Source organism: Medicago truncatula, chromosome 7 (assembly GCF_003473485.1).
Source record: "Medicago truncatula cultivar Jemalong A17 chromosome 7, MtrunA17r5.0-ANR, whole genome shotgun sequence".
Classification (NCBI taxonomy): Eukaryota; Viridiplantae; Streptophyta; class Magnoliopsida; order Fabales; family Fabaceae; genus Medicago; species Medicago truncatula.
The window spans coordinates 24,161,919-24,306,097 of NC_053048.1; the positions used below are offsets into that span (position 1 = coordinate 24,161,919).

The following is a 144,179-nucleotide window of genomic DNA, read 5'->3' on the forward strand; positions in this document are numbered from 1 at the left end:
TGAAGTGTTTGGTTCAATTTTTAGAAGGGAAGGGAAGGGGAGGGGAGGGGAGCAAATCTCTTTAAAATTTATTGCATTGCCATAATTATCCTTAAATTAATTTCAAATCTCAATATTAACCTTGTAACAACTTTTATTATTATTAGATTATATTATTTTTGTAACAATCTTATTATTATTATTAGGTTATCTTATTCTTGTAACAATTATTATTATTATTTTGTCAGAAACGGACCCTAAGGGACCCTCCCCTCCTAATTCTCGAACCAAACGGACCCTAAGGGACTATTATGGCTACTCATCCACATTAAGGGACATATATGAATTGATAAGAAACTCGCATACACAGCTATTTGGTCTAGAAACGAATGTTAAATCAATTATTGATATATTATATCATCAATTGTTATTAAGCACTAAATATTGATTAAGTTATTATTTTTTGAATGGTTTGTGATCGGTTGAACCATTGTGTTAAGCTTAATGAGATTTTCGGTCCTTAGCCTAACATTATCGACATTAGTGTTTAAGATTTCATCCTCTTTCTTAAACAGTTAGGGTATGAAGTTGCCTAAATATCAGCATTCATTCTTATCTCATTCTATGAAAATAATTTGTTACTAATAATGTGGGCTGGTACTATTTTTTTCATAAGCAGAATGAGGGATAAAACCGTTGATATCAGTTAGGGTATGAATTAAACCTTTGACTCATTTTGATTACAAACTTTCTAGCACTCAAGATTACCTAATGTCTTACCAATTAACTGGACGGGCTAGTTCTGCAACTCACTCTCCACTAACTGATTTACGAACAAAATATGTGCCAATAATATCAACAAAATGTTTTATTATTCTGTTATAATGCTCATAAAAAAATTCAAATGATTTATTTTAACATATTGATACTGATTTGAAGGCTGATGAAGTGAGAGAAGAAGTGAATTTATGGGCTGAAAAGGAGACAAAAGGGCTTATTAAAAATCTTCTTCCACACAGGTCAGTTGACAGCTTAACCAGCCTCATATTTGCTAATGCACTATATTTCAAAGGAGTTTGGCAACGACCGTTTGATACTTCAAAAACGAAGGACTATGATTTTGACCTTCTCAATGGCAAGTCAGTAAAGGTTCCCTTTATGACCAGCAAGAATGATCAGTTTATCAGTTCTTTTGATGGTTTTAAAGTTCTTGGTCTTCCTTACAAACAAGGCAATTATGGGCGTGCATTCTCCATTTACTTTTTTCTTCCCGATGCAAAAGATGGGTTGTCAGCTTTGATTGATACGGTAGCTTCTAATTCTGAGTTTTTGGAACACAATCTTCCTCGTAGAAAAGTGGAAGTAGGCAAGTTCAGGATTCCAAGATTCAATATTTCTTTTAAGATTGAAGCTTCTAAGTTACTAAAGAAATTAGGATTGACTTTACCTTTTTCTATGGGAGGTTTGACAAAAATGGTGGACTCTCCTATAAGTCAAGAACTTTATGTTTCCGGCATATTTCAGAAGTCTTTCATTGAAGTAAATGAAGAAGGTACGAAAGCTGCAGCAGCGACCGCTGGCATAGTATACGGATGTTCTCCGTATAGACCCCCTCCGCTCCCTCCAATGGACTTTGTTGCTGACCACCCTTTTTTATTTCTGATCAGAGAAGAGTTTAGTGGAACCATACTCTTTGTTGGAAAGGTGGTCAATCCTCTTGATGGTTGATTGTTGAATTCCATAGTATCTTAAATATGTTTTCTAAGCAACCCATTTTTATATTTTAATAACCAACCTATTTCTTATTCTTATACTATCTGAAATATAGTTTGTTTGACAATTTTTATATTAATTCATTATCTGCATAGTTTTATAATTGTTCATATTAGAAAATTTACTTTAATTTATTGATGAAAAAATTATTTATTCTGAAAATTCACTAGCTAGTAACATTTGTTATATGGTCATTTATTATGTACATGATGTGAAACAAATCACCCTTGGGAATCTAAAGAATACAAGTTTATTCATTGTATTTTAACAAGAAAAGAAGGCATGCAAGAACTATATTAGTTTTGATTCTAAAAGAAACAAGAATACGAATATAGTTTTTGTTTATAGAAGAATACAAATATAGTTACTTAATAACAAAAACATCAAGGTTGAGTTTCAATTGATTTCAACTTTATGCATATTGATTAGAATTTAAGACAAGTACTTTTCCGAGTTATTACCGAATCTTGCTTAGTATTGCGTTCTTCCTTGAATGTGTAAAGTGAGCATACTTGCTTTGCAGGTATGATATTGATATCTTTCTCAACCTTTTGACTAAGATCAAGTGTAATATAATTTAATATCTCATATGTAGGCTATTTTGATTGATAACTGATGTCTAGAAAATGACTGGGGGACATAATCGTTAAAATCTCCCAATTTCTTACCAAAATTCTTGCTGCCAAATCACCCCATATTTGTATATATAAATAAATAGGATATGCCCTTGGTGTAATACAGACGTTGAGGATGATTGACATGCTTTTGTGGGTTATAAGGTGGCGCGTGAGAGTTGGTATTGGGCGGGGCTTTTGACTGTGCTGGAACTGTGAGTAGTTTGGCAGATTTTGTTTTTGATATATATTGCTCAGAAAGCCGAGACATTGTTGGTCGGGTGGCTTTACTTCTTTTGCAAATTTGGACTGCACGTAATGATGTCATTTGGAATGACGCTCATCGTACTTCAACGAGCATTGGGAGGACAACACTAGAAGCATGGCAACAATGGCAAGAGGTTCATAAACAACACTCACCACCAGTTGTGCAACACATGCATAATAGAGTGCAAGGTAACAACTCAGTTTGGGAGAAACCGAGCGAGACATGGTTGAAGTGCAATGTGGATGCCGTGTTCCATGACCGCAACCATATTACATCTTTTGCATGTTGTGTTAGAGATTCCCGCGGGCAATTTATTCGGGCTCAAACGAAATGGCAGAGGGCAAATATGACAGTATTGGAGGGGGAGGCAGTAGCCTTACTCGAGGCCATTCACTCTGCTGATGCGAACAGATGGAACCGAGTTGTCTTCGAGTCCGACTCGTCTACTCTAGTGCAAGCTCTATCATCTCCGGGCCATGGTGATTCAGAATTCTCTGCTATTGTTTCTAGTATTATTTATCAGTTATCTTTACATTCCAACTTCGAGGTGAAGTTTGTTAGGAGACAAGCGAACATGGTTGCTCATACTTTAGCTAGGGCGGACTGTTCTTGGGCTAGTCACCGTATTTTTTATTCTTATCCTTTTTGTATTGAACATTGGTTGATTAATGATAATAGTTAAATTTGTTTCAGTCAAAAAAATAAATAAATAGGATAATGATGTTGTGTGGCAATATGGCAAAGAATTCACCTCATATTGTAAGTTGGTAAGTATAATACTATAAGTTTAATCTATGTAAAGAAAATCACAGTTTTAACAAATTAGAATCAATTATCTGTCACTACAACATATATGAGATTTAGTAACACGTCAAAATTGCAATTAAATTAAAAACAAATGTTACTATTTAGATCTTGTAACATGTGACAAATGTTAGGTAAATCCTGTGTTACTAAAACATTTCAGTAACACTTGAGAGTATTAATTGTTACACTTAAAAAATGTTACTTATTAATTTGTAGCTAACTTGAAGCCAATCTGTAGCTAACAGTTTAGGTGCAACTGTAGCAAATTTCATTGCATAAATGTTACTGAATAGTGAAGACTAGGTAGATCAATCAGTAAAACATTTATATATTTGATTACAAAAAGCTAAAATTGATTGATAATGAAAAGAACAAATACATTATATTCTCTTAAAAAAAAAAAAATACAATGTATATCATTGAAAATATAAAATGAGTAGCTACCACCCTAATTTAAACTGGGCTAAAAAGGCATGGAAGCACATATTAAAAGGAGGTGCATCTAACACTTTCTACAAAATGTCACATATAAGCTGTTACTGGTGTCAATTGACAATTACATGTAACATAATCCGCCCTTTAGGGGTTCATCCATGGCCCAATAGCACCAAAATGAATATCCTCACATGAATACTTAAATGCTACGGGCTTCAACACAGCCAGTTGTAGGTTTGTAGCATTTAGTCAAGGTTTTCTATAACTCTCATTGAAGGTCACTGTAAATATCTACCAGTAACACTAACACAGTCGCATTTGGTCCAAAACAAGCCGAGTAACGTTAGTTTCTTAGTGTTTGTGTTCTTTGTTTTCAAACTTCGATTCTCGCCCATTCTTTATTCACTGATTGCTTGATGTGATTCTCGCTTCGATTTCTGACATAGCTTTTACCTTTGACTCATTGATAGATTTTTTATAATTGAATGCAGCACCTCAATTCAAGTAATCAGTTGAAACCTTCTTTTTTTATTTCATCTAAATGTAGGTTACTTAGTGCCAACTTATCAGCTACAAATTGCTACAAGGTCGAGCATACGAAGCAACCCGAAAATTACACATTAGGTACCTTGATGAACCTTTCTGCACCAATTATCTGATAGTTCTTCAAGGGTCCACAGACTAAGGAAAAGCTATCTGTCTCAAATCACAACAGCAACAAGTCAAAGTCAGGTTCAAAGCGGTAAATAATTCTTCATCCTTCTCTCTTCCTTGTATATTATAATTTTTATTTATTCATTGTTTTGTACTCTAGTGACACATCAACACTAGCTCTGTCGCTATTGTAGATTCGTATATTTTGCTTGAATAGATGTAGGAAATGTCTTATAAAAATGCTGAATGAAGTTGGTAGTAGGATGCATAGCAAACATAACTTAACACTAGCTTGTTTGTGTTGATACTAAAATTCAGTTCCCTCTACCGTTTTTTCCTATTTAATGTTATTGCCTAGCTGCATTTTGATCCTGTTTCTTTTTTATCTGTCTGACTCTGCATGTGTGCAGAATTTAGTGAATGTGTAAAATTTGAACATTAGATATCAAAAGCTTAAGCTACCCGGTCTGCAGACATTTAGTGCTTCCATTCCACATTATCTGAGGGGAAAACTTATCTTCTAATTCTGGGAACTATATTAGTTTGTTAGTTGTGGATTTCATACATGATCTCTATAATAGAAGTTAGTCTAATTTAATGATGTTACTGCTTTTCTAGGTACTTTAGATTCATGGTAATCTCTACTATTAGATTGTTGCCCCCTGTTCTCTTAAAGTTATATTGTTTGATATATTCCTTACATCGTTCTGTCTGCAATATAAGCTTTCCTGATGGTATATTAATGTTTGGACGTAATCACTTTTCATATTGAAGTTGGTGTACTTATATTAATATGTTTTTTCCATGGTTATTGTTAATTTTGTCTTGATTGATTGAAGTTTGAAACCAACTTATGTATCTGTATTTTCCACCTTGTAAGATGATACATGAGAAAAACACACGCATAATGATATAGTCCCCTAGGAGTAGCTTAATGTTATCTGTATAAGCTATAAGAATTTCTAGGTTTATTTTCTATCCTGTCATTGCACCCGAAAAAGCAGCATGATGAGTCTTTATATTAGTGTCTCTGTTGAGTAAATAGACTCTAAGTAGATCAACGTAAGGTGCCTAATAGTCAATTCAAATAGACTCTAAGTGCTCAAATTTGAATGAAAACTTGAGGAATCGAGGGTTCGTTAGGGAAAGAACAAACGCGTGGTTGAGAGAGAAAGAGAGAATAGAAAATGAGAGGTAGTGAAAAGCAGTCGGTAACATTTTTTTATGGGTACTCTTCAAAGCTAAAGATAAGACATGTGTGTAACACTTTTGTTCAATTGTCACCAAAAAAATGTTACAAAATGTCATGTGTGCAGTAGCGTGTGTAACTTTAAAAATAGCAAGGAATAAAGTATAGATTTTTAATGACATAGCAATTATGATTGATTGATATTGTATAAATGTTTACACTACTGGTGTATATGAATTATATCCATAATATTAACCTCTACATTTTTGTGTCTTTTATTGCGAAGCAAAAACTCAGATCATCAGTCTGCCTTTGTGCTAAGATATTGTTAATACAATAAGATGGAAGAAAAGCAAAGATGTCTCTAACTACATGAGCTATTAAGATCTAACTAGTTTAAAAGGGGGAGGCAAACAACATCTGAAACATCTCAAATTCTCAAAACCCACTACAAGAAAATATGCGATTTGCTATGACCATTTGCGTAGCTAATTGATAGCTAGTTCCTAGCAAACGAGATTAGCTAGAGATAAGCTACGGAATACCTATCGAATTGGCCGTAGCATGGATTAAGAGACAAATTTGCTAGGGAAATATTTCTTAGTAAACCCGTAGTTAGTAGAAAACATATCCTAGCAAATATTTAGTTATTCCATAGCAAACTAGTATTAAAAACGAATTTTCTGTAGCAACATAACTACATCTCAACATAGCATTGTATCAAAAGTGAAGCATATTCTTCATCCACATGACAACATTTTCCGTATTTGACTTGCGTCTGTGTACTAACAGAAACTAAGGCAACTTATAAGGATCAATTTTGCATAGTAACAGAAACTGAGCAACGATCATGATATTGGTGGGACATACAAGCTGCAGCATGTGTACTACATCAGATAATAAAGAAAGAAACAAAGTACATGTCGGATATAAAACCAATAATGATCCACTTTAATAATCATATATTTTTTTGCACTTTCATTAAGATGAAGTTTTGAATCTATTCTTATCATTATAATTTATGATCAGTTTAATATTTGATATTTGGACTATTATCTCACAAAAGTGGGAGTCTGTATTATCTGACTATTGGGATTCTCATGTGTTGCACTACATAGGGCTGGCACACCCCGGCAAAACAAGTTCAAATGTTTTCTAACTTTCAGTTTCTGTTTTTTTCCAGTTGATTTTCCTAAAGAAGGTTATTTTCTTTATATGTATTTCGAGGAATTCATAATTCTTGTAATTAAGCAAGTTTTGCTAGTAATTTAGAATATAGGAGTACTTGCCTAAGATTTTGATTCATTTAATTTTTCCTGCAGCTAATTAAGCAAGTTTTGCTACCAATTTAGGTTATTTTCATAGTATCTCAAATATGTCTTATAAGCAACCCATTTTTATGTTTTAATACACAAACAGGGCAAGTAGCGTCATATTTTGTATTCTTATACTATCTCAAATTTATTTTGTTTAACATTTTTTATATTCGTATATTACCTTCATGTTTGTAAAATTGTACATTTAGATGAGATATAAAGTTATTTATTCTTAAAATTCTCTAGCTAGTAACATTTTTAATATTGTCGGTTACTAAATAATGTACATGATGTGAAACAAATCACCATTGTGAATCTACAAACCATACCTTCAAGTGAACTTACCTTGATGATACGAGGTGCAATCAAGTTGTTGCATCAAATTTTCCATTGAATTTAGATGATATTATATACATTCAAATGTGAACTTGCTCTTCTGGTTACACTTTCTTGATTTTGATTTTCTTTATAGCTAACTTAATTATCCTCTATCAAAAAAGTATTGACATTTCCTTTACCATTCACACAAACAGACGGTTGCCGAACTAGAATGTTATAGTTACAAATTTATTTTGCGAGCAACTAATTGATCACAATTGACCAAATTGATTTGTATGTACAAATTTTCCTGTAGTGTGCTCCATACATACCAAATGACTACATGAGCTAGGTATTCTGCCATAACTTAGTTGATTTCTATTTACTAGGTTGAGTTGATGCTAGTCCGACCCAACAGATTGTTGACAAGTGGTTTTGTTTTTAGGAACATTTTACCCTATACCCCAACAATTATACCCTACCCCAAGAAACCATTAAAATTACCAATTTTAACCCTTACCAAATTCACCCAAACTCACCCATCAACCACAGTTTGAGTGAGAAGTATTCCGGAACATTAAGTGGCTAATCCATATGTTTTCTTTGTCATCGGTGCAGAGATTGATGACCAGCAGGTTGTGCGGCAACAATCACAACTTCAGTTTTCAAAAACAAAAGTGGAAATCATCAGTACCAAATGAGACATAATAACCTCCCCCCCCCCTCCCCCTCGATCTTACCTTCTTCCACATTGTTTCAAACCCTATGCACTATTCACATGTGATACTCAACTTTGTGACAATAATTTTAATTAACAACCACTCTAAATTCTATTGGTTCTATATCCTAACAATACATTATTATAGTCAATTTGAAAAATGCATAAAATATTTAACCCTCTGCAGTGAGATCTAATTATATCATGGATTTTTTTTTTATAGTATTGGATTAGTGTATATTTTTATAAGTATTGAAATATTGTTTATAATTGTAATTTTTTTTTTTTTTTTTGCAGGAGTCAGATGTAGGAAATCATTGATTTTAGTATTGAAATCATTGATTTTTTCATAGGGACAATGTGTCATTTCTACTTATTCAACAACAACATTTAAATTTCAGCAGTGTCATTTCAATCTATAAACTACTAAATTGCACTCAAACTCACTATAATCAGCATTAACAATCCAACTTCTAAGTAATTTCATCAACAACAATGCAAACAGCTAGAGCGCAACTTACAATCAACATAAAATCTAATAATTTATAAATCCTAAACTACCACATTGGACTCTAAACAACATATAAACTACAATTCCTAACTTAATTCATCACTAACAATTCTAAAAACTAACATGCAAACCAAATTTCTAGAAACCTAAAAATGTAAAATTTCTTACAAAAAAAAAAACCAAATTTTTTATAATAGAACGGCGGCAATGCAAACACTTACTTGATTTTGTGAGAGACATTGATCTTTGAATGGCGCAAGAATGAAGAAAATTGCACTAGAAGGGGAAAAAATCGCACATTGGAAGTTTGGGAAATTTTATAAACATAATGGTTATGTTTCTGAGTTGATGTTCTATGACAGCATGCAACGTGAGTTAAGTCACGCTGAGTTACAACTCGCATGAGTTAACTCGCGCCGAAAATACCAAACATGATTTAAGTCACGTAGGGGTACTATTGTCAAATCAGTTGGGAGTGAGCAATATTTGTTGTGAGAAGAACAATTTTCAATTGAGAATGGATCCAAATCCAAACAAAACTTTATAAATTCAACGTGTACGTCAGCTCTCAAATTCTAAACCCTAGTACACTATTTCTATCGCTTTCTTCCGAGTTAGGTCTTAGTTAGGTCTTTCATAGTCTCTAAGAATTCAAACAAGAAGAAGAAGAATGATGCAGAATCTCATCAGAAAATCACTCACAAACCTAACCAACGTTTCCATGAACATCACCAAACACTTGTTATCCAATCAAAAACTCAAAGAAAAGAATGTTGTGTTTTCACCATTATCGCTCAACACCGTGCTCAGTATGATCGCTACCGGCTCCGAGGGTCCCACTCAAAAACAACTTCTCTCCTTCCTCCAGTCAGAATCCCCCGGTAATCTCAAATCCTTATACTCTCGGCTGGTTTCTTCTGTGCTCTCCGATGGCGCTCCCGCTGGTGGCCCTTGCTTGTCTTACGTCAATGGTGTGTGGGTTGAACAATCACTTCCTCTTCAACCTTCCTTTAAACAACTTATGACTACTGATTTTAAAGCTACTCTTGCTGAAGTTGATTTCGTCAACAAGGTATTCCTTTTCTTTCTTTTTGAATCTTGAATCCATGTGCCATGCTTTTATTAGTATTGTATTTGTTATTGTTAATTAATGGATAGAGTTTAGGGTTTCAAGTTGAGTGTTATGAATTACTTTTCTGGGCATATAATCATTTTCTTCCTTGAATCACTCAATGTATAAAAATTCCAAAATAGTCTATGATTGTGAATTGTTAAATTGCTTCGTTAATATCCTTACAAGAAAACATTCAAGGTCACATCAGTCCGTATTTTACCATCAGAGACTATTTTGATTGAGTATACAATCAAGAATTATTTTTAAATTTAGATGCATTAAGGGACTATTATGGCTACTCATCCACATTAAGGGACATATATGAATTGATTAGAAACTCGCATACACAACTATTTGGTCTAGAAACGAATGTTAAATCAATTATTGATATATTATATCATCAATTGTTATTAAGCACTAAATATTGATTAAGTTATTATTTTTTGAATGGTTTGTGATCGGTTGAACCATTGTGTTAAGCTTAATGAGATTTTCGGTCCTTAGCCTAACATTATCGACATTAGTGTTTAAGATTTAATCCTCTTTCTTAATTACTTGATTCATTGGCTAAACAGTTAGGGTATGAAGTTGCCTAAATATCAGCATTCATTCTTATCTCATTCTATTAAAATAATTTGTTACTAATAATGTGGGCTGGTACTATTTTTTTCATAAGCAGAATGAGGGATAAGGGGTACTTAAACCTGTAGTACAATTACATGCAAGTGTGCCTTTAAACACAATCAAATTATATATTAATTTGTTTTCACACGGTTGTGAAATCTGCAACAGCACCTTCTAGCAAAGTTTAATTTTTATAATTCCACATACCAACACAAACTTTCTAGCACTCAAGATTACCTAATGTCTTGCCAATTAACTGGATGGGCTCGTTCTGCAACTCACTCTCCGCTAACTGATTTACGAACAAAATATGTGCCAATAATATCAACAAAATGTTTTATTATTCTGTTATAATGCTCATGAAAAAGTTAAAATGATTTATTTTAACATGGATAATTTTACAATTGATACTGATTTGAAGGCTGATGAAGTGAGAAAAGAAGTGAATGTATGGGCTGAAAAGGAGACAAAAGGGCTTATTAAAAATCTTCTTCAACCTGGCTCAGTTCACAGCTTAACGAGTCTAATATTTGCAAATGCACTATATTTCAAAGGAGTGTGGAAACAACCCTTTGATACTTCAAAAACGAAGGACTATGATTTTGACCTTCTCAATGGCAAGTCAGTAAAGGTTCCCTTTATGACCAGCAAGAATGATCAGTTTATCAGTTCTTTTGATGGTTTTAAAGTTCTTGGTCTTCCTTACAAACAAGGCAATTATGGGCGTGCATTCTCCATTTACTTTTTTCTTCCCGATGCAAAAGATGGGTTGTCCGCTTTGATTGATAATGTAACTTCTGATTATGAGTTTTTGGAACACAATCTTCCTCGTAGAAAAGTGGAAGTAGGCAAGTTCAGGATTCCAAGATTCAATATTTCTTTTGAGATTGAAGCTCCTGAGTTACTAAAGAAATTAGGATTGACTTTACCTTTTTCTATGGGAGGTTTGACAAAAATGGTGGACTCTCCTATAAGTCAAGAAATATTTGTTTCCGACATACTTCAGAAGTCTTGCATTGAAGTAAACGAAGAAGGTACAAAAGCTGCAGCGGTGACCGTTAGCATGTTATGCGGGTGTTCTCGGTATAGTCCCCCTCCGCCCCCTCCAATCGACTTTGTAGCTGACCACCCTTTTTTATTTCTGATCAGAGAAGAGTTTAGTGGAACCATACTCTTTGTTGGAAAGGTGGTCAATCCTCTTGATGGTTGATTCTTGAATTCCATAGCATCTTAAATATGTTTTCTAAGCAACCCATTACGTCCTATTTCTTATTCTTATACTATCTGAAATATATTTTGTTTGACATTTTTTATATTAGTTCATTATCTGCATAGTTTTATAACTGTTCACATAGAAAATTTACTTAATTGATGAAAAGTTATTTATTCTGAAAATTCATTAAGCTATTAACATTTGTTATATGGTCATTTACGTACATGATGTGACTAGGTGCATTCAAGTCGTTGCATCAAATTTTATAATCAAGTTGTTGCATCAAATTTTTCATTGAAATTTAGATGATAGTGTATACCTATGATAGTAATTAAATTGAATAGGGCACAAGTTTGATGCATCAGGGGAAATATGATTTTGTGAGTGATTGTTTCTACTATCTGAAAACATTAAATAGAGCACACACTACAAGAAATATTGGATTTTCCTACAAAATTTTCCGACGAAATTTTTTAGAAAGTGGTTTCCTACTAATTATCGATAAAATTTTCGTCGAAAAGCACCTATCAGTAAAAAAAGGACCAGAAAAGCGGGGTGTGGCAGCTTGTGATTGGTTGCCTTTACCGAGGAATACTTTCCTAGGAAAGTGGCGGCCCCACATGCAGAAAAAGGGCGCGTGGGAGCATGGGATTGGCCTACTTTACCGACGAATATTTTTGTAGGAAAGCTGCGGCCCCACATGCAGAAAGCCGTTGGATAAAGGGTGTGTGGCTGGTTTTGATTGGTGGACATTACCTACGAAAATTTCGTCGGAAAACACGAGGCCCACATGCTAACTAGCCGTTAGCTACCGTTGCAGCATCTCTGTATAAATATACAACTCTTCACTCACATTTTCTTCCTTACAATCTTCACTCTTTCTCACTCAATTTTTTTTTAATATCACTGAAATTTTATTCTCCATCATTTTATTGTCATTGTTGAAGTTTCTAACAAAGGTAATTATTGTTATTTTCTTATAATTGATTTCAATTTTACATGTGTTTGAATTTATAAATATTTAATGTAGTTATATATTAAAATAAGTTACATTTTTTTTTATAGTTATGTTGGTTCTGATCCATTTAGAGGTTGGTGTTGTTGTTCGTTGCCGTTGATTTTACTGCCTCCGCTTAGTTCGTCGACTTATTATTTGAGGTTGGTACATTTCTAACTTATTTTAAATAATTGCTACAGTGGTATTAGTACTAAATATTAATTATTAGAAAAATAGTTACTAAAATTATTATATTGTAATTAATAAAAACGTTAGCTGGATTTTTCTAAAAAAAAATGTTAGTCGGATTAACTTCTTTAAAAAAATATTTAGTGGGATTAAATTAAATTTCCACTTATTAGTGTTAGAGAGAGTATAATAAAAAAAGTGTTAGCTTGTAGAAAAACTTGTAGTTTAGTTAAAATTGTTTACTTTTAAAAATGTGTGTATTTATATATATTGTTAATTTAGTTTTTTTTTTTTGAACAAGCGAAAATGAGATATATTAATACTGACACTGTAATTGTTACCGTAGAAGGTGTGCCAAAAAAATCACAAAAGTGTCAAGTTCCAAACAACAATACATCCAATCAGTCAATACCCAAACAAGAAAGCGGGCTCGACCACCACTGGTGAGTACCAAAACTAAAAACAACATTACAAGCCTTTAACCACCACAAAGAAGTTGATTTCACTTTATCTAGCATTTGTGGCAAAGAACTTTGTCTATTTCTAAAAAGCCTATCATTCCACAACACCGAAACAACAAGCAGCCAAATCAAATGAAAGAAGGAACATCGCCCTCTCGAACATCCTGCATAATTAATAAATTGCACTAAATGATCTGAAGTTGATTGAGAGTCAACCCCTACCACTCCAAGCCATGCTTGCACCAATGGCCATAAGGCACTAAAAGTTGCACAAGACAAAAACAAATGATTAACATCTTCTTCATTCCCACAACTAGAAACACACATCCGCGCCTCCAGAGGTAAAATGCCACGGTTTGCCAAATTATCTTTTGTAGGTAACCGATCCCTCAGAAGTCGCCATGCAAGGATAGAAACTTTGAGAGGAACCTGTGTATGCCAAATTAACTCCAAGTTTTGATGTAAGTGAGGCTGCTCCTGTGATGTCAGCATGTCATAGGCTCCACGAACGGAATACCCATCATCCTGAGTTGGTAACCAAATCCATCTATCTGTCACTGATTCCTGCAATGAAACTGTTAGTAATAAAGCCCTAAACTCCTCTACCAACTCTTCCTCCCAAGCCCACAACCGCCTACGCCACCTCAACGCCTCCCCACCGACATCCACCCCCAACAAGATCATGTTCCTAACAGAGATTAGTTTGTTCACAGTCAAGTCATAAAGGCGACTAAACCGTTCACACAATGAAACATCTCCACACCAACAATCCCACCAAAAATCTGTCTCTGCACCGTCTCCCACCCTCCTCCTAACACAAGACCCAAACCAACCCTCTCCACCCTCACCTATCCCATCTCTAATCCTCACTATCTCCCTCCACCATGAAGAACAACTCCGGCCCCCATCCTCCAAACCTCCATCCGCCACACCATACCTAGCCACCAACACCTTTCTCCACAAAGCTTCCTTCTCCAATAACAACCGCCAACACCATTTACCCAACAAAGCTAAATTAAACTCTCTCAACCTCGTAACCCCCAACCCTCCATACTCCTTCCTCAAACTCAAAGTATCCCACCTAATCCATGAAATTTTTCTTTTATCCTCACCCCCTCCCCAAAAAAATTTATTAAACAAAGATTCAATGGAAGAGATTATACCTGACGGAGCTTTGAAAAAGGAAAGTGCATAGACAGGTAGAGCAGTCAGGACGAACTTAAGAAGAACCAAACGACCACCAAAAGAAAGGAACCGACTTTGCCAACCAGACAATCTATTTTTAATGCGATTAACAACAGGTTCCCAAAACAATAATCGACGCGGATCACCCCCAATCGAGAGCCCCAAATAGAGAAACGGGATTTTACCTACTTTGCAACCCAACACGGAAGCCGCTTCTGACAACCACGAACCAGTAATATTAACCCCTACCAAAGAACTCTTATGAAAATTAACTTTCAATCCCGACATAGCTTCAAGCAAAATGAGTCCAGCCCTCAACGCCCGCACATTAGCCCAACTTTTATTCCCAATAAGAAGCGTATCATCAGCAAACTGTAAATGTGACACAACCACAGGATCCGCGCGCCCCACACTATACCCCTTAAACAATCCTGCGTCTACCAACGCTTTCATCAAAACATTCAATCCTTCTGCTGCCAATAAAAATAAAAAAGGAGATAAAGGATCACCCTGGCGTAAACCCCGTTCAAGAAAAAACTCATCAGTAGGACATCCATTCACAAGAACAGAGGCAGTAGCGGTACCAACACACTCTTTAATCCACTTTCACCACACCGTCGGAAACGTCATACTTCCCATAACTTCATCAAGATACCCCCAATCAACAGAATCATACGCCTTTTCAAAATCCACTTTAAACAATAAAAGGTCTTTCTTAGATTTCCTAGCCTCATCGACCACCTCATTAGTGATCAAAATTCCATCAAGAATCTGTCTGTTTTTAACAAAAGCAGACTGAACTTCTGACACAACACTCCCAATAACCTGTCTCAACCTGTTTGCTAGAATTTTCGCTAAAATTTTATACAGACTCCCCACCAAAGAAATAGGGCGAAACTCATTCAACGATTGAGGACTAGCTACTTTAGGAATTAGGGCGATGAACCTAGAATTAATACCTTTCGATAATTTCCTATTCCTATGGAATTCGGTAACAAAACGCACAATTTCTGCTTTCATCTCGTGCCAAAAGGACTTAATGAAACCCAAGTTAATCCCATCTGGACCCGGAATTTTGTAGCTGTCACAATCCCACACCGCTGCCTTAATTTCTTCCTCATGAAAGGGTTTAATTAAACCTCCCCTTTCAACGGAAGAGAGCTTTCGAAACTGAAGGTGACCCACACTCGGCCGCGTCATTATTGGGGCAAGAAAATGATTTTTAGAATGCGTAAACACAGCTTGACGGACAGGTTGAACACCCTCCACCACTACCCCATCGACCAAAATCGAAGACAAAGAATTAATTCTTCTTCTTGCAGCCAAAACAGAGTGAAAAAATTTAGAATTTGCGTCACCATCACGAAGCCAATTTAGTCTTGATTGTTGCCAACAAATACTTGTGTTAAGACGAGACAAAGAATGAATATCCGACGATATACCATGAAGTTCACCTAGTTCTTCCTCTGACAACTCCTCCTCCTCCCCTTTACTATCTAAGACCGCTCGTCTGTTCTTTAACGAAACTATCTTAGACGGTAGATTAAGAGTATTGGCAACATGCCATTCTTTAAGAGCCGCCTTCATAAGTTTCAATTTTTCTTTAAGAACAAAACCGCCCCACCCAGACACTTGAAAAGAGCCCCATTTTTCTCGAACAAAATCACTATAACCAGGCATATCTTGCCAACATTTCAAAAGACGCACCGGCCGCGGACCCCAATTCTTTTCATCCACAGTCAAGACAATAGGGCAATGATCAGATAATCCTCTTAACTGAGCAACCTGAAGACAAGTAGGCCACACCATGCACCATTCTTCAGATAGCAAGAACCTGTCCAATGTACTCATCGAACGGCCATCCCCATTATACCAAGTAAACTTCCTCCCACATAACGGTAAATTAATTAAAACTCTATCTTCAATAAAATCATTAAAAGGTGCACAATCATCAACCACCTGAGAACCCCTAACAGAGCGCCTTTCATCAACTGACCGCACAGTATTAAAATCCCCACACACACAAACCTTACTACTACCTAAAGAAAGCAACCTCGAAGAAAGAGAATTCCAAAGCACTTGTTTAGCCCTCCGATCACAAGGGGCATACATATTAAAAATATAGAATTCTTCATTAGATTTAAGAAACCTGCCATGAATCAACAGAAAGTGCACACCTCGAACAGTTGACCAGACCTCCACCTCCACCCTATCCCAGATCGTAACCATCCCTCTAGACGCCCCCACAGACGGACTAAAAGAAAAGTCATGATTCGTGGGTCCCCATAACGAAGTACATATAAACTCATCTATAACTTCCAACTTTGTTTCTTGAATACACAACACAAAAGGCTTCTTTTCCCGCACCAATTCCTTAACTTCCCTACGCTTTTCCAACCCGCCTAACCCCCGAACATTCCAAGACACAATCCTCATCGCACACACCCCCCCCCCAACACCTACAACCCCCTACCCCTACTTCGCAGCACCACTCCCTCCCTCAACACTTCTTTTAGAATCCTTCTTTCCTTCCCCTTTCCTTGCAAGCGCTCCAAACATATTATGAATATCCCCTTGAAATTGTAACCCAAAAGCCTTCCCTATTCCCCACACATCCTCCGCCGCCTCCTTCTCTTTCCCATGTAACACAACCCAATTGTTCCATTCTTTGTTTACCGAGGCGAACGAAGAAACTTCATCAGAGTTTCCCTGCGAGCCCTCGACACCAGAAGGCTGCTTCTTCTTACTAGCTCTCCTTTTCAAAGTTCGTAGAACAGCATTTCTATCTTTGCTAGACAACCGTGCCACCTTTTTCAGGGTATGAACCGTATGGCGCAGTTCCCCACCAATCTTCCTGCGCTTAGTCGCATCCACTCCTTCCTGACTTTTTTGAACTTTTCTTTTCCCTACTTTAATAAACTTCCTTTTAGCAGAAAAACTAATTCCAACGCCACCATGGTGATCCTTCAACCATTCTGTACTCCACGGCCCCGATAACACCGACTTACCATCAAATGGAGGTCCAGACGCGGATATGGCATGCCTATCACCTACTGACTTAGAACCAGATCTCCTACCGCGACCAACACCCCCTGAATCAACCACACCAGCTTGATTAACTAAATTCAAAACACTGACTTCAGGTAACGATTCCCCATCAAAATTAGCCATATCCTTACCATCTGACAACTTTCGCACCACCCCAGGCACTGTCGAACTCTGTGTTGTTGCACCCTTCCCATTGTCCAGATTAATTATCGGCCCCACATCTGACGTATCCTCAGGATTAACATCAACAACATCAACACATGCACCCACTTCTTCCCTTAACTCAGAAACATTATGCAATTCCTCAGCCTCTAACTCTTTCACAATTTCATCAACCGCAACATTAAAATTTTTACTCGTCTCCGGATCACGAAAAACCTCCTTAATGTCCGACTGGGATTGCTGCTCATCCTCTTCTTCAAAAAGGCACGCATCCTCCCCGACATTCACACCCCATTCCTCAACAATCTTAATATCTACCAGCTGACCATCTATCATTAGTCGATCAACACAAGAGATAGACTCTAAAGAGGACGTTGAAATAAGAACTCACACGAAATCAAATCTTACCCTATCTAACGACAACTCATCAGTACGCAAATAATATCCACAATCCATCACACATAATTTAAAAAAATCCTCGCTCCAAGCGTGAATAGGAATACCATACAATCTCACCCAAGCACCCCAACGAAAAGGTACCACTTCCTTATCCCAACGAACCACATTCGTAAAAAAATGATCAAAAAAATCTTTCGCCTCCCCAAGCATAGCCAAAATATCCTTCTCCGATGAACTTCGTAAGAAAACTCTATCCGCTCCCAAAGGAATGATGTCAAGGTTCACGAAGCCTGCATCTTCAATCCTATTTTGAACCACCGTAATCACCTCCCCATTCACCACTTTAGCCAAAACACCTGAACGTGCCCATTTTAAATCATCTCCTTTCGACCTATACATCCGTACCATCTTCTTAGCATCCGGTTGCTGCTTCTCCACAACAAATAACTCATTCTCCGTCGATCCCTTAGCCATTGTCCCCATCTTACCATCATCAACACTAGTCCCCCTTTCCTTTCCATAATTTCCTTTACCATCACGAATCGTCACAACCACATCCCCTACCCTCACCACTTTAACGCAACGCTCTTCCGCAACACCATTTCCCTCCTCCTCACGCCCTTTCCCGTTCCATAACCTTTTGCCTACATCTTTCGCAAACTTAACTCCATCACCAACCCTTCTCACTCCATCACCAACCCTTCTCGCGAGTAGCTGTGCTCGCCATGGCGAGTGAGCAATCTCATAGCTCGCCTCGCGAGCAGACCAACTCGCCATGGCGAGTAGCCCATATCAAAACTTGATTTTTGAAAAATTGTTATAAGATGTTTTGGGGATGGTTTAAGGTACCTGGATGATGTTAATGATGAATGGTGAAAGTTTTGGATTAAAAAGATGAATAGGGAACTTAGAAATGGGATTTGAGTGAGAAAATGGCATTTTTCCCGAGAGCACCTGATTTTCACTCGCCTCGAGTTCGCCTTGAACTCGCCATGGCGAGCTAGTGTTTTTTTTGTGAACTCGCCATGGCGAGCAGTTGTGCTCGCGAGGCGAGCTGCACAGTTCCTGAGTGTTGTTTGCTAGCTTGAGTAGTAGTGGTTGTTGTTTTTGAGCATGGTTATATATAATTATGCATTATTTTGGTTGATTGAATTACTGAATTGATGATTACTGATGATGGTTGAAATGTATGCTAATTATTGAATCATACATATTGTTAAAGTGGAATCATATGGAGTTGCATTGCATGGTCAGTTGTATGTAGATATACACAAGTAGGTCCATTGCATATGCATAAAACAGCGGTGAGGGCTTCGGTCCTGGAGTACTAGTTGCTCAACAGCAGTGAGGGCTTCGGTCCTGATGAATGCTTTAACCATTCAAAAGCGGTGAGGGCTTCGGTCCTGTTTGGTACCACATGCATATTGCATTTCATTGAGAAGTCTAAGATGGTGTCTTAGCAGTGTTGTCATGTCATTTGCATGAGTCTTGGTTGTTGATTGCAGTTATTATCTGATGGTTGATGTTGATGTTGAATATGCATTTATATATTCATTGTGATGGTGGTGTATTGTTGATGTTGTTGTTGCTTGTGACTTATACATATAATTATATATGATGTGTTTGATGATTAGGGTGTTAGATTCAATTGAAGATTTTAATATCTATATTTATTGTTGTGAATCTCACCCCTTCTGCTTGAAAATGTTGCCCTTCCTATGGATAACTTGCAGGTGATCCTGAGTAGTTGGTGGTGGCTCAATGTCGTGTCTAGGGCTCTGATACGTGGGATGGGAACTATTATTTATATTTATTGTTGTTTCTTTTCCATGTATCAAATTTTGGAATTGTGATGTGGAGCCTTTATTGTCTTTTGAACAATGTTGTTGAATTATGCTAAGGCCTTTAATGCCATAGACTGTTGTTGGATGTTATGAGGTTATGGATTTGAAAACTATTCCGCTGCTATGTTTTCATAAATAATAAGTTGCTTGATTAAATAGTTTTATTTTCTATTTAAGAAATTTTGAAATGACGTGTAGCATGCCCGTTGTGGATTACTCTGATGTATAAATGTTATTTAATTGTTTTTTGGTAACGGGGTGTTACATCAACAACCTTAGCACTATACCCCTCAAACTCTCCACTACGATCAAAGCGAGCTACCCGCACCCTAATACGGAAGCTACCAAAGCAAACAGCATTCACAGCATGTAACAATTTACCTACGTCCCGGACTTTAGAGAAGCGAACAAACCCATACATTTCCCCATACAGATTCCTTCTACTTGGTACTACTACCTCTTCAAGAATTCCACACACCTCGAAACCCTTACGCAAATAGAAATTAGATAATTGCGGTGGAAAATTGATAAAGTAAAAAGTGACGAACCGTTTATACTGTGAGATAGCTTGATGATCCTTCTGACCTTCAACATGTTCACCACTCCCGCTTCCCACTTCCACAACACCAGGCACGCGCGCTTGCATCTCCTTCTCCCCTACGTGCTTCCCAATTTTAATTTAGTTATTAAAATATGTTGCATTATTTTTTGTAGTTTCCTTGTTTTCGATCCATTTTAAGGTTGGTGTTGCTGCTGGCTAGTTATTGTTTTTTTTTTCTTTTTTTTTGATCCACTTGTTCATTGGCTTGTTATTTGAGGTTAGTATCTTTTATTTATTTAAAATTTATTCAATGGATTAGTATTAAAAATATTAGATATTAGAAACATAGTTAGTAAAATTAAATTGTAGTAAATATGTTATTTAGATCAAATTTGTTTTACTTAAAATAAATGTAGTTAGTAAAAATGTTACGGTAGTTCTTTAAAAAAAGTTAAGTTAGTAAAGAAATATGTATAATTAAGTTTGTTAGAAAAATAATGTAAATTAGTAAAAAAATTATGAAGTTAATTAATATGACATATGTGAATTATTTTGTGGAAATCAATTTTGGCGTCCGCGCTTAACATTTATTTGTGGTTCGTAATTTGTATGTGCACACAATGTTTATTTTATACAAATTTTAGAAAATGTGATATAGATTAGAAAATGTTATATATTTTTTAGTCATAAAATATAAAATATTATATAATTTTTATGCGATAGCATGTTTATTTTGTACAAATTTCTAAATATTTAGGTGATTAGAAAAAAAATTGTTATTTATATTAAAAAAATATTTACGTATAAAAAATGGAACTAATTTGAGTCAACTGCAGCGACGCGAAAAATGGATCAACATATTTTCCTTCGTAGTTGGATGTACGATAGAAAATATCCAGGGAAAAGGAAACTTAAGGCGGCTTTTGTGGATGGAGGGATAAGATGTCTGTGTGTTAAATGTACGTGTAGGGTGACTCGGAGCCCAAAAGATGTTCTAAACCATTTAAAGGACCTTGGTTTTATGGAGAATTATTATGTGTGGATTTATCACGGTGAACAAGAGCCGATAAATAATACCGAGTCTGATGTTAATATGCACGCTTCAAGCAGTGAGGCGCGTATGGAGTGTGAAATCTTTGGTGTGATGGAAGATATAGTCGGTGATGCTCTTGCGGTGAACTTGTCTTACAACGAGGGTGGCGAAGAGGAAACAATCCTGAATGAGAAAGCGTTGAAGTTTTACAAGATGATGCAAGAAGTAAACAAGCCGTTGTTTGAAGGGTCGTCTGATTCTAATTTATCCATGAGTGTGAGGCTTTTAGCTGCCGCGTCAGATTGGAGTGTAGCCAAAGAAGGCCCAGAGTGTTATATAGATATCATGAGGGACACAACTCCTGTAAAGGACAATTTTTTCTTGAGTTTTTATGAGGCTCAAAAGTTGGTGGAGAAGTTGGGATTGGAAGTTAAAACTATTGATTGTTGCGTTAATGGGTGCAGGTTGTTTTACGACAACGAATTTGGTAAAAATGATGGGGCGTTGGTGGCGTGTAAATTTTGCAATGCACTGAGGTATGAAGTATGTGATGATGCCGGTTCTCAGAAGAAGAAACGAGTCTCAGTCAAGTCAATGTTTTATCTGCCAATAATACCAAGATTGCAGAGATTGTTTGCATCAACTCACACGGCCGATAAAATGACGTGGCATTATTACAATAAAACTAATTCAGGTGTGATGCGACATCCTTGTGACGGGGTGGCATGGAAGCACTTTGATCTCGTACATCGTGATTTTGTAGAAGATCCACGTAATGTGAGGCTTAGATTATGCTCTGATGGATTTATTTCGTATATCCAAGCATCAGCAACGCCTTATTCTTGTTGGCCAATTCTTCTTACCCCGTATAATCTTCCTCCTGAGATGTGCATGTCAAAGCCTTATTTGTTTTTGAGTTGTATTGTACCAGGACCTACGAGCCTCTTATATGGTATAGATGTGTATCTACAACCCTTAATTGATGATTTGAATAGATTTGAATAGATTGAAAAACCACTCATGTAGTATGCCCTCTGTATGTGATTTAATATTCCCTGTCAACTCAAATTGTGAATGCTTTTCAAGTAGCTTTTGTTGTAGCTATTATTTACAGGAGCTTACACAAAAATGAGAACAATTTTAAGATTGAGTTTCTCATTCATCCTTTTGTCTAATGACTTTTCACATTTGAGGTGTGCCTTAACCAAACTAATGTCATTGAAGATATATTCTCTTTCTTGAGTCATTTTAATTGGTGGAACAATTGTGTCTTACCTTTTATTTCCTAAACCTGTTTAATAGCAGTTCTGATCAAATAAGTTTCATGCAGCATTATAAACCTAGAGATTGCCTTGAATTAATTTTTTGATTCTGATTTCTTCGTACATTCTTTCCTTTATGCATGATAGTTCTCATGCTAACACTGTTTATATTTTATTTATGCATGATGTGTTAGACTGTGCCATGATATATGATGACAGTCAGTCTTTCACTATTTTTAGAGTCCTTTTATGATATTTTTGAGTTCACAAGCAAGCTTAAGCAGCAAGAAAAGCAAGAAAAATCGAAGAAACTGAAGAAAGGGAATCATGTCACGATAACTGAAAAATGTGTCACGATTACTGGAAAACGTGTCACAATTACTGGAAAACGTGTCACGATTTGGAGCTTTCAAGAAACTTGCATTCGACATTGGTAAAAACGTGTCACGATGGCAAAAACGTGACACGATTATGGAAACCCTAATTTAGGTGGTTTGTTACACAAGAAGAAACGTGTCACGATTTACTTAAATCGTGCCACGATTTTAGGAGCAGTTCTTGCCTATTTAAGCTGAAGACTATTCTGAAAACAACGATTACGAATTGGAGAGAGCCAAGTGCAATTTTGAGACCGAAAGACGGCTAGGAGGGCGATTTCTTCAACCTTCTATCAGTTCATGTATGTTTTGATTCCACTATTGTTATGTTATTTGTAAACTCAATTATGAGTAGCTAAATCTCTTAGAGATTAGGTCTGAGATGATTCTTTGTAACCCTGATTGAACCATGTTGCTGTGAAACTCTACTTATTGTGAATGACAATCTAGTTTTTATTCAATTCAATTGTTCTTAATGATTTTTATATCCTGATCAAATATAAACATGATTTAGTGAAAATGAATGACTACTGACCATAGCTTTCTACTTAGACAGAATTGAATTGTTCTAATAAACAGGGTTAGTCTAGGAATGGATAATCGTTTGTTAATGATATTAGGTTAACGTGCTTAAACCTTCAAAGATTATTAGACCACCTAAGGAATTAGGGGCTATAGTTTGAGAAGAGGGTCCTAAGTTAAGGGATTGATTAGGACTATTTTGTTAACTATCGTGGAACTAGAAAATCATTCATAAGAATAGGTGCAGTATACCAATTAGGGAAACATAGATGATTCGAAAGACATGATCTCATCTCTCTTCATATTTTCTAACCAAATCTATATTTTCTAACTGAATCTTTATTTTATGTTATTTAATTTTATGCAATCAAATCAAATCTACAAAAAAAAAAAAAAAATTATACATCCTAAATATTCACTTTATTGCTAAACTGAGATTAACACAGTCCTTGTGGATACGAACTTATTTTATTACTTCGATGCATTTTTAGTACACTTGCTAAAATAGTTATCAATATACTTAGTGGTATATAGTCAATGTTTGTTGCACTTGGTTGTTGAAGTTAAAACTGCAAACTGATTCTTTTACTCTTTCTTCTGCTACCTCTATTAATTTTGTTTATTGTATAATTATGACAAGGATGTCTGGGCGAGACAAGGATAAGGGTAAGACTCATGTTGTAGATCATGGGAAGCCGAAGAAAAAGAAGAATTGAAGAATAGATGTTTCCTCAGACCCTACCAGACAGTGGGTTCGGCCGACGAGGGTTACCTTCCGTAACATTGATGAACGGACTGGTACTCCTATTACTACTGCTACTACTCCACCTCCTTACTCCACTCCATTCCCGACTATTCCTCCCGCACCATTACCGCATAATCCTCCCGCACCATCCCCGCCTATTCTTCCCGCATCATTTCCAACAGCTACTACTAGTCAGGCTACTACTAGCCAGCCCCCCATATATTCTAATCCTGGTTTTGCCATGCCTGGATTTACTCTTCCATCCACACACTCGCCAAATTACAACACCACCCCGTATAATGTCCGACAAGGCTTTAACAAATCCGTTCCATCACAATCATCAAGGGAACTGATGCAAGATCTTATGCAAACTGGAAATTTCTTAGCCTTACTTGCTGATCAACGCCTCCACAACAGCAACAGCAACAGCAGCACCAACAACAACAACAACAACAACAACAAAACAACCAAAATGAAGAGGTACCGTCTGGGGGTGATCAACAACGACGACAACGACGTCAAATCATTGAAGACTGGGAGTATGTGGATAACCTTGTTGTGGTTACACCAACACCTGAAACGTAAGTAATAAAAATTTAATTTGTTACCTACGTTTGACTTAATTCTTATTAGTTTTTTAAATGCATAATTTAATTAAAAATTCAAATTTGTAGGTTAGAGCCATCCCACAGAGTATTAGAACATATTAAAATGGTGATCCAGACTTTTTACCCTAAATATAGGCGTTGGGCCGTATATACAGATCTTAGTACCGATGACAGGAAGGACCTTTTTAACTACATTCTTATTTACGCTAAATAATATTATATAATTAAAACACTTACGCTACATAATATTATATAATAAAATACTAACGCTACATTCTTTTAAATAATTAAAACATTTACGCTACATAATATTATATAATTAAAACACTTATGCTACATAATATTATATAATTAAAAAACTAACGCTACATTCATTTAAATAATTAAAACATTTACGCTACATAATATTATATAATTAAAACACTTACGCCACATAATATTATATAATTAAAAAACTAACCCTACATTCTTTTAAATAATTAAAAAATTTACGCTACATTATTTTAAATAATCACTTAAAAGCATTTAAAGAGTTTTAAATAATTTAAACACTTTCATTATGATGGTTCACCCAAAGAGGGTTTGCCACGTGCCTCGCGTAGTCGGACAATAGTGACGTGGTCTCAGGTCCTCTAGGATAGGGAGGCTCTCCAACAGGATATGGCGGTAACTGTGGAAGACGACGACGTCGTCGCTGAGTCTGAAGCTCAGGGTCTGCCTCCATATAATCTGCCACAACATCATCTGGCACCTCCTCATCCTCTGCCTCGTCCTGCGGCGGCTGATAAAATATCATATCCTCCTCCATCCGATCATATCCAACAAAACCCTCATCCGCATACCCAACATAATCATTGTCGGATCAACCACCTGGGATGAGTAATCCACCTGTGCCTGTGAGCCCTCTCCATCTATCCTCAGGTCCCTACGTTTCCGAGTCTTAGGGACATATGGGTTTTGATCCCCCTTTTCTCTCCGAGCGCTAACGGTACTCACCGCTTTACCTTTCCGCATCCTATCCTCTCTAATAACCCGTTGCTGCTCATCCGTATCCCTAGCCATATCTGCACAAAACAAATTTAAAAAAACATAAATACGTGGAACAATGGTTCTAACCTAATCTAACTTATGCATTCATCAAACCTAATCTAACTACATTATCCTAATCTAACTTATGCATTCATCAAATCTAATCTAACTACATTATCACATTATGATTATTCTACATTATGGTTATCATTATGCCAAAATTATGGAGCAATGTTCTAACCCTTACCTTATCACAAATTAAACTTAAGCATATATGATAAATTAAACTTAGGCATTAATAAAATTTAATATAACACATTCATCAAACTTTATGTAACATACCACATTATGTCATTCATCAAACTTGCCAAAAATGCCAAAAATATAAACTTATAAACATCATAACATATACGCATTACACAAATATACGGTTATTATATCATTATGTCCAAACTAATTAAACTAATCAAACTTGCCAAAAAAATAAAAATGCAAACTTATAATCATTATAACATACATACATTATAAAATTGAACATATTTGAAGAAAAAAAATCACAAAAAAGCAAGATTTTCTCACTTAGACATTTCATCAATCACCTTATGTGCATTTCAAAATACTAGCACAATTAGTGTTAATTCAACATCAAATTCAACTACATTGTACCTAAACCTACTCTAAACAACAATGCCAGCATAAACAATCAATTACAACATCTAATTCTATCATAATTTGCAAATTTTAAACCTAACCTAAACCCTAAACATTTTGCTAAAATTATTAAAATAACACCCTAAACAACCTACATTGCATGTAAATAGGAAGAAAGGTACTTACTTGTGATTTACTTGAAGCAAATTGGATGATTTTCGTGCAAATGAAAGTTTGGGTGAATTTGGTATGTTTTTGAACTTGGGATGTTTTTGAATTTGGGTGAATGTGTTTCTGGTTATGTAGTTTCTGCGTTCTTAAGATGTAGTTCTCAACGGCAGTTAACTGCCGACGTAGCATTGAGCGGTTGTTAACAGCTGGGAGCATAAACGTATTTTACTTGTGTCAATTGAAACTTTTCTATATAAAAAAACAATTTTTAAAGTATAAATGTAGGGGTGTGGGATATAACTTCCCTTATAATTTTACACGAAGCGAATTGGGCCAAAAATAATTATGAGATCGGGCCTCAAATCTAAAGTGAGAATGGATCCAAATCTAAAAATCATTATAAATTGAACGTGCTACCTCCCAAAGACCTAAATCCGACTACTTAGATAGGTCATCAAAACCGTCTTAGAATTAGGTCTTGAAAACCGTCTTAGAATTCAAAGAAGAAGAACAACAACAATGCTCCCTCAAAAAAGAAGAACATCAGAGCAGAATCTCATCGGAAAATCACTGACAAACCTCACCAACGTTTCTCTGAACATCACCAAACACTTGTTATCCAATCAAAAACTCAATGAAAAGAACGTTGTGTTTTCACCATTATCGCTCAACACCGTACTCATTATGATCACTGCCGGCTCCGAGGGTCCCACACAAAACCAACTTCTCTCCTTCCTCCAGTCTGAATCCACCGGTGATCTCAAATCCTTATGCTCTCAGCTTGTTTCTTCTGTGCTCTCCGATGGCGCTCCCGCCGGTGGTCCTTGCCTGTCTCACGTCAATGGTGTGTGGGTTGAACAATCACTTCCTCTTCAACCTTCCTTCAAACAACTCATGACTACTGATTTCAAAGCGACTCTTGCTGCTGTTGATTTCATCAACAAGGTACTCATACATAAAATAACTCACAAATTAGGGTTTGAAGTTTAGTGTTGTGATATTCTTTTTAGCAGACAAAGTGATAAAAAACTGACACACAACTCTACAAACCCATGCATGTTAACTTCTGGTGTCATTGTTTGTTGTTCTGTGTCCATGTTTGTGTCGGTCTTTCATAGGTATTAAATCAATTGTTTTTGAACTGATCATGATAGAATGATCCATTATGTTAAATCTAGGCCTCAACCTAACTATATCGTCATTGTTTATTAAGCTAGGCCTCAACCTCAACCTTATATTTTGCGTGCGACATAAGTTCTGCATGATGTACAAGTTAGTTTTCATTGTTGGATCAATAAATCTCACTATTGGATAAAATGAGATAAGAGAAGACTTATTGATCCAATTGTGAAAAACAAACTTGTGCATAGCATGGCTATCTTGTGCACAGTAGACAAAACCAATTAATAATGTGACTTTTGAATGTTTTACCACTTGTTTGAAAACTGTAATTAGCACACGAAGAAGTGACTTTAGTATTATGAATTTATTTTTTATTTTGATCATACAAACTAGCTAGCATTATTGGAGACAGTAATTTGTATAACCATTTTCTGTGACATTAAACTATTTACTAATTTTGAACACAACCTCATCTTCAAACTTTCTAGCACTAAAGATTACCTAATGTCTTGCCAATTAGCTTAGTTTCTCATAACTGTCTCCAAATGTGGTGTATGGAACAGATTTAGCAACTAAATCTGTGCCAATAATATCAACAAAATGTTTAACTCTTCTCTTATAATGCTCGTGAAAAAATTCAGATGATTTATTTTAACATGTTTAATTTTACAATTGATACTGGTTTGCAGGCTGATGAAGTGATAAAAGAAGTGAATTTATGGGCTAATAAGGAGACAAAGGGGTTTATTAATGATCTTCTTCCACGCGGGTCAGTTGACAGCTTAACCAGCCTCATCTTTGCGAATGCACTATACTTCAAAGGAGTTTGGAAACGACCGTTTGATACTTCAAAAACGAAGGACTATGATTTTGACCTTCTCAATGGCAAGTCAGTAAAGGTTCCCTTTATGACCAGCAAGAATAATCAGTTTATCAGTTCTTTTGATGGTTTTAAAGTCCTTGGTCTTCCTTACAAACAAGGCAATGATAAGCGTGCATTCTCTATTTACTTTTTTCTTCCTGACGAAAAAGATGGGTTGTCAGCTTTGATTGATAAAGTAGCTTCTGATTCTGAGTTTTTGGAACAGAAACTTCCTCGTAATCAAGTCAAAGTAGGCAAGTTCATGATTCCAAGATTCAATATTTCTTTTGAGATTGAAGCTTCTGAGTTATTAAATAAATTAGGATTGACTTTACCTTTTTCGAAGGGAGGTTTGACAAAAATGGTGGACTCTCCTATAAGTCAAGAACTTTCTGTTACCAGCATATTTCAGAAGTCTTTCATTGAATTAAATGAAGAAGGTACGATAGCTGCAGCGACAGCCCGTGGCAGTACAGGCGGCGCTGCTCCATTTCGTCTCCCTCCGCCCCCTCCAATCGACTTTGTTGCTGACCACCCTTTTTTATTTCTGATCAGAGAAGAGTTTAGTGGAACCATACTCTTTGTTGGAAAGGTGGTCAATCCTCTTGATGGTTGATTGTTGAATTCCATAGTATCTCAAATATGTTTTCTAAATAACCCATTTTCATATTTTGAAATACATTTTGTTTCGCAATTTTTATATTGGTTTATTATCTGCATAGTTTTGAAATACATTTTGTTTCGCAATTTTTATATTGGTTAATTATCTGCATAGTTTTATAACTGTTCATATTTGAAATTTACTTTATTGATGAAAAAGTTATTTATCGTGAAAATTCACTAGCTAGTAACAACTGTTATATGGTCATTTACTATGTAATGTACATGATGTGAAATGTAACACCCGTTTTCCCAACTTAAAAATTTCAAACATATTATCAGAGTAAAACATCACATACGGGATATCACACTTCTTAAAAATCTTAAACAGATAATTTCAAACATAGCTGGTAAACGAAGAAGGTACAAAAGCTGCAGCGGTGACCGTTAGCGTGTTATGCGGGTGTTCTCGGTATAGTCCCCCTCCGCCCCCTCCAATCGACTTTGTAGCTGACCACCCTTTTTTATTTCTGATCAGAGAAGAGTTTAGTGGAACCATACTCTTTGTTGGAAAGGTGGTCAATCCTCTTGATGGTTGATTTTTGAATTCCATAGTATCTTAAATATGTTTTCTAAGCAACCCATTTTTATATTTTAATATATAAATGGGGTAAATTATGTCCTATTCCATATTCGTATACTATCTGAAATATATTTTGTTTGACAATTTTTCTATTAGTTCATTATCTGCATAGTTTTATAACTGTCATATTAGAAAATTTACTTTATAGATGAAAAAGTTATTTATTTTGAAAATTCACTAACTAGTAACAGTTGTTGTAATGTAGATGATGTGAAACAAATCACCCTTCTGAAATATGATTTTACGAGTGATTGTTTATACTCTCTGAAAACATTGAGTAGAGCACAAGTTTATTCATTTTATTTTTTCAAGAAAAAGAAGCAAGAGCATATATAATTACTTAATAACAAGAACATCAGGGTTGAGTTTCAATTGATTTCAACTTTATGCATATTGATTATAATCTAACACAAGTTCTTTTTCCGATTTATTACCGATTCTTGCTTAGTATTGCGTTCTTCCTTGAATGTGTAAAAAGTCTGAGCATACTTGCATTGCACGTAGGAAAATTATGGATTAATTATGCCAACTAACCAAAGTTAGCAATATTTATACTTTTAAGTTTTGGAAGTACAGATGTCTTTCTGCATAACTTAGTAAATTTATTCAGATATGATTTACGACCAGAAAAATCATATATATTTTTTATTTATCCTTTTAAATAGAGATAAAATGCTCTAATTAAATTGTCATAGAATTGAAGTCCAACTTACAGACAAAACAAAAGCCAAAAGGGAACTAACATTAACTGTTAAAGAATGAAATAAAACCGATTATCGAAGCCTTGCACTATAAGAAATATGGCAATTTGCCAAGGATTTTGACAGGGGTTTGAAACCCTCTGGGAAATTCAGGGAAAATGCCAACGATAACCTCTGGCATATAACACAAGGGTTTGCCCCTCGCAAATGGAAAAAACCCATGGCTTTTTACAACGCGTGAATTTAAATTTTGAAAAGCAGAGGCATGCAGGCTGTGTCAGGACAAAACCGAGGCCAGGGATACCCCTTCGGATGTGCAAATAGCAAAGGAATCTTTGTTGTGATTCCAGTTGACTTGAAAGGGCCCTACAAAAGCATGTCCGGTCTAGGCAAGACAGGGGCAAAACCCCTCGGAAATTGCCAGAATCCCTGGCAAATTTCCAGCCGTTCTGAGCTATATGGTACCTAGCTATATGCTAGGATTTGACCAGCTATGCGAGGGGCTGTCCCTCGATAAGCCCTGCGATTCTTTCCCCCTATATAATTGCATGCACCAGTCATTTTATCGATTTCACAACACTTAGAAAAATTTCTTCCCATAAAACACAACACATTCATCAAACTTCATTTACTTGGTAAAAAATTCTTCATTTGTTATATGTTTTATCATGATATTAATTTTGACTACTTATTAATCTTATTTATTTTGTATGTTATTTGCAGCTGTGTTATTCTGCCTCCTGTGGCTAGTTGTCGTTCCAACTCTTGCTGCTTTTGGATAGCATAAGTTAGTGATATTTTTTCTTCATAACACTATAAATGATATACATGTTGATAATATGTTGTAAAATTCTTCATTTGTTATATGTTTTATCATGATATTAATTTTGACTACTTATTAATCTTATTTATTTTGTATGTTATTTGCAATTGTGTTACTCTGCCTCTTGTGGCTAGCTGTAGCTCCAACTCTTGCTGCTTTTGGATAGCATAAGTTAGTGATATTTTTTTCTTCATAACACTATAAATGATATACATGTTGATAATATGTTGTAAAATTGATAATATGCCATGTTGGTCTTCTAAAGAAAGAGCAGATGCCTTTTTTATCATCCTTATAATCAAGTTGCATACTCTCTGTTTGTAAATTTTGTTCAACTTTCTGTGTTTATTTATGTTTTAAATATAACGGAAAAAGGGAGAAATAAACAGTGTTAATAGAGAAGGGTAGTTTCTATTTATTTGATGAAAACTTAAGGGAGGTTAATGCCTATTTTAAAATAAGAAGGGTGTTTGTGTTATTTAGAGATCACGGGGGAGGTAAATGCAATTTTCCCTTAAATTTTAAATTTGTTTATATAATAAAATTAAAAGTTGTTTTAACAATATTGTGCTCGTGATTTTCGGATATCAAACCATTAATTGATTTGAATCGTCAATCTTTGAACTCTCAATTTTTATTCGTGAGAAGGGAAAAAAATGAGTAAAAACCCTTAAGATTTTGGATTCGGGGGTTGGTTACGCGAAGGGAAGGTGCTAGCACCCTAAGCGTCTACGGTACTCCGTAGGAACCTCTTGCCTAATTTATCTTGTGCTAAATTCATTTGCTTATTTGAAAATTATTGCCTAAAAAATCTAAGTGAAAGAATGGGGGGAGAAGAAGTATGTTTTTGGTTATTTTTATTTGATTTGGAAGGATTAACTCCTTTTCCTACATACCCTTAAAGAAAAGGGATCAAAACCAATGTAGTTCACCTAAAAAAGTTCTTTTTGGTGGGTTAGATTGATTTTAATAATTTTGAAAAAAAAAAGGTTTTAAGAAGAGATTAGAGGCCTCAAGGCATGAGAGAAAAATAAGATGAGGTTGGTCAAATTTTAATTAAAAAGAAAATTAAGTCTAATATGGATGTTAAATTGATTAAGCATTTGATTAAGAAAATAAAAGAAAAAACAATTGGGTTACAAAGCAAGGTTTATTAAGAAAATATTTTTGGAGTTTTGCATATTTGATTTTTTTGGAAAAATGATTTTTTCTAAACTAACGGTAAAAACTAGCGTAACGGCGTAACGTAACAAGAAATAAACATGAGGTGTCGGTGCATTGTGTTATTACATCAATTCCTAGATACATTCTATGGTCTCAAGAAAAATATAATAGCAAGAAATAAAATGCGCAAAATAAATTACATCAATTTCCTAATTATACACACTAAAAATAATACCAATAAAATAAAATGACAAAAAAATTAAACATGCATGAGATGATTCAAAGTACTAACGCAAATATACTATAACAATAATAATAAAAAAAACAGTAAATAAACAATCAACACAAAGAAAAATATTGTTATAAACTATCAGGAAAAAAAAATTAAGTGAAAGAGGTGCAGAAAGTAAAAACAGAGGTATAATTGATAAAAATGTAGTGAATTTTAAAAGAAAATTGGGCTTAAGCAAAAAAAAATGGGTCGGTTCGAGTTACTGGGCCCTGGACGGGTCACTGGGTTGGCTCAGGCAGAATCGATCTGAACCATTAGATAAATCAAGAGGTTCAGATCTGATTCCAGAAGAAGCCATCATTGTCATTTGATCAAAACTGATCAAGATCAAAGAGTTTAAAAAGACAGGAACACAATAGAGCATAAAAGACAAAGCACACGTAAATCCTCCAGGAAAGGGCGGGTCACTGGGTTGGCATAAGAGAACATGAGAGATGTATCTTCCGATCCTCCAGGAAAGGGAGGCTGATCAGGTAACGTCTTTGGGGGTGTCGCTACTGCAATGTCATCCGCGTCTAATACAGGCACAACATCCTCCGGAATATGTTGGTCGTCATACTCACCATCAGTGGCATCGTATCTTTGTTCCTGATAATTAAAGTACTCCACCTAGGTCGAGTCAAACACCTACGACTATTCAGGCTGTGTAGCCTGAGAACTCCCTGCACCATCCGTCCTCAACCTCTTATCCTCTTTGGGATGTGCATGTTTTCCGTTGCCCGCCTGGCGCTATGTGTCATAGCACGTCTACAACTTATAAGCTTAGATGGATCAATCGGCTGCCCCTGATTCGGATCAAACATATATACACTAAAATTTAAAAAATAAACATCATTCAACTTAAACATAAACTAAACATCATTCACAACATACATTCATCGGTGAAAATCAAAACCACATTCAACCTAAACATCATTTCCATCAACTACAATTATTTATAACTACATAAACTAACTAAATAATCAATATAATTCTCATTTGGGAATTTTATCAAACACTTTGTGTGCAAAGTATCAAACATATTCAAATTGTGTTCATATGGCACCATTCAAAACCACATTATACTTAAACATCATTTAAATATCAATTACAACAACTACATTCATTTATCAATTCATAAACTACACATGCAATCTTCAAAATGTCAATTCATTCATAAACCCTAACCACATGCAAACTACTCAAAAAAATAAATTAAATGAACCTAAACAAACTAACATTAAGATTACAATGACTAATGCTACTTACTTTTGATAATGTGGGGATGATTGGCTTGTAATTCGTGAAAATGGCTTTGGTGAGAATTAGAGAGAAGTTGAAGAATTTTTGAAGTAAGAATGATATGTTTTTGGTGCTTCTGTTTCTGTATAAAGGACGCATCGGCAGTTTCGATGGAATTGGCCGTAGCTAACTGCCGAAGTTTTCCTTGGTAGTTAACTGCCGTTGGTTCTTTTCCTTGGTAGTTAACTGCCGCTGGGGCATTTCCGTCTTTTACTGATGTTTTTCGGCCTTCTTTAGTGTGTCAACCGCAAATTTCCCACAAATATTGTGAGATCAAAACGGGAGTTTAGTTTGAATATAAAATGGATCCAAACCCAAATCCTTATAAATTCAAAGTCCCACCTCTTTTTGCGTAAAAAATAATTAAAAAAACATCAAACCTCTCAAAACTAATTAATTCATCTATACTAGCGAAAAGATGAACACTCACGTGCTGTTTTTCTGTTTTTTATTGCACTAAAAGTTTGAAAATTTTGAAATGTGTTTTTTTTATGAATTTTAGATTTTGATTAAAAGTAAAAATATAAATGCTTCGATTCTAAAAAAGTAGTTAAGTAAAATCCTTCAATTTTGATTGCAATTTTACGATTTTCGATTTTGCTATTCTTTCTTTCGACCTGAAGTAAAATCCTAATTTTAACAACTTTGCTCCCATCTATACAAGAAAGAGACAAAAGAGTATAAAAACACCAAGTTTGATCGGTTTAACAAGAAGAAGAAAAAAGTTACTTAATAATAATATCAAGGTTCACTTTTAATTGATTTTAACTGTGTCAAAATATGTGTATATGCGTGTGTCAGCAATATGCTGAGTTAGCATACTTGCATTGCAGGTAGGAAAATTAAGGATTAATGATGCACACTTGAAGCACATATAAATTTCAACATATCTTGGTAAATTTTTACTAAAGTATTGGAAGTAAAGATGAAAATCAAGATGAAAACGCTCTTAATTAAATGCTCACATAATCAAAGTCCAACTAACAGAAGAAAAAAAATGCCAAAAGTAACAAACAGTAAGTGTTAAAGAGTGAAATAAAACTGATAAACCAAAGAGTGGTGATACACATACATCCATATGAGGCATACACCTTTAAACTCCCACACAAAATTGCAACATGTGGCAATGTGGGACCCACACACAAACACATTCAGCTTTTTGTCCATCTCTCCTCTCTCTTCTGTCTTTCTTTCTTCTTTCACAACTTCTTCCTTCCTTCACAACTTGCTCTGTTTTAGAGAGAGAAAATTGAATATCAACTATGAAAACCACATTTTATAATCAAGTTGTTGGTACTACTGAAGAGTGTTGTTGACTAGAGTACTTTGGAGCAATTTTAAATCATAAAAAAAAATGTTGTTTCCTTCGTAACAAAAACACAACCCCTATAGAACATGCAGCTCGATTTCTCTCTACATCAATTTTCCATAAGAATAACTAGTCCCAACAAAAGTCTCCATTCATTCTCTTGTTCAGTTTACCGACTTTGAATTTTCTAGACTATTCCTAAACACACAACATAAATTAGCTTTGATTCCAATAGATGCAATTAAGCATATAGTGGTAACCCTCCCCTTTTAAAATTGTGATATGGAGTTTAATGTTTTTACTATTTGATTTTCATATAATTACTTTTTTTGACAATGACAAAATTCGTATAATTTTTTTAATTATTGAGTTTTGAAATTTTTCTTTCTTGTTTTTGCTTTATACGATTGCATTTGAGTTTTCAAGAAACTCATTTTTTAAGTGAAGAAAGAAACTAAAACCAAATTTGTGAGATTACGAATTCTAATTTTGGTGATGATGTGGATTAATAGATACCAAATCAATTGCCAGAGTTTCAATAAAAAAAATGGTCACATTCTTTTCATCTTCACCTTTCAAAACCCAACAAGTTGTTTTTGTTGTATTAGGTTGGATTTTGATTTTCCGAATTTGAGTTTGATTTTTTAGATTTAATGGGTTTTGGGTTTAATTTTTTCGATATGTGGGACTCAGGTTTGAATTTTATCAGGTTCTGGGTTGTTAGATAGGAGTTGCAGACTTACACAAGAGAAGTGATGGTGAGGTAAAATGACTAAATTATCCCTTAATGCAAAAAAGGGCAATTCCGTAAAAATAAAAAGAAAGTTGCACCATGTCAACCCTGAATCAAAAACAAAAAGAAAAGGAAAAACTGTAATCCGTTTCTCTACCTCTGCGGCTAGGGTTTCTGTTTCTATTTCTATCCCTCTTAAGGTCTTCAAAGAAGAAGAAGAAGAACAACAATGCCTCCTCAAAAAAGAAAAAGAACAAAGAAGAATCTCATCGGAAAATCACTCACCAAATTCACCAACGTTTCTCTGAACATCACCAAACACTTGTTATCCAATCAAAAACTCAATGAAAAGAACATTGTGTTTTCACCATTATCGCTCAACACCGTACTCATTATGATCGCTACCGGCTCCGAGGGTCCCACACAAAACCAACTTCTCTCCTTCCTCCAGTCTGAATCCACCGGTGATCTCAAATCGTTATGCTCTCAGGTTGTTTCTTCTGTGCTCTCCGACGGGGCTCGTGCTGGTGGCCCTTGCTTGTCTTACGTCAATGGTGTGTGGGTTGAAAAATCACTTCCTCTTCAACCTTCCTTCAAACAACTCATGACTACTGATTTCGAAGCGACTCTTTCTGCTGTTGATTTCGTCAACAAGGTACTCATGCTTTTATTTATTCATAAATAACTCACAAATTAGGGTTTGAAGTTTAGCGTTATGATATTTTTTTTAGTAGACTAAGTGATAAAAAAACTGACATGCAACTGTTTAGTCTACAAACCCGTGTTAACTTCTGGTGTCGATGTCTGTTGTTTTGTGTACGTGTTTGTGTGGTTTTCATAGTCAGATTATTGATGAATAGCCCATGATAGGAAGATCTATTATGTTAAATCTAATGAGAGGTTAGACCCTCTTTCTCACTTGCTTCATTGGCCTAAATATCAATCTTCATTCTTGTTTCCAAATTGCTTGATCACTGATATATTAACTTGTTTCCAAACAGCTAAATTTAATTTTAATAATTCCATATACCTGAAACCTTTCATTGCTTTCATTTTGTGTGCGACATATGTTGGATCAATAAATCTCACAATAAATCCAATTGTGAAAAACAAACTTGAATGTTTTACCACTTGTTTGAAAACTCTAATTAGCACACACGAAGAAGTGACTTTAGTATTATGAATTTATTTTTATTTTGAAAATACAAACTTGCTACTGTCTAGAAAAAGCATTATTGGTATAACCATTTTCTGTGACATCAAACCTTTGACTCATTTTGAATACCTAATGTCTTGCTGCCAATTATCTGTATAGGCTTATTTTGCAACTCAGTTTCTCATAACTGTCTCCAAATGTGGTGTATGGAACAGAATGTTTAACTCTTTTCTTATAATGCTCGTGAAAAAATTCAGATGATTTATTTTAACATGTTTAATTTTACAATTGATACTTATTTGAAGGCTGATGAAAGTGAGAAAACAAGTGAATTTATGGGCTGAAAAGAAGACAAAAGGGCTTATTCAAGATCTTCTTCCACACGGATCAGTTAACAGCTTAACCAGCCTAATCTTTGCTAATGCACTATACTTCAAAGGAGTATGGAAACAAAAGTTTGATACTTCAAAAACGAAGGACTATGATTTTGACCTTCTTAACGGCAAGTCAGTAAAGGTTCCCTTTATGACCAGCAAGAATGATCAGTTTATCAGTTCGTTAGATGGTTTTAAAGTCCTTGGTCTTCCTATAAACAAGGCAAAGATGGGCGTGCATTCTCTATTTACTTTTTTCTTCCTGACGAAAAAGATGGTTTGTCAGCTTTGATTGATAAAGTAGCTTCTGATTCTGAGTTTTTGGAACAGAAACTTCCTCGTGAAGAAGTCCAAGTAGGCAAGTTCAGGATTCCAAGATTCAATATTTCTTTTGAGATTGAAGCTTCTGAGTTACTAAAGAAATTAGGATTGGCTAAGATCAAGTGTAATATAATTTAATATCTCATGTATGCTATTAACATGAGTGATAACTGATATCTAGAAAATGATTGGGGGGACAGAATGATTAAAATCTCCCAATTTCTTACCTGAATTCTTGCTGCCAACAGAAACAAAGGCAAAATTTCCCATATTTGATTTGTGTGCGTAAGAGCATACTCTTTAGACCAACAGAAACAAAGGCAAAATTTAAAAGGAGCAATTCTGCATAATAACAGAAAGGGAGCAATCTTCATAATATAGGTGGACTAATCATACAATAATCATAAAGAAAGGGAGCAATCTATCATTCTTGTAATTAAGCATGTTTAGCTACTAATTCAGAATATAGGACTACTTGCCTATAAAATTTTGATTCCCTTAATTTTTTCTGTGTTAGACCCTGATGTTTTGTTGCTGTCAAATAGAAAAGAGGTGCTAAGTTAATTATACACCACCAATGCCAACGAAAAAAAACACTTTAAGGTTGAATATGTTATTAAATAAACCATCCATACAAGAAGTATAGAATGATTGGGGAAAAATCCCAAATACACATATCAGTCCTCTGTACAGCCAAAGAGGAAACTGAGCACACAAAACTACAACACTGATCGACTAAGGAGCAGCGGACCACCTGCACCAAAACAAGCGAAACACGGCCATTCGCAAAAGACTAACGACATCACCTTTCCTCTCACCTTAAAAGACAAGTTTTTTGGATTGCGACACCACTCATAGTCTAAGAAAATTGGGACTTTCAATGTAGCCAATGTTCAACGCCAAGACAACCTTAATTTCATCCACCAATTCTTCCACCTCATAAGTGTATTGTTGAAAATTCTACTATTCCACGCATTCCAAATCACCCAAATTGTTGCTTGCCAAATATTCCAATAACCTTTCCGCAAATTTTAATTTGTTGCTTCATGACTCCGACATTCCAAGTGAACAAACAAATTTGGAGGAGTAATAAACATAAACTCCACCACATAACCAAATTCCATACCTTTCTCGAAACCTCACAAAACAAGAAAAGGTGACAAGAATTTTCAACTTCCATATCACGCAACACACAATTCACGGATGCCTCAAAAGGAATAATATTACAAATAGCTAGATTCATTCTTGTTGGAGCATGATCAAGCAAAAGTTTCCAAGTGAAAGCAACCACTCAGTAGGAGCCTGACATTTCCAAAGGTAACCGAAAACCTTCTTCTCAACTTCACCCCATCTCTCTTCCCACACCAACAATTTTTTCCAATAACATATATGTTAAATTCATCAAAAATAAACCATTATCCTCTGGTCTTGACTTCCAAGAATCCGTCTCTTGTTGCATATACTCATTTTTATTGGTAATTGATACTCATTTAATGGTTGACCTCTTCCAACAAATATTATGATCGAACTGTGAATCAAATGGTTTGTAATTATATCTACTACTTGTGTAACACTATGTTAAAATTTTGACTTGATCTGAAAGATATAGTTTTTAGCAAAACTAAAATGGATACCGGTGTTGATATATTTCAAAAATTTGAAGAATAAATACCCAATTTATTCTCTCACAATTCTTGACAACAAAATACATGTTTTGCCTAAAAAAGGAAAACACTTCTTGGACTCATTGCAACAGATGGACTAAATTGTAATCAACTGAATTGGACCGCAAATGTGATATCAAAAATTAATTAGACCACAAATGGAAAATTGTTGTTCACACACATAAGAAGGCTGAAACACACATGTAAAAGACGTAATACCCCTCGGCAGTTAACTGCCGCCGGTTTCAGTATTTATCGGCAGTTAACTGCCGCCGATTCCCTTTCTTCCTCAGCATTTAACAGCTGATGCGTCCTGAAGTTGTAAATTGGCAGAACCTGCTACATGTGTTTTTACACATTGTAAACACATTGTTTCAATGCCAAATCATAATATTAATAAGATAAAATTACCAACATAATTTAAATTGAAAATATGATACGAAAACCAACAACTGTCATAGAAATATGTCATCAAAATACAATAAACCAATGTCATGATAATTTACAAGAAACCAACAAATCCTACAAAAACTAAAAACAAGTCATAAACATAAACATCATGTCTTACTAGTCATGCTGCCGCTCCTGCTCAGAATGTTGCCTCCTCGGCCTACGGGCTCGCCTTCTGGTCAATATCGGTGCATTCTGCTCCCTAACATGGCGCATGGCCGCAGACCATTGCTCAGGGCTCTTCACCTCCTGACCCAACTGCTCATCAGCATAAGTAACAACGCCACTAAACATCTCATAAGAAGCAGGCGAGCCTCTCGCCTCGTACTTCTCTCAATGATGTGCAATGATTTGCAACTCATTTGATGGGCCTTGAAAGATCTCCTAGAAGAAGTGGCAAAATCAGAGGGTGAGACACTGTAGTGTACCATATCATATAGCCATCCTTCATCTTCCATGTCGACTCTTCAGTCGGCTGACCCCATTCGGGCTCCTTAATCGTGTGAGTACGGAAGTCAATCTCCCCCTTCACAATATGAGTCGGTCGCAGCTCAACAACATCTATCAGATGTCTAGAGACGTTCTGCACGTATCCGTACTGCCGCCTAACTCTCTCAGGCAAGTGACAATACACCTTGTCAACACTGCACATAATCCAAACTGAATACCAGAAAATCTCCTCAAAATCCTGGATCTCCCTGTGCTCTTCGTACGGCCTCTAGGTAACGTCATCAAACCCCAATCTATCAAGAAATGAGCGATACGTCACCCCCTCTTCATGACCCTTCTATAACGCCCATTTTGCCGGAGCCGGATAGTTTTGCATATAGTTGGGATTTGAATCAACACTGGAAAAGCCAGAAAAATGGTCCAAAAACCATCTCTGCACAAACCATCTTTGTACGTTTTAAATCATGCACTCTGGATCTACAATCAAATTGTTGCATCAAATTATCATTGAACTTCTAATGTGAATTATATTTCCTCTTCTGGGTAACGTTTTTTACTTTTTTTTTTGGCTTTCGCATCGGTTTCCGACCCAACAAAGGTGGACGACTAATCCGGCTCGTACGTAGAGGCATGCGCACTGGCCAAGCGTTGTTCCCCCTGGGAATCGAACCCGGTATTCCCCGAATACGTCCTTGGAAGAAGCTGCTTGCCACTAGAGCCCAAACAACTTGGTTAATTAACGTTTTTTAATTTTAAGTCATTAAAGAATAGGCTACATCAACAAAATGACCTATAAATGAAATAAGGGATGAAAATTGAGAAACAATGAAATTTGAGGACAGAAAATAAGTTTTTTAAAATGAAGGCGTTGGTCTGCGACTGGCGCAAGTTGTATCCTTTATTTATCGTGATGTGATCCATTTTTGTTTGTGCGTAGTTTGTATACAAAATTTTATTGGACTATTGTATAAATGTTTAGATTTCAATAGTACTCTATTTCGCTATATTATATAGGGGAGCAACTGTCGTTTTAGCTCTCAATTTAATTTTGTTTTGCTTTGTGTTCTGATCTTTTCAATCAAGCAGCCTATGCAAAGAGCCTGATTATTCCTGAAAATACCAACACAAGATGCCTGACCTAGACTACCAGAAGCTGTTTCATCAGTGTTGCATTTTGTTAAAGAGAAAAATAGAGGCATCGAAATAACTTCAATGATGGAAACTGTAGATCGAAAAGTTTTAGGCTTTACATTACATTGTTAAATCTAAATTGGTTCCTTGTATACCAAACAGTGTTCACAATGTTGATGACAGCAGCAATGACAACCAACTTACGTTGGCGGCCCCAACCTCTCTATCACAAATCCTCCATAAATCATCAGTATTGTTGATGTGAAAATTCAAATTGATGAGATTGCTGAACCAATCCCAAATTTGAACAGAAACTGAGCACTCAAAAAATAAGTGATGAGTGGATTCAAAACTTTTAAAACAAAGACTGCACATAAAATCTATATGTCCCAACAAAGCTCTATTATGTCTCATAAATGCATACCATTGCTCCTTTGAAATCATCATGTCCCAACAAAGCTTCAAATTTAAAGCCTCATTCAATTTTGATAAGCTTCTAATTCCAAGACTTCCTTCTTTGATAGGCCTACAAACTTTTTCCCATGAAACTTTTACAACTTTCCCCTTTGTGATATACAAGAATAAGAAAGAACAAGAAAACAAAACCAAAATAAGCTCATCTTAAACAAGAATAAGAAAGAAAAAATGCAGTCTAAAATATATCGGTGGAAGTGACACGAGAATTGGAATCATTAAGCAACTTTTTTGTCTTCTTTGCTTTCTAGTCGATAAAATATATTTAAAAAAAGAGAAATGCTAGCGACACTCTTTTTTGGACACTCTCTCTAACACTCACTCTTTTATTGGATAAAATCAATATATGTCCCACCACTTTATATGGATTTCATTTCCAAAATGTATGACCCACATTGATTTAACCCAATGAGAGAGTGAGTGTTAGAGAGAGTGTCCAAAAGAGAGTGTTGCTAGCACTACTCTTAAAAGAAATAAGGATCTTGCTAACCAAGTCCTAAGGACAATAGTATTTCATTGGCTTAATTACCTTTTTGGTCCTCTAACTATTTAATTGATATCAGATTGGTTCTCTAACTAAAAATTAATTTATTTCGGTCCTCTAAGTTTCTCACCGTTACTACATTTAGTCATTTATGTTAGTTTTATTCAAATAAACGTTATGGTTTGTGTTATATGGGTACATGACCTCTTGTTTCACACATACATATGAACTATAAAAGTTATCAATAATATCAGTCATTATTTAATCATAATACCTTAACAAGGCATTGGCTTAGTTTTTCATATTTGTGAGTTAAAATTCAGGCTGCCAAAGTTTTTCACTTTGATAAAATCATTTCATTTGATTTTTTTTCTTTTACTGGATATTCCCATCACTAATGAAATACAATACATTGTTGTCATGTAATATCAACTCAATACTAAAACATCCAAATCTAAAACCTAATGAAAAAACTTAATAACAAAAATTGACGTAATTAAACAACATAGTACAAAATGTGTTTGCCTTTTTTTTTCTTACAATTTGTTTTCTTATTCTACTCTTTATATATATATATATATATATATATATATATGTACATACCACACAATTATCTAGAAGAAAATATTATATTATAACCTATAATTCCAATGGTTAAAGTACATCTTACCCTTATTCATGAAAACTATTATCAATACACTATTACATTGCTAGTCACTCTCACACCACCACCACTATTAACAACAACGACAACAATTTGATTATGTCAACACGGTCGCTTGAAAATCTTCTTCTAGTAGACATATCGATATTCTTCAAGAAACAAGAGAGAACCTAAGCGTTCCTCCTCCAAAAAACCTATGGATAGACCACCTGGCTATAAGAACAAAACCAAACCACCTTCCATAATCATAGAGAATAAAGATACCCCCATAAAAATATTTTTCGTTTCAATTCCTGTTGGAAAGCATATTGTGGAGGTTTTAATCAACTAGACTTAGTTTCATCAAACTAGCTTAACAATGTTGAAGGGTTTTTGAATTGTCACTAACGTTACACTTTTCGACATTGTTAAGTTAGTTTGATGAAACTAAGTCTAGATGTTTAAATCCTCCACAATATGATTTCCAACATGGATGGAAACGACAAATGTATTCATAGGGGTCTGTTTATTCTCTACGACCTGGTGTCTCCATAGGTTTCTTGGAGGACGAATGGTAAGGTTCTCTCTAGTTTCTTTAGGAATACCAATTTGACCTGGTGTGAAAGAGAATAACAATGTGATAGAGTATTTATAGTAGTTTTCATGAATAAGGGGGATGTATATCTTACTCATTGAAATTATAAGATATAATATATATTTTCTTCTAGATGATTGTGATTTGTGAGGTATCCAAATATCGATTTTTTTATTTATATCCAAATATCGAATTTTTTATTTATATATATGAGAGTAGAATAAGAAAACAAATTGTATCACATGAATAAATTTTATGGTTTTTTTAAGGCTTATTTGTCTATTGCTCTAAAATATAGGTTAGAGCGCTCACATAAATAAATTGTAATTATATCTATTGTTAAAATTTTGTTAAATTAAATTTTCCTGTTTGTTGACTTTCCTCGAGACAAAATTAAAATTAGATTCAATATGTTAATAATTTTGTCCTCAAATTTTCATAGTGCTTTTTTATATATAATGGCTAGCTCTAAAGTAGATCTATGTTTGATATATTTTCATCAATTCTCTTGTTTTTGTTTAATTTCTTGAACTATGTTCATTCTTCAATCTTTGCATGAAATCACATACTCTTTGTTATCAAAATGAGAAATATTTTCATTTAATTATACTTTTGTGCAAGAGTTTAAGGTCAAAGAGGTACGTTTGTATGCCTACACATTGAATATTGTAAGTATATTTTTTTTTTATCTTTTACACACAACTTTTTGTCGTTGTTGATTTAAAATCAATTGAAAACTTTAATTAAAGAGAGCTCAATTGATATTTGAAATTTATCGATGTATCAATTTTTGTTTTAATTAATTATTATTTTGTACATTTTTATTCATATACATTTTTATTTATATTTCTCATATATCAATTTAAAATTGATACATGATAAATAAATAAATAAAAGTGATTAAAATAATAATGATCTAAAACAAAAATTGATACATTGATCATTTCAAATATCAATGGATCTCTTAAACAAAGCTCTTAATTATTTTTAAATCAACTAACAAAAAGGTGCAGGTGAAACATAAAAAAATTAGAGTCACAGCATTAATGTGCAAATATGTATACATCCCTTTTTTATTTTAAACTCTTTAATAAAAGTATAACTGATGAAAAAAATACTTCTTCGTCTATAACAAAGAGTTCAATATTGCATGTAAAGGATGATTGAAGAATAATCATAGTTCAAAAAATTAAACAAAAATAAGAGAATCGAAGAGAATAGACAAGACATATATATAATTCAGAGTTGAACACTATATATAAAAATCCAAAAACTTTGATAATTTTGAAATAAAAAAATTACAACATTTAGAATCTGTTTTTTTTTTTTTTTTTTATCTTCTTTGGAGAGAGAAAAAACAAGGAAACAAAAAGAAAATGACAAAATTATAACAATTAATAATTAATCCTTAAAGATCACATCAAAAAATAATTAATGCCACCGTATACTCACTAAAAGAAATTGATAGAGATCATCCAGAAGTTCTAATTCAGCTAGTAAAATGCCGAAATTGTTAGGTTCGAACTCCGGTACCTCCACTTGTGTGTGTAAATTTATAATGGTTTTGTCATTTCGCCTATAAAAAAATTATATAGAGATCAATTGACAAGAGGCAGTTAATCAAGAATCTTACTGGAAATAAAGCTAATCAATGATTTATTTCTTCTCTTCTTGTGCTTTTTCAACTGAAGGTCTTATGTATTCTCTTCACGGTACAAACCTTTTGAGTGACTTGATTTGGAGTTATCTGCATAAGCGATGCCAACTAAACTTTAATTTAATTTTAACCAATAACAATCACATTTTCATGAAAACTCGTATAAAACTTTGCCCGACATTGTATAATTTAAAATGTTTCCAATGCCGAAATTGCAAGATCGAATATCATGATTCGGGTTCAAATCCGGGACCTCACAATTGTTGTGTGTGAGTTAAATTTCAATGAATTACCAATTCATCTTAGAAAAAAAAATAAAAAATGTTTCCAAAGCTTTTCTTCAAATATTTAACACTTTAAAAAAAGTTATACTTTCAAAATATTTTGGGTGAAGTTGCAGACAAAATTTGTTTTCGAAAATGTGTCTGTATGCATGAATTTTATGTTTCGAGTTAGTAATTTTGAGAAAATTGTCTGCAACTTCACCCAAAATATTTTGAAAAAGTTAGTATAACTTTTTTTTTAAAACTTTGATGGAACCACTTTTGAGTTTATGTCATTTACCATAACTTCATGTTCAAACTTCAAACATTAATCACAATCTCACCAAAAAAAAATCTCATAATATCAAATTCAGGACTCCGATACTCATATAAAAATACTAATATTTTCAAAATAAAGATTCGACTCAAACTTTTTGAATATTTGTTCGATAATCGCAAACCATATGATTATATTCATAGTTTCAAACACCTTAATCCCTTGGTCTACAATTTATGACAAATTTTCAAACTATATATGACCCCGTTTGGATTAGCTTATTTTGAGCTTATACAAGCTTATCTACTCCTATAAGCCTTTTAGAAGGTGTTTGGGTAAATAAATAAAAATAGCTTAACATAGTTTCATAAGCTGCTTATGCCATATTTTAATAAGCCTAAATTTTTAGCTTACCCTTCAACTTAACAAGGAGCTTATGAATTTATGTAATCTCCTTCGATTCTCTCTGGATCCACTTTTTCAAAACATATATTTTATTTTATTTTTTTGTTTTTAGAAAAAAAAAACATATATTTTAATTATAATGTTAGTTATCTTTGGCGGTGCATGAGTAACAAAAGTGCTATATACTTATCTTACTAAAGTAACACATGTAACTAAGAATTTTTTTTTTTATTTTTTTAAGAAAGATTTTTATTATTTTTTTGTTACGTAACAAAATGAAACTGAATAAAAAAAAAACTTAACTTGTCTTTTTTTGGTAACAAACTGTACACTAATATCTATATATTTGGTAAGTTTACGATCATAATTTCTCAAGTTTATTTATGCAGAGTGTTTACGCAGCATACAATTATGTAACTTTGATATTTTTTTAAGAACGAAGATTGATTATACTATATATATAATTAAATATATTATAATATTGTTTTTTACATCTTGATTAATTTTATAAAAAAAAATCTTGATAATTGTGGTTCGATTCTTTGATTTTTTTTGTTAAATTAAAAATATTTAAAATTTCGATAATTGCTTATGTAATGTCACATCCAAACACTTCAATTTATGTAAGTACTTTTTAGTGTACATATCCAAACATAAATAGCTTATCAAGTATAAGAGCTTATGATGTAAGCTCTAATGTTATAAGCTCTAATGCTATAAGCATCTATATAAGCTGTTTATCCAAACGGGGCCATAGTCCCAAAACACAACATATATTCCATACACGAGTGAAAAACAACCAAAATAATTTTTTAAAAAGATAATTTCGATTTAATGATAGATGAGATAAATATAAAAATACTTTTGCAAAGAAAATAATTTTTTGATAATTTTTCATAAACATACATTTGTCAAAATGCTCAAAAATGAAACTTTCTTATAGATCTATAAATATATCAACATGATCTATCACTTTCACAAAGAAATAAGGAAGAAAAATCGTAAATCAAACATACCCCCCTCCTCACACACACACACTTTTAAAATTGCTCAAATATAAATTTTTCTTTTAGATCTATAAATATTTCAACATGATCTATCACTTTCATAAAGAAACGAGCAAGAAAACTCGTAAATCAAATACCCCCCACATAATTCATTTCCGTCCATACAAAAAAGAAGAAGGAAAAAAGAGAGAAATATTTCTACCTCGGTGATCTTCTACTATGTGTCGATGATGATGAACTAACTTACGAAATCAAGATCAAGCTCCAAAATAAAAGAGAGAATTTTATTTTGTAACGGCAATGAATAAAAGAGAGGGTGTGGAGAGTTTGCAGAAAAGGGAGAGAGAGAGAGAGAGTGCTTTGTGAAAAAATGAGCAATGGTAATGTACTCTATATATAGTATTATATAATATCAAAATAATAAAACTTAACAAACTATATAATTATGTGTCGCTAACAGTGCTCTAATCTAACTTTTATGTAACACTACTCTGACTAGAATTTTGATTCATGACCTTTAAAAATATAACGAGTAAAATTTCTCGTTATCAACAATATGTAAATCCTCTGTTGAAATTTTGACGACAAACAAAGTCCGGTAAAAATTTAGAAGACAATCGAATTTAATTTTTTTTAATCGAAAAATAATTTTATTGAAACGCAACTCCTGGAACAACAGGTAGGCTACGAGATAATACAAAGTTGTGGCAGAACAAGGGACTAGCAACAACATTCCTATTGGACAACAATAGAACAAAACTCAATACAACAATATCCAAACCTAAAACTCCTGAGGCAAGCAAAAAACAAGCAAAACTACGAAAATACTAAGCCTACGAACTTCAGCAAATGGGCACCCGCAACAACTTATAGGAAAAGTCATCAACAAAGACGAGGCATTCAAAACTAAGAGACTACGACTGGACCTGCATATACACCAAACAGACCCCTGGGGGGGTGGGACAGAAAAGCTTCCAACATGCCCGACAGAACATGAAAAGCACACATAATAGTAGCTTAAACAAACACCATATGTGTACTAACACCATTCATAAAATAGACAATCCAAACTTCCAAACTTTGTCTACAAAATCAATAACTCTAAAATAGAAAGGGTTAATAGTGCTTTTCACCCCTGTAATATATGTCATTTTTGGTTTTCGTCCCTATAAAATTTTCGGTTTGATTTGCACCCTCGTAAAATTTTTATTTTCCGGAAAACACCCTTAATAGGCCATTCAAAAACAAAAATTTCTTGAAAAAAAAATCTGAAAATGTCCTATTAGGGGTGTTTTCCGGAAAATAAAAATTTTACAAGGGTGCAAATCAAACCGAAAATTTTATAAGGATGAAAACCGAAAATGACATATATTATAGGGGTGAAAAACACTACTAACCCAAATAGAAAATATGTGTACTAACACCATTCATAAAATAGACAATGGAACAAAACTCTATTTCCTAACGTTCATCTCTACGATATCTCCTTTATAGATTCTTCAACATTCAAGTAATGACAACCTTTTGTACCAAAAACCTTATCATTCTTGATCTTCCACAACTCCCAAATTATCGTACGTCAAATCAACAAAAGAACCTTTCTAATTTTCTTAGTAGGTGAAGGCCTAATAAAACACTCAAAGAGGATGAACTGATTCATAGGAATTACAATGATAAAGTTGATGATAGATTAGGATTTTGAATGTGCTTAAAATCAAATAGTATATGATTGTAATTTGCCCTTTATAATTTGCTTAAAATCAAGGAGGCTAGATTAGGGTTTCAAATTCTCACAATAAAAGAAAATAAAAGAAAGGGATAGGGGAATATTCATCATAACACTACTTTCCAGGATCCTAAGACAAGGGAGAGACTACTCACTCATCATAGTGATGAGTTTCATAATAACAATAAAGAACAAGAAATAAGAATAAATAAGCATTTATTAAAAGTAAGAGCAAAATATAAGAGTTATGGTCATGATTAGTCTGAAATCAAGGCAATTTTAAGCCTATTTATATCCTAGGCATTGTGAATTCATGCACTACTCATACATTACAAGTCTTAAGAATGACATTTACACTTGATCATCCAAGTGTGTCAAATAAAAACCACAAAATTAAACTCTTAAGGTTGTTACGGTTGCAACCCCTAATAACGGGTGGATGTGGCAACCACTATTATTTTAAAGGCTTTGATCCAGGGCGGATCTCTTTGGAGACTCCAAGGTGCCACTGCACCTCCAATTTTTATATAAATTTCATATTATGCTTGATATTTTAACAAATGCGTGTTGTTGTAGTGGTTATGCGGTCCTTCAATGTGTAAAGGGTCGTGCGTTCAATCCCTGGATAGCCTCCCCTTTTTATAATTCTTAGCGAATTTTTCTTTATTTATTCAAAATACAAGGACCTGGTGGGTATCAAACTAGCATCCCCGGGTATCAATCTAGCAATATTACCACCACACCAGTTAACAATGATGCACATTTTTTGAAACTGTTTAATATATATTCTTCAAATATTTGGCACCTCCGAAAAAAAAAACTCAAGATCCGCCACTGCTTTGATAATTTGGCTTTCTTGGTTGATTGATGATAGTTTTGAAACTTATGACTACAAATTTGAAGTGTTAGCAACTTGATTTCCCACTAATTTTGTGTTTAATAAGGTCTTCATTGCCATGAGAATTTACTTAGTCAACAAGACTTCAACATTTGTAGTAATTCACCCATATTTGCACAATTTCTTCATATTCATCTTAAACCGTCCTAATTATTTAAAGGATCTACTCATATATGTGAGGCCTCACATTTCCAAACAATGAGGTAGGACATCTTAAATCAAATAACAGTTGAATCGATCTAAAAAAGGAAACAAAGAAATGGTAAAATTCACAAGTTTGACTTAGTGAGGTCCAATACGCTGATGGAAGGGATACCTCCGGTTCTTATTATAAGAAGAAAAACCAAAAATCATAAAAATCAAGACCGTCATTAATTGTCGTAACTTTTTTAATGTTTTTACAAATATATCTTCATAAAAAATTGTGAATTATTGAATATACCCACTAATATTTGAAAAGACCACCATCCTTGTCAAAAAAAAAGACCACCATTAAATTAGGGTTAAAAATGTCTTTTAAGCAATAAATGTACCTTAAAAGTTGTGTCTTTTTCTTATAAATAAGAACATCTTTTTTATTTTTAAATTTTTTTATAAATAAGACCGGGAGGAAGTAATTTTTTTTTTTAATTTATTTATGGTATTATTTTTTTTTGAAGGATTTATTTATGGTGTTATTAAATATCGAGTTTGAGGGTGTGTATCTAGAAAAGTAGGGAGTGTAGCTAGAAAAATAAAAACTTCCAAATGCTACAAGGTGCAGTGAAAAAGAAAGGCTTAATTGCACTTTTAGACCCCTATCTTTTTAAAAGTTGCGGTTATGGACCCCTAATTAATTTAAATACAAAATAGCCCCCTATGTTTTAATTCTTTGACAGTTTTGGACCCCAAGGCAAAAAAAAAAATTGACACGTGGCACCTCACTTAGGGTGCCACGTCAGCGTTGACCGAGTCAACAATGGACTGGAGGTCCAAAACTGCCAAAGAATCAAAACATATGGGACTGTTTTGTAATTAAATTAGTTAGGGATCCATAACCATAATTTTGGAAAGATAGAGGTCCAAAAGTGCAATTAAGAAAAAAGAAAAGGAAAAATAAAAAGAAGGTGGCAGTACTCCACAGTTTCAAGTTCCATAATCTAAACAAATCAAATTGGTTATTTGATTCATTCATGTCTTTCTCTCACTCTCAAATTGGGTATTTGATTCCATTGAATCCAAATTCCGAAGAAAAAGAAAAAGCTTCAACTCCAAAATTAACTATCTCAGATGGCACAAATATCATTGGAAGAAACAACGTTCCCGTCAATGACAAGAGGCTTAGCCGTAAACATCTCACCATAACCGCTTCCGCCGATGGCACTGCAAATTTGCATGTGGTATTATTTTAGTTCTACATTTTTTTAACAATATATGTTAGTTTAATTTGTATTAGAATACTACCGACATTTCTGATCGAAAGCGTACCTTGTGTCTGACACATGTAAGTGTTTAACATGATACTAACACATTTGATTACATTCTATTTACGTCCGTGCTAGTGTCTGAGCTGGTCTTCCTCTGTCAGAAACTATTCAGAAATGTCAGAAACACTATTTTTAAGACTTTTTAACACTGGCTTTTTTATTGGGTGAAACGCAATAGTGAGTTTTAGAGAGTGTTAAAAAGGGAGTGTACATAACACTCCTTTTAACTCTTTATCCATGAAATTGATCCATGAAACTGTAAAATAGTATCAACATTGTTCCTATATTATCAATATTGTAGAATGATCTCTAAAATTGTAAAATGTTAATTGGGTTTGTTTATTTGTTGGGACTATAATGATATTAAATTAGTAATGTTGGTAATGCATTTGAATTGAAACTAAGTCAATAATAATGTTAGTGATATATTTGATAATGGGTATACAACCTTTTGGATTCTTGGCTGTGTGAAGTGTGTTAGCATAGTAATTGTTATGTTTGTATTTTTCTCCCTTTCCAGGATTCGAACCCTGAATCCTTTAATCCCTTAGCTTAACCAACTGAGCTACACATCCCCCCTGCTGTTACTATAGTCTCTGAATGTATCAAAATTGCAAAGACATTCATAAGTGTCTGTTTTATTAGTTATTTTGGTCATTGAATTCGTTTTTAAATAGTCAATTTAGTCCTCAATGTGTTTTTTGTTTGTCAATTAAGTCCATAGTATTATTAACAAAAGAGGCACTAAGGTCGTGTTTGCAATTTCGATACATTTAAGGATTATAGTGGCAACGTCTCACACATTCAGAGACTGAAATGATTGTTCGGCCATTTGATAATAGATCCAAATAGAAGGATGAGCATGATTACCGTTTTGCAATTTTAGGGATTATATTGAAGTATTAATAATGTGATGGACTAAGTTGATACAAATCTACAATTTTGGTGAACAAATTGGGTATTTAGGCTATGTTTGGATAAATTGCTTAATTATGCGCAACATACGGGTTAATTATGTTTGGATAGAACACTATGGTGTTGTTTGATTCATGTAGCCGACCCCACTTAGTGGGATAAGGCTTATACGCCAAAAGCTGCTTTCATAAGATATCCTGGAAAACTCATGGACATGGCATAAGCTGTTTTGATAAGCTTTCCCAACCACTCTCCCAAGTGTTTATACCAGCAGATACACTCAAATCAATCAATTCAAATGGACTCTTGCTCATTTTTTAATTCCCGTAACTCAACCACCAAGTTAACATTATGTCACCTGGTGTTTTTCTTTTAATTAGTGATTTTTGCTTTGTGAATGTTAGGAAGGGACGAATCCAGTTGTTGTTAATTCAGGGAATAAGAGAAGGAAGCTTAACTCCAAACAAACAGCTGCCATTTTCGATGGAGATGTTATTGAGCTCATTCCTGGTCACTATCTTTTTAAATATCAAGTGTCGCAAAGATCTCCAAAGGTTGCAGACAATAAACATCATGTATGTGTATTTTGTTGTGTTGAATTTGTGTTATAACCACTATTATGTGTAGACTTCAATGAATGATTTCATTGTTTTGCGTCAAATGTGCAGGAACGAGGAAAAAATTCAGCGACACAAAGGCATGATAAAATTGCTGTGACACAAAAGCATGGATCTTCTCGGTCATGTGAAGAGCCTATTCGTGATTTCCGTGTAGCTGATGATCAAATACCTTGCACCTTTCGACTTTTGCGTGTGCAAGGGTTACCGCCTTGGGCAAATACTTCATGTGTTTCAATAAGTGATGTTATACAGGTAGTAAATGATTAGTTATATTAATCATATGAGAAATGCTCTTTCAAGTTTCAATTTATAAATGTAACAAAATTTTCAGCACTTTCGCCACAATTGAGAGAAATTCATGTGGGTTCCGCCACTTTAGAATGAGTGTCTCTAAATAGGAGATTATGATACTGGCATAATTTAATGTGATCCACACAAATTTATCTCAATCATGGAGAGTGTTGAAAAGAGAGTCTGAAAGAGTGTGTTACTACTAGTACTCTTTTTAGTTATATTTGATATTATCGTACACTTTTTGCTGCGCTGTCTTGAATTGAATGTTTTAACTTGCGACCATCTGCTAAGAATAATCACACAGTGCTTCAATAGAAAGCTTGCATTGTTTCATGATTGGCTTGATAACTATTTTTCATAAAAACACAAGTTGAATTTAATGTTGGAAAACTTTGGAACTATGCGTTGACTTATTTCAATGGTTATTGTTGGTAGGGGGATATTCTAGTTGCTGTCCTTTCAAACTACATGGTAGACGTTGACTGGTTGGTTCCTGGTGAGTCTTTTGTCGTTGTTCTAGTCTTTCAAAATTGACTCCTCTTTGCTTGTTCTGTTTTCTTCATTCCTGATTTTCCCTGTTTGCATTCTCACTTCAGTTGTATTCTTGAACCTGCTTGGGGATGTTGCACTATTTTATTTAAACTGTTTAGAAGTTTGTTGTTCTTCATTGTATTTTGAAATTGGTGGCTGCAGTTGAGTTGTTAATACTTTTCTCTGCCCTTCCTTCCCACACTTCTCCTTGCTAGTATATGATAAAATATAATCAAAAGCCCCAACTCCACATAGTTTGTATGACAAAAAGGATATAACACATGCCCTGTCTAATGATTTTTATTAAAAAATTATATTAGTGTACTTCGCATATTTACATAGACAAAAGGTCTAATAATCAATCTCTTCATGCGGTAGCGTTGTTGGCAAGTCTAGAGTTGTAAATTTTTGGCATATTTGTGTACATTTTGATTGAAGTCCTTTTGTTTTTTCTTTTCTAATTTTAGCGAGTTTCTCTCTTCCATTATTTTCTTGGTGTAGCATGTCCAGCACTTTCAAAAGTTCCCCATGTGCTTGTTCTTCATGGAGAGAGTGATGAGAGAGTGGCTTGCATTAAGGTTTGTCTCAGATATACTTTATTTGGCAACCTGCTTTGGCAGATTAAATATGTAAGATTTGTAAAACAAATGTTAACTTCCTAATGCTATGGTTGTTAGAGAAGCAAACCTAAAAATTGGATTCTGCACAAACCGCCACTGCCAATTTCATTCGGGACACACCACTCAAAGGCCATGTTTCTTGTATATCCTCGAGGAGTAAGAGTCATTATACACACAGCAAACTTAATTTATGTAGATTGGAACAATAAAAGCCAAGGTCTATGGATGCAAGATTTTCCATGGAAAGATCAAAATAGTCCGAGCAAGGGATCCAGATTTGAAAATGATTTGGTTGAATATCTCAGTGCATTGAAGGTATATATGTTGGTCTTTTTTACTTCAAAAACTGAGTATATGATCTTAAGAAAAAAAACGGTGCTACAACTGCATTGATGTGACAAAATTAATAAATAATACAACAAAGAAAAGCCTTTTCAAACATAGTGTGGTAAACTACTTGAACTAAGGATGCCATTATGTCCCATACTGCCAAACAACTGGATCAAATTTTTTTTGAGCCTACACTGTTCTGAAAGTATCTGCCATATCATTTTTACTTTCTCTTCTGAAAAAGCTTTTCCTTTGATTAAATGAATTTATAGCATTTCTAATTATCAACATAAATTGATCTAAATCTTGTTGATTGATTGGGTTTGCTAGTAGGGTTTGTATTATGGCTATCCATATCATTTATATCGTGACTTATTTGGTGGTTCAGTGGCCAGAATTCTCTGTTAATCTTCCATCCCTTGGAAACTTCAGTATATGTCCATCATTTTTCAAGAAGTTCGATTATAGTGATGCAATGGTATGGTTTCCATTCACCGTTTTTAAATTCATATTCTTGTTAGTCAAAGGTTATTATTTATTAGTTATTATTTCTTTAGCATGATTTCTTACATTGTTGGAACATTGTACATCAGGATATATGATGCTTTTTGCATTATGTTCAGGTTAGATTAATTGCATCTGTACCTGGATATCATTCTGGTAATGGTTTGAAAAAGTGGGGACATATGAAGCTTCGTTCTGTGCTCCAAGAGTGTACATTTGATAAGGAGTTTAAGAAATCCCCCCTTGTTTATCAGGTACTGTGTAGACCAAGTTATATTTTTTACGGTTCCAGTTAGTTCGCGATTAATCTTAATTCCTTACTTTATTCCTATGTTTGATGAAGAAATCAATGTCAAAGTATCATACTTTGCTTGTATTTTCTTCATTTTCATTGTCTTTTGTGGTGGTGCTTTCTGATCAAAATGCATCTTTTTGTGATAGATTTTAGATAATTGCGGTATTAATGTTTAGTTTTGATGACATTACTTAGCCCATATCTATTGCAGTTCTCCTCCCTTGGCTCTTTAGATGAAAAATGGATGGTTGAACTGGCATCATCAATGTCAGCAGGTCTCTCTGAAGATAAAGTACCCCTTGGTATGGGGGAGCCTCAAATAATATGGCCTACTGTAGAAGAAGTCAGATGCTCTATTGAGGTAAGTATATAGGTCTTGATGATGCTTTTATATATTCTGAAAGAAGAAAACTACTTTCGGTTTGCATTTCATGGTCATTTTAAAGGTTATGTTTCCCACTGTACGGCTTGTGTATAGTGTTCAGTGAGCAAAAGCGGCTGTATTGAGCCTGGTTGTAGCAAAAATAAGAAAGAGTCCCCACGTCATTGTGAACACGTATTGGTAAAAGAAATTAGTTCCTGAATGTCATATTTATTTTTAAACATTATAGTTAGGAACTCACACAAAATCAATGGAAATTCAGGACACCTTAATTAGAAGGAGGATAGATTTTATGTTCCTAGGAGAAACTAATTGGTTAGCAGTTAGGAGAATAGAACCAAACATGTCAGGATTTATGCTTTGGTATGCAGTAAAAAAAATTAGGGTTAATAGGTCTTTACCCCTCTGTAATATAGGACACTTTTGGTTTTGCCCCCTGTAAAATTTTTTTTTTAGATTCCGTCCTTGTAAAATGAAGATTCTTCAAGATTGCCCCCTGAGCCCTGTGACTCAGCAGAATCTATGATGTGGCATTTTTTTTATTTTTCAATTTTTTTTTGGATGCCAAGTGTAAAAAATAATTTACATGTAATTTATAATTAAAAAAATCTATTTTTTTTAAAAATCAGAAAATGAAGTTCCAGAGTTTTTTTAAAATACTTCCTAATTCCATATTCTTTTTAAAAATCGAAAAAATTTCAGATATTTTTAAAAAAATTTAAAAATGCAGATTTTTTAAAAAAAATTAAGTTCCGGATTTTTGTTAAAATCAGAAAAAACATTCAGATTTTTTTAATTTAATTTTTAAAATAAAAAAAAAATTATATTTCAAAATCTTTATTCCAGAAATTTTATAAATTCTTTTTTGAAATTAAATAATTAGAAAAAAATTCAAATATTTTTTACAAATTCAAAAAAAATAGATAATACTTTTTTTTTTTCGAATTTTATAATTTTAATTTAATTCGGATTTTTTTTGAAATTTAGTATAATTTTTTTGGAAAATTTGGAAATATATTAAGTTCGAGAATGGAAATGGTATACCATAAAAGCATTTTTTATTTAAAAAAATAAAAATAAAATAATTTTTTTTTTCTGAAATTAGGAAGTATTTTAAAAAAAAAACTGGATTTTATCAAAAATTTCAAAAACAAATCAGAATTTTTTCTAAATTTAAAATTTTCGAAAATATCTGAAGTTAAGATTTTAAAAATTTAAATAAAATCAATTTTTTTTTTCAGATTAAATAGTTGGAATTTAAAAACATTTATATCCAAATTTTTAAAAATTAAAATATTTTCCAGAGTTTTCATTCTTTGTAGAAAAAATTAAAAAAACTTTTTTATTTCGAAAAAAATCTGAATGTTTTTTAATTTCGAAAAAGATAAGACAATTTTCTATTTCGGAAAAAATCTAAATGTTTTTTAATTTTTGGAAAAAAAATCTAATTTTTTTTCGATTTAAAAAAATAGTTTGAATTTTTTCAGATTTTTTAAAATTTTGGAAATTAATTTTCAGATTTTTTAAAATATGATTTTCGTTTTTTTAAATTTTATTTTATATTTTAATTTTTTTAAATAAAAATGACGTGTAAACTATTTTTTACACGTGGCAAGCAAAAAAAAATAAAAAATAAAAAGAAAAAGCCATGTAGGTGCCACATCATAGATTCTGCTGAGTCACAGGGCTCAGGGGGCAATCTTGAAGAATCTTCATTTTACAAGGACGGAATCTAAAAAATTTTTTTTACAGGGGGCAAAACCAAAAGTGCCCTATATTACAGTGGAGTAAAGACCTATTAACCCAAAAAATTATAAGTAGAGTAGAAATTATTGCAGGTAAGCATTGGAAAAGAATTGTGGGTGTCAAAAGTTTAGGAGATAGGGTCATAGATCTAAAGTTTCAAGCGGGGCATGAAACCTCTAACATGATTAGTGCATATATGCTAAGCAGAATGAAGAGCAACACAATGTGAAGTTTTAGGAGGATTTAAAAGCTTTTAGTTCGTGAAACGAAATACTTTGTAATGAAAATATTATTCTGTGAGATTTTTTGGGTAGGACATCTAAAAGGCATTGGGTTGTCCGTAGGGGTAGTATAAAGGATGTTAAGACAAAGGTTTAAATTGTCTTGGATTTTGCTGCAACTTTTGATTTTACTATAGCTAACAAGTACTTGGGCATTTTGGGGTTCCTAAGTATCACTTTGAGTAGAATGGAATGTTCGATGGCAAGGTTGTCAGGATCGCGATATAGATCGTGAAATCGTACGATCTCGCGCGTCACCAGGTCTCCACCGAGTTGGAGCGGTTCAAAGATCGGAGAAGTCGGCGGAGCGCAGAGGAAGAGCGTAAGATCGTGAAATCGTTGCTCTGATTCGCATCAGAGAAGAACGGTTTGACCCGATTGTTTCGCGCGAAGAGTGAGGTCGGAATGACATGAGCTGCTCGTTTGTTGTTTTCTGCGGCGGCTGGTTGCAGAGGCGGCTGTGTTATGTTGAAGGAGAAGACTTATATGGGTCTGAGAACAAAAAGAAAAAAGACTTATGTGGGCCTAGACCTATAATTTAATTTTTTGGCTACAAGATGTATAATAAACTATTATGAATTATAGTAACAAAACAAAAACTATTATGAATTTATATTTTTAAGGGAAAAACTATTATGAATTATTAATTTAACTTAGTTTAATGTTGTAATTTATAAGTTTTTTTTATGAAAGGTTATTTTTCTTAGTTATTTTTATAATTTTGTCTGTTTGGTGGGATCTTACGATCTACGCTTTTTCTGTACCCCAACGATCTTTAGTGAGATCCCGATTTTGACAAACATGTTCGATGGAGTATTTAAGTGGCTTGGTTCTTCTCCCTTGATAGCTAGCTTGTCGAGGAGGGTTTCCCAAAAGCTAGGATACTTATCAATTGGTTTCAGAGCTTGGTTGGTGGTGTCTCAGAAAGGGATACCTATGAAGGGGTTGACCGGAAAGGCCGAGTTAAGCGTTGTGAGTGCAGCCGCTTGGATGTTGGATCTCAGGGGCAGTGTTATGATAGAGACTTTAGTATTACGAGGTGGTGTGGTGGGATAACATGTAACCAAAGATTAAGCTTAAAGCTTAAAAGAGTGTGATAATTAATTTTATCTTTGTATAAAAAATGAAAACATTGGAATAAATATAAGGTGGCTAAGCGCACACACTATGAAGGTGCCTTGCGAAGCTAAGTGAGAGCACTAACACTACAAAAGTTGAACAAGGCATCTATAAACTTGATAAAAACTCAACGAGGCATCTATAAACTTGATAAAAACAGGGAAAGAAAAAGAGGCTTGAATTGAACAACTAGGTGACAAGCATAAAGAATGATGAGGGAAAATATTGATCACCAAACAATATCAAGGAAAGACGAAGTGTTATTTCGTAAATTCTTTCAAGGGGAGGACCAGACCCAGTCCTACTTGGGTGTCTGTGTTGTTACCCATCTCTTGTTTTGTCCTCTCGTACTATCCAGTACTTTACATTTTTGCAAATTAAACAGGCCTTGAATCATATTCGATTGACACTTATGTTGCACATCACTTTTAAAGTGGACCACTAATGCATCCATAATTTTAATCGTTGGATTCGTTCTATGGCATAGATAATTTCCTATGCAATGGTTAAAATTATGGCTGTAACAATTGATCATTTTCAAAGTGTTGTACTACTGTGCATAAGTGTCCGGATCAAGGCTGCACCCTTAATATATTGAAGTTCTAGGTCTTACCTGCTTATTTTTCAAATAGCTAGACCTGGACCAATGTATCAGTCTGTATTTATGTAGATCAAAATTTTGTAACTTGTAATAATAAGTTTGGTGTTCGAAACGAAGATATATAGAATGAACTCAAAATATATAATAATTAGAAGTTATGTTATAGTATAAGAAATTGGCAACTTTATTTTAATGATTATTACATTAAAAAAATCTGTATATGTGTGTGTATAGGGTGGATAAGTAATACCCACACCCTTTCCTATCCTTGCGAAATTTACCCAAAGCCACTTAACTATGCCCGTATTAGATCATATTATGTAATATTCTTGTGGTACCCGTTGCATTTAGGTCCAATGTTCATCCCTTTGCTAGCCTCACCTGTGGTTTTTGGTGATAACTTGATAAATAATAGAAAGGCTTAATGGCTTGAACGATTATTTTAAGTTTAGTTTTATTTCACCATCTTTTATTTCATAGTTGAATTTTTAAGCGTAACTTTCCAAACGTCTTTATCATTTATTATTCTGTAGGGCTATGCTGCTGGAAGTGCAATCCCAAGTCCCATGAAAAATGTAGAGAAAGCATTTTTGAAAAAGTATTGGGCAAAATGGAAAGCAAACCATACTGGCCGCACGTAAGTGTATTTTATCATTCAGTTATATAATAGCACATGTTACAGGAGAATTTACGGGCGAGACTAGTGGTTGCCTACTTCACTTGAGATAAACCAACATTGTCAAATAGCGACTATATCAATTACAACATAGCTGGTTTTGATTAATCGCTATGAAAACCACAACACTATCCTAGTTTTGCTATTAGGGCAATAGCAGCTGCTGTTCCAGTTTCTGCTAGCTAATGTAGCAGCAAGCCAGCAATAGTGGTAAAAAGAGAATTTTAGGGTGTTATAAAATAATAAAACTTAAGAATCTGATTGTGTTCCAAATGGAACCTATTTTTAAAATGGAAAAACAGAAGAGTCAATGAGTATTACTTCTATATTCACCGTAATACGGAAACCCTTCAACATGTAAAGTATGCTCTGTGTCCGTTCCCTTTTTCATTTGTATTAAACATGCCGTTTTTTAATATATATTGACTTATATCAACCGATATGCAGCTTCCGCTATTTGCCCACAATGGTATCTGCTATTTCACATAGCAGATTTTTTGCGTTCTGGTTTTTTCCGCGATCCGCTATTGCTAACACAGATAAACCCACACGATGGACTTACAGGGTTAAGTTGCAACTAATTTCCAGCCTCCTCTACTTCCCAGTTCCCATCCATTGATTATGGTGTATATTAATTACATCTCTATCACACAGTCCTCACGCCTCACCGTTACTGTGGTGAAGCAGCTAGTTAGGACTTAGGACATGCCTCTTAGGCTCTGTTTGGGAGTTTTGAGGGGAGGGCTTGTAAAAAAAGGAAGGAGGAAATGGAAAGAATGGAAAGCTTGAGGAGGGGAGCACTAGTCCCAAAACTCTCCCCTCCCTTCCCCTCCAAACTCCCAAACACAGCATTAGTCACTATCAGGTGCATCACAGCTGACATTGCTGTCATCAGGTGCTAGCCCTTTCTTGCGCCTCCCCACAATCCCTCCCTCAGACGTAAAAGTATAAACCCTGGCACTCCGATAGACAATAGTTCAGGTCTCTTTGAATAGTGTTTTCAAATTCTGTTTTCAATTCTAAATTCTATAAAAAAACAAAACCTGTTTTATAATTTTTTTCCCAAAATTCTTTTATATAAATGACTCTCTATCATTTTAAAAATTAAAAAAGCAGAATGGCCAAAGAAGTATTTGTGTTGGTTTTCTATTTTTTTTGGTCAAAATAAAAAAAACATGCTTAGAACTATTGCTTTTCATTGGTGGTATATAAAACTGTTTTTTTTTTTTTTTTAAAAAAAAGTTTACCAAATATATATATTTTGTTTCTCAAAAATAGTTTATAAATGTTGCATTTGTAAAATAGTTTTCAAGAACCAAAATTCAAAAAACAATGAAACAAGCACCTAATGTCTCCAATTTGGTCGAAAGTTATATGGGACGACAGGGGATCGCAACCCGTGACTATAAATAGAAATTATAATAATCATAATAGCAGAAGAAATAATTTTAATTTTTAGATTGGTATGCTCTTTACAGGGTAGTTTACATAAGGTAGTGGTGTTGGATTGGGACACTTTTGGGTCAATGGTAGTTACTCTTCTATATCCCTCATCACCACTTCGGTATCCATTTGATTATGAGTTGGAGGAGTTTTCTGAAATGAAGATTGGTTTTTTGCATTGCTTATGATCGATTTCTACACCTACTTGTAAACTGAATATATCTCCGATTTCTTGGAAGTTTATGAAAATTTGTCCCACCAATTATATTTTTTTTGCTGTTTCAGCCGTGCAATGCCACATATAAAGACTTTTGCTCGTTACAATAATCAGAATCTCGCGTAAGAGCTTTATCAAACCCATTCTCTCCTCTTCGGATATTTTTTGTCATTTAGTGCACTACTAAGCCAATGCTATAGATAGTTAACTGTGAAACACCATGTTCCCAAATAGTTGGTTCTGTTTAACTTCTTCAAATCTGAGCAAAGCTGCCTGGGGAGCTCTTCAGAAGAATAATAGTCAGTTGATGATTCGTTCATACGAGGTATGTTGTTTTTTTGTCAGACTGTTGCTGTTACTTATTGGAAATTCAGACCCAAGAAAAATGATTGGCTGCATTTTATCAAAAACTTGCATAATGACACCGGCACATACAAGAGTCTGAAACTGTATAAAAGAGTGGTTTCTCTAATTATTGTTTCTTATGCTTGGAGGATTAGTCAAATACATTTTACCCAGTTTTCTAGAGGATGCACTAAATATTTTTATGCATATTTCCTTACAGTTGGGAGTGCTCTTTCTACCGTCATTATTGAAACCAGGATGTGGATTTTCTTGTACCAGTAATGTTAAACAATCGAAGGTAGCATACACCTCCTATTACTCTTTCATGATGTTTTATGCTTGATATGATTAATCATCAACTGGTTAGAGAAAAAAGATCTACTTATCACCTTTCTGATCGTGGAAATGGGAAAGGGAAAATGACAACCGTGCTAACGAACAAATAATCACAGGATAAATCCCCAGCACAGGAAACATCTAAAATGAAGAAAACAAAACTAGTGACCCTGACTGCGCCGACAAGGGATACTACACATTCATCATCTGAAGTTATCATCCAGTTACCCGTGCCCTATGAGCTCCCTCCATTGCCATACTCTTCCGAAGGTTGTCCCCTGTTACTCTACTGTTCTAAGTGGGCTGACCCATTTTGTGTTTTCTAATTATCATTTCCCTCTGCAGATGTGCCCTGGTCTTGGGACCGACGATATTTTAAGAAAGATGATTATGGTCAAGTTTGGCCTCGGATGTAAGCATTTCAAGATTGGCAGCATTGTTAGTGTATATATGAGTTGGTCCCTTCTCCCCTATCTAATTCAAATGTGGAAAACTTGAAGAACATGACACAATTGGTTTTGCAACGTAGAGATCCCTTATGCAATTGTGCGTCCTGCATTGCACTGAGGTATTTCATTCTTCATTTTACTTTTTTCGTCAAAAATCAAGTTGAACTGTTTTTGAAATAAGATGTACCAAAAGTAAAATGTTGGTGAGGACACGGAGAATTACGGTAACTTGCATGCTAACTGAATTAATGCCACTTTTCAGGGTACCAAGTCTCTACCAAAGCAATGCTCCTTTGTTTTTCTTTGCTTCAGGGATCCATTCCTTTTACCGGATGTGTATGTTTAAATTGAGTGATCACTCTGTCAATGCTTTAGCACTGTGTAAGTAGTCTTAGTGCATGTTTGGAATCATTGAGTTTGACGAAATCACGGTGATACCGTGATTTTGTTGGAGAATGGATATGGTAGAAGTAGTCTTGTGCTTCCTAGCTTTGGAATTTGTCTGTGTTGAAGCTATTAAGAGCGCTTTCTCCCTTTGCTAAACTCTTCAAACTGGTCACAAAACCCAATTTTCACAAATGTATGATTTAATTTGAAACTCTCCAATGAGAAAATGACAATAGCATTGCCTTCTTTATACTACAATGATTTAAGACGTTCAGTGGCTTTCACAATCGAGCATTGCTGCCAGCATTGATAAATTTTGGAAAAAGATTAAAACAGTTGTGATATTTTATTAAAAAAATATTGATAAAAGTATCCTTTAATTAAAATTAGTTTAAACAAGTGACAAATATGTTTTTTTTTTTCCCTTAGAGAATAAGGTGTAAGGTGCTAACTTACACCATGATTTTTTATATATATTTTTTGGTAGACCTTCATGATTTTAGATGGATGTAAATTTGTTGCCCATATGTATATTATTTAAATTATTTATTGTTTTAAAATTTCTGAATATTTATCTTTTATTTTGATTTATAATGATGGTTAATATCGTTCCGTCTATCTGTTTTTTCTGTTGTATTCAATTGTATATAGAAAGAAAATAACATCTTTGATAAATAAGATCAAAGTGATGTTTTTTAGTGTCAAATATTGTTTTTATTGTTGTAGATTGTTCCTCCTATTGTTGTGGATCGTTCATATTTTAATGAGATTTAACTAATTTTTTAATTGATAATTTAAACAATGTTATAAAAATGATGAAAGAGTTTTAATATAATGGGGTAAAAGTGGAATGAAAATATCCAATCCAAAATTATGTACTCTATATTGTTATTATAGATACCAGCGTTTGGAAAGGCATCTTTATCTGTTTGTCTGCTTTTCTTACAGCACTAACATGTGTAAATTATAAGCAATTTTTTTATGCAATTTTAGTTTTAATTAGTAATAAATTATGTTTATCTTTTACCAATAACATAACGAATGTAATAAAAATTCTTCTCTTTTTCAGTAACATCTACAATATATTATTCAAAAGTAAATTTGTTTAAGGATATAATTAAAATAATTTAAAATTCAGCCCAAGAAAATCATGTATTTCTTTTATAACTTGTTATAGATTAATATGCTACAAATAACATACGTTATTTTTCTTAAAACTAAGTCAACATATGTTGACTTATTCAATTTTTCTTTAATAAAATAATTAAATTTTATATACATAGATAAATGGGATACAAACTTTTGATCCAACACTTTTTCATTGAATTTTTCTATTAATTTAACTATTTTTATTAAATAATTCTTTTATTATTTAACTAATTAAAAATAAAACAAAAGATAAATAACGGCTGAATGGATTGGAGTTTTCGCAATATGACATGTTAAAATTTGAATCTCATATGATTACTCATTGTAGAAATATAACCTATAAAAGAGAAGAAAAAATATAAATAAAAAAAATGAGAGATCTAGGAAAATGGAGACACGGACAAAGCATATTAGTAATATAATCCTAATCATAATAGTTAAATTAATTAAATTAAACTTTCAAATCCATGAAAACGAAAGGTAACATGCGATGTAACGTGAATTAATCTCTTCTTTAAAAAAAAAAATAAAGTGAATTAATCTCTCTTTGACGAAAAGTAGATAGTAGATGACAGATAACAAATGTCTCATAGCAAACTACTTTCAACAATCAACAACTATTATATTGAATTTGAAATATTTAATATTTTAATACTTCTCTGTCACGAATTATAAAATCCATTTAAAAAAAATATAGTCCTTAAATATAAATCCCTATACAAATTAATAATTACTAAGAGTATTTATTATTTTTTCTTAATCATATCCTTAATTAATACTACTAACTTCTATTAAAATATAAAAAAATCAAATTTAATATAAAAATGTCAATTTAGTAAAATTAATACAAAAACTAGACACATTAACTACACTATCAACAACTTATAAAAAAAAAAATACAATACCAACTTTTTTAATATGTGTGAAATTGATCAACGAGGCTTATAATAAAGGTCTGAGTGAGTAATAGATATATTTGGAAACTAATAAATAGTTTTAGATGTTCAATTACATTAAATTAGGTGTTTTGTACATAAAGGTGTAAAGAAAGCTAAGAGTTTAATTAAGACTAGTTTTTTTTTACTGGTTAATAGTATAGTTGAATTAAGATTTTAATTATTATGTTTTGTCATTGTATAATTGTTTAACCATGCATTCTATGATATCTTATCAAGTCAATTAATGAAATGATAATTCATATTTTTCATATTTATTAATTGACGTGACAATATATAATTGAATGTATATATAAAATGATTATACAATAACATAATATACTGGTTAAATTCTTAAAGTAATTGTTAAATATAAAATGACAAGAAAATTTAAATTATTTATTTTAAATAAAAAATGATTTAAAGGGGAAATAACAAAGATAACCACACGATAAAAATGAAATATGTATAAGGAAATATCAAAAAAATTCATTAAAAAAAAATGATATATCGACCTTTTCTTTTACTCAAAAAAGATATATCAACTTTTTCCATTAAAAAAAAGGAGATACAAACATTTGATTTTTTTTGCTTTATTTTACTACTTTAAACTATTTATTTATAATTTTTTCTGTCTTTATTTTATTAAATTGTTATACTATTTATTTATAAACTTGCTTTATTATCTTCTTTCAAACAAATTGATAGAATACATCAAATACAACGACATCTAACATCACTAAAAATATAAATGGATGAATTTATGAAGAAGTTCAAAACACCAAAGTTAATAGCATACAACAGTAAAATGCTTACAAATAATATGATAGATTAAAGGTATCTGGAATACCAATGTGTTTGGAACTACAACGTTAACACTCAAGTAATTTATTGAATCTATAATTGATTGAAGTTCATTTTTCAATAAGAATCAAATAAACACCAAAATATGACGAGACATCAAATAAGACGTATAAGATGACAAACAACACCGTCGCACTCAGACGACAAAATCATCAAATAAACGAAAGAAAAAAATTCTTCTAAGAAAAATAAGATACAAATGAACGATTCTAAGTTAAAAAAGATGCAAAATCACCCTTCTTAGATGAAGGAGAAGAAACAAATTCTTCTAAGAAAACATTAATTCATCATAAATAATATTCAAATCCATGAAAACAAAATGTCGCATGGGATGAATCACCTAATCTAGATTATTAAAACTGTATACGACAAAAGTATCACATAAACTAGATAATAATTGATTAAATTATAGTAAATACAACAGATAATCTAACCGACAGTAAATACTCCCTCCAGTCCCTTGGAATGTATTTAGTTTATAATATAGACCAAACACAAATACAACTTCAAGTTTTCTCAAAACTAAATGCTACTATGGAGTACTTTAAAAAACATTGTAAATTGGTATAGAGAAAACGTTATAAAGTAATTTTATCAAATATCTATCTTACTACAAACATAGTGTGACACAAGTAATAGATATCTGATCTCCTCAACCATTTAGTATAATGTTCAATTCACGGTGCATATGAAAAAATATTTATTGAAAGATGTCAACCCTCATATAGATTTTAGTTACTTTTGAAGGAATTAATATTTCCAACTTTACCGTTATCTATTCATAAACGAGTAAATAGGCAATTACCCCCCTGAAATTGTAAGTTTCGTCAATTATCCCCTGAAATTAACAAAACTTCAATTACCCCCCTGAAATTGCACAACGTTAATCAATTTACCCCCTCCGTCAAATTTTTCTGTTAGTCAATATGACGTTTTGCAAATACCCCCCCTGAAGTTTTGCACTTATGTGCAAAATGCCCCCTGAAATTGAAAATTTATATATTTTTTCTTATCCTTAAAAGTGACTACATTGTCACTGATTGTGAATCATATTAGCTAAGTTTTGTCGGTATACAACCATATATGTTCCCTGAAACGATCAAACTAATGCATGACATACATGATGAAACACATAAATGACATAACCAAGATGTCAAAATATATGGCTGCGTTACTCCATATAAATTTTAGGATATATATGGAGTAAATATAAATTTTAGGATATATATGGATTAAATAGACAATTACTCCATATATGGTTATAAGTGGTGACATATTATGTTATTGTCTTGTCTTAGTTTAGAAAAGGAGTGACTATTGGTCATCTTTTTTATTCTGTTATATGATCGACTACATGTGTTTCTGAATCCCTAAATGTGAATCACAATGAACCATTTTATTTGAGCAGCTTCAATTGCATTAGCTTTAAACTTTCAACGATTGAATTTTAGATTTTTTGGCATGACTTTAAACGCTTTACCATTTTTTTGTTAAGTTCACTTTCAACTATTAAATTAACACATTTGATTACATTTTTAACGCTTTGCACAAGACCCTTTTGATCATTTTTTGTTCAGCTTTCACCATTCTATAGTCACTCAGATTGTTGGATAATATATCAATTTTCATTGGTCAATTACTAAGTCCAAATTTGCATGTTTTGGATAAGAAAATAAAAATATGAATTTTAGGATAAGAAAAAAAAAGATTTTTCAAGTTTAGGGGGCATTTTGCACATAACTGCAAAACTTCAGGAGAGTATTTGTAAAACGTCATACAAAAAAATTTGTCGGAGAGGGTAAATTGATTAACGTTGTGCAATTTCAGGGGGTAATTGAAGTTTTGTTAATTTCAAAGAGGTAATTGACGAAACTTACAATTTCAGGGAATAATTGCCTATTTACTCATTCATAAACTATCCACCGTATAGCTTAAAAGTTAAAATCTTGAGTAATAATGTCTTCCACTTTATTAGTATTATATTGGAACATTTGTCCTGGCTATTCATGTACCTAAAAGAATCAAATGTATGCACGCTACTCTGCAATAATGTCTTCCACATTTTTTTAATAAGAAAACATTCATTCATCCTTGTAATGATTCATACATACATATATACTAATTAGTATATACAAGAAAAACAAAAGCTATATGAACGTGACACCACAACCCACTTGGTATACTTTTTCTTAAAAAAATCAAACCTATGATGAACAATAGTCCAATACCACCAGCAGCCAAGAGATATGAAATATTGAAATTAAATCAAATTTCAGATCTCAGTTCTACACCTTTATGGTGCAAAAGAATTGTATAAATTAATCAAAACCACGTGTGTAATTGAATTTGTAATCCTTATCTTCAAAAAGGAATATTATTTTTTCTATATATAAGAAAGATGAAGTAAACAAAGATCACAGTGAACAAAACCAGTACTAGTCACTAGTATCAGTATGGCTATCCAACAATCTTTGCTAGACAAGCCAAGAAAATCCATTCCAAAAACATTTTGGTTAGTCCTCTCTTTAGTTGCTATCATAAGTTCATCAGCCCTTATTATTTCTCATCTAAATAAACCTATCTCCTTCTTCAATCTCTCCTCAGCTCCTAATCTATGTGAGCATGCTCTTGATACAAAATCATGCTTAACTCATGTATCAGAAGTTGTTCAAGGTTCTACCTTGTCCAATACCAAAGACCACAAATTGAGTACACTCGTATCGTTATTAACCAAATCCACCGCACACATTCGAAAGGCAATGGACACGGCTAATGTGATCAAACGCCGAGTTAATAGCCCTAGAGAGGAAATTGCTTTGAATGACTGTGAGGAATTAATGGATTTGTCCATGGATAGAGTTTGGGACTCAGTGTTGACTCTAACCAAAAATAACATTGACTCACAGCATGATGCACACACATGGCTAAGTAGTGTGCTCACTAACCATGCAACTTGTTTGGATGGATTAGAAGGTTCATCTCGGGTCGTTATGGAGAGTGATCTTCATGACTTGATCTCCAGAGCTAGATCTTCTCTTGCCGTGCTTGTTTCTGTCTTGCCTCCAAAGGCTAACGACGGATTCATTGATGAAAAATTGAATGGTGACTTTCCCTCTTGGGTGACAAGTAAGGATCGAAGACTTTTGGAATCTTCAGTTGGGGATATAAAGGCCAATGTTGTGGTGGCTCAGGACGGCAGCGGCAAGTTCAAGACTGTGGCTCAAGCTGTAGCATCTGCACCAGACAACGGTAAGACAAGGTATGTTATATATGTGAAAAAGGGAACATACAAAGAGAACATTGAAATTGGCAAGAAAAAGACAAATGTGATGCTTGTGGGTGATGGTATGGATGCAACAATAATCACAGGCAGCTTAAATTTCATCGATGGAACAACCACCTTCAAAAGTGCAACTGTTGGTATGTATTTTTTCCCCTTCTCTGTATTTACCATTTCCGATTCTGACATAGTGATTTTTATTGATGTATAATTTGGTTTTGTAGCTGCTGTTGGAGATGGGTTTATAGCTCAGGACATTAGGTTCCAAAACACAGCAGGCCCACAGAAGCACCAGGCAGTTGCTCTTCGTGTCGGCGCTGATCAATCCGTCATCAACCGCTGCAAAATTGATGCATTTCAAGACACTCTCTATGCACACTCCAACCGACAATTTTACCGTGACTCATACATTACCGGTACCGTTGACTTTATCTTTGGAAACGCAGCTGTTGTTTTCCAGAAGAGCAAACTTGCGGCCCGAAAACCCATGGCCAACCAAAAAAACATGGTCACTGCCCAAGGTCGAGAAGACCCAAACCAGAACACTGCAACTTCAATTCAGCAATGTGACGTAATACCAAGCTCAGACCTCAAGCCTGTGCAAGGCTCCATCAAAACATACCTAGGCCGCCCATGGAAAAAATACTCCAGGACCGTTGTGTTGCAGTCCGTCGTGGACGGCCACATTGACCCAGCAGGATGGGCTGAATGGGATGCCGCTAGTAAGGACTTTCTGCAAACATTGTATTACGGAGAGTACATGAATAGTGGAGCAGGTGCTGGTACCGGTAAGAGAGTGACTTGGCCAGGTTATCATATCATAAAAAATGCTGCAGAGGCAAGCAAGTTTACAGTAACACAGCTCATCCAAGGAAATGTTTGGTTGAAGAACACAGGGGTGGCCTTCATTGAAGGCCTGTAGAAATGCCCTCTAACAACCGTGTACCGATATGTTTCAGACGTTTTGCAGGAAATAAAACAGAAAAATTATGCTTTATGGCAGGATATTACAATTGTCTTCTAGTAGACTAGTAGTGTTGTATTGAATGGCTAATGTCTGGAAATAAACTTGTCTTTACTTTATCCATGTGCTTCCCAATTCCCAGTTTTATATATTACACAATAGTCATCTAACCTTTTTAATCCATAAACGAGATTCTCAGAATGATGAAGGAATTTACCTGTACTTTTAACAAAGGTCGAAAATCATATATAATTAGATGCTTTCAAAGGGAAACAATTACAGGACAATAATATGTTATGTTATATCTTAGTTCTACAGCTTTAAGGTACAAAATAATTATATAAAAAATTGAAAATCACATGCCCCATTGGATTTACAATCCTTATCTACAAAATGGAATGTTATTTTGCCTATATATAAGTTTGATGAAGTAAACAAAGATCATAGTAAGATATTGGATAAGAGACGATAATCTCAACTTTAGAGTAGTTGATATTTGTAGTTACAACAAAAATCTTAAAATCAATTTATCTTACACATGACAGAGAAAATAAACGGATACATTATTATCTAGATTCTAATATCCAAACGAACTGTAACTTTGTTTCCTGAATGAAATATGAAACACTGAAGTATGAATGTTAAAGCAATGTTAACATTGCAATTTGCAACATACTACGTACATACTCAGTCAATTTGAGTAATAAAAAACTAACCTGCAAAAAAAGGCACCATTCGAAATTGTGGCTGCTAAGCATGAATGCATTCTTTCCAAAGCATCCAGTAAATTGATAATTGACCGATTTTGTAGTAGTAATAACCTGGAAATACTTCGGGTCTAGCACAAATGGTTGGTGCATAGTGTGTTTGACTGTTCTAAACTTCTGAGTACCGAATTTGATTCCTACTCATCAGATAGTAATAACCTAAATATAAATAAAATATTATTAATCATACAAATGAAAAACTAATATTATATTTTGAAAATAAAGGTCCAAATACTTATTGTGACATAATCATGATTCTTATTCTTCACATTTAACTCGAGGGAAACAAAAAGCAATCAGTTTATCAGCACCATATATTGTCGGAATTGATGGTCCTCTAAAGGCCCACCTCTAAAGAGCAACATTTTATGAATCACTAGTATGCCACAATATACATGTGAGAAAGGAAAAATAAGAGTTAGAAATGAAGTAAAGTTGTCCTTACATATAAGAAATGAGATAATTATTCTGCTGAAGATGCAGTAGAAAATTAAATATTCAGGTTGGATGTAAGAAGAAGTGGAAAGACTATTTTATTTTTCGATATATATATATATCTATATTTATGGTCTGCCAACGACATCAGGCGACTAATTTAAAACCTATCACCGAGACACAAACTTCAAACTTGACTCCTCATCATAGCAGTTTATTAACCCACTCAACCCTAAAATAAACACAAATAAGGTCACTGAAAGAGTATTAAGAAGTAGGTCTAGGATTCGACCCCTCTTGCTAACAAATTCCTCCTCCTGCTAACAATCTAGAAAAGGTATAGCAGTGGCTTACTCCCCTGGTTTTCTTCTTTTTTAACCAATACAGAAAAGCATGGATACCTTGTCCATAGTGTTATGAATCCTGGATAGCGGCTGAGCCACAAATTGCTAGTGAGAAAGCAGATAGCAGGACGACTGTTATTTTGAAAATTTTATAACAAAAATTGTGAGATGCTTCCCGGACCCTGCGTATGGTGGGACACTATTGAGGCCATGGCAAGCCACTGTTTTGATCGCTATAGCAACTGCTACAACTACTACACTAAGTACTCTGCTACTGCATGTCTTCAAGTAGCCAAGGGCCACCGCTATGCTACTGTAGTGCTGCTGTAGCGTGCTACTGACAACACGGGTCATCCCTATTGTACCGTAGAAGGGAAGATCATTTAAACTATTTGTACTGACTTATCACAATAAGGCTATAATCCATACATTCATTTAAACTATATACATGTACAGAGTTTCTTTTGACTTTCAATACCTTAAAAGAAGAATTTAAAATTCACAAGAGCCACCATAACAGTTTTAAATGGTGAATCCTAGATCATTAGACTTGGGGAGTAAACAGACATTAATACTTAAAGTAAGGACTGGTCCAATAATCGAAAATCTGCTTGTTTTGTTCTCTTAAACATGTTCTGAACAGGAAAAATTAAGGACCCCTGAATTATTATTATATCGCAAGTTACATTTTCACCCCTCTTACGAGCACATTTGATTCAACCAATGTGACTGATCCTATGAAGCACAGACACTCCTCGAATAAGGGGTGCCGGACACGCGTCGGTGTTCGACACCGACACGACACCTATTATTACATAGAATTATGTCATTTTCTTAAATTATTATCCATGTCAGCATGTCGGTGTCCGGTGCCCGGTGTCCGTGTCTGTGTCCGTGCTTGATCTGATACATGAATAAAAATGGTTGCTTCATGCATATGGACCCACAAAATATAAATAAGTATGCTTACATTTGATATGCTTCATCATGCAATTGCAATGTAAAATCTTCCGGCATTTAAAAACAATTAAAGAAAATATTATACAACTGAACACTAAGTCAATGTCATTATGACGGCAAATAATGTAAGAAACCTTATGGACATTAGGGTAAAATGTTTTCCATTCAAATCCAGAATTGTTCAGTTTATTGAGCCCTTCAGATCATCAGCAAACTTCTCTGCCACTCTTGAACTATGAGTGAAATGGTCCACTCTTGAATTTTCCTGTAAATATAGAACTAATTCATGATCCAATCCAACATCATTACCATATTATAATATGAACATGTAGCCATATACAGATAGAGGTAATTAGATATATGATTATTACAAAACACAGGAGCTCAAAACACAATAAAAATCAATGAAATTACAAAACTACGTCAACAGTATGGATTAACAATTGAGAGCACTACGAAGTCGACATCTTCAACATCTTGTTCATTGCATTCACATCATTAAAATTTATGAAGTCGACATCTTCTATAGGTTAACGACAGGTATGAAGAAGGTGTATCAGTTGCTCCATAAATAATGAACCACGATTCCCTATTGTCAAGATTGAGATTGAGATCAGACAGTCCTAATTCCAAGCTTAAAAATATTTCAAATCTGAATCGTCAAATCTCAATCCAACAACCTTGGATGAACCAAATGTGTCAAAATTTTGACAGCAGGGAATCCGAGTTCATAAATAATGCTCAAGTACAACAATGTGAGTGAACAATTCACAATTGAAGTATATAATGGTTTGAATTTCAAAAGCAATTAAAATTATATTATTTATAAAATTTAACAAATGAAAATAGAATGAGAATACATAGACAAAATGGATTATTTATAGCCTAGTGGCTATAAATTCACTAGTAAAAGTGAATAGGTGGGGAATCCGGAATTTAAACTCCGGCCCCTGCATGTTGCAACGTAACTATGCTGGGACGCAGACAAAATAGATTCTAACATTGAATGAAATTTTTGTAAAAATACTTTAATTCGTCGGTATATGTAAGTGTTAGATATAACACAGTCACTCAAATTAACACTCAGAATTAATATAGTCACCTAGTAACCTAATAAGAGAATATTAATTTCTACGTTTTGTAATTATTAATCAAAGGCATCCATGGTGAGAGACATTTTTTCAGTTTCAGAACAAGATATATACCAAATTATAAAATAAAAATGAAACGAAAAACTTACCGGATCATATGGCAACCAACCGGAACGGCTGAGATGGAGCATGCATGCATGCATTAATATTTCTTATTATTTCCTTGACTTTGAAATCAAAACCTCACAACTCATTATATAAATCTATCTTGTTAAAAAAACAAGTACAACATGTATCATTAATCACTTATTATAATTTTGACTAAAGTGCACTTTTCCCCCCCTAACTTTCAAAAACTTGCAATTTTGACCCCCTAAGTACCAAAACCACAATTTAACCCCCCTAAGATTTAGCCCCATTGCAACTTTGGTCCTTTTGACCAATTTTGACCAAGTCAACGCCGATTTGGCATGCCACATGTGTATTTTTTAATTTTCTTTTTTTTTTTAAAAGCCACATAATCATTTATTAAATTAAAAAAATAAAAAAAATCAGAATTTTTAAAAAAAATCAAAAATTGAAGATTTTTTTTTAATTTCTGATTTTTTAATTTTCTTTTTTTTAAAAGCCACATAATCATTTATTAAATTAGAAAAATGAAAAAAGAAATTGAAAAATAAAAAAAAAATCAGAATTTTTAAAAAAAATCAGAAATTGAAGAACTTTTTTAATTTTCTTTTCTATTTTTTTTTAATTTATGATTTTTAATTTTTCAATTTCTTTTTTCATTTATCTAATTATCAGAAACAAAAAAAATAGAAAAGAAAATTACAAAAAATTCTTCAATTTCTGATTTTTTTTTTTAATTTTTCATTTTCTTTTTTAATTTTTTTAATTTAATAAATGATTATGTGGCTTTTAAAAAATCAGAAATTAAAAAAAATTCTTCAATTTCTGATTTTTTTTTAATTTAATAAATGATTATGTGGCTTTTAAAAAATCAGAAATTTAAAAAAAGTAGAAAAGAAAATTAAAAAAAATTCTGATTTAAAAAAAATTCTTCAATTTCTGATTTTTTTTTTAATTTTTCAATTTCTTTTTTAATTTTTTTAATTTAATAAATGATTATGTGGCTTTTAAAAAAAAAGAAAATTAAAAAATACACATGTGGCATGCCATATCAGCGTTGGCTAGGTCAAAATTGGTCAAAAGGAGGGCTAAATCTTAGGGGGGCTAAATTGTGGTTTTGGTACTTAGGGGGCCAAAATTGCAAGTTTTTGAAAGTTAGAGGGGGAAAAGTGCACTTTAGCCTATAATTTTATTAACCTCATTATCCACTTTGAATGCTCCTTTTATGAGTCTCTCGGTCCACTCCATACTTCCTTTTACTCCCTCAATGCCTTTTTTTACTCCCTCAATAAGGGTATTGTTTAGGAAAAAAAAGAGTCATAAATGCATATAGTAATTTGAAAAAGGTTTTATATTTAGAGATAAATTTTTAGTCAAAACAGGGCTTAGATATAGGGACGGAAGAAGTAGATGTTAACGAAGTCTAGCTTTGCTCGGGAGTTTGGAAGAATAGGGAGGGCATAAGATTAAATGCAAAAATTGAAAAATCTCTTAAATTTTTTGATTGAGTGTTTTTGAGGTAAATGACACATGGATACTTATATTAATGCACTTTTTATTTTGGGAGTGTTGCAGTCCTTTGTCTCATATTTTATATTAAGTGTTTCATTTGAGTTTTACACGGGTATTAAAGAGATGATTAATAGTTTTGATCTTAATAGTAAAATATGTGTTGTTTACTAAAACATCTTTATTAATTATAGTTAGTGGAGTAGTCATAGATGATTCAAATGCAACTAATAAAAGTATGTTGGATAATAGGAATATTTCTTGGATTGATTGGAACATCATTTGTAAGATAAGGAGATGATGAGTGGTTTGGGGGTTAGGAGGATTAGGAAGCTTAATATTGCTATGTTAAGTAAATGGTGACTGAGAGAGACCAAATGTAGTTTAGAGTGTTGGCGGTGAGGTATGAGGTTGGGGGGTGTAACAGTTCTATTTGGTTGCAGCAGATTGTGCATATTAGGGAGGGCGTTGGTGTTTGGCGGAGGGTTGGTTTGAAGAGGATTTGAGTAGGAAGATGGAGAATGGGAATGACACTTTTTTTTTTGTAAAGATATCTGGTTTGGGGATGAAGTGTTGTGTGTTTGGTTCTAGCGTCTATTTGATCTATCTTATAACAAATGAACATCGGTGCAGATATTGAGCGGTTAGGGTGGGGGAAGGTGGGGGATGCTTGGCGGTGGAGGAGGAGTTTGAGGACGTGGGGGGAGGACCTTTTAGTTGAGTGTCAGTTCCTGCTTCATGATGTGCCTTTGCAGGATCTATAAACATAATTTTGGTTTGAAGAATACAAAATAATTAGATCATGCATTACCTTTCATTTAAAATCCTTATTAGCTAGTTTTCAAAGCAACATATGTGCATTAAACTAAAATATTCACGTAATCTCATGAACTTTCTAGTCATTATCAGCAATAAATTTCCAATCATGTATATCAAGTTATCATCTATCTACCATAATATGCATATTCAAAATATGATTTTCTAATCATAAAAGTTATCATATGATGATAATCATGAATTAATGCAACACCTAACTAAATCATGATGACAAAAATACATGCAGAACGTTATACAGAACTATAGTAAAGAATTGGTTACTTTCAATTCAATGTGCAGTCTGTACAAAACATTATATTGAAGCATATTCAAATCAAATAAATAAGCTCTTATATTAATACTCCATTTAAATGCCAGCGTATTTCATGATTCAGACTAGTAATATAATGTTTCAAAAAAATTATAAGATCTTGTTTCATCTGTCATTGTCATATTTCAATACCATAATATATATATTTGATAGATAGAAACTGAGACCATATACAGGAAGAAAAATAACTGAATTTGAAATTTCAGAAAGAAAACAATAGCAAATGGAAATAATGTTAAACAAAAATAAGATTACTACGTCTTGGTCAAGCATTTCTCTAGGCTTCCGACACTGTAGAACCTCTCTTGTTCCTTCACAGTATGGTATGTCTGAGACAATCAAGACCTGTTTGCTGCAAATACAAAAAATGAACAGTTTATGTCACTTCTAATGTTTATATTTTTCTAAAAAACAATAATATTAAATAAAATGTTAAATGTATGACTAACTCATCAGTTGAAAGGCCAAACAACTAAGATGCCATATCACATTCGTCAGAGTTCAAAGTCATTGCCTTCACTGGTTTAAATACCGAAGACAGCCACTACATGAACATATGGCATAAAAAAAAATTAATGACGAAAAACTATAATAACAATTATACCAAATGAGTAACATAAAGGTAAATTACTTACATTAGGAATAAAAGGTCCATATAATTTACTGTGAGTGTCTTGGATTTTCTGGGATCTAATGTAGAACCCAGTTGGAGTGCTGGTTACGACAAGAGGGCTGCTGCCATTTTTGATGAATGTGGTCCAACCTGTGCCTCTGGCCACTCCCCTTGGCCTGTTGGAAAACATGCTCTGGGGTTATGAGGCACATCGCCATGGCAACAATGGCGATGATGATGACAGCAGCAATGGCGACGATGACAGCACTAATGGCGATGACAACAATGGCCTTGCCAACAACAATGGTTTTGCTGCTGACAACAATGGTGGTGTTGACAACAATGGTAACGCAAATGGTTTTGCTGCTGACAACAATGGTGGTGCTGACAACAATGGTAACGCAAATGGTAATGGTGCTGCTCATGACAACAATGGAGTAGGGAATCAAAATGGTGTGTAAATGGATTTGAGGATGATCAGGTTGTAGGGAACTTTGTGCAGTGAACATTGTGCAAGGCATTTGTATTTTTTGTTTGTTTGTGAGTTGTTTTTTTTTTTCTTCTAGAATTGAATGCTTCAGTGTTTGCATGAATTTAAAAATACTTTTAGCATTATGGTGGTTGTTTTGCCTGGTAAAACCGGTGCTCATTGTTTTTCCATGCCATGTGACTCAAACCCATCTTAATATTGCCAAGTGTTGGTAATTCATGAGTAACTTGTGGAACATTTCCTGTTATATGGAATCTTTTTACTACATGCGTTATCTTGCAAGGTAACATAAGTTTGTTGGAAAAGTTATGATTTATTTTGCAAAGTAACATTAACTTATCAGCATATTCTAAACATTATTTTTCATGGAGAATATCTCATCTACTGCCAGATCATCAAAGAATTTTCAGCACTTCTTTCACAGTCTCTTTCAATTCAAGTGCTAGCTTCATTGCCTTTATTTTGCGGTAAAACTTTGTTTTGCTTTAGACATTCCAATTGATAAGGGTTCAGATGGCTTCCAAGTTATATTCTTTCAAACTTATTGGCGCATTGTTGGTTTTGAAATATGGTTTCTGATGCTTTCTCTTCAAGTTATATTGATCCTAAACTTGCAGAGACCTTGATTGTACCTATCCTGAAGATTGATATATATACCCCAAAGTCTTAAGGATTTCCGCCCTATAAGTCCTTCAACACTAATTTGAGGAACCAAATAATTGAAGAAAATGAAAAAAACGTTGTGTGAATGGAAAATGGAAGGAGAGTGAAGGGACATTAAGGGCCTGTTTGAATGTGTTTTGATTTTTAGTTTTTAAAATCTATTTTACAAAACAATTTTAAAAACTGTTTTTTAGAAAAGAAATGAAAAATAAAAGTTGTTTGACAATCTTAGTTTTGAAAACAGTTTTAAATACGAGAGAATGATAAAACTTGTTTGGTGCTATTACATTTAAAATATCTTTTTTTTTAAATTATCTTTCAAAATATATTTTGAAAACTACAAAATATTGTCGGATACATATTTCAGTTTTTATATCTCATTTTAGTTCCTTAAATTGAATAACTCACTCAATGGAATTCCACGACTAGAAATAAAGGACCAAACTTTAATTAAGTTTTTTTAGAGGTGTAATTGAGTTATTATATTATCAAAACATGAGATATTAATTAGTTTTTTTGTTAATTAAATAAATGGTCGTTTAGGAATCCCCCTAAAGAACCTCCATGATACAACAGGAATTGGAAGAAGAAAAAAAAACTATACAATTTCAACTATGCAAGAATTGAAAAAGTAAAGAAAAAACATAAATGCTAAACATTCATAGTTTTCAAGAATCAAAAGAAAATTAATTATCACTTGAGTAGAGAAGAATGACGATTGTTTTGTGAACAAAGAGAAATAACTAGTCTTATGGTAGGGCAACACAATGCATATGATTGGAATATTAAAATTTACGTAAGGGTATTATTATCCAAAAAATATCTCCACTTTTTGTCTCCTCTAAAAAGATATATTTTTTAAGAAGCTACTTATAACATATTATATAAGAGAAGGGTCTAAACTGCAAAACATGATTATGATGGTATTGACAACAATGGTAACGCAAATGGTTTTGCTGCTGACAACAATGGTGGTGCTGACAACAATGGTAACGCAAATGGTAATGGTGCTGCTCATGACAACAATGGAGCAGGGAATCAAAATGGTGAGTAAATGGATTTGAGGATGATCAGGTTGCAGGGAACCTTTGTGCAGTGAACATTGTGCAAGGCATTTGTATTTTTTGTTTGTTTGTGAGTTGTTTTTTTTTTCCTTCTAGAATTGAATGCTTCAGTGTTTTACACGAATTTAAAAATACTTTTAGCATTATGGTTGTTGTTTTGCCTGGTAAAACCGGTGCTCATTGTTTTTCCATGCCATGTGACTCAAACCCATCTTAATATTGCCAAGTGTTGGTAATTCATGAGTAACTTGTGGAACATTTCCTGTCATATGGAATCTTTTTACTACATGCGTTATCTTGCAAGGTAACATAAGTTTGTTGGAAAAGTTTTGATTTATTTTGCAAGGTAACATTAACTTATCAGCATATTTTAAACATTATTTTTCATGGAGAATTTCTTATCTGCTGCCAGATCATCAAAGAATTTTCAGCACTTCTTTCACAGTCTCTTTCAATTCAAGTGCTAGCTTCATTGCCTTTATTTTGCGGTAAAACTTTGTTTTGCTTTAGACATTCCAATTGATAAGGGTTCAGATGGCTTCCAAGTTATATTCTTTAAAACTTATTGGCGCATTGTTGGTTTTGAAATATGGTTTCTGATGCTTTCTCTTCAAGTTATATTGATCCTAAACTTGCAGAGACCTTGATTGTACCTATCCTGAAGATTGATATATATACCCCAAAGTCTTAAGGATTTCCGCCCTATAAGTCCTTCAACACTAATTTGAGGAACCAAATAATTGAAGAAAATGAAAAAAACGTTGTGTGAATGGAAAATGGAAGGAGAGTGAAGGGACATTAAGGGCATGTTTGAATGTGTTTTGATTTTTAGTTTTTGAAATCTATTTTACAAAACAATTTTAAAAACTGTTTTTAAGAAAAAAATGAAAAATAAAAGTTGTTTGGCAATCTTAGTTTTGAAAACAGTTTTAAATACGAGAGAATGATAAAACTTGTTTGGTACCATTACATTTAAAATATCTTTTTTTTTTAAATTATCTTTCAAAATATATTTTGAAAACTACAAAATATTGTCGGATACATATTTCAGTTTTTATATCTCATTTTAGTTCCTTAAATTGAATAACTCACTCAATGGAATTCCACGACTAGAAATAAAGGACCAAACTTTAATTAAGTTTTTTTAGAGGTGTAATTGAATTATTATATTATCAAAACATGAGATATTAATTAGTTTTTTTGTTAATTAAATAAATGGTCGTTTAGGAATCCCCCTAAAGAACCTCCATGATACAACAGGAATTGGAAGAAGAAAAAAAAACTATACAATTTCAACTATGCAAGAATTGAAAAAGTAAAGAAAAAACATAAATGCTAAACATTCATAGTTTTCAAGAATCAAAAGAAGATTAATTATCACTTGAGCAGAGAAGAATGACGATTGTTTTGTGAACAAAGAGAAATAACTAGTCTTATGGTAGGGCAACACAATGCATATGATTGGAATATTAAAATTTACGTAAGGGTATTATTATCCAAAAAATATCTCCACTTTTTGACACTTATTTTTTGTCTCCTCTAAAAAGATATATTTTTTAAGAAGCTACTTATAACATATTATATAAGAGAAGAGTCTAAACAGCAAAACATGATAATGATGGTATTGACAACAATGGTAATGCAAATGGTTTTGCTGCTGACAACAATGGTGGTGCTGACAACAATGGTAACGCAAATAGTAATGGTGCTTCTCATGACAACAATGGAGCAGGGAATCAAAATGGTGAGTAAATGGATTTGAGGATGATCAGGTTGCAGGGAACCTTTGTGCAGTGAACATTGTGCAAGGCATTTGTATTTTTTGTTTGTTTGTGAGTTGTTTTTTTTTCCTTCTAGAATTGAATGCTTCAGTGTTTTACACGAATTTAAAAATACTTTTAGCATTATGGTGGTTGTTTTGCCTGGTAAAACCGGTGCTCATTGTTTTTCCATGCCATGTGACTCAAACCCATCTTAATATTGCCAAGTGTTGGTAATTCATGAGTAACTTGTGGAACATTTCCTGTCATATGGAATCTTTTTACTACATGCGTTATCTTGCAAGGTAACATAAGTTTGTTGGAAAAGTTTTGATTTATTTTGCAAGGTAACATTAACTTATCAGCATATTTTAAACATTATTTTTCATGGAGAATTTCTTATCTGCTGCCAGATCATCAAAGAATTTTCAGCACTTCTTTCACAGTCTCTTTCAATTCAAGTGCTAGCTTCATTGCCTTTACTTTGCGGTAAAACTTTGTTTTGCTTTAGACATTCCAATTGATAAGGGTTCAGATGGCGTCCAAGTTATATTCTTTAAAACTTATTGGCGCATTTTTGGTTTTGAAATATGGTTTCTGATGCTTTCTCTTCAAGTTATATTGATCCTAAACTTGCAGAGACCTTGATTGTACCTATCCTGAAGATTGATATATATACCCCAAAGTCTTAAGGATTTCCGCCCTATAAGTCCTTCAACACTAATTTGAGGAACCAAATAATTGAAGAAAATGAAAAAAACGTTGTGTGAATGGAAAATGGAAGGAGAGTGAAGGGACATTAAGGGCCTGTTTGAATGTGTTTTGATTTTTAGTTTTTGAAATCTATTTTACAAAACAATTTTAAAAACTGTTTTTAAGAAAAAAATGAAAAATAAAAGTTGTTTGACAATCTTAGTTTTGAAAACAGTTTTAAATACGAGAGAATGATAAAACTTGTTTGGTACTATTACATTTAAAATATCTTTTTTTTTTTAAATTATCTTTCAAAATATATTTTGAAAACTACAAAATATTGTCGGATACATATTTCAGTTTTTATATCTCATTTTAGTTCCTTAAATTGAATAACTCACTCAATGGAATTCCACGACTAGAAATAAAGGACCAAACTTTAATTAAGTTTTTTTAGAGGTGTAATTGAGTTATTATATTATCAAAACATGAGATATTAATTAGTTTTTTTGTTAATTAAATAAATGGTCGTTTAGGAATCCCCCCTAAAGAACCTCCATGATACAACAGGAATTGGAAGAAGAAAAAAAAACTATACAATTTCAACTATGCAAGAATTGAAAAAGTAAAGAAAAAACATAAATGCTAAACATTCATAGTTTTCAAGAATCAAAAGAAGATTAATTATCACTTGAGCAGAGAAGAATGACGATTGTTTTGTGAAGAAAGAGAAATAACTAGTCTTATGGTAGGGCAACACAATGCATATGATTGGAATATTAAAATTTACGTAAGGGTATTATTATACAAAAAATATCTCCACTTTTTGACACTTATTTTTTGTCTCCTCTAAAAAGATATATTTTTTAAGAAGCTACTTATAACATATTATATAAGAGAAGGGTCTAAACTGCAAAACATGATAATGATGGTGTTGACAACAATGGTAACGCAAATGGTTTTGCTGCTGACAACAATGGTGCTGCTGACAACAATGGTAACGCAAATTGTAATGGTGCTGCTCATGACAACAATGGAGCAGGGAATCAAAATGGTGTGTAAATGGATTTGAGGATGACCAGGTTGCAGGGAACCTTTGTGCAGTGAACATTGTGCAAGGCATTTCTATTTTTTGTTTGTTTGTGAGTTGTTTTTTTTTTCTTCTAGAATTGAATGCTTCAGTGTTTTACACAAATTTAAAAATCCTTTTAGCATTATGGTGGTTGTTTTGCCTGGTAAAACCGGTGCTCATTGTTTTTCCATGCCATGTGACTCAAACCCATCTTAATATTGCCAAGTGTTGGTAATTCATGAGTAACTTGTGGAACATTTCCTGTCATATGGAATCTTTTTACTACATGCGTTATCTTGCAAGGTAACATAAGTTTGTTGGAAAAGTTTTGATTTATTTTGCAAGGTAACATTAACTTATCAGCATATTTTAAACATTATTTTTCATGGAGAATTTCTTATCTGCTGCCAGATCATCAAAGAATTTTCTGCACTTCTTTCACAGTCTCTTTCAATTCAAGTGCTAGCTTCATTGCCTTTATTTTGCGGTAAAACTTTGTTTTGCTTTAGACATTCCAATTGATAAGGGTTCAGATGGCGTCCAAGTTATATTCTTTAAAACTTATTGGCGCATTTTTGGTTTTGAAATATGGTTTCTGATGCTTTCTCTTCAAGTTATATTGATCCTAAACTTGCAGAGACCTTGATTGTACCTATCCTGAAGATTGATATATATACCCCAAAGTCTTAAGGATTTCCGCCCTATAAGTCCTTCAACACTAATTTGAGGAACCAAATAATTGAAGAAAATGAAAAAAACGTTGTGTGAATGGAAAATGGAAGGAGAGTGAAGGGACATTAAGGGCATGTTTGAATGTGTTTTGATTTTTAGTTTTTGAAATCTATTTTACAAAACAATTTTAAAAACTGTTTTTAAGAAAAAAATGAAAAATAAAAGTTGTTTGGCAATCTTAGTTTTGAAAACAGTTTTAAATACGAGAGAATGATAAAACTTGTTTGGTACTATTACATTTAAAATATCTTTTTTTTTTAAATTATCTTTCAAAATATATTTTGAAAACTACAAAATATTGTCGGATACATATTTCAATTTTTATATCTCATTTTAGTTCCTTAAATTGAATAACTCACTCAATGGAATTCCACGACTAGAAATAAAGGACCAAACTTTAATTAAGTTTTTTTAGAGGTGTAATTGAATTATTATATTATCAAAACATGAGATATTAATTAGTTTTTTTGTTAATTAAATAAATGGTCGTTTAGGAATCCCCCCTAAAGAACCTCCATGATACAACAGGAATTGGAAGAAGAAAAAAAAACTATACAATTTCAACTATGCAAGAATTGAAAAAGTAAAGAAAAAACATAAATGCTAAACATTCATAGTTTTCAAGAATCAAAAGAAAATTAATTATCACTTGAGTAGAGAAGAATGACGATTGTTTTGTGAACAAAGAGAAATAACTAGTCTTATGGTAGGGCAACACAATGCATATGATTGGAATATTAAAATTTACGTAAGGGTATTATTATCCAAAAAATATCTCCACTTTTTGTCTCCTCTAAAAAGATATATTTTTTAAGAAGCTACTTATAACATATTATATAAGAGAAGGGTCTAAACTGCAAAACATGATTATGATGGTATTGACAACAATGGTAACGCAAATGGTTTTGCTGCTGACAACAATGGTGGTGCTGACAACAATGGTAACGCAAATGGTAATGGTGCTGCTCATGACAACAATGGAGCAGGGAATCAAAATGGTGAGTAAATGGATTTGAGGATGATCAGGTTGCAGGGAACCTTTGTGCAGTGAACATTGTGCAAGGCATTTGTATTTTTTGTTTGTTTGTGAGTTGTTTTTTTTTTCCTTCTAGAATTGAATGCTTCAGTGTTTTACACGAATTTAAAAATACTTTTAGCATTATGGTTGTTGTTTTGCCTGGTAAAACCGGTGCTCATTGTTTTTCCATGCCATGTGACTCAAACCCATCTTAATATTGCCAAGTGTTGGTAATTCATGAGTAACTTGTGGAACATTTCCTGTCATATGGAATCTTTTTACTACATGCGTTATCTTGCAAGGTAACATAAGTTTGTTGGAAAAGTTTTGATTTATTTTGCAAGGTAACATTAACTTATCAGCATATTTTAAACATTATTTTTCATGGAGAATTTCTTATCTGCTGCCAGATCATCAAAGAATTTTCAGCACTTCTTTCACAGTCTCTTTCAATTCAAGTGCTAGCTTCATTGCCTTTATTTTGCGGTAAAACTTTGTTTTGCTTTAGACATTCCAATTGATAAGGGTTCAGATGGCTTCCAAGTTATATTCTTTAAAACTTATTGGCGCATTGTTGGTTTTGAAATATGGTTTCTGATGCTTTCTCTTCAAGTTATATTGATCCTAAACTTGCAGAGACCTTGATTGTACCTATCCTGAAGATTGATATATATACCCCAAAGTCTTAAGGATTTCCGCCCTATAAGTCCTTCAACACTAATTTGAGGAACCAAATAATTGAAGAAAATGAAAAAAACGTTGTGTGAATGGAAAATGGAAGGAGAGTGAAGGGACATTAAGGGCATGTTTGAATGTGTTTTGATTTTTAGTTTTTGAAATCTATTTTACAAAACAATTTTAAAAACTGTTTTTAAGAAAAAAATGAAAAATAAAAGTTGTTTGGCAATCTTAGTTTTGAAAACAGTTTTAAATACGAGAGAATGATAAAACTTGTTTGGTACCATTACATTTAAAATATCTTTTTTTTTTAAATTATCTTTCAAAATATATTTTGAAAACTACAAAATATTGTCGGATACATATTTCAGTTTTTATATCTCATTTTAGTTCCTTAAATTGAATAACTCACTCAATGGAATTCCACGACTAGAAATAAAGGACCAAACTTTAATTAAGTTTTTTTAGAGGTGTAATTGAATTATTATATTATCAAAACATGAGATATTAATTAGTTTTTTTGTTAATTAAATAAATGGTCGTTTAGGAATCCCCCCTAAAGAACCTCCATGATACAACAGGAATTGGAAGAAGAAAAAAAAACTATACAATTTCAACTATGCAAGAATTGAAAAAGTAAAGAAAAAACATAAATGCTAAACATTCATAGTTTTCAAGAATCAAAAGAAGATTAATTATCACTTGAGCAGAGAAGAATGACGATTGTTTTGTGAACAAAGAGAAATAACTAGTCTTATGGTAGGGCAACACAATGCATATGATTGGAATATTAAAATTTACGTAAGGGTATTATTATCCAAAAAATATCTCCACTTTTTGACACTTATTTTTTGTCTCCTCTAAAAAGATATATTTTTTAAGAAGCTACTTATAACATATTATATAAGAGAAGAGTCTAAACAGCAAAACATGATAATGATGGTATTGACAACAATGGTAATGCAAATGGTTTTGCTGCTGACAACAATGGTGGTGCTGACAACAATGGTAACGCAAATAGTAATGGTGCTTCTCATGACAACAATGGAGCAGGGAATCAAAATGGTGAGTAAATGGATTTGAGGATGATCAGGTTGCAGGGAACCTTTGTGCAGTGAACATTGTGCAAGGCATTTGTATTTTTTGTTTGTTTGTGAGTTGTTTTTTTTTCCTTCTAGAATTGAATGCTTCAGTGTTTTACACGAATTTAAAAATACTTTTAGCATTATGGTGGTTGTTTTGCCTGGTAAAACCGGTGCTCATTGTTTTTCCATGCCATGTGACTCAAACCCATCTTAATATTGCCAAGTGTTGGTAATTCATGAGTAACTTGTGGAACATTTCCTGTCATATGGAATCTTTTTACTACATGCGTTATCTTGCAAGGTAACATAAGTTTGTTGGAAAAGTTTTGATTTATTTTGCAAGGTAACATTAACTTATCAGCATATTTTAAACATTATTTTTCATGGAGAATTTCTTATCTGCTGCCAGATCATCAAAGAATTTTCAGCACTTCTTTCACAGTCTCTTTCAATTCAAGTGCTAGCTTCATTGCCTTTACTTTGCGGTAAAACTTTGTTTTGCTTTAGACATTCCAATTGATAAGGGTTCAGATGGCGTCCAAGTTATATTCTTTAAAACTTATTGGCGCATTTTTGGTTTTGAAATATGGTTTCTGATGCTTTCTCTTCAAGTTATATTGATCCTAAACTTGCAGAGACCTTGATTGTACCTATCCTGAAGATTGATATATATACCCCAAAGTCTTAAGGATTTCCGCCCTATAAGTCCTTCAACACTAATTTGAGGAACCAAATAATTGAAGAAAATGAAAAAAACGTTGTGTGAATGGAAAATGGAAGGAGAGTGAAGGGACATTAAGGGCCTGTTTGAATGTGTTTTGATTTTTAGTTTTTGAAATCTATTTTACAAAACAATTTTAAAAACTGTTTTTAAGAAAAAAATGAAAAATAAAAGTTGTTTGACAATCTTAGTTTTGAAAACAGTTTTAAATACGAGAGAATGATAAAACTTGTTTGGTACTATTACATTTAAAATATCTTTTTTTTTTAAATTATCTTTCAAAATATATTTTGAAAACTACAAAATATTGTCGGATACATATTTCAGTTTTTATATCTCATTTTAGTTCCTTAAATTGAATAACTCACTCAATGGAATTCCACGACTAGAAATAAAGGACCAAACTTTAATTAAGTTTTTTTAGAGGTGTAATTGAGTTATTATATTATCAAAACATGAGATATTAATTAGTTTTTTTGTTAATTAAATAAATGGTCGTTTAGGAATCCCCCTAAAGAACCTCCATGATACAACAGGAATTGGAAGAAGAAAAAAAAACTATACAATTTCAACTATGCAAGAATTGAAAAAGTAAAGAAAAAACATAAATGCTAAACATTCATAGTTTTCAAGAATCAAAAGAAGATTAATTATCACTTGAGCAGAGAAGAATGACGATTGTTTTGTGAACAAAGAGAAATAACTAGTCTTATGGTAGGGCAACACAATGCATATGATTGGAATATTAAAATTTACGTAAGGGTATTATTATCCAAAAAATATCTCCACTTTTTGACACTTATTTTTTGTCTCCTCTAAAAAGATATATTTTTTAAGAAGCTACTTATAACATATTATATAAGAGAAGAGTCTAAACAGCAAAACATGATAATGATGGTATTGACAACAATGGTAATGCAAATGGTTTTGCTGCTGACAACAATGGTGGTGCTGACAACAATGGTAACGCAAATAGTAATGGTGCTTCTCATGACAACAATGGAGCAGGGAATCAAAATGGTGAGTAAATGGATTTGAGGATGATCAGGTTGCAGGGAACCTTTGTGCAGTGAACATTGTGCAAGGCATTTGTATTTTTTGTTTGTTTGTGAGTTGTTTTTTTTTCCTTCTAGAATTGAATGCTTCAGTGTTTTACACGAATTTAAAAATACTTTTAGCATTATGGTGGTTGTTTTGCCTGGTAAAACCGGTGCTCATTGTTTTTCCATGCCATGTGACTCAAACCCATCTTAATATTGCCAAGTGTTGGTAATTCATGAGTAACTTGTGGAACATTTCCTGTCATATGGAATCTTTTTACTACATGCGTTATCTTGCAAGGTAACATAAGTTTGTTGGAAAAGTTTTGATTTATTTTGCAAGGTAACATTAACTTATCAGCATATTTTAAACATTATTTTTCATGGAGAATTTCTTATCTGCTGCCAGATCATCAAAGAATTTTCAGCACTTCTTTCACAGTCTCTTTCAATTCAAGTGCTAGCTTCATTGCCTTTACTTTGCGGTAAAACTTTGTTTTGCTTTAGACATTCCAATTGATAAGGGTTCAGATGGCGTCCAAGTTATATTCTTTAAAACTTATTGGCGCATTTTTGGTTTTGAAATATGGTTTCTGATGCTTTCTCTTCAAGTTATATTGATCCTAAACTTGCAGAGACCTTGATTGTACCTATCCTGAAGATTGATATATATACCCCAAAGTCTTAAGGATTTCCGCCCTATAAGTCCTTCAACACTAATTTGAGGAACCAAATAATTGAAGAAAATGAAAAAAACGTTGTGTGAATGGAAAATGGAAGGAGAGTGAGGGGACATTAAGGGCCTGTTTGAATGTGTTTTGATTTTTAGTTTTTGAAATCTATTTTACAAAACAATTTTAAAAACTGTTTTTAAGAAAAAAATGAAAAATAAAAGTTGTTTGACAATCTTAGTTTTGAAAACAGTTTTAAATACGAGAGAATGATAAAACTTGTTTGGTACTATTACATTTAAAATATCTTTTTTTTTTTAAATTATCTTTCAAAATATATTTTGAAAACTACAAAATATTGTCGGATACATATTTCAGTTTTTATATCTCATTTTAGTTCCTTAAATTGAATAACTCACTCAATGGAATTCCACGACTAGAAATAAAGGACCAAACTTTAATTAAGTTTTTTTAGAGGTGTAATTGAGTTATTATATTATCAAAACATGAGATATTAATTAGTTTTTTTGTTAATTAAATAAATGGTCGTTTAGGAATCCCCCCTAAAGAACCTCCATGATACAACAGGAATTGGAAGAAGAAAAAAAAACTATACAATTTCAACTATGCAAGAATTGAAAAAGTAAAGAAAAAACATAAATGCTAAACATTCATAGTTTTCAAGAATCAAAAGAAGATTAATTATCACTTGAGCAGAGAAGAATGACGATTGTTTTGTGAAGAAAGAGAAATAACTAGTCTTATGGTAGGGCAACACAATGCATATGATTGGAATATTAAAATTTACGTAAGGGTATTATTATACAAAAAATATCTCCACTTTTTGACACTTATTTTTTGTCTCCTCTAAAAAGATATATTTTTTAAGAAGCTACTTATAACATATTATATAAGAGAAGGGTCTAAACTGCAAAACATGATAATGATGGTGTTGACAACAATGGTAACGCAAATGGTTTTGCTGCTGACAACAATGGTGCTGCTGACAACAATGGTAACGCAAATTGTAATGGTGCTGCTCATGACAACAATGGAGCAGGGAATCAAAATGGTGTGTAAATGGATTTGAGGATGACCAGGTTGCAGGGAACCTTTGTGCAGTGAACATTGTGCAAGGCATTTCTATTTTTTGTTTGTTTGTGAGTTGTTTTTTTTTTCTTCTAGAATTGAATGCTTCAGTGTTTTACACAAATTTAAAAATCCTTTTAGCATTATGGTGGTTGTTTTGCCTGGTAAAACCGGTGCTCATTGTTTTTCCATGCCATGTGACTCAAACCCATCTTAATATTGCCAAGTGTTGGTAATTCATGAGTAACTTGTGGAACATTTCCTGTCATATGGAATCTTTTTACTACATGCGTTATCTTGCAAGGTAACATAAGTTTGTTGGAAAAGTTTTGATTTATTTTGCAAGGTAACATTAACTTATCAGCATATTTTAAACATTATTTTTCATGGAGAATTTCTTATCTGCTGCCAGATCATCAAAGAATTTTCAGCACTTCTTTCACAGTCTCTTTCAATTCAAGTGCTAGCTTCATTGCCATTATTTTGCGGTAAAACTTTGTTTTGCTTTAGACATTCCAATTGATAAGGGTTCAGATGGCGTCCAAGTTATATTCTTTAAAACTTATTGGCGCATTTTTGGTTTTGAAATATGGTTTCTGATGCTTTCTCTTCAAGTTATATTGATCCTAAACTTGCAGAGACCTTGATTGTACCTATCCTGAAGATTGATATATATACCCCAAAGTCTTAAGGATTTCCGCCCTATAAGTCCTTCAACACTAATTTGAGGAACCAAATAATTGAAGAAAATGAAAAAAACGTTGTGTGAATGGAAAATGGAAGGAGAGTGAAGGGACATTAAGGGCATGTTTGAATGTGTTTTGATTTTTAGTTTTTGAAATCTATTTTACAAAACAATTTTAAAAACTGTTTTTAAGAAAAAAATGAAAAATAAAAGTTGTTTGGCAATCTTAGTTTTGAAAACAGTTTTAAATACGAGAGAATGATAAAACTTGTTTGGTACTATTACATTTAAAATATCTTTTTTTTTTAAATTATCTTTCAAAATATATTTTGAAAACTACAAAATATTGTCGGATACATATTTCAATTTTTATATCTCATTTTAGTTCCTTAAATTGAATAACTCACTCAATGGAATTCCACGACTAGAAATAAAGGACCAAACTTTAATTAAGTTTTTTTAGAGGTGTAATTGAATTATTATATTATCAAAACATGAGATATTAATTAGTTTTTTTGTTAATTAAATAAATGGTCGTTTAGGAATCCCCCCTAAAGAACCTCCATGATACAACAGGAATTGGAAGAAGAAAAAAAAACTATACAATTTCAACTATGCAAGAATTGAAAAAGTAAAGAAAAAACATAAATGCTAAACATTCATAGTTTTCAAGAATCAAAAGAAGATTAATTATCACTTGAGCAGAGAAGAATGACGATTGTTTTGTGAAGAAAGAGAAATAACTAGTCTTATGGTAGGGCAACACAATGCATATGATTGGAATATTAAAATTTACTTACATTAGGAATAAAAGGTCCATATAATTTACTGTGAGTGTCTTGGATTTTTTGGGATCTAATGTAGAACCCAGTTGGAGTGCTGGTTACGACAAGAGGGCTGCTGCCATTTTTGATGAATGTGGTCCAACCTGTGCCTCTGGCCGCTCCCCTTGGCCTGTTGGAAAACATGCTCTGGGGTTATGAGGCACATCGCCATGGCAACAATGGCGATGATGATGACAGCAGCAATGGCGACGATGACAGCACTAATGGCGATGACAACAATGGCCTTGCCAACAACAATGGTTTTGCTGCTGACAACAATGGTGGTGTTGACAACAATGGTAACGCAAATGGTTTTGCTGCTGACAACAATGGTGGTGCTGACAACAATGGTAACGCAAATGGTAATGGTGCTGCTCATGACAACAATGGAGTAGGGAATCAAAATGGTGTGTAAATGGATTTGAGGATGATCAGGTTGTAGGGAACTTTGTGCAGTGAACATTGTGCAAGGCATTTGTATTTTTTGTTTGTTTGTGAGTTGTTTTTTTTTTCATCTAGAATTGAATGCTTCAGTGTTTGCACGAATTTAAAAATACTTTTAGCATTATGGTGGTTGTTTTGCCTGGTAAAACCGGTGCTCATTGTTTTTCCATGCCATGTGACTCAAACCCATCTTAATATTGCCAAGTGTTGGTAATTCATGAGTAACTTGTGGAACATTTCCTGTCATATGGAATCTTTTTACTACATGCGTTATCTTGCAAGGTAACATAAGTTTGTTGGAAAAGTTTTGATTTATTTTGCAAGGTAACATTAACTTATCAGCATATTTTAAACATTATTTTTCATGGAGAATTTCTTATCTGCTGCCAGATCATCAAAGAATTTTCAGCACTTCTTTCACAGTCTCTTTCAATTCAAGTGCTAGCTTCATTGCCTTTATTTTGCGGTAAAACTTTGTTTTGCTTTAGACATTCCAATTGATAAGGGTTCAGATGGCTTCCAAGTTATATTCTTTAAAACTTATTGGCGCATTGTTGGTTTTGAAATATGGTTTCTTATGCTTTCTCTTCAAGTTATATTGATCCTAAACTTGCAGAGACCTTGATTGTACCTATCCTGAAGATTGATATATATACCCTAAAGTCTTAAGGATTTCCGCCCTATAAGTCCTTCAACACTAATTTGAGGAACCAAATAATTGAAGAAAATGAAAAAAACGTTGTGTGAATGGAAAATGGAAGGAGAGTGAAGGGACATTAAGGGCCTGTTTGAAAGTGTTTTGATTTTTAGTTTTTGAAATCTATTTTACAAAACAATTTTAAAAACTGTTTTTAAGAAAAAAATGAAAAATAAAAGTTGTTTGGCAATCTTAGTTTTGAAAACAGTTTTAAATACGAGAGAATGATAAAACTTGTTTGGTACTATTACATTTAAAATATCTTCTTTTTTTTTAAAAATTATCTTTCAAAATATATTTTGAAAACTACAAAATATTGTCGGATACATATTTCAGTTTTTATATCTCATTTTAGTTCCTTAAATTGAATAACTCACTCAATGGAATTCCACGACTAGAAATAAAGGACCAAACTTTAATTAAGTTTTTTTAGAGGTGTAATTGAGTTATTATATTATCAAAACATGAGATATTAATTATTTTTTTGTTAATTAAATAAATGGTCGTTTAGGAATCCCCCCTAAAGAACCTCCATGATACAACAGGAATTGGAAGAAGAAAAAAAAACAATACAATTTCAACTATGCAAGAATTGAAAAAGTAAAGAAAAAACATAAATGCTAAACATTCATAGTTTTCAACAATCAAAAGAAGATTAATTATCACTTGAGCAGAGAAGAATGACGATTGTTTTGTGAACAAAGAGAAATAACTAGTCTTATGGTAGGGCAACACAATGCATATGATTGGAATATTAAAATTTACGTAAGGGTATTATTATACAAAAAATATCTCCACTTTTTGACACTTATTTTTTGTCTCCTCTAAAAAGATATATTTTTTAAGAAGCTACTTATAACATATTATATAAGAGAAGGGTCTAAACTGCAAAACATGATAATGATGGTGTTGACAACAATGGTAATGCAAATGGTTTTGCTGCTGACAACAATGGTGCTGCTGACAACAATGGTAACGCAAATTGTAATGGTGCTGCTCATGACAACAATGGAGCAGGGAATCAAAATGGTGTGTAAATGGATTTGAGGATGACCAGGTTGCAGGGAACCTTTGTGCAGTGAACATTGTGGAAGGCATTTGTATTTTTTGTTTGTTTGTGAGTTGTTTTTTTTTTCTTCTAGAATTGAATGCTTCAGTGTTTTACACAAATTTAAAAATCCTTTTAGCATTATGGTGGTTGTTTTGCCTGGTAAAACCGGTGCTCATTGTTTTTCCATGCCATGTGACTCAAACCCATCTTAATATTGCCAAGTGTTGGTAATTCATGAGTAACTTGTGGAACATTTCCTGTCATATGGAATCTTTTTACTACATGCGTTATCTTGCAAGGTAACATAAGTTTGTTGGAAAAGTTTTGATTTATTTTGCAAGGTAACATTAACTTATCAGCATATTTTAAACATTATTTTTCATGGAGAATTTCTTATCTGCTGCCAGATCATCAAAGAATTTTCAGCACTTCTTTCACAGTCTCTTTCAATTCAAGTGCTAGCTTCATTGCCATTATTTTGCGGTAAAACTTTGTTTTGCTTTAGACATTCCAATTGATAAGGGTTCAGATGGCTTCCAAGTTATATTCTTTAAAACTTATTGGCGCATTGTTGGTTTTGAAATATGGTTTCTTATGCTTTCTCTTCAAGTTATATTGATCCTAAACTTGCAGAGACCTTGATTGTACCTATCCTGAAGATTGATATATATACCCCAAAGTCTTAAGGATTTCCGCCCTATAAGTCCTTCAACACAAATTTGAGGAACCAAATAATTGAAGAAAATGAAAAAAACGTTGTGTGAATGGAAAATGGAAGGAGAGCGAAGGGACATTAAGGGCCTGTTTGAATGTGTTTTGATTTTTAGTTTTTGAAATCTATTTTACAAAACAATTTTAAAAACTGTTTTTAAGAAAAAAATGAAAAATAAAAGTTGTTTGGCAATCTTAGTTTTGAAAACAGTTTTAAATACGAGAGAATGATAAAACTTGTTTGGTACTATTACATTTAAAATATCTTTTTTTTTTTTAAAATTATCTTTCAAAATATATTTTGAAAACTACAAAATATTGTCGGATACATATTTCAGTTTTTATATCTCATTTTAGTTCCTTAAATTGAATAACTAACTCAATGGAATTCCACGACTAGAAATAAAGGACCAAACTTTAATTAAGTTTTTTTAGAGGTGTAATTGAGTTATTATATTATCAAAACATGAGATATTAATTAGTTTTTTTGTTAATTAAATAAATGTTTGTTTAGGAATCCCCCTAAAGAACCTCCATGATACAACAGGAATTGGAAGAAGAAAAAAAAACTATACAATTTCAACTATGCAAGAATTGAAAAAGTAAAGAAAAAACATAAATGCTAAACATTCATAGTTTTCAAGAATCAAAAGAAGATTAATTATCACTTGAGCAGAGAAGAATGACGATTGTTTTGTGAACAAAGAGAAATAACTAGTCTTATGGTAGGGCAACACAATCCATATGATTGGAATATTAAAATTTACGTAAGGGTATTATTATACAAAAAATATCTCCACTTTTTGACACTTATTTTTTGTCTCCTCTAAAAAGATATATTTTTTAAGAAGCTACTTATAACATATTATATAAGAGAAGGGTCTAAACTGCAAAACATGATAATGATGGTGTTGACAACAATGGTAATGCAAATGGTTTTGCTGCTGACAACAATGGTGCTGCTGACAACAATGGTAACGCAAATTGTAATGGTGCTGCTCATGACAACAATGGAGCAGGGAATCAAAATGGTGTGTAAATGGATTTGAGGATGACCAGGTTGCAGGGAACCTTTGTGCAGTGAACATTGTGGAAGGCATTTGTATTTTTTGTTTGTTTGTGAGTTGTTTTTTTTTTCTTCTAGAATTGAATGCTTCAGTGTTTTACACAAATTTAAAAATCCTTTTAGCATTATGGTGGTTGTTTTGCCTGGTAAAACCGGTGCTCATTGTTTTTCCATGCCATGTGACTCAAACCCATCTTAATATTGCCAAGTGTTGGTAATTCATGAGTAACTTGTGGAACATTTCCTGTCATATGGAATCTTTTTACTACATGCGTTATCTTGCAAGGTAACATAAGTTTGTTGGAAAAGTTTTGATTTATTTTGCAAGGTAACATTAACTTATCAGCATATTTTAAACATTATTTTTCATGGAGAATTTCTTATCTGCTGCCAGATCATCAAAGAATTTTCAGCACTTCTTTCACAGTCTCTTTCAATTCAAGTGCTAGCTTCATTGCCATTATTTTGCGGTAAAACTTTGTTTTGCTTTAGACATTCCAATTGATAAGGGTTCAGATGGCTTCCAAGTTATATTCTTTAAAACTTATTGGCGCATTGTTGGTTTTGAAATATGGTTTCTTATGCTTTCTCTTCAAGTTATATTGATCCTAAACTTGCAGAGACCTTGATTGTACCTATCCTGAAGATTGATATATATACCCCAAAGTCTTAAGGATTTCCGCCCTATAAGTCCTTCAACACAAATTTGAGGAACCAAATAATTGAAGAAAATGAAAAAAACGTTGTGTGAATGGAAAATGGAAGGAGAGCGAAGGGACATTAAGGGCCTGTTTGAATGTGTTTTGATTTTTAGTTTTTGAAATCTATTTTACAAAACAATTTTAAAAACTGTTTTTAAGAAAAAAATGAAAAATAAAAGTTGTTTGGCAATCTTAGTTTTGAAAACAGTTTTAAATACGAGAGAATGATAAAACTTGTTTGGTACTATTACATTTAAAATATCTTTTTTTTTTTTAAAATTATCTTTCAAAATATATTTTGAAAACTACAAAATATTGTCGGATACATATTTCAGTTTTTATATCTCATTTTAGTTCCTTAAATTGAATAACTAACTCAATGGAATTCCACGACTAGAAATAAAGGACCAAACTTTAATTAAGTTTTTTTAGAGGTGTAATTGAGTTATTATATTATCAAAACATGAGATATTAATTAGTTTTTTTGTTAATTAAATAAATGTTTGTTTAGGAATCCCCCTAAAGAACCTCCATGATACAACAGGAATTGGAAGAAGAAAAAAAAACTATACAATTTCAACTATGCAAGAATTGAAAAAGTAAAGAAAAAACATAAATGCTATACATTCATAGTTTTCAAGAATCAAAAGAAGATTAATTATCACTTGAGCAGAGAAGAATGACGATTGTTTTGTGAACAAAGAGAAATAACTAGTCTTATGGTAGGGCAACACAATGCATATCATTGGAATATTAAAATTTACGTAAGGGTATTATTATCCAAAAAATATCTCCACTTTTTGACACTTATTTTTTGTCTCCTCTAAAAAGATATATTTTTTAAGAAGCTACTTATAACATATTATATAAGAGAAAAGTCTAAACAGCAAAACATGATAATGATGGTATTGACAACAATGGTAACGCAAATGGTTTTGTTGCTGACAACAATGGTGGTGCTGACAACAATGGTAACGCAAATAGTAATGGTGCTTCTCATGACAACAATGGAGCAGGGAATCAAAATGGTGTGTAAATGGATTTGAGGATGACCAGGTTGCAGGGAACCTTTGTGCAGTGAACATTGTGCAAGACATTTGTATTTTTTGTTTGTTTGTGAGTTGTTTTTTTTTTCTTCTAGAATTGAATGCTTCAGTGTTTTACACGAATTTAAAAATACTTTTAGCATTATGGTGGTTGTTTTGCCTGGTAAAACCGGTGCTCATTGTTTTTCCATGCCATGTGACTCAAACCCATCTTAATATTGCCAAGTGTTGGTAATTCATGAGTAACTTGTGGAACATTTCCTGTCATATGGAATCTTTTTACTACATGCGTTATCTTGCAAGGTAACATAAGTTTGTTGGAAAAGTTTTGATTTATTTTGCAAGGTAACATTAACTTATCAGCATATTCTAAACATTATTTTTCATGGAGAATTTCTTATCTGCTGCCAGATCATCAAAGAATTTTCAGCACTTCTTTCACAGTCTCTTTCAATTCAAGTGCTAGCTTCATTGCCTTTACTTTGCGGTAAAACTTTGTTTTGCTTTAGACATTCCAATTGATAAGGGTTCAGATGGCTTCCAAGTTATATTCTTTAAAACTTATTGGCGCATTGTTGGTTTTGAAATATGGTTTCTGATGCTTTCTCTTCAAGTTATATTGATCCTAAACTTGCAGAGACCTTGATTGTACCTATCCTGAAGATTGATATATATACCCCAAAGTCTTAAGGATTTCCGCCCTATAAGTCCTTCAACACTAATTTGAGGAACCAAATAATTGAAGAAAATGAAAAAAACGTTGTGTGAATGGAAAATGGAAGGAGAGTGAAGGGACATTAAGGGCCTGTTTGAATGTGTTTTGATTTTTAGTTTTTGAAATCTATTTTACAAAACAATTTTAAAAACTGTTTTTAAGAAAAAATGAAAAATAAAAGTTGTTTGACAATCTTAGTTTTGAAAACAGTTTTAAATACGAGAGAATGATAAAACTTGTTTGGTACTATTACATTTAAAATATCTTTTTTTTTTTTAAATTATCTTTCAAAATATATTTTGAAAACTACAAAATATTGTCGGATACATATTTCAGTTTTTATATCTCATTTTAGTTCCTTAAATTGAATAACTCACTCAATGGAATTCCACGACTAGAAATAAAGGACCAAACTTTAATTAAGTTTTTTTAGAGGTGTAATTGAGTTATTATATTATCAAAACATGAGATATTAATTAGTTTTTTTGTTAATTAAATAAATGGTCGTTTAGGAATCCCCCCTAAAGAACCTCCATGATACAACAGGAATTGGAAGAAGAAAAAAAAAACTATACAATTTCAACTATGCAAGAATTGAAAAAGTAAAGAACAAACATAAATGCTAAACATTCATAGTTTTCAAGAATCAAAAGAAGATTAATTATCACTTGAGCAGAGAAGAATGACGATTGTTTTGTGAACAAAGAGAAATAACTAGTCTTATGGTAGGGCAACACAATGCATATGATTGAAATATTAAAATTTACGTAAGGGTATTATTATCCAAAAAATATCTCCACTTTTTGACACTTATTTTTTGTCTCCTCTAAAAAGATATATTTTTTTAAGAAGCTATTTATAACATATTATATAAGAGAAGGGTCTAAACTGCAAAACATGATAATGATGGTGTATGTACCAAGTATATTGCATCAAGTGTATCCATATCCAATTGTTTTGCCTATTAGAAAATAATAATGTCACCTCCCTTTTAATATTCTCCCATTCAAACATAATTCGCCTCCTAGCTAAGGAAATGTTCAACATAATCCCTCCTATCTTATCACATCATGATGAACCACTGCTTCTTTCGCCATAGATATGTTGTTCAACCAGTTAGGTTGTTCAAATAATTTTTCTCTTTATTTTAGTGGTTGACCGCGTTCTTTCTTTCAAGTTACACTGAAATATTGAATTTTCTTCCGAATGACTCAATCCATTATAGACCAAGTATTCTTTTATACTAGTTTATTCGTTGTAAACTGTAGTTACATTATAGTCTTTCATTTACATAGAAATTTTGAATTTTCACCCAAAAGACTTAATCCATTATAAATCAAGTATTCTTTAATCTACCTATTCAGGTGTCACGAGTATTCATTCCTTAACTTCTCCATACTTCATGAGTACTGTTTCCTCTGCCTCTTCAGGCTACACCCTATTCTTCGTCTAGTATTCTCAACACTTCTGCCTTGTTGAGGTACCAAATGTTTATCTATCACTTTAAAGTGTTCTTAAATGATAAATGTTGTTGTCACTGCTGGGATGAATTACAAGGATTTAAGGTTGTACTTGTATTGGTACAAAATCAAAAGACTTTAACTCTCTCATTTGAGAGGATATTATATTTCAATCTTATATCAATTCAAATGTACGAAACTACTTAATTGATTTACATCATGATCTGATAAATATCATCATAGAGAACTTTGTAATAAGCTTTTTGCATGTTTATGGTTTTTTCTAGATATTTCATTTTCTCTTTGAGCATGTCTTTTTTTTCTTCTTTTCTATTTTTCATGGAAGTTCATTAGAACCATCTTACTGAGACTTTCATCATACGATACAAGTTGTCGTATATATGTTGTACACCCAAAAGTGAAAATCACTACCGTATGCATGAGGAATTTCAAACCACCATCCCAAGAAAACATCCACCTAACACCAAAAGCAAGAGGACCCAATTCTAATAGGCCTAAAACAAGACAACAGAAAAGGAAAGTGGAAACCTGGGGAGTAGTGGGATAGTACTTAATAGTACTACTTATCTATAATTTTTTTTTAGGTCCATACCTTGAGGAGACCCAACTTCATTGAACGGTTTATACACCCAAGGTCAGGCCCTGATTCAGATGATTGCGATAATTCCTTACACCTGTCTTGTTGATTATTCTAAAATCACCCTAAAACTGTACCAGCAAATTTGATTCATCAAAGAGAAATGTTGCTTTCATGCTTATATGAGATAGTTATTTAACAATTGTATACTACATAATTTGATTGCTTTGTAGCTTATGTTTCAACTTCCTGAGTCCATTATTTTTGCCTCTAGCTTTTGTGCTTTCTTTGCTTATCCTCTTCCTCGACAGAAGAGAAGAGAAAAACATGGTAACACTTTTGGCTAACACATGAACGTGGTCTTCTGCACTTTGAACACTGAATTGTCACTATAGTTTTGAGTACCATCAACTTTAGTTATTTTGTGCCTCATGTTGACATTTAATTATTACTCCTTTCAGTAGACATAGCTTTATTTTTGGGAACGGTGGCCATAGCCACTTGCATTTTGTGAATTATGCATATTTACTTGCATTATTAAGTTTGTTGTCGGTCATAAATAATCTTTGGGCACTACTTGGATTTTTTCTTTTTAGCGTTGGATAGAACCAATTCATTGGATTGAATATGATTTTGAAGATTTTATTAGTTATTACTCTACCAAAAATGTATCAAAAGTCAAAACTAATTTTAATTAATTTTTCTTCTGATACTCTAAATGTACAAGTGACCACTCAAAATAAGGTTTGATACGTCAGCAACCTCATTTATTTGTCTTTTAACTTCAAATTTGATTTGATTGATAATATGTGACGAATATCCTCTCCATGTACTCCAAAGTAGCAAAGGAGTGAGAGTTGAATCTATCAAAGTATGTATTTCAAAATAAATGACAAAATATACTTCCTCTAGTCACATCTATAAGCAAAAAACAACTTTTTAATTAGGTTCATTTAATAACTAATGTATCTAATTTATAAATGTTACTAGATACATTAATTATTCAATGAATCTAAAAAGTTGTTTTTTGATTATAAATATGATTGGAAGTCGTAAAGGGTAATAGCAACAAATACACCGAGAGCATTATTTAAGAAATCAATGAGAGAGAATTTCATTTTAAAAATGCAATTCAAATATTTGTAAAAGACATAAATACATTATTTTCTATCCAATGATTCCTTTATCAATGTCCTAAAAATATTTGTTATAATTTTTTAAATATTAATCTAGATTTTTGATGAGTTAAATGCTCTCAGAAGTCCCAAAAAGTTCCTACCTCGCATCCTTACAAATCATTAATATGCCTATATTCCACTAAAAGCTAGTTAAGAATATCCAACTCAATTCATCCACTAAAACATAAAAACCATTAAATTCATCAATTATCCTCACCCACACTTTTTGAAAGGCTAATTTCACTTTTGGCCCATAATCTTTTTAAAATTGTGATTTAGACCCCATAATTAATTAAAATACAAAACAACCCTCTATGTATTGGATATTTGGCAGTTTTGGCCCTCAAGACCACTTTTAAATTAGTCTTCGATGACGTGACACCCACAATGGTCGACACAGGCACCTCACTTAAGGGATGTGGGTGCCACGTCAGCAAAGACTAAGTCAAAAGTGGTCTTGAGGGCCAAAGCTGCCAAAGATCCAATACGTAAGGGCTGTTTTGTATTTAATTAATTAGGGACCAAAATCGCAACTTTTGAAAAGATAGGGGTCAAAAGTGCAATTAAGCCCTTTTTAAAATACTGTCTAAAAAGGTACTCATACCAAAATCGTTCCAAATCAAAACATGTTTAATTATAAAAAATTTATGCTATGGATCGTCCAAAAAAACTCATGTACATGCGATCACTTCCACCCTCATTATCCTCAGGTGGTATAACCATAGTTGGTGGTGTTTTATTTTCTATAGTACAAAAAAACCCAAATCCACGAAAGAAAAAAAAAAAAAGAAGGTCAAATGGGATGGATTCTTTGATTTTTTTTTTTAAACAACAAAATTTATTAATAAACCAGATCTCCGTACGAGACGAACAGAGTTCGGTAACACCGAAAGTACATCAAAAAATGCCGTATATAGGCGGAACATCTAAAGAAAAGTACAAAATAAATACCAATAGAGACACAATACCACCTAAGGCTAACATCAACCCCAATAAAAACAAATCTCCAAACCCAAAAGCAACACCAAAACCATCCAACCAAAACCATCAACACCATCGTACATGCCGAAACCCCTATCAATTAAGGGCAAGATAATGATTTGTTTTGCAAATGTTCAGATTCGACCACCAATCAACTTCCGGTCTGTCGGAGAAGACACCAAAATAAGCCTAAAAAGACCCGAGTCAAAAAGCTGGCTTCCGATCTCGAATCAAAAGTGATCGGCCCACCAGACCGGCAACACAAATCACTAGGCACCCCTCAACTCTCGAATCACCAGAGCATACACCTCAATCTATCCAACAACTTGACAGCTATACTCTAACTTCCGATCTCGAAGCAAAAGTGATCGGCCCATCATTATCCAGATGACAAATTCGTAAGACAGACACAAGGTGGAACAGTAGCACAAATCGAACCAACATTAACACAAACAAACCAAAAAGTAAGCCACAAAAACATCCTCCATCACCACCACTTGAACATCGCCAAAGGCAGCAGCACGACAACACCACTCCCTACAAACATGTCTAAAAGCCTCCAAAACATCACCAGCCCAACAACAATCACCCCAAACACGACTAGAATCCAAACACAAAACACCCATAACCACCACCACTAACCACCACACGCACCACCAAAACACAGAAATCTCGCAAAAAGAGGGAGTTTGACACCCAAACAAGCAAAAAGCAAAACTGAATTTGAATAGACCGGCACACACCACAACCACAAAACCACCACGATCCTTACGACGACAACGATCCGGAAGTTGCGAAGGAGGATTAATCGTGAAGGAACTGCAGCCGCGGGCAACTGAGCAGTCATGATCGAGCACCACCGACAAATCCAGTGGCACACTATCACTAGTCTTTACAGCAGAACCCTAACTAAAAACCATATCTGAATTATGGAGCACACCCCACTAATATGTCTTACCAATACCAACAGTGAAACCGCCAAAGCAGATCCAAAAAATACAACAGAAAATGCAACGATAGACAACTAAAACACGACGGTGGTGGTGGTTAACAGCCAACCATCGCCGTTTGAAACCACCAAAAACGGAAAGCCCAGATCCAAGAACGAAAACATATCGTCGACAGAGGAATCACCGACGGTAACAACCCAAAAGGGGTGTTTGAGGTGGTGACGCGACGGAGCTTCCGCTGATCACACTACCGACACGTGCAACTACACGTGGATAGTAATGTTTGGATGTTGAAGGAGAAGTGAGAGACAGAGTGGAGGTGGTGGTAGGCCGGAAGTGAAGGAGAGGGTGAAGAGAGTTTCTCTCTCTTGTTTTTTTACATAATCCTAGTTAGATGGATTCTTTGATTAATGTGGACTAAAAGTCTCTCTAACAAAAGTTTCATATAAACTAGCTAATAAAAGATGAAATTATAGCAATTGTGTGAGCTCTAGTCACTAGACTACTTGATAAAAAAAAAAGATGAAATTATAGTATATAACAAAGCTAACATAGAGGAAATGACTTATAACAAATTACTTTCAGATAATTTATCATATTGAATTTGGAATGTTAAGAATTTAATACTTCAAACACAAATGCAAGGATAAAATATGACAAATAAAAAAAATGTAAATTAATATTTATTTATTAATTTCAAACAGCTAGGATAGAAACAAGAGAAAATTAAATGCCATTAACATAGCGACAAATGCAACTAAGTTTTGTGAAAAAAGCAAAAGCTTGATTCAATCTAATATAAAAACAAGAGAAAATCAAATGCCTTAAACAACCATATTTTTTTTTTTTTGAACAATCAAAAATGGGATTATATTAACAAGAGTCTCAATAGCACAAGACGTGCTACAAAGACTACTTCAGGATTCTGTACAACAACAAAATCAAGTTAGCCAATACCCAAACATTGTAACGGGTTTGACCACCAACTAAAAGTACCAAACAAAAAAGAAGCTTTTCTAGTTTTCAACCAACCTAAAGACAAATATTTTACTTTATCAAGCAATCTGGGTATAGGAATAATAGAATCATTGAAACACATATTGTTACGTTCAGTCCATAAGACCCAGGCACAGAGAAGCCAAATAAGCTGGAGAAAAGACTGAGAAGCCTTACTTCCACCTGTTGAGTGAACAAACTGAACAAAATGATCAGACAAAACATTAGTGTCCACTCCAACAAAACCAATCCAATCACGAACCAACGACCAAAGTAAAGCAAAGTACGAACAAGAGAGAAACAAATGTTGCGCTGATTCCAAAACACCTCACCCGGAGACACACAAACCAGCTTCTGATGGAATTACACCTCTATAGACCAGATTCGATTTGGTAGGCAACCGATCACGAAGAAGCCGCCAAGCAAAGACTGATACCTTCAAAGGAACCTGTATGTGCCAAATCATCTCCGCTGCCGAGTCCACCATCGGTAAATCTTTAGAAGTCAACACGGAATAAGCCCCCGAATAGAATCGTTATAAATTAGTGTCATCAAATATCTCTTATCTTTATTTTTTTTTTAAGGAACTCTATCTTAATCTTATAAGCATAACTCGGTTGATCGGAATATTGCAATATATTGAGACCAAAGTTTCAATCTAACATTATCCATTTATTGTGAAATTTTGACAACTAAGCTAAAAAAAAATAACTCATCTTAATCTTACCAATTTATCCATCACAAACTATAGTTAACGATATTTTCTCTATAGCACATAATCTAACAATAAAGCTATGACAAATAGAGCGTAAGTTGAAAACATGTGCAAGAATGTCTTCCAATTTCTTTGTATTAATCTATTACTAGTACAACAGTTGTCCTGGTCATTCGTACGTACATATGGAAAAATAAAATGTATGCATGGGACTCTCCAATGATGTTTTCCACTTTCACTTCACAATAAAACATTTATTCCGTCTTTGTAATGATTCATACATTACAATAATACAAGAAAAATCAAAAGGTATGAATATGACTTAAACAACTCACATGCACTTGGTATACTTTTTCAATAAAAAAATAGAACTTTTGAATAATACCATCAACCATACTACATTAAAGCTTAATAAAATGGGCCAGACAAGGAAGAGATATGAAATTATCATTTTTCTTTAGAGATATGAAATTATCTTTTTTCTTTATGTAAGATAAAGTATCTCACACGTGTTCCGTGAACATAACTCAGTTGGTAAAACAATGCATTGTTATATATAGGGGTCAGAATTTAAACCCTGAACATCCGACTTATTCAACTTATAAGATGAATTCTAACCATTAAAGTATCTAACTAAAAAAAAAGTATCTCACACGTGATTCTTGAAACTAATATTTTAAAATAAATGAGAAAAATTTTAAGGAATATTGACTTCTTTCAACATATATTTTTTCCATACCCACTAATCAAGAATCAAACACTTGATCAAATGGTTAAAATTTCAAACATCTACCATTTGATCAATCATACAATTTTTTTTAACTGAAGATCAGTAACCACATATTGGTATACTTTTCCTAATTACAAAATTAAACTTATGACGAATAGTTCAACTACATCAACAACCATACTTTAAAGTTTACATGAATTGGACCAAGACCAAATAAGAGATGTGAAATTTATCACATGTTAGATCTTAGTCTCAAAACTTTATTTTTTTGGATAAAATAAAGTGTATCTACGTGCAACCGTAAAGACTAATTCTTCGAGGTAACATAAATATATTTAAGAGATTGACTTCTCCTAACATGTTTTTCCACACGCACTAGTGCAATGATAGAACAGAACTAAATAATTAAGAGATTCAAATATATCTACCACTTAGGTCACACCATGTCGATAATTATTCAACTTTACGGTCCAAAACAATTGTATATGAAAAATTGAAAACACATGCGCCATTAATTTTGCAATTATTATCTTCAAAATGATTTGTTATTTTGCCTATATAATAGTTTGATGAAGTAAACAAAGATCATACTAAGCAAACCAACACTAGCTACATTATCAGAATGGCTACCCAAGAAACTTTGCTACACAAGCCTAGAAAATCCATTCCCAAAACATTTTGGTTAGTTCTCTCTTTAGCTGCTATCATAAGCTCATCAGCCCTTATTATTTCTCATCTGAACAAACCCATCTCCATTTTCCACTTCTCCTCAGCTCCTAATGTGTGTGAACATGCAGTTGATACAAACTCATGCTTAACTCATGTAGCTGAGGTAGTTCAAGGTTCAACCTTGGACAACACAAAAGACCACAAATTGAGTACACTCATATCGTTGTTAACCAAATCCACCACACACATTCGAAAGGCCATGGACACGGCTAATGTTATCAAACGCCGAATTAACAGCCCTAGAGAAGAAAATGCTTTGAATGTCTGTGAAAAACTAATGAACTTGTCCATGGAAAGAGTTTGGGACTCAGTGTTAACTCTCACAAAAGATAATATGGACTCACAGCAAGATGCACACACTTGGCTAAGTAGTGTGCTCACAAACCATGCAACTTGTTTGGATGGATTAGAAGGTACGTCTCGGGCTGTTATGGAAAATGACATTCAGGACTTAATAGCAAGAGCTAGATCATCTCTAGCCGTGCTTGTTGCCGTTTTACCTCCAAAGGATCACGACGAATTCATTGATGAATCATTGAATGGTGACTTTCCCTCTTGGGTAACAAGTAAAGATCGAAGGCTTTTGGAGTCTTCAGTTGGAGACGTAAAGGCCAATGTTGTGGTGGCTAAAGACGGGAGTGGCAAGTTCAAGACTGTTGCTGAGGCTGTTGCATCTGCACCTAACAAAGGTACGGCAAGGTATGTTATCTACGTGAAAAAGGGAATCTACAAAGAGAATGTAGAAATCGCTAGTTCAAAGACGAACGTGATGCTCTTGGGTGACGGTATGGATGCAACGATAATCACAGGCAGCTTAAATTACGTTGATGGAACAGGCACCTTCCAAACTGCAACTGTTGGTATGAGTTTTTTCCCTTGTCAGTATTTACCGTTTCAATTTTTCTATGACATTGATTTTGATTCGTATATAATTTGGTTTTGTAGCTGCTGTTGGGGATTGGTTTATAGCTCAGGACATTGGATTCCAAAACACGGCAGGTCCACAGAAGCATCAGGCAGTTGCTCTGCGCGTCGGCTCTGATCGATCTGTCATTAACCGTTGCAAAATTGATGCATTTCAAGACACTCTATACGCACACACCAACCGACAATTTTACCGTGACTCCTTCATTACCGGTACCATTGACTTTATCTTTGGAGACGCAGCTGTTGTGTTGCAGAAGTGCAAACTCGTGGCCCGAAAGCCCATGGCCAACCAAAACAACATGGTCACAGCCCAGGGTCGAATAGACCCAAACCAGAACACCGCAACTTCAATTCAGCAATGCGATGTAATCCCAAGCACGGACCTCAAACCTGTGATAGGCTCCGTCAAAACCTACTTAGGCCGCCCATGGAAGAAATACTCCAGGACTGTTGTGATGCAGTCCTTGTTAGGAGCCCACATTGACCCAACAGGATGGGCAGAATGGGATGCCGCGAGCAAGGACTTTCTCCAAACACTGTATTACGGAGAGTACATGAACAGCGGACCCGGTGCTGGTACCAGCAAGAGAGTGAAATGGCCTGGTTATCATATCATCAATACTGCCGAGGCGAACAAGTTTACAGTGGCCCAACTCATCCAAGGTAATGTTTGGTTGAAGAACACTGGAGTGGCCTTCATCGCAGGCCTGTAGAAATCGGCTTTGGCAAGCGTCTACTGATATGTTTCCGACGCTTTGCAGAAAATAAAATGCAAAAATTATGCTTTATGGCAGAATATTACAAATCTTCTATTGGAGTTGTAATGACTAATGAATGCTTCATGTCGAAAATAAACTACTCTTTACTTTACCTAAGTGCTTTTTACTTCCTAGTTTTAAATATTCCAACAGTCATATCTAATATATTTAATTAGTAAACAAGACTTTACAGAATAATGCAGGAATCTCCCAATGCCTTTGTAGCAGGTGGAAATAAAAATCATATATAATTTCTCTATGATAAAACCATACATTCAAATTACCACCAATTTAACAGTAAACTAAAAATTATCACGTGATTGAGATCCATTTAATTAGATGCTCACAAAGAATAGCACCAAGTAAGAATATTGGATAAGAGTTGGTAATCTCAATTAGAAAGCTGTTCAAGTACAATAACTAGTTGCAACAAAAAACTTACAGTTTACTCATCCATCAAACTGATAATTGAATGCTTATTTAGTCAGTAAATAAACGTCCAACTATTTATTTTGTTACATGTAAGGTTGTCAAAATTGAGATTTTGCTTAAGATCAAAATTGAAATGGAATAGCAAAATCGAAAATCGTAAAATCGCAATCAAAATTCATAGATTCTACCAAAACAAAAATAATGCTAAATATATGTTATAAATTGCATATAATCATAAATGACTCAGTTTTAAATCTGAAAAATACTTATACATAAATGACTTAAAACCTCGATGCCAAATATTCTTTAGTAGTCACAACAATGCTAAAACCTACACAAATACTTAAAAGCAAATCCTGGAAATACTTGATCACAAGTGAGTAAGTGACTCTTAAGTTTTAAGGCAAAAACTAGATGCCTGACAAAATAAGTATCCTCTACTTAAGTTTCAAGCTTGACGAAGCTGATTGCAGACGAAATCGAAGGAAACAAAGTTGATTGAAGACAGAATGGAAGGAAATGATCAGGGTAGGTTTGGTCCATTTTGAACGGAAGGAAACGATCGTACGGTGAAGGTGAGTAAAGTCACAAAATCCTGAATTTTGGGATTTAAGTCGCGATTTTTAACAATGATGGTTACATGCTCATTTTTTTCATTAAGAAGATACTAAATATGGATACATCTCTTAACCGGGATTCAAACCAGTTCACCACGTTATGCGAGTCTAAGCTCTCCCCATTGGCACATGGTCATGATTTTTATCGCTCACATTTTCCTTAAGGGAAATAGAAGAACAATAGAACAATCATTTTAACAGCACTATAAATTGTCGGAATTAAATGGTTTTCAAAAGACCCACACCTCTAAGGACTACATATTCATATAGCACTTGTAGGCCACAACGTGAGAAAGGAAACATAAGTGTTTCAACTAAAGTGAACTTGTCCATAATGTGCAGTAAAAGAGAATCTCATTTAACATCTTTGATCTGACCTATCACAAGTACAATATAACCCATTCATATAACTAAAACAAAATATTAGAGAGTTGCACTAGAAGGGAAATCAAATCATTAGAGTAAATTGGTAATCTTTTAAGAATACTATTTGCTCTGCAAAACCATTTTATGAATGCAAAAAAAGAGTACCAAACAGGCAACCTCTTGCAACAGATTGTTCATTGTATTCCCATCATTTACATCTTCTACAGGTAAACCACACAACGGATGGTAAAGTCCTCATATGAGATTTAACACTGTTGTATTTCTAAGACTAAATTCGAACCCAAGACCTCTGGTTATGCTGGAAGAAATCTTTTATCATCTTATCCAAATGCTCTTGGATACTAACTCAGCTAATTAGTATATAAAGTTAGAAATATACTATGCATTTCTTTGTTTCTTAATTACTTTAATCAATTAACTTGCTTGAGCTTAAAGTAATTGATAATTGAAAATTTTAGCACAATCAAAAGGTGTGTTTGGTTTATGTAGCACTGACACTTCTTCTTATTGATAGTGTGTCCAATGTGTGTAACACATATGATTACTTTTAATTATGTGATTTCCAAATAATTATTTGTGTCATTAAAGTGTCTATGTCAGTGTTCGTACGTCACATTTTCACCTTCAAAACCTTGTTCTCTCGCTTCTTCATACAATGCATGCATAATGTGTCATCATTTAGGATTCTTCCATCCCTAAAATTCACAAGATGATATAGCAAGTTATTTTGAGCGCATGAGAAGTAGAAGCGTACGAAGGTGATGTTTGGGCATCCGTTGGTGGATTCGACGACAACTGCGTTCCCGGTGAGGTAGGTGTCGACAGTGGATATCTCAAAATACCGGCAAGGAAGGTGATGTTTTGTCATGTTTAAGATTTTTATAAAATTTATTTGGCTTAAATAGATAAATCATCCATGTAAGTTCGCATGATTTTTATTTTCGTTCTTATATTTTTTTTTTCTCTAAAAGAAACCCTATGATAAACGTTTTGTTTTTGATCTCTGTCGTCATCATCTGTTACAAAAAGTGTTTGTGGCAAACTGAGGATATTACAATAGTCTTTAATTGGTGTTGTAATGAATGCTTCATATCGAAAATAAACTTGTCTTTACTTAACCTAAGTGCTTTCCACTTCTTAGTTCTAAATATTCTAATAGTCATCTAACATATTTATTTAATCTCTTAAACAAGACTTTTCAGAATGATGCAGGAATCTCACGATGTTTTTGTCACCTGTGGAAAAAAATAATATATATTGTCTCTAACAAGACACTCATTTAAATTCTCACTATTTATGATTAAACAATAAATTATGACTTCAGATTGAGATCCATTTGATTAGATGCTTTCAAAGAATACCACCAAACCAAGTAGGATATTGGCTAAGAGTTAGTAATCTCAATTACAGAATTGTTAAAGTACACTACCTAGGTGCAACAAAAATATATTATAGACAATTTACCGTACACATAATCATTTTTGTCAAAATTCCGACTTATTAAAATTCTTGATTTTGTGACTTTTTTCACCTTCAACGACTCAAATCCATAGTAGAATTTTAAAATAGACAAAATCGATCGATTTTGATTGCGATTTTACGATTTCTTATAAACTAAGTCATTTATAATTATATACCATTTATAAAATATATTTAATATTAATATTTTTTGGGTAAAATCCATCGATTTTGATTGCGATTTTACAATTTTCTATATCGATTCTACAAAAGTCCTTGAGTAAAATCTTTCGATTTTGATTGCGATTTTACGAATCCCGATTTTGCTATTCCCTTTTGACCTGAAGTAAAGTCCCGATTTTGACAACCTTACAAATTATGAAAAAATTCTTATGCAGATATTATCATCTAGATTCTAATATCCTAGTAACTTTGATTCAAGATTGAAATATAAAAACATCAATGAATATACTTAATAATTTGAAGAACAAAACGTGCAACTAGAAAAGATGATAAGAGTCATGTTAACACTACTACATACTAGTCCTAAGTATGCAGTTCGGTTGGTGAGTAAAGGGACACCAAGAGAGTACTAGCAAGGAGGTCCAAAAAGTAACACAACCCACTAACATTTGCCTATCTAAAAAAATAAAAACATTGCTACATATTTAGTACTATGTACCTAGTCAATTTGATTAATAAAAATCTAACATGTAAATAAATAGCATCGTTTGAAACTGCAGCTATGTATGCATGCATTCTTTCTAAATCATCCATCAAACCAATAATTGAATGATGATCTATCCAGGAACAGAACTAGGATGACGCGATATTCAAAGCTGGTGCTTATGACAATAAGGTACGGCGGTGGAAGAGTTGCGGTGCAGTGGAGGTTGTTCGTCTACGATGGGAAACAACTTTGGTGCTCCGACGCTTAAGTCAGTAAGTCACTGTTTGTACTCGAGAGAGAGAAGTGTGAGAAAATGTGTGAAAAAGTGATTGTACATGACGTGGCGTGGAGCGACGCTTGCATAGCTGAGCTCAGCGTAACTGCTTCCGTGAAATCCGACAACATATACGGGAGTTAGATGGAGATTGGTTCAATGATGAAGATTGGCCGAGGCGGTATTTCTGTGCGATAGAGCGCACAGGTTACCCTTCGAAACAACTGCTTTTGTAGTCAATAATAAACTGAAAATTAAAAAAAAAAAAAAAAAAACTATCAATCATGAAGAAAACAAAAAGAATTCATATTATATTTCGAAAATAGACGTGCTCATGATTTTGTTTTGTTTTTCATAGGTTTTCTCCAACGAAAATAATCATCATATTTCAGATATATCGGACACTAAATGTAATTATCTCTCAATTTAAATTTAAACTTTGGTTTGCTATATTGTAGAAGTCTAATCTCTTATGCTAGACCCAATCCCGGGCGTACATGCTCATGATATATTCTTCACATTTTCCTCAAGGGAAATAGAAGAACAATTACTTTTAACATCACTATAAATTGTCGGAATTGAATGGTCATCAAAAGGCCTACATCTAAGGAGTAACCTATTCATATACCACTCCTAGCTAGGCCACAATATACACGTGAGAAAGGAAAAATAAGAGTTTCAACTAAAGTAAAGTAGTTCATAATGTGTAGTAGAAAGGAATCTCATTATTTGATCTGACTGGTACAATATAATCCATTCATATAAACTAAAACAAAATATTAGAGAGTTGCTTTTGACTTTCAAGGGAGCCACCATAATAGTTAAATTTTAAATGAGTTAGATAGATATAACTTCTTATTAGAGTAAATTGTTAATCTTTTAAGACTGCAAAACCATTTTCTGAATGTCAAAAAAGGGTAACCTCTTACAACAGATTATTCATTGTATTCCATCATCAAAATTTAAGTAGTCGACATCTTCTACAGGTAAACCAACTTGCCATGTGAGTCACGCTGGAAAATGCAACGTCTACATTTAATTTTAATAAATCTAAATGTGGTTTTAGTTTGTCTGTCTAGATGGACCGGCTGCGTGTACTGTTTTTAGGAGCAACTTATTGCTTAATCTCATCCATGTTACATATCAAGTCTCATAAATACACCTCAACTATTGATAACTCCAGTGAAGAAATGTAAAATTGACTAGGTTATGGGTACTTGAGATTGTTACATAGGAAGAGAACACCACATGTGTTGATGTATCCAAATGCTACATGATGTACATTACTTTGTCAAATTGGCAATAGGACACATTATTTTGGCATTCAAAAATAGTTGTAATGATGTTTCAGTATTTATGTCTCAGAAGGAACAAGTGCTTGTTGTCAATTAAACATGTTTCTCTCTAATATTATTACTATGAAGTTTCAGCACAAAGTTCTTGACTTTTTAGGGCGTCCAAGATGTTGACTTTCTTTGATGATGTTTTTCGTTATATTTATGAGTAATGCATAACACTATCTTTTGAACACTCTCTTTAACATTTATTCTTTTATTGGTTTAAATCATTGTATACTTTAGAAATAGAACTCACACAAAGTGGTGGGCATACATTGATTTCTTTTAATAAAAGAGTGAGTGCTAGAGACGTGTTCAAAAAAGAATGTTGCTTGCATTCCGCACTCATTCCACGTTAAAGGCTTAATTCCATGTTTGATCTCTTATGTTTATTTTAGGTTTCAAGTTGGTCTCTTATGTTTTAAAAGTTTCAAATTGGTCTCGGACATTTTAGAAGTTTTAAATTTGACAAATATACTCGATCACTCCTTTAAATTTTTTAAATTTTAAATAGTCTTTTATTTTATTTTTAAGTTTAAATTAAGTCTTTTAAATTTTTTTAAGTTATCATTTAAGAACAAGAAGATTGAAGAATTGTCTAAGAGAAGGAACCATGGGAACTCAAGTTGGCAAGGAGGGCTGGATGGTTGTGGAAGTGCACCAAACAATCTGAATAACAACTTGAGAATCACATTCTATATGAAGAAAAGTAATACACTGGTCAAGGGTGAACTTAAGACTCAAGTAATGACCCCAAAGATTAACAAAAATGATATTACAGTGAAATCCTTTGATAAAGTTGCCAAAAAAATCACGAATTAAGCCATTGCAAGCCGATGAACGAGTAGTAGTATTATGAGAGTCGTCATCATTTAACTTATAGTGAGAAGGAGTGGACAGAGTTTAAAGTTTTTGTTATTTTTCCGAAAAATATTGATGAAGGTATACATCCGTATACAATTGTTATTTTTCAATTACTCTATATACTACTATAAAAAGAGATGTCCATTGAATTTCCAATTTTGCCCCATAGGAAGGGCAATTTGGTAATTCACAAATTCACCAGTAGCTTATGAATTTCCATTTTTGTCCCTAACTATATTTTTAAATTATTTTTTATTTTTATATTTTTAATAACTTTTAAATATTTTTCCAATTGTAAAAAAAAAAAAAAAAAACTATTTTTCCAATTTTTTTCTTCCAAATTCAGTTGCTTCTACTCTACCGTTGTGGGAAATTAATGTACCGTTTGACCCTGCTTTTTTTCAACTTCTCTACATTTTTAAGGATAAATTAGGCCAAACACAATATTAATTAAGTACTTACTAAAAAAAGTACTTTTGTTAAAAAAAAATTGAATGAAATGAGCTTTGGCCAAAAATTGTTAAATGCTACTTCAAAAACTACTTATCGATAATTTATTTCACAAGCACATCTCTTCAACTCACGCTGGGAACCTTTTCTTTTACTTTTTAATGTTATATTTCAATATGTTTTTTTCTTCCATTTAATTGTATTTTATTTTTTTGAACCGTTTCATTTAATTTTTTTTAAGGAGGTTCCATTTAATTTTATTATTTTTTTTTCAAATGAATTTTATTATCTTTTTATAACTATATAATTAATTTCAATATCGTTTAATCATCACAAACTCACAAATATTTCAATTCTGTTGCTTCTACACTGTCGTTGTGGAAGATTAAGGTACCGTTTGAATCGTTTTTTTTTTTTTCAACTTCTCTACATTTTATAGGAGAAGTTAGGCAAAACATGATATATCAATTAAGTATTTTAAAAAAAAAAATACTTTTTTAATGCATAAAATTGAATGGAATGAGCTTTGGCCAAAAGTTGTTAAATGCTACTTCAAAAAACTACTTCTTCGACAATTTGTTTCACAAACATCTTTTTTCAATTCACGCTAGGAACCTTTTATTTTATTTTTTAATATTATATTTCAATATATTTTTTCATCCATTTTATTTTATTTTATTTTTTTAAACAGTTTCATTTAATTTTTTTAAGGAGCATCCTTTTATTTTATTATCTTTTTTTAAAGGAATTTTATTATCTTTTTTATCACTTATATATTTAATTTCAATATCGTTTAATCATCACAACCTCACAAGTTTTTTTATTCACGCTGCCATTTAATGATAATGATATCAAATATTTTTATTCTTTCTCCAACCTCGCAAATATACACACACATTAACGTTTAGAGTAATATTTTATGTTCATCTGTCTGTTTTTTCGTTATTGTAATGCGTATAATTTTTTTTGGCGTTTCATAATGCGTATGATTATTTTTATAAAATTTTGGTTTTAATTAAAAGTACAAGTATATATGCCTAAAAAAGTTATACTTATATATATATATATATATATATATATATATATATATATATATATATATATATATATATATATATATATATCGTACCTTTATATTGTAACAAACTATGCATATCTTTTTTCTAATTCAAAAAAACAAAACATGCATGTTTCAATGACACCAACAATATAACAAATATAATATCATACAATATAATATCTTATCTTTTTTAAAGACACCAAAAATACAGAATTCTTATAACGAAATTTATTATAGTGTGTAATTGAAATAAAAAAAACCAACTATTTTGATATTATTTAAGTTATTATTTCAGCCTCCTTAAATTATTTCTCCTATTCAAATATTTAATAAGTTGTTTATATGACGATACTAATTTGTATTCATGTTACACAAAATAAACGTCATTGAGTAAATATAATATTTGTAAGAAAAAAATATCTTTTATATTTTAAACATTTTTAGCCTTCAAGAAATATTTTAAACATTTTTTTAAACATTTTTTTATTTATTATGCTAATTCATAATAAATTCAAAGATTTATCCTCGTGAGCTTAGCCCAGTTGATAGAGACAATGCATAAATATATGCAAAGTCCGGGGTTCGAACCCTGGACACCATAAAAAAATAATTCAAAGTTTGTACAATATTTTGTCAAACAACTTTTAACTTAAAAATAGCCTTAAAACTATAAATAAACAAAGAAACCAAACAACTTTAACTTCTTTCTTAATGGCCTTTATTTTAATTTTATTTTGAAGTAACTTTTGGACCGCTAAAAAGTTTGGCCAAACTGTACCTAAGTTCAATTTTAACTGTAACAACCCGATTTTCAGCTAGATTTATTTTAATTGCTTTTATTATGTGTTTTATGTGTTTGTGTGTGATTATTCATCATTGGGTGCATTTTCATGGGTTTCCGTGTGGGAAGGGTATTTTAGTCATTTTAGACTTAGGGGTATTTTGGTCACTTTGTAAGAACGGGTAAAATTATAATTTTTAGTGGGAATTACTTTTAGTGATTAGTGAGAATAATTATTTCATTAAGTTACTTGAGTAAATTGAGATTTTACCGTTTAGTGACCGTTAGTGGTATTTTACCGTTATTAGTTAAATATCGTTTGGAGTGTAGAAATATTTTTGGTTTGAATAGAAATGGGTTAAGCTCACTAGAAACTAGGTTAAGCTCATTAAGGGTCATACCTAAGGAGTTGTCTTAGGAAAATATCACTTCATTCATTTCATAAGATATTTTCTAGAGAGAGATAGAGAGAGAAAGTGGGAGAAGAGAAGAACAAGGGTTAGAGAGAAGAGGGAGAGCTTGAAGAATCAAGATTGGAGTGAGCTTACGAGCTAAATTGAAGCCTAAGTTGGGATTAATCTTCATCTAAGAAAGGAAGTCTTTGTAGCAATTATTTTTTAAGGGATGGCTGATTTTTTATTTTGTAAAATTAGATTGTATTTAGATCTCTTCAATGTCGCTAACATATATACACGGGTCTATTTTAACTATTTGAGATAATTAGTGGTGTATCTAAATAAATAGACCTGACTACTGTCTCAAATGTTGATTATAATATATGCTCTTTTGATGCTTTGGTAAATATTTTAAAAAGATGCACATTTCTAATGTTCGTGTAATATGCTTACTTAATTCTCACATTTATTATCAACAACAATCTCTTAGAAAAATGCAACTATCTCCCTTAATTTGAATATTTTTCCTTTAAAACAATTTTTTTACAAAACACGTTATTCAACCCGTGCGAAGCACGGGTTTGTAACTAGTTTATTGTAAAGTTTCTCACCATTGTTGGTGGGAATTGTTGTAAAAGATAGTGGGGTATTATCTTGTTTGTTTATGATCGAATTTCGTCATAGGTTTGGTGAAGATTCTTGTCGTAAAAGATAGTGAGGTGTTATCTTGGTGTGTAGAGAAATATTGTTAGGGGATCTTGGGATTAAGGTTGCTTTGTGACAAAGATTCTTACATAGTGAATTCCTTCACGGGGTGTGAAGGGAGTGGATGTACCTGTAGAGGAACCACTATAATTTCTTGTGTTCTTTCTATTCCCTACACTTTTATTTTTTCCAGTTTTCATTCATACCTTCATCAATATTTTCTGAAAAAATACAATAACTTTAAACCTTTGAAAATTATCCTAAAAAGTCGCATAACCTAATTCACCCTCCCTCTTAGGTTATAATCTGAACTTACAAGGGAGGATGCCATGCAATATGTAGCTCAATTCTAATGTTGGTAGAGAATAGTGGAAGAAATAGAGAGAAATATGAGGGGACTACTTTGGGGGTTAACTTTTCTTCAGAATACAAAACCCTCATCATTTAGAGGAACTAAAAAATTGTATTGGAGGAGGGTTTAGATGAATTCTTCAAATTTAATCTATGTTGTTATAGTATTTTTAAAATTAAAAATATAGTAATTATATACATTAATTTATCATTCTCTAAAAAACTATTCTTTTAGAAAATTTGAAAGATTTCTCCATTATAACTATTGTGTTGCGAAAACCGAATCATTCAGAACCGTTTGTTACATTATTTTTTATTGAAGAAATCACTTTTTTTAAACAAAATAATAATTTTTATATATCAAAATCAATTCAAACAGATCCACAAAGACTTTTAGGTAAGAGGGTGGGGTTAAAAGTAGATGTGACAAAATAATCCATAACTATTGATACATATAGGTAAATAAAAATTGAATTTGGATAGCTTAACAATATCCTAAGATAAATTAATGGATTTTAAAGGTATGGAAAGGATAACATGTTACATGTGATATATGTCTGTAATGCTGGTGATGTTGTTAGCTTAACCGTTATTCTAATTAAAAGGCCAAGACCACTAACATTAAAAAATAAATATAATGAACAAATTAATTTAGATTTTGAGTAAAGGTTATTAGTGTAATAATTCTTTCAGATTCTTTTTATACTATATATGAGAACCTTTGTCCTAGTTAATTGTTCATGCAAATATGTATATAAAAATTGCAAATTGCATGAAGCTCTACTAATAATGTATACCACTTGTGCCACTTAGCTACCACTTTAATGTCTACTTGATTAATATCTTCCACTTGGTCTTTCTTTAATAAACATTTATCATATCTCCTAATTATTGATGCAAAAGCAAAACATCAAAATGTTGAATATCACATCCACAAAACAAAGTAGACTTTATTGTAGAAAAAATAAATACTAACCATAAGACCATAATAGGAACATAAGTCCTATTCCACTATTAATCACGTGATGTGTCTCAATTATACTAACTAAAAATATAAAAAATAATAAAAAAATCATATGCTTCTTTGGATATGTATTATTCTAGTCTTTGCTCAAAAAAAATGTATTATTCTAGTCTTTAGAAAGAGGTAGTATCTTGGCAAGTTGTTCTTGTAAATGTCATCAAATAACTTTGTTTTTTATGAAGAAGACTATAGATATCAAGGAGAGTTGTCAACTTTTATATTCATTCATATATGTTACTTACACTTCTCTTTTCTTAGCACTATTTCCTTGACTTTGCAAAGCTTATAATAAACGGATTGTCAATAAAAATGAAATTTAAACATACATGCATGATTTACATATTTAGGATATACGTTTGTATAATTGCAAGATTTTACAATTTCTGAGGTATTTGCTTATTTAATCAAATGTATTGTCTTAGATCATGAAAACTACAGGAAAATAGTGGCCTAAAAAATTGTTGTCTGTTATGATATTTCCAGCATTGTTTTTTGAATTTTGTGGGCAAAACCAAAAAATTGCGCGTAAATGCAGTAGTGTACCTAGTTTGAATGTAGGAGCAAAGATTCAGTACATAGGTTATGTATATTCTCAAATGACGGGTGAGTTTGATGAAATCACAGTAACACGGAAATGCACAATATGATCCTTAGGCTTAGGCAATATAATCGACTCTAGACCTGTATAGAATCCGCCTCCTATATCTATTTCTAAAGCTTGCTTTATTCTTCAACAAAGGCAAAAGTCACAACATAAAAGTTTAAGTAAAATGGACAAATTAAAGTGGATTAAGTGAAGGTGACTAGTGTAAACATTCTTTTATATATTATATAAGCACCTTTGCCCTAATCGTTCAAGCAAATATATATATATACTATACACATAATAATTTGTATGCAGATGGCTCTACTCTACTAATGTCTACTACTTGGTCTTTTTCTTATAAACGTTTATCTTCTTTTCTTTTTAATTATTAAAAAAAGATGGCTCTATTAGTCTCCCACTTGTTCCTCTCCTAGCTGCCACTTTAATGCAAATTAATCAATTAATCAATGTCTTCCACTTGGAATTTCTCTTATTTGTATAAAATTCTACAAAATTGGTCTATATAAGGATGATTATGTAAACAAATATCATAGTGAGCAACCACTAGTAGCTACTTATCACTATGGCTAATCAACAATCTTTGCTAGACAAGCCTAGAAAATCCCTTCCAAAAACATTTTGGTTAATCCTCTCTTTAGTTGCTATCATAATCTCATCAGCCCTAATTTCTACTCATCTCAAGAAACCAATCTCATTTTTTCACCTCACCACAGTTCAGAATGTTTACTGTGAACATGCTGTTGATACAAAATCTTGCTTAGCTCATGTATCCGAAGTATCTCACGTTCCAACTTTGGTCACGACAAAAGACCAAAACTTGCATGTACTCTTGTCCTTATTAACAAAGTCCACCACACACATTCAAAATGCTATGGACACAGCCAGTGTTATCAAACGCCGAATTAACAGCCCTAGAGAAGAAATTGCTTTGAGTGACTGTGAACAACTAATGGACTTGTCCATGAACAGAATTTGGGACACGATGTTAAAGCTAACAAAAAATAATATTGACTCACAGCAAGATGCACATACATGGCTAAGCAGTGTGCTCACTAACCATGCAACTTGCTTGGATGGATTAGAAGGTTCATCTCGGGTCGTTATGGAAAATGACCTTCAGGACTTGATATCAAGAGCTAGATCTTCTCTAGCTGTGTTTCTTGTTGTTTTTCCTCAAAAGGATCGTGACCAATTCATTGATGAAACATTGATTGGAGAATTTCCATCGTGGGTTACAAGCAAAGATCGGAGGCTTTTGGAGACCGCGGTTGGGGACATAAAGGCAAATGTTGTCGTAGCTCAGGATGGGAGTGGCAAGTTCAAGACTGTGGCTGAGGCTGTGGCATCTGCACCTGACAACGGTAAGACAAAGTATGTTATCTATGTGAAAAAGGGAACATACAAAGAGAACGTAGAAATTGGTTCGAAAAAAACAAATGTGATGCTCGTTGGTGATGGAATGGATGCAACAATAATCACAGGAAACTTAAATTTTATCGATGGGACAACGACCTTCAAAAGTTCAACTGTTGGTATGAACCTTCCACTTTTTGTATTTACCATTTCATTTTCATGTATACTTATAAATTTTGTCTTCTTTTCTTGAACTCGCTTCAATTTCTCTAAGTAATATTCTTCTCCTGTCTTTTGTATTAGATCTAAATTAATTTACCAAGTTCATACTCTAATTGTATGGAATGCCTACCCAAATATCAACACTAACCAAATAAAAATCTGGTTTTGCAGCTGCGGTTGGGGATGGGTTTATAGCACAAGATATTTGGTTCCAAAATATGGCAGGCGCAGCAAAGCACCAGGCAGTGGCTCTCCGTGTCGGCTCTGACCAATCTGTCATCAACCGTTGCCGCATTGACGCCTTTCAAGACACTCTTTACGCACACTCCAACCGGCAGTTTTACCGTGACTCTGTCATTACAGGTACCATTGACTTCATCTTTGGAAATGCAGCTGTTGTGTTCCAGAAGTGCAAGTTGGTGGCCCGTAAACCCATGGCCAACCAAAACAATATGTTTACAGCCCAAGGTCGAGAAGACCCCGGTCAAAACACAGGTACTTCAATTCAACAATGTGACCTAACACCAAGTTCAGACCTTAAGCCCGTCGTAGGCTCCATCAAAACTTTCCTCGGCCGCCCATGGAAGAAATACTCCAGGACTGTTGTGATGCAATCCTTTCTGGACAGCCACATCGACCCAACAGGATGGGCTGAGTGGGATGCCGCGAGTAAGGACTTTCTGCAGACACTGTACTACGGAGAGTACTTGAACAATGGACCAGGTGCTGGTACTGCCAAGAGAGTGACTTGGCCAGGTTATCATGTCATCAATACTGCTGCAGAGGCTAGCAAGTTTACGGTAGCACAACTAATCCAAGGTAATGTTTGGTTGAAGAACACAGGGGTGGCCTTTACTGAGGGCTTGTAATATGAACATAAGTAAGCAAGTTTGTGCTAGTTTATTTCTGACATGAGTGGATGTTGTAGCAAATAAAATAGAAAATTTGCGCTTTGAGGGAAGAAGGTTTGAAATGGAATATTTTCTGAGAGGATTCTGTAGTCTTTTATGGTCTTGTAATGAATGACTCATGTCAAAGCTAAAATTGTATTTTATTATCCAATAAGATAGTACACTGCACCTTGCTCATTGTTCGCCCATGAATGTCTCGTCCTTAACGTGTCTTGCAATATTTGAATATTATGATCTTATTATGTTTGAATAGCATGATGTTTCTAAGGTTATACTCTCCCCCTGTTAAAAAAAAGGTTCATACCGTCCTCTTTTGTATTAGATCTAAATTCAATTGATAAGTTCACACTCTACCTTCTTTGTCTATGTAATGCCTAACTGGATTCTCTGATGTAGAACATTACAATCAAGTAGCTAGCTATTAAATTGAGCCATCTAAGTACTTAAAACACAGTTCCCAGAGGCATCAAACACTAGGTCACCAAATCCTTTTATGCAAAATGAATATAATTTTCCAGTGTGATCAAACTTTTTTTATGGACAGAACTATTTACTGTTACCACAAAATGTGCTGACAGTGACAGATGTTTTCTCTCATATATGAACCTTATACAAGTAGTTGTGCTTGTGCTTAGCAAGTTCTTCCATGTTTGTGGCTGACTACAACTAACCAGTCAAAATTCATCAAAACAACTAGTTATGAAGAATATAAAAAAAACTTGAAGAACCAAGTGTGATTTAGCGGTCACATTTCACCCTAAAACATGTCAAAATTCAAGCACAAATTTGGATAATTCTTCCTTAACGTGTGTTACAATATTTGAATGTTAATTAATATCTTATATTTCAATAACATGATATTTCATCATTGCTATATTTAAAATATCAGATTTAAATGAAAAAAATGACTAAATTATTGAATATTTGAGCAACTTCAACTTGAACAACTTGCATAAACCAAATTTGAGTTGAGCAATTTGCATAAAACAAATTTGATTTCAGGTTGAGCTAATTGGTTACAATATCGCCCTAGGCGCAAAGTTCACTAGTTGACAGCCATTTGTCCTAGTTTTTCAACATTTAACTTCCTAATTAAGGTTCTTAACCAATCACCTAAGTTCCGAATGTGAAACAAAGCAATCTAGGGGTGATAACACAATCAGATATGAATAGTATAGGATATGAAGAAAACTTGAAGAACTAGATATGCAGAAAATATAAGAAAACTTCAAGTACAAAGTGTGAATTGACTGTCAAATTTACAACCTAAAACATGCCAAAATTTAAGCACAATCTCACCTAATGAAAAGAAAAGGCCATATCTGTTTTTTATTTAATTTTTGCTTCCTCAATCTTCGTGTTAGCCCAGTCACCTTAATATCAATCTGTTGACAATGGACAAGAGAATATCAAAATGCAACCAATGCAAATGTAAGCTCATAGATAGATATAGCCTGTAAAGCACGGATGCACAATAAGTACATATGGTATGGCTATGCGTGAAAACAAGCCGTTGTTAAAAGTTCTGCATGTGAGGCATGCTTGGGACCATATAGCCGGTGTCATCGAAAATCGGTTATGGCGGCGCCATGCGGCACCTATCAATGGCGGATTTTGGAGAAATGGCTTTCTTTCTCTGAATGGAAGTGTATCAAAATGAAGTGGATTTTGAAGAAGTTTCAGATGGAGGACTGTAAGTGCATTTTGATTTTTTCCATTTCGTAATTTGTACGAGAATACGCTTCTGGCATTGCTCGTAGTATTAACTGTTGTTAGTTTTTGTTGCTGTGACACAGTTAATTTTAGTTTCTCTGTTATAACAGTTTGTATAACTATTTCAATTAGTTAGCATTTTTCTCTGTTCTATAATATAATGTATCAAGTAACACATTAATAGAGTGAGCTTAAACCAAGTGAATCACTGATTGAACTCGAGTGGTTAATAAACTTCAGTACAGATCAAATCAATGAACACTAACTATAACAATATCTTTCAGACTTTACTTATCCCTCGAGGACCATTTCAACACTAGTTACAACAATATAATATATTGTATGGTTGTTGGAAAATCTATTTCTTTCTACATCTCTGTCTCTTCCAAACATCTATTGTCATTTGCCGCAAAAATTTGCATGTCATCACACATTAGCAGCATTCTAAAATTATCAACTCACCAAATGATTGAAATATTCAAACCTTGGGGGATTTTAATAACACTTTACTCATCTTGAGACTATACAATATTATCAATATATAATTAAAATGACATAACATCTGACATTAAGAAACAATTACCATAAACTAGCATTCCATTCAAAAGAATTTAAAATGGTTTACAAAATTATAAAACAAGAAAGAACATGTAGAACTCAAGCATGAAACTAATCCACTGTAGACAAATATGACATTGAAAGTTGTTGAGCGACCTGCTCCATGGTAGGGCGAGACTGTGAACTTTCAGTCAAGCAGACAATTGCGATCCTTGCAATCGATACCAACTCATTAACAAAAGGATTCAACGGACGAGGGAGACGTTGATCCAACTTATCCATCAACGATGTATCATCAAGTAAGTTGCCCACAATTTTCCACAAAGGTGATAGTGAGGAATGATATATCAAACCTCCAGGGTGTTTTCCAAAAAGTTTTTCCAATGCTAATACCCCAAAACTATACACATCACATTTCTCATTCACTTGCATTGTGTATGCATATTCTGTACAAAATCAAAAGAGGAATCATGTTCAAAATTGATTAGACAAAAGAGGAATCACGACGCATAGATAATTTGAAGTAGTATTGTTCATTGGTCGTTAAGAATGAAAATTTACAAAACTATTATACCTAAATATATTAGAAAAAGGGAATTTACCTGGTGCAGCATATCCAATGGTTCCTGCAAATGAGGTCCAATTGGTTGAATCAGGATTAAGAAGCTTAGCTATTCCAAAGTCAGAGACATGAGCCACATATTCCAAATTTAGAAGTATATTCTTGCTTGATATATCTCGATGAACAATTGGAGGTGAGCAATGATGATGCATATAACATACAGCATTAGCTATATCTTTAATGGCATTCACCCTCTTATTCCAGTCAAATGCAATTGCTTCATCATAATCTTTCAAAATGTTATCTACACTTCCTTTTCCCATGTATTCGTAGACCAAAAATGAGACTCGAGAATGCAAACAAAATCCATGCAGTTTTACAATGTTACGATGTCGAATTTCTGTCAGTGCTTGGATCTCACTTGTGAAAGATTTTAGGTTTGAATTTTCTTCATATACTATTGAATGGAGCTTTTTAACAGCAACTACTTGACCTGTGTCTAATTCTGCTTTGTAAACACTTCCATGCCCTCCAACTCCGATGAGATGTTTATCATCAAAATCGTCTGTGGCTTGAATAATATTCTCATACACCATTTTGTCATCAAAACTCCATATGGTAAATAGATTTTGAGTATCAAGGGTGTTCCTTCGAGCCATGTATTCTCGCATGGTTGACTTTTTGCAGAGATGCGAGAATATGAAACAAACTAATACTAGTATTAGAGTTCCAATTGCAAGTGGCAAAACAATCAATAAGACTTTCTTATGATTATGAGAGCTAGTACCGCTTGATGTTGGGCAAGGCTCCAAGCCAGAGACATTGCCACAGTCTTTTATTATTTCTCAAAACTTCAAAAGTAGCTTTATGGAAAGCTGGAATGTTTGGAACTGAACCCTCAAACTGGTTAAATGATATGTCAACAGTTAACAAGCTGAGCATCTGATCAAAGTTTGACGGAATAAATCCAGAAAGGTTATTATGTGATATATTCAATGACTTCAAGTATATCAGTTGAGCAAGCGTTAACGGTATTACTCCGTTGAGAAAATTCCCACTAAGATCAAGACTTTGAAGGACTTTAAATTGGCCAATATTTCCTTTGAATTCATTGTGGCTCAAATTCATGTCACGTAATCTAGGAAAATATCCAAGTTGTTTTGTGACGAAGCCGCTAAGATCATTTGCTGCAAGATTTAAGGTCTCAAGTTCCTTTAGCGATGTTATTTGTACCGGAATGTTTCCTGTTAGATGGTTGTTGCTTATCAAGAGTTTAGACAATGAAGTCAAGTTTCCTAACTCCTTTGGAATTTTTCCTGTGAGGTAATTTGAAGATAAGTCGAGTGAATATAAATTGGTTGTCTCGCCTAGTTCTGGTGGTATACCACCTGATATGTTATTATTGGAGACGTTGAGGAATGCCAGGCTACGGCATTTTCCCCAGTTGAGTGAAAGGTGGCCATAAAAATGATTTTCACTCAACTGCATGTAGTACAAATTTGGATGCACACCAAAGTAATTAGATATATTTCCAGATAGGTTGTTTTTTTCAAGCCTAATTCTTATAATGCTAGAGCAATTCTTCAAACTCATGGGAACAGGACCAATGAAGTGGTTCTCCAAAACAGCAAAGAATTTCAGGTTTCCACCAATGCAAATATTGTGTGGGAGCTGACCAGTGAAATTGTTATTAAATATAAAGAAATATGCCAAATTCGAAAGCTTGTTGATTTCTGTTGGAAGTGGCTCATTGAGATGGTTTGAAAATATGGTAAGGTTTTGTAAATTGCTCATGTTTCCTATTGTAGGTGGGATTTTACCTGATAGAGAGTTATTGGACAAATTAATTTCAAGCAAATTTCTCATCGTTCGAATTTCACGGGGAATGAAACCAGAAAGGCTATTGTCATTAAGCCTTAAATTGTTCATGTTGATCAATTTCCCAATTTCCACAGGAATAGGACCAGATATGTTGTTCAGAGAAAGAGATAGAAATTTTAGGTTTAGTGACTTCCCAATTTCTTTAGGTATTTGGCCAAAAATTCGGTTATTTGCTAAATTTAGATACAACAATTTAGCCAAGTTTTCTATAGAAAATTGGAAGAAGAATTAGTGAAATTTTAGGTTCAGTGACTTCCCAATTTGTTTTTTTCAACTGCAAAGTAGTTTAAGTAGCTAAACAATTAGTGAATGAAGAAGAATTCATCCATGATATGTTTTCTTATTTATGTTCAAAAAAGTCCACTTAATAAATTCCTAATGAATCTTTTCTTATTTATAATAAAATTTGGTTACATGATATATGATTAATGTTTCATCATTGCTCTAAGATTATCACAGAGATATTTCATGTAATCCGGAAGATTATCCGAGCAACTAATATCCCACCTAAAAATTACTTTCAATTAAATTAGAGAAAAAATGAATATAAATAATACACATATCTTTATGTGAAGTGTTTATCGACCTTTCAATTGCCTTAGTAAAAAGTTCTAATTCATCAATTCTTCCAAATGCATGATATGTATCATTAATCACAGTTATTATGACAAATAATTTCGTCATAACTTTTCTTGCCATGGAATATTGGGGCTTATAATATACTATCATATCTCGTGTATATGGTAGTTTACTACGAACATCCAACTCCTTCCACCAGCTATATAGACCAAAAAAATAATAGTAAATACAACGAATAATCTTTGAAATATATAGATTATTTGTTCCTTTTCCTTACTAAGCATTGTATGGTTAAAGACCTTACTTGGAAAAGTTACCAAATTCTTCTTGATGTAGACTTTGGAGCATATTGAAATCTAGTTGTGCTAAAATGAGTAAATTTTCATTATGCGAAGGATCTTGCTCGTATCTAGAAATGTAGCTTGGTGCCTCCAACCTGGGGATGTTTTTATGGAGGGTCTGCCTTAAGCAATGTTTGGCTTGTAATGCATGAAGATGGGTCAATTAACATATCCCAATAATTAAATTAAAATAGAAAATTTCATGAGAGCAAATATGCTTTGTAACATTTAGTATATGCTACCTATCACATAAGTGACATTTAAAAGTAATTAATAAAGTAGCCTCGAAGATAACTAATCATAAAAAATACTCACATGATTCCTTTCCAGTAGTACTCCCTCCGTCTCTAAATTATAGTAGTCGTTTAAAGTTTGTGCACGATATTAAGGAAACGATTATTTTTGTTGATTTCAATGGTAAAATTAATATCATTTACAAAATTACTCTTATCAATTGTAGTTAGTGGAGTAATTAAGTTGGATGAATTCAATAAATAATGATATAATAATGAAAAAAAAATAATAAATGCAACATTGGTATTCGAAAATGACAATTATGCTGAGAAAAAGAAAAAATGTTAAAGAGACAATTATTATGAGACGGAGGGAGTACGAACTAAAATTAAATAAGAAAATTTGAAAAGGATGAAAAAATGGATCGGCATTAAAGTTCTTTGCAACAATGAAAAAGGAAAGAAATACAATCATAGCATACACAAACTTAGAGTTTTAGCCATGTTTTTCTCTATACATGTAACCAAAAAAAAAAAATGATTTCAGCACTTTATAATGTATAAAGCAGAGAATGTACTAAACGTAATTATATCTTTTTTTTTTTTTTTTAAAGAAAACGTAATTATCTTTTAACAAGTTGTAAGAAACCCTAAAATAAAATAAGGTTGCCAATATGAAATAAAATATTGTGTATGAACTAAAAACTAAATAAGGAAATTTTAAAAAGGTTTAAAACATAGATCACCGTTAAAGTTCTTTGCATCAAAGAAAATGGAATTCAATAAAACCTTATCATATACAAAACATGAGAGCTTTATTCAAATTTTTCTCTCTATACATATAACAAATATAATATGATTTAATCTCTTTATGATCTATAAAGCGCATGATGTACTAAAAAAAATTACCTTTTATGGAGTTATAAAAAACCCTCCCTAAAGAACAGAATAAAACAATGTCACTAAAATAAAATAAAATATTGTATACAAACTACAAACCAAAAAAGGAAATTTGAAAAAGGATCTTTAAAAAAAAAAAAGGAAATTTGAAAAAGGATAAATAAATATACCACCGTCAATGTTCTTTGCAACAAGAAAAAGGGATAGAAATAAAACAATAACATACACAAACTTTAGAGTTTTAGCCATATTTTTCTCTCTATTCATGTAAAAAAATAAAATATGATATGTCCACTTTATAATGTACAAAGGGAACGATGTGCTAAAAAAATACCTCTTAAGAAATTGGAAAAAACCCTCCCTAAATTGAAAATCATTATTAAGTGTCTTCTAAGTATGTCGATGTGTTTCCTTTGTCCCTTTGACGTAGTTATTAAAGAGGCAACATAGAAAAAAATTAATCATTAGAATTAATTTATTTTTAACTATTTTCTCAACCTTTTATAATAGAAATGATAAATTTTAAAATTTAATAAATTTTCTCAACCTTTGATAAATTTTAAAATTTATTAAATTTAAAGGAGTTAAGGGTTAGCGATTGTAATTTTTATCTGTTTGCAACAGAACAAGTTAACTGTTTTGGTTGGAGAAAATTAAGCAGTGGTTAAGATTCTTCGAATCCCCCTATTTATTTGTTAGATATTAAATAAAATTCATGTCATGTTTATTTATGTTAAGTAGACTATACAAGTGATGAAGTCGTTGGTACGTTCTAACCTAATCGGTTGTCAAGTTGCACCAGTTGATCACACGGTGATCCTTACGTGCAGGGTCTATACTATCTTGGTTGACTAGGTATATCCCTCCAATGTTGAGTTGCACCTACTGGTCACACGGTGATCTATACGTGTGGGTTCTTACTCCCTCAAAGGTAATTGAAACATAGACTTTATATTGGCATTCCTAAATTTCCAAAGGCAATGAAGGTCAATGTTCCTAAAGAGGTTTCCCATATATGAATCTTTGGACACTCATAGCACACTCTCGTTCTCTCTGAGTAGTTTTATAAATGGGCAGCTTTATCAGTGTATACCTTACCAAGGGTTTAGGAGAATGGTTCTACTAGGTTCGGTCTAGATCTCGCACTACTTGTTTCCTAAGGTAAGAATTACTAGTTACATCCAAGGTTCAACATATTTTACTCAATATTAGTAATATCACCTCTTAAGTACTTACTACTATGGTCAACACGCTTTCGGTATCTTTCGTCTAGATTCTTAACTAATTAGTTCATAGATAGGAAGATATAAATATCAAGATATATATATATATATATATATATATATATATATATATATATATATATATCAATATTAGTCTATGTTACAACCTAAGTACCTAAGTTAGGGTTGCACTACAATGCAAATAAACTAAACCTAATAAAACTTACTAGCAAACAGAAAATAAATAAAATAAACAACATTAAATTAAATAATTATCCCACAAAATAAGCAGAGGTTCATCTTAGAACTCTAACTTAATAAGATTTAGTAACACATAGTAACTAAAGACAAATTACTAAAGATAAAAACATACTCAAGAAAAACAAGTATATAAGATAGAAAAACTCCTTGTGAAGCTTCTAGAATCGTCCTCCTCTTGAACTGCTCCAGTTCTGAACAAGAAATTATGAATGAGGAAGGTTGTATTTATAGTGAAAGATTCCACATGGATTTGGGCTGAAATCGTGGTTTTACCCACAAAAAAGCAGGAAAAGACGTTTTTTGCCCCGTACTTTTTCAGTGCACGGGGCACACACACCATGCCCTAGGCGCATGAGTGTGATCTCCAGGCGCAAATTCTATGTTTTTCCATCGTTTTGGGTGATTGCTTCCAAATAAGTTGTCTTAGGACCTAGGAACAGAATTCCTCCCTCTGTAAAGTCTTCTGAAGCCTCTTGAATCTTCATTCTTGATCTTCCCAATGTCTATCAAATAATTCTAATTCTAATTGTCTGCGTTCACCTCTATGATGAATATCTCTTCTCGGTTTTGCTAAAGTGATGTGGTTCTTAGTCGACAAATTGATTTATATATTCCCTAAAAAAAGGTTGATGTATGCGACATATATGTTTTACAATATCATATCTAGATCATAGCACACTATTTTCTTAGACTAATGCAACTTTTATTTTGTTATTTTGTTTCCAGGTTTTATGCATGACATTTAGAAAGTAAAGAATGTGATTACTAATAATGGCGAAGTTTTTTTTACTAATGAATTTTTTTGGACAATGTAGGTTGTGAGGTTTTAGTTCATACAAATTTGTAGTTTTATTGAGGAGGTTTTTCTTATTGTCTACTTTTTTTTTTCTTTTACTTGACTTATTATAGTCTATGTTTGGGAGTTAAGTTATCAAATATTTTGATAGAGAAGGTTTAGGCGGCTAAGTTTATATGTGTACACATTTGAGATTTTAAAAAGTAAGCATTTTTAAGTATAAACCTCTATTTACATAAAATTAAAATAAATTATAAAGGATAGTAGTCACATGGAGTTTTCTTTTATGAATAAAAATCATGTATTTCTGTGTGTTACTCAAATGACATGTAAAAGTAACACAACCTCAAAAATAAAAATAAAAATACCAATTGAAAAAAAAGAAAAAAAAAAGATAACCACTTTATAATATTCTTAAATTAAGGTAGTTATTCATCATTTCCAAATGAGTGCTGATAGGTATACAACCCCAGCTGGCAAAACACTCCATACACCCCCATGTGGCAAGGCATTTTTGATATTTCAACATTAAATGGAGGACAGTTTTGTAAAAATGCTTATAAACCTACCATCTTCCTCTCCTCTCCTCTGCGTGCTAACTATTCACTACCGGAAGAAACAAAATCATAGCACCTCACTGTTCACCACCATCACAATTGTCGACACGGTCCTCGCCGTCCTTTGCCTCCGTTACCGGATATAACGTCGTCCTCTATCTCTTCCATTTTTGACGACGACGTTCTTTGCCTCTTTCGTTTCCGGCGACAACTCGCCGATGAATCTCCCGTTCTCCGGTGCTAGATCTTCTATTCCTTCTCTGTTTCATTCCGCACCATCCAACCTCCATCACCACCACCGACTACACCATCCACCCTCCCTCACCACTACCACCGTGGTTGGTCCACCGATCACACCCTCTTCCCTCCCTCAACACCATTGTAATCTTCATCATTCTCCCCCGTCGTTTATCCTTCCAACACAACAACAACATCTACGCCGTTGAATCTTTTCAGATCTGTTGTTTTACAATGGTGGCAGGATATGGAGGCCACCTGCTGCGACGGTTTTCTCCAGATCTGGACAGGGGTTGAGCGACGGTGGTGGTGGTGACTGTTGTAAGGAAGAGAGAATTGGAAGTTGATGGGAAGCAAATGACAGGGAGTTTTCGGCGGAAGGTGGAGGTTTGAGGTGAGGAGAGAGGGAGAAGAGAGAGCCAGATAAGAGAGAGAAGTTTTTTTTTTATTAGATGAGGCAAAAATTCAATGCCACGTGGGCAGCGGTACAAGGAGTAGTAAAAGACAAGGGTGTCTATGTATGATTTCTGTTTCCAAATTCCCCACACTTCTTTGTAGTTTATGATTTTGATGATGTGAGATCTATATATACCCTTTTAAGAGTTATTTAAATAGTTGAAGAGTCACTTTCAACTTTCGATTGATGATTTATAGACCAAGTGTGTTTTTTTTAACAAGAGACCAAGAGTGTGTTAGCTGCTACTATCTAATGCTATCATATGTATATACTCCTTCCATCCCAAACTGTATGTCGCTTTGAAAAAAAAAATTTGTCCCAAATTATATGTCGCTTTACAATACCAATGAAATATTAATATTACTTTTCCTATTATATCCTTAACTATTAATTAGTCTCTCTTCTTTCAATTATTTCATTTATCTTTTCCATACCATTTATTAAGGATAATTTTGTAAAACAACTCATAATTTCTCTTCCCCACACAAAATTAATTACATTTCTTAATACGTGTGAAATGGTCAAAACATCATACAATTTGGGATGGAGGGAGTAAAACTTTAGTTACTTTGATTGTGCTGATGTGTCATCTAACAACAAATATATCACTATATTGAAACATTGCCACTCTCTTAATATATATCATCGTTATTATTTATCCTCCACTAAATTAATTTAATGTCTCAAAAAATGTAAACTAAAGAAATGTAGGGTTAAATATCTTTTTGAATGAGTTTTTGCAAGAATTTTAGAACATTACAATATCTCTCCAAAAAAAATAATAATATTTTTTTAATGAAATATGAATTAAATATGAGTAGTAGTTTTTTTGTTACGGTTTCTTTGTAACCGAGGAAAAAATAAAATTAAGAAGAATAGCATCTACTTGATACATTAATTAAGCTCATTTGTATGTCATTTTTTATTTGGTATATGTTGTGGTCTATGAGAACTGAAAATTACTTGTGTTTTAATTGAGATCAAATGTGGACAAAACAACAAAGAGAAGCGGGAAGATATATCCATAGTTTTAAAATTCGGTACGGTCATCGACTCGATAGGGGTACTGGTCATTAGGTTAATGATCGAACCACTGAGTCGTTGGTTGAGCCGCATGACTGAACCAGACTAAACCGGATAACTCGGTAAGATGACCCGGTTTATTAATTGACGGTTTATGTGAAAAAAAATGTATTTAATGCTTCTTAAGCTGTGCAACATTGCACATGTTAGAAAATCCCTTAATAATTTCTTAACAAAGTGTCATGTGACACTCGAACACTTGTAAGGCAAATTCTATGGTACACTCAAAAATTTGAGTGTACCGGCACACCAAATCATCAAATTCATATTGAAACGAGTTGTTTTTTCGAAGAAAAAGAATTGTTTTCTATCATTATCAATTACAATAATTAGATCTTAGTTACTGAAAGTGTCGACGAAATAAAATTTTACATTTTTTGAATTTTTGTTACATATAACAAAGAATATTTATTATTTTTTATGAGAAAATGTTAAAAATTTAATATGATTCTTATAAACAATGAAATGATGTTTATTCCTATAAAATGATGTCTTATAAAATATAAATATCGATAAATAACACTTTATTTCATAAAATAATCGTTAAATTGTAAATATTTAAAGCAGGAGTATCGGCACACCTCACAGAAGTTTCCCACTTGTAAACATTTTTCAGCAACACCCGAGAGTTACCAAAGTAAGTTTTTGAAAATGGATTATTTACAAGCATATGAGCCTAATCTAAGTCAATTTTATGAGAATTGATGTTTACACATTACATAAGGCTGTGCCACACGAGTAATTTATGAAAATGCCCTTCGGCAGTTAACTGCCGAAGTTTTAGTAAACCGGCGGCAGTTAACTGCCGAGGAAAACTTCGGTAGTTAACTGCCGAGGAAATCTGGACTTAATCATTCACAGAACCATAACTTCCTGGACTAGTACAGATCGACCGGGTTAAAGAACAAACGTCTACGCCTTAACAGGCTTGACGCTTGGTGGACTGTGGACTGGCATGGGTAAACCATTTCCACTTGATAGTTCAAGCGGGCCAGCTCAGCACATCTTCAGTCAACACTGGATTGACTGTTCAAGTCAAGCCAGCCAGCTCAGTATGCCCTCAGTCAACACTGGGTTGGTAGTTCAAATCAAGCCAGCCAGCTCATCTCATCTTAACTTCATACCACGTGAACATTACGGACGGTCATCGCGTTTCAACCTCACGCGCCCAGTACGGAGGAGTTGCTTCCTAGTCCACGCGCGGCCGTACTCAAAGCAGACAACCAATAGGAGGATCTGGATCACAACTTATTGGGCCTAGAATGATCAAAGAAAGGCCCATTAAGCCAACACTTTGAGGACTATAAAAGGGGGAGGTTTAGATGTGATGGGACAGATCCCAGAGAGTGAAAAACATGGTATTATTCAGTTACTTTGTAAAGTGCTCTTGAGACTCCACCTAGGACGTTTTACTGAGCAGCTCACCTGTTGTAATTAACTTGTGTTTACATACGTGAACACTTCCCATTTCCAAAACAATTTCAAAATTCTCAATTTCTCTCCAATCTTCACCAAATCCATTTTCACGAATTGCAAGCAAATCAAGTGCACATTATCACAAGTAAGTTGTTCAATCATTTTAATGTTAATGTTAATTTGTTTATGTTGATTTTTTTAAAAAAATTAGAGTAGTTTGTATGTGGTTAAGGTTGATTTTAAAATTGACAATTTGATGATTGCATGTGTAGTTTAGGAATTGATAAATGAATGTAGTTGTTGCCTATGTTGTTTAAATCATAATGTGGCTTTGAATGGTGGCAAATGAACACAATTTGAATATGTTTTATACTTTGCACACAAAGTGTTTGATAAAATGCCTCAATGACAATTTTATTGATTATTTAGTTAGTTTAGGTTATGGAAATGATATAAATGATGTTAATTATAGTTTGGTTAAGTGTATATTGATTTTTTAGTTAGTTTAGGTTACGAGAATTATGATGGACACAAATGATTTAGTTGTATAGAAATGATTAAGTGTATGTTATTTATTGAATAATATTTAGGTTATTATGGAAATGATGGACATAAATTTTATTGTAATGATGATTATATTGAATGATTTTAGGTTATGGAAATGATGTTCATTGTTGTACTTTTAATGAGTTTGATTATGTTTATGTTTAGTTTAGGTTTAATGTGTTTGATTAGGTTATGGAAATGATGTTAATTTTATTATTTTTTGTGTAGATATGGTCGATCAGGACCCCATTGATCCATCTAAGATGATTGGTGGTAGGCGTGCGATGACTCAGAGCCACCGGAGGAAGAGGCAGAGCGACCACATCGCAAAGAGGGGTAGAGGTCGGAGGGGAGATGGTTGGGGGAGCTCTCAGGCTACACAGCCTGAGGAGTCACAGGTTGTTGACCCGTCACAGCTTGTTGACCAGTCTGGGATGGAGTACATGAATTATCAGGATCAGGTACACCACGATGTGACTGATGGTGGATATGACCAGGATCATATACCACAACAGCAACATGTAGGAGACGATGATGACATTGCAGCAGCTGCTGCATCGGAGGTGTTACCTGTGGACCCTCCCTTTCCTGGTGGACCGACAGACTTATCTTTGCTCCACTCTTATGCCAGTCATGTGGCGTTGCCACTTTGGTATAATTCAGATAATGTAAGTGTAATTTTTTTAAATGTTTTTTCTTTATGTTTAATTATTTTCTTTAAATGTGTGTTTGTTTAATTATTATATCCATTTTTATATGTTTTTTTTTTAATTCTTTTTCTTTATGTTTAATTATTTTCTTTAAATGTGTGTTTGTTTAATGATTATATCCACTTTTACATGCGTTTTTATTTTATTTTATTTTTTATGTTTAATTGTTTTCTTTATATGTGTGTTTGTTTAAACTATATTTATTTTTCTATTATTTCAGGTTCGTAAGCTCTGTGTGGTTAAACCGATTAATCATGGGGCTAAGATCCTCACTCTCGGACGCCCAAATGGGAATGAGAATTGGTTTTGGGATCCGCTTAGGCAGAGTGGGTTACATGACTTGGTTTACTTGGGGTACTCCACCGTGCCTCATGCCCTGCTGATGACTTTATGCGAGAGGTGGCATCCTGAGACCAGCACCTTTCACATGCCCATGGGGGAGATGACTGTGACATTGGATGATGTCACATGTCTCACGCATCTTCCGATTGAGGGGCGGATGTTGAGTCATGGGAAGAAGATGTCGAAACATGAGGGAGTGGCACTACTTATGAGGCATCTGAGTATGTCGGAGCAGGAGGCGGAAAAGATTTGCGGGCAGAAGTACGGTGGGTACATTAGCTACCCGAGGCTAAGGGACTTTTATACCATGTACCTTGGTAGGGCCAACTTATTGGCTGGTACCGAGGATCCAGAGGAGCTGGCGAGGGTTAGGACTTATTGCGTCCGGTGTTACCTTCTCTACTTGGTCGGATGCTTGTTGTTTGGCGATAGAAGCAACAAGCGCATCGAGTTGGTATATCTGACGACCATGGAGGATGGCTACGCAGGGATGCGTACTTATTCCTGGGGAGGGTTGACACTCGCTAACCTATACGGCGAGTTAGCTGATGCGTGTAGGCTTGGAGACAGAGCTCTTGGGGGGAGCGTGACACTGCTCACTATAAGAAAACTTATATTTTATTTTTTTGTTAACTTTATTTTTTTGTTAACATTTATTTTTTTTGTTATATTTTCCGTGCGTAATAATTTATAAATGTTATTTGTTTGGTTTGTGCAGGCATGGTTTTTGGCGCATTTTCCTGGATTTTACAGTGTTGATCCCAACACTGACTACATGGAAAACTATCCGGTTGCAGCGAGGTGGAAGCTCCAGAAGGGTCACGGGGAGGGGATCACGTATCGGTCACTGCTTGATCGTATACAGTTAGATGATGTATGCTGGAGGCCGTACGAGGAGCATAGAGAGATCCAGGACTTCGAGGAGGTTTTCTGGTATTCTGGCTGGATTATGTGCGGTGTCCGTATGGTGTACCGTCACTTGCCCGAGATGGTTTTGAGGCAGTATGGATACGTCCAGACCATCCCCAGACATCCGACTGATGTTGCAGACCTCCCACCGCCTTCCATTGTGCAGGCGTTCGTCGACTTCCGCACTTACACGCTTAAGGCAGACGATTGGGGTGAGCAAGCAGGAGAGCAGACATGGCGGATGGCTATGTCCTATGGTACACTAGGGTGTCTCACCCTCAGATCTTGCCACCTCTTCCAGGAGATCTTCCGAGGCCTGCAAATGAAGAACAGATCATTGCAGAGCAGTGGGAGCGGTATGAGGCGAGAAGCTCGCCTGACACCTATGACATGGTTAGTGGCGCTGTTGTCTACGCTGATGCGCACTTAGGCCAGGAGGAGGTCATGAGCATGACCCCTCAGCAGTGGTTTCAGGCCATGAGCCATATGAGGGAGCAGATCGCGCTGATTTTGACCAGAAGGCGAGCCCAAAGGCCGAGGAGGGGGCACCATCAGCAGGATCAAGACCAGTAGTATTTTCATTTTTAGGACTTGTTTTTTAATTTTGCTATTTTGATGACATTGATTTGTATATTTGTACTTTGATGATATTATTTTTAATTTCATGGAATTTTTTTACTTTGTTTAATGTACAAAAATGTTGGTTTAATTAAGTTGTGCATTTGCGCCAATATTTTTTTGTTATTTGAACCGTTATGATGAATTTTAAACGTTTGTGTAATTTGAACCAAATGTCGGTTTGATTTAATTATGGACAATTGTAAAAGATATTGTATTTATCTTGTTTATGTCCGAGTTTCAATGTTGTATGAATTGTTTTGCCTTTCGAAATGCTCTGGTTTAATTACAAGTAAATACTGGCCGAAAAAAGGCTTGGAAATGTTTTAGAATGATGCAGAGCTCACTGCCTGCAATCATATTTCCTCGGCAGTTTTGCTTCGGCAGTTAACTGCCGAAGTTTTAGAAATCCGGCTGCAGTAAACTACCGAGGAAAACCTCGATAGTTAACTGCCGACGATCTTCTGCTACAAATCTGGCAGAATCTCCTCTCATCCATTATTCATCTCATCTTCCAAATAATTTCTTCAAATTTCTCTCAAAATCTCTCTAAAAAACACAACCAAATCCAACCAAATTTATTCAACAAAATCACAAGTAAGTAATTATAATGCTATTAACTTACATTTTAGTTGTTATAAATGTTTTTATTTTTTAGTTTTTGAGTACATTTATTATTTTTTAGTTTTTGAGTAGATTTACATGTTATAATTAATTTTTAGGGTAAATGTTTGCATGATGTTTATGTTATATGATTAATTTTTTTTATTTTAGTAAGAGTATATGATTTATAATTTTAGGGTTATTTTTATGAATTTTAGAGTCTATGTATAATGTGCACATCAAGTGTTTGATGAAATGTTTGAATGAGTTTTTCATTGATTGTTTTTAATTTCTTATTGTGTAGATTTAAAACAATGGTCGGGTGGATCGACGTTCATGCGCAATTCAACGGCGGAGAATCTCAGAGGTTGAATATTCGGTACCTTGGTGTAACGTTAAGAGGTCTCAAGGATGAACTGACTGAATTCAACCAAGGAGTCAACCCCAGAGACACAAGGATGGTGGAAGACGTTTGGAATAAACGTCCAACGCTCGATGAGGGGAGAGTATCATTCACTTGGGTGGAATTAACGAACGACGAAAACGTGACGAGCATGTTTTGGGAGCACAGCATGTTCCAGTGGATCGATATGCGGGTGAAGTTGCTTAGATCAATTGAAGATATCATCAAAAGTTTGATTCCGCCAAAAAGATCGTCATTAGTTAGGGTAAGGTGCATTCCAACTACAACAATTGTCTTCCTTTGAATGAGATAAATTCAAACCTGCCAAACAACAGGACTCGAGCATTTCGCTCGGCATTCATGTTTTTCCTTTGAAAAGATTAAATTCTTGTTAGGCTGGTTTAGATGAAGGTATTAAGTGTCAAGGAATAAACCAGCAGAATACCATCATCTAAAACACGCCTAACAAAAATTTATTCTTTTCAAAGGAAAACATGAATGCGGGGTGAAATGCTTGAGTCCTGTTGTTTGACAGGTTTGAATCTATCTCATTCAAAGGTAACACAATTGTTGGAGTTGGAATGCACATTCCAACTGCAACAATTGTCTTACTCTGGATGGGGCAATTCAAACTTGTTAATCGGCAGGACTCCAGCATTCGATGAACATCTTGAACAATGGTATTCAAGTGTCAAGGAATGCACCTCATTCTTTTGAAACTTGAATACCAGCGTTCAAGATGCTGATCGAATACTGGTGTCCTGCTGCTTAGCAAGTTTGAATTTGCCCCATTCAGTGGTAAGATGATTGTTGCAGTTGGAAGGTAAATTTCGAAATGTAATGTAATGAGTAATGCAATGTAATGTGATAACATATATTTTGTTTTGAATGGAACAATAATTATCTTATTTATTCACTTTTCAAATTTATTTATTCCAAATGCGATTTTATTCTAAGTACCATAATGTCAAACAAAATGTGCGCGACACAAAAATAAAACATAAAAAAATCCAAAACAATTAGGCATTAAAAGCCATTACATTCATTCTTCCTCGTCACACAAATCAATCGGGTTGCCCGCTACAGTCCCTGCGGTACCTTGTTTTGGTTGAGGACCGAAATAGCATGTCCTCCCGCTCCTCCTCAACCTCGAGTGATTGTACACCGGCACATTCGAACCCTTCTTTTTTTCGGAACCATCGCAAACAATTCAGTGCCACGTCATAGGCGATTTTTCTTTGTTCTTCTCATCACCCTGAACGTTACCCTGATTCTGATTCTGAGACATATCTACATTAAAAAAAATGGCGATCAAAACCTAACAATTCAATAAAAGTTCTCTAACAATTCTAACCATTCTAACCTAAACTATCCTAACATATCATAAAATCAACAAATCAATATAATCGAACCTATATAATCGAAATTTAACAAAAAATAACAAACAATTCGACCACAAAGCAAGAATGCAATAGGATTCAAAAAACTTACTTGTTTTTGTGATTGAAATTGGATTGGAATGACTTCAAATGACCTAAAATCGCACCTTGGATAATCAAAAACGCAACAATGAAGTTTTGGAGACTCCTATGCTGTTCTGTTCTTATAACATTTTCCTCGGCAGTTAACTACCGAGGTTTTCCTCGGCAGTTAACTGCAGTCGGATTTCTAAAACTTCGGCAGTTAACTGCCGATGAACATTTGAGTAATTTACTCGTGTGGCACAGCCAAATCAAACGTGGGAATAGCAATTCTCCAATTTTATTGTGTGTTCTAACGTGATTGTTTTGGATAAGATGATGATTGGGTTGGACTTGTGATCACATAATCGTTACTCTTACTCCTTCATAAAAATCCAAACACTCCCCTGTTTTTAGCATCTCTGAATCAATGGCATCCATCACCACAGATACAACAAAACACATCATCTCTGAAATTCCTACCTACATCACAGTCTACAGCGACGGCACCGTCGACCGTCCACGGCAAGCACCGACTGTCTCACCCAATCCCGACCACCCAAATTCACCATCCAAAGATATCATCATCTCTCAAAACCCCAACATCTCCGCTCGTATCTATCTCCCAAAAGTCTCTCACTCTGAGACTCAAAAATTTTCCATCTTGGTCTTCTTCCATGGCGGTGGTTTCTTCTTTGAATCCGCTTTCTCCAAAATCCACCACGAACACTGCAATGTCTTCGTTCCACTAGCGAATTCCATTGTTGTTTCTGTTGAATACAGACTCGCTCCAGAACACCCTCTACCTGCTTGTTATGATGACTGTTGGAATTCACTTCAATGGGTTGCTTCCAATTCTGCAAAAAACCCGGTCAATGCTGAACCGTGGTTAATTAACCATGGTGATTTCAACAGAGTTTTCATTGGTGGTCCTAGTTCTGGTGGTAACATAGTTCATAACATCGCTATGCGTGCTGGCTCTGAAGCTTTACCTAATGATGTTAAATTAGTAGGAGCTATTTTACAACAGCCTTTGTTCTTTAGTTCATACCCTGTTGGATTGGAAAGTGTTAAATTTAAGAGTTCTGATAAAGATTTGTACTCTTCTGTTTGGAATTTTGTGTATCCTTCAGCACCTTGTGGGATTGATAATCCTATGATTAATCCTGTGGGTATAGGGGCACCTAGTTTGGATGGACTTGGTTGTGATAGGATGATTGTTTGTGTTGCTGGGAAAGATGGATTAAGGGAGAGAGGGGTTTGGTATTATGAGCTTGTGAAGAAGAGTGGTTGGAAAGGGAAATTGGAATTGTTTGAAGAAGAAAATGAAGACCATGTTTATCATATCTTTCATCCTGAATCTGAGAGTGCTCATAAATTGATCAAGCATTTGGCTTCCTTTCTTCATGAGTAAGGAAATATTTTTCCTCTTGAGATACAATTGTGTCATTGAAATAAGTGTAGCACAGTTGGTTACTTAATGTTGAGATACAATTTGAATACATAGCAGTATATGAGAGCCTTTAGAGTTCATACACGTACTACTACTCATTGAGATTTACAGTTCAAGCTATTACATTTTTTTTGTTGTCCAACTTTCGATTACAAATTTGGGAGCTTCTACGGTGCAGTCAAGAAATTGACTTTTTTGGAAAAGTTAATTTTAATTTTAATGTTTGATTCATTTTTAAATTGTTGATTACTGATTAATGATCAATAGTAATTCATCTAATAATGCTTGCAACATCTTGGACTTACATGTACTATTTTATCGTTGAAATCTTTAACATGCAAACAGAGTTGATGATATTATGTGGTAGTCTTAAGTGTTACACTTTGTGGGATGTTACGCTTATAACAAGGTATAGGATAAAATTATATTAAGTGTAGTCTTGTTAATCTGATGAATTGATGATATTATAATGACTGAGCTTTTGATGTCATTGTACAAACGGTGGGGTGTTACTCATTACATTTTTTATGTTATAGTGTTAACTTCACCAAAAAAGTCATTTTTATGACTTCACCATAGAATTTTCCTTACAAATATAGAATTCAAGATTTCCAATAACTTTTATCCTTCATATAAATCTCAAATTAATCTCAACATATTGAGTGATAGTCTCATCAAACAAGAAAAATAAATGATAAAAGACCGACATCATAATCAGAGCCCTAAATTAAGACTCCAAAGCAAAGAGACGAGGTAGCTCAGAAGCTAGCATCAAGCATAAGCAAAACAACTAATCCTGCAAGCCGTCTACCCATTCATACAGATAGGCATGCGGTCAACCAAACGACCATTGAGGGTTAGATAACATCTCACAAATAATATATAATCAAATGAAAGTAAACGACATAATTAATTTTAAAAAACTAACAACACTACATTAAATCATTCACAATTAATTGAACATCATTACTAAACATCAAGCATAAAAGCATAATACTACAATAAGTACACTTTCACATCTTCACATATTCACCAAATTTCACAAAGTACATAAATCACCATGTTTCACCAATGCACATAATCACCAAGCACATAGTTAAGTATGACACTTATTGAATGTATCAAATGCGCTCTAAACACTTATTTGATAATTTTCCATATAACTGGCTTCCTCACTCACTCCCTCGGGTACACATTCACCATTAGCATGTCCTTCACCACAAAACTCGCATCTCAAAACTTGTGTTTGTTGAATCTGTTGAACTTAAGTTTGTTGAACTTGAACTTTGTCTCATACTTATGGCTTGTACCAATTTGGAGAGTGCATCCATTTGTTTACTCATCAAGGTCTGATTAACCAGGATAACACTATTCTCATTCACTTCAAGCACTCGTATCTCACATTGGTCAGTCTCAACACGGTACTTATTCTGAGCCATGTTCTAAATTATGGTTTGAACCTCAAGGTCTATTTTTACTCTAATACTACCCCCGGCTGAAACATCAAGGAGCATCCTAGTAAATCATGAAATAAAGGTGTATCACCCTTAAGTATACCACAAGAATATGATATTTTCATTTTTCATTTGGGTACAGATTATGATAGATTAATTAATCGAATTAAATTAACATGACTTCTTTATAATGAGCGTCACTGACTGTACCACGTTAGGGCTAGAAAGTAAGAAGCAATTTC

General features: G+C 33.4%; 12 protein-coding genes, 2 long non-coding RNA genes and 1 pseudogene across 15 annotated transcripts in view; 12 read left to right on the top strand and 3 right to left on the bottom strand.

The window, feature by feature from the left end:
- The window catches only part of LOC112416616 (serpin-ZX), a 2,452-nt gene extending 732 nt beyond the window's left edge, over positions 1-1,720 (top strand). Inside the window, exon 2 of the mRNA XM_024770874.2 lies at positions 919-1,720. Coding sequence (XP_024626642.2) covers positions 919-1,707 — 789 coding nt within the window. The 3' untranslated portion in view covers positions 1,708-1,720. The remainder of the gene's footprint in view (positions 1-918) is intronic.
- Positions 1,721-9,255: 7,535 nt separating this feature from the next.
- LOC11440077 (serpin-ZX) lies at positions 9,256-11,530 on the top strand. Its single transcript, XM_003622631.2, has 2 exons — positions 9,256-9,654; positions 10,742-11,530. Exons 1-2 carry the CDS (start codon positions 9,256-9,258, stop codon positions 11,528-11,530), a joined length of 1,188 nt encoding a protein of 395 aa, XP_003622679.2.
- Positions 11,531-21,206: 9,676 nt separating this feature from the next.
- Positions 21,207-22,397, top strand: LOC112416617 (uncharacterized). Its single transcript, XM_024770875.1, has one exon. It carries the CDS (start codon positions 21,207-21,209, stop codon positions 22,395-22,397), a length of 1,191 nt encoding a protein of 396 aa, XP_024626643.1.
- A 4,807-nt stretch (positions 22,398-27,204) lies between these two features.
- On the top strand, positions 27,205-29,970 carry LOC11446385 (serpin-ZX). Of its 2 annotated transcripts, XM_024769502.2 has the most exons (3): positions 27,205-27,702; positions 28,569-29,181; positions 29,765-29,970. In XM_024769502.2, the coding sequence occupies exons 1-3, from the start codon at positions 27,277-27,279 to the stop codon at positions 29,938-29,940; spliced, it is 1,215 nt and encodes a 404-aa protein (XP_024625270.1). In that variant the 5' UTR covers positions 27,205-27,276; the 3' UTR covers positions 29,941-29,970. The 2 variants fall into 2 exon arrangements, with proteins under 2 accessions (XP_024625270.1, XP_003622683.2); XM_003622635.4 differs by lacking the exon at positions 29,765-29,970 and having other exon boundaries at positions 28,569-29,423.
- Positions 29,971-36,505: 6,535 nt separating this feature from the next.
- On the top strand, positions 36,506-37,704 carry LOC120575820 (serpin-ZX). The gene is made up of 2 exons (XM_039827933.1): positions 36,506-36,942; positions 37,603-37,704. The coding sequence occupies exons 1-2, from the start codon at positions 36,517-36,519 to the stop codon at positions 37,702-37,704; spliced, it is 528 nt and encodes a 175-aa protein (XP_039683867.1). The 5' UTR covers positions 36,506-36,516.
- Positions 36,816-38,276, top strand: LOC11435759 (serpin-ZX-like; annotated as a pseudogene).
- Positions 38,277-41,841: 3,565 nt separating this feature from the next.
- On the bottom strand, positions 41,842-48,015 carry LOC112416504 (uncharacterized). Its single transcript, XR_003007050.2, has 3 exons — positions 47,841-48,015; positions 45,663-45,776; positions 41,842-42,397 (listed from the first exon to the last, which is right to left on the bottom strand). It is a non-coding gene; the product is annotated as an uncharacterized lncRNA (long non-coding RNA).
- Positions 48,016-51,347: 3,332 nt separating this feature from the next.
- On the top strand, positions 51,348-64,074 carry LOC11437867 (tyrosyl-DNA phosphodiesterase 1). Its single transcript, XM_003622639.4, has 16 exons — positions 51,348-51,641; positions 53,048-53,218; positions 53,312-53,515; positions 53,993-54,053; positions 54,590-54,666; positions 54,766-55,023; positions 55,427-55,516; positions 55,662-55,796; positions 56,049-56,198; positions 60,500-60,603; positions 62,371-62,424; positions 62,537-62,627; positions 62,868-62,945; positions 63,100-63,253; positions 63,329-63,551; positions 63,695-64,074. The coding sequence occupies exons 1-15, from the start codon at positions 51,435-51,437 to the stop codon at positions 63,397-63,399; spliced, it is 1,905 nt and encodes a 634-aa protein (XP_003622687.2). The 5' UTR covers positions 51,348-51,434; the 3' UTR covers positions 63,400-63,551; positions 63,695-64,074.
- A 4,906-nt stretch (positions 64,075-68,980) lies between these two features.
- LOC11440079 (pectinesterase) lies at positions 68,981-71,134 on the top strand. Its single transcript, XM_003622640.4, has 2 exons — positions 68,981-70,187; positions 70,272-71,134. The coding sequence occupies exons 1-2, from the start codon at positions 69,221-69,223 to the stop codon at positions 70,967-70,969; spliced, it is 1,665 nt and encodes a 554-aa protein (XP_003622688.1). The 5' UTR covers positions 68,981-69,220; the 3' UTR covers positions 70,970-71,134.
- On the bottom strand, positions 71,093-72,934 carry LOC112416480 (uncharacterized). The gene is made up of 3 exons (XR_003006986.2): positions 72,615-72,934; positions 71,728-71,937; positions 71,093-71,228 (listed from the first exon to the last, which is right to left on the bottom strand). It is a non-coding gene; the product is annotated as an uncharacterized lncRNA (long non-coding RNA).
- Positions 72,935-78,140: 5,206 nt separating this feature from the next.
- LOC120577037 (putative uncharacterized protein DDB_G0286901) lies at positions 78,141-92,706 on the top strand. Its single transcript, XM_039827934.1, has 6 exons — positions 78,141-78,459; positions 81,827-81,967; positions 87,101-87,241; positions 88,862-89,002; positions 89,116-89,183; positions 92,332-92,706. Exons 1-6 carry the CDS (start codon positions 78,141-78,143, stop codon positions 92,704-92,706), a joined length of 1,185 nt encoding a protein of 394 aa, XP_039683868.1.
- Positions 92,707-106,952: 14,246 nt separating this feature from the next.
- Positions 106,953-108,856, top strand: LOC11437869 (pectinesterase). Its single transcript, XM_003622648.4, has 2 exons — positions 106,953-107,919; positions 108,005-108,856. Exons 1-2 carry the CDS (start codon positions 106,953-106,955, stop codon positions 108,697-108,699), a joined length of 1,662 nt encoding a protein of 553 aa, XP_003622696.1. The 3' UTR covers positions 108,700-108,856.
- Positions 108,857-120,660: 11,804 nt separating this feature from the next.
- Positions 120,661-122,892, top strand: LOC11446388 (pectinesterase). Its single transcript, XM_003622651.4, has 2 exons — positions 120,661-121,688; positions 121,903-122,892. The coding sequence occupies exons 1-2, from the start codon at positions 120,719-120,721 to the stop codon at positions 122,598-122,600; spliced, it is 1,668 nt and encodes a 555-aa protein (XP_003622699.1). The 5' UTR covers positions 120,661-120,718; the 3' UTR covers positions 122,601-122,892.
- Positions 122,893-124,824: 1,932 nt separating this feature from the next.
- LOC112416377 (MDIS1-interacting receptor like kinase 2) lies at positions 124,825-127,863 on the bottom strand. Its single transcript, XM_024770004.2, has 2 exons — positions 125,516-127,863; positions 124,825-125,359 (listed from the first exon to the last, which is right to left on the bottom strand). The coding sequence occupies exons 1-2, from the start codon at positions 126,144-126,146 to the stop codon at positions 125,025-125,027; spliced, it is 966 nt and encodes a 321-aa protein (XP_024625772.1). The 5' UTR covers positions 126,147-127,863; the 3' UTR covers positions 124,825-125,024.
- Positions 127,864-141,386: 13,523 nt separating this feature from the next.
- On the top strand, positions 141,387-142,625 carry LOC11440081 (2-hydroxyisoflavanone dehydratase). Its single transcript, XM_003622654.4, has one exon. The coding sequence runs from the start codon at positions 141,461-141,463 to the stop codon at positions 142,442-142,444; it is 984 nt and encodes a 327-aa protein (XP_003622702.1). The 5' UTR covers positions 141,387-141,460; the 3' UTR covers positions 142,445-142,625.
- The last annotated feature ends 1,554 nt before the right edge of the window (positions 142,626-144,179 follow it).

Excerpts from the sequence above, each read along its gene's own strand:
- LOC11440077 (XM_003622631.2), top strand. The coding sequence starts at position 9,256 with ATGCAGAATCTCATCAGAAAATCACTCACAAACCTAACCAACGTTTCC. Across the intron at positions 9,655-10,741 it reads AAGTTGATTTCGTCAACAAG|GCTGATGAAGTGAGAAAAGA; the intron begins GTATTCCTTTTC and ends ACTGATTTGAAG.
- LOC112416617 (XM_024770875.1), top strand. The coding sequence starts at position 21,207 with ATGGATCAACATATTTTCCTTCGTAGTTGGATGTACGATAGAAAATAT.
- LOC11446385 (XM_024769502.2), top strand. The coding sequence starts at position 27,277 with ATGCTCCCTCAAAAAAGAAGAACATCAGAGCAGAATCTCATCGGAAAA. Across the intron at positions 27,703-28,568 it reads CTGTTGATTTCATCAACAAG|GCTGATGAAGTGATAAAAGA; the intron begins GTACTCATACAT and ends ACTGGTTTGCAG. Across the intron at positions 29,182-29,764 it reads CATTGAATTAAATGAAGAAG|GTACAAAAGCTGCAGCGGTG; the intron begins GTACGATAGCTG and ends TAAACGAAGAAG.
- LOC120575820 (XM_039827933.1), top strand. The coding sequence starts at position 36,517 with ATGCCTCCTCAAAAAAGAAAAAGAACAAAGAAGAATCTCATCGGAAAA. Across the intron at positions 36,943-37,602 it reads CTGTTGATTTCGTCAACAAG|GCTTATTTTGCAACTCAGTT; the intron begins GTACTCATGCTT and ends TTATCTGTATAG.
- LOC11437867 (XM_003622639.4), top strand. The coding sequence starts at position 51,435 with ATGTCTTTCTCTCACTCTCAAATTGGGTATTTGATTCCATTGAATCCA. Across the intron at positions 60,604-62,370 it reads GCAAACCATACTGGCCGCAC|CCGTGCAATGCCACATATAA; the intron begins GTAAGTGTATTT and ends TTGCTGTTTCAG. Across the intron at positions 63,254-63,328 it reads ATTGCCATACTCTTCCGAAG|ATGTGCCCTGGTCTTGGGAC; the intron begins GTTGTCCCCTGT and ends TTCCCTCTGCAG.
- LOC11440079 (XM_003622640.4), top strand. The coding sequence starts at position 69,221 with ATGGCTATCCAACAATCTTTGCTAGACAAGCCAAGAAAATCCATTCCA. Across the intron at positions 70,188-70,271 it reads CTTCAAAAGTGCAACTGTTG|CTGCTGTTGGAGATGGGTTT; the intron begins GTATGTATTTTT and ends TTGGTTTTGTAG.
- LOC120577037 (XM_039827934.1), top strand. The coding sequence starts at position 78,141 with ATGAATGTGGTCCAACCTGTGCCTCTGGCCACTCCCCTTGGCCTGTTG. Across the intron at positions 87,242-88,861 it reads TGGAGCAGGGAATCAAAATG|CAAAACATGATAATGATGGT; the intron begins GTGAGTAAATGG and ends GAGTCTAAACAG. Across the intron at positions 89,184-92,331 it reads TATGGTGGTTGTTTTGCCTG|AACCCAGTTGGAGTGCTGGT; the intron begins GTAAAACCGGTG and ends GATCTAATGTAG.
- LOC11437869 (XM_003622648.4), top strand. The coding sequence starts at position 106,953 with ATGGCTACCCAAGAAACTTTGCTACACAAGCCTAGAAAATCCATTCCC. Across the intron at positions 107,920-108,004 it reads CTTCCAAACTGCAACTGTTG|CTGCTGTTGGGGATTGGTTT; the intron begins GTATGAGTTTTT and ends TTGGTTTTGTAG.
- LOC11446388 (XM_003622651.4), top strand. The coding sequence starts at position 120,719 with ATGGCTAATCAACAATCTTTGCTAGACAAGCCTAGAAAATCCCTTCCA. Across the intron at positions 121,689-121,902 it reads CTTCAAAAGTTCAACTGTTG|CTGCGGTTGGGGATGGGTTT; the intron begins GTATGAACCTTC and ends CTGGTTTTGCAG.
- LOC112416377 (XM_024770004.2), bottom strand. The coding sequence starts at position 126,146 with ATGCGAGAATACATGGCTCGAAGGAACACCCTTGATACTCAAAATCTA. Across the intron at positions 125,360-125,515 it reads CATTGGATATGCTGCACCAG|AATATGCATACACAATGCAA; the intron begins GTAAATTCCCTT and ends GATTTTGTACAG.
- LOC11440081 (XM_003622654.4), top strand. The coding sequence starts at position 141,461 with ATGGCATCCATCACCACAGATACAACAAAACACATCATCTCTGAAATT.